This window comes from Hypanus sabinus, chromosome 7 (genome assembly GCF_030144855.1).
Source record: "Hypanus sabinus isolate sHypSab1 chromosome 7, sHypSab1.hap1, whole genome shotgun sequence".
Classification (NCBI taxonomy): Eukaryota; Metazoa; Chordata; class Chondrichthyes; order Myliobatiformes; family Dasyatidae; genus Hypanus; species Hypanus sabinus.
This window is the reverse complement of record NC_082712.1, coordinates 157,870,544-158,014,722: the sequence shown is the minus strand read 5'-3', so window position 1 is coordinate 158,014,722 and position 144,179 is coordinate 157,870,544. Positions and strand designations below refer to the sequence as shown.

Sequence of the window (144,179 nt, the reverse complement as noted above, 5' to 3'; positions counted from 1 at the left end):
CTTTGACTGCTGAATATTGGAATGACAATGTATTTGAACACTGATGTACAAAATGAATTAAGAATTATGCAACAATTATACAACAATGTTGTAAGAATGCAGATAGGATTTATATATTTTAGAAGCATCTGCACTATTGTATGTATGGTTTCATTCTCAATAGTGGTGTTCTCTATAAAAATAGCACTGAGAATAGAAATAAAGGGAAAGAATAAGTCTGTAATATTAGAAAGTTTTTCTCCAGTCTGCATTTCACTGCAAATCCAGAATCTGGCACCTTTCTTCTCTAGCCTTCGGGGTGAAGAGACGAGTACCAAATGAGTCAGTTACGTCCAGAACCATACCTTGATTTTGACTTTGTGTAGGTGGCAGCTTCTATTTTTTACTGGTGATATTTTCAGCAGTGTGGCAGTTTGAAGGATCTTTGCACTTCTTTATGACATACTCACAAAAGCAAGCCAAACTCTGGGGAACTGAAAGTTCTTAAACAGCCAGAAGAAGATCAACAAAGTAAGGACTACTTATAGTTTACAAGCAACCACCTTTTTAGTGAGGTGCTCATAAGATTGTTGGTGCATTAACTTCTTAAGCAGTCCCTTGGGATTGAGGATAGGTTACTACCTTTCTGCTTTTGTGGGCTCTGAAATGGCTATTGAGGCCAATGTGGAACTGTACACTTTTCCACAGCCGTGGTTGGGTGTGCAGCTGGGGAGGATTGACTGGATATTTGTGAGTTAGTTTGTTCCTTCTGTATGGTCCCGATGCATAGCCTCGAGGCCCTTAATACTCCATATTCATTTTGTGCGATCAAGGGCTGAATTCCAGCCCAATACATCAAGGGGATTTCGTTGCAGGAGGCACTATCTCAAGAAACCAACATTTATCTTCAAAATCCACATTATCTTGACCATACCATCTTCTTGCAGCTGCTGTTTGCTAGGGGCTACAGAAGCCTGAAGTCCTGCACCACCAGGGTGAAGAATAGTTACTTCCCTTTAACATTCATTTCACTTCCTTTAGCCTAGCAATATCATGGACCCTTTGATCACTTTGCATTTCAATGAACTTTGCTTTTTTAGTTCTATACTCTGTCTTTTAAAATTGCTTATAGTTTATGTATAATTTATGTTTTTCTTATGAATGTTGTGAATATGATGCCATACACTTGTGACAGTGTTGCATGTACTTGCACATATGACAATAAGCTCAACTTTGACATTGACTTTGATATCAGACCATAAAACCATAAGATATAGGAGCAGAATTAGATAATTCAGTCCTTCAAATCAGCTCCACCATTTCATAATGGCTGATTTATTGTCCCTCTCAACCCTTCTCTCCTGCCTTCTCCTTTGACTCTCTGATTAATGAAGAACCTATCAACCTCCATCTTAAAAGGCGCCACAGTATTACAGCTTGGGACATTCCAGAGTTTGGAGTTCGATTCCGGCTCCGCTCAGTGAGGAGTCTGTACATCCTCCTTGTAGAGTGCATGGGTTTCTCCAAGTCCTCTGGCTGCCTCCCACCACCCAAAGACATACCGGGTAAGCCAGTCAGTCATTGTAAGTGTTCCCATTATTAGCTTAGTGTTGATCCAGTTTGTTGAGGGTTGCTGGGGTAGCATGGCTCAAAGAGCCAAAGGGCCTTGCTGAATAAATAAATATGCACAATAATTTTGTCTCCACAGATGCCCATGGCAATGAATTCCACAGATTCACCTCCTCCAGTCTAAAGAAATCCTTTCTCATCTCTGCTCTAAATGATGTACCTCTATTCTGAGGCTGTGCCCTCTGGTCCTAGACTCACCCAATCCTAGGGTTCAGCTAATTCTTCTACAGAGGGGAGTAGGCCATGAATGATCCTTAACTACCCTGAAGACATTTTGACATTTCTGTGCTGCCAAAGGCAATGGAACTATTTCTAAACATGTCTTGTATTCTGTAGTCTAATAGGGTAAAATAAATGATATTTACAACAATAATCTTCAATAAATAAACATAATTTAAAAAAAACAAAAGTATTAAAAAGCAATTAGAGAACCTGAACATCCAGGAAATTAATTTTAAACATTAACATGAAAGATAAGTAACACCTACATGGAATTAACTTTTTAGCCAGTGTACAGTGTCCCAAAAAGTTGAGGGCTGGATACATAATTATCTGGCCCTTCTTCTCAGTACGTCTTTACTCCACCATGAGTCTCAGTAGTGTCCCCAGCAGTGTAGTGGGAGGGTCATTTGCAGGCATCCCACCCCCAGCTTATCTTGACTTCTGCCTTTTCATACTTAGATGCTGAAGCCAGAGAATACTGAATAGCAAGTAGCAACTAATCAGAATGTTTGACCAAAGATACGTGTGATCCATTTCCTTAAACATGTTTCAAACACAGGTATATAAGATTTAGATTTGTTAATATTTAATCCTGCCTCAGATACAAGTGTGGGCAAGCTAACTGTAAAATTGCAAATTATTACATTTGAACAACTTTGGAAAAACACAACAAAGTTGGGTTTCATTTACAGTAATAATATACTATGCACAGTGAGGAGAAGGCTGTATGGCCAAATTCTGCTCTTATGTCTCACGGTCTAATACTTCATAAATATAATCAGCATAAACTTCATATGAGCAACCATCAATTTATAGACATAATTCCTCTTTACTTCTGTAGTTGCTAAACTATATTGTTTTCCCTCTAGGATTGCCAAAAATTTATGTCTCACCATAGTTTCATATTATTCTATTTTTATATCTTGTGGACACCTTTTGTCTTCAGGAAGATCTGCATACCACAATTCGAGTCCCTTTTGCATCTTTAATTTCTTGAATCCACCAATGGTGGTTGTGTCTTCAGCTTAAAAAATCTCTAGTTTGGAATTCTATCTCTAAATCAGTTCATCTTCCTTTCTATTTCTTCCCCACTGAGATCTTCTGTCCAAACTATGTTGTTCACCTGTCTAACATTGTCACTCATGGCTCAGACCATAAGACCATAAGACAAAGGAGCAGAAGTTGGCCATTCAGCCCATTGAGTGTGCTCCGCCATTTTATCATGAGCCGTTAATGCTCGGTGTTTGACAATGCCCTTGCCCTGAAAAACTCAAATAAAGATGCTGTGTGACTAGCAATTACCCCCTTCCTTCTCAGTCCTCAAGAAGGGTCTCAGCCCGAAATGTCGACTTTTTACTCTTTTCCTAAGAAGCTGCCTGAGCTGCTGAGTTCCTCTAGCATTTTGTGCGTGTTGCCTTGAGAACAGAAATTTCTGTAAATAACTCCATGAAATCAACAAACAAACACTGGGGCTAAGTATATCATGTAAGTCACTTACAATTAAGAAAATTTGAATTTGAAGCTTGGTAGAAAAGGCACCACATCTGGTGATCGTGTAAAAGTTTAAAAATTTCTTGGTAAACATCTGTGTAGTCCTTAAATGTTTTTTTTCAGCTACGTGCTTGAGGCCAGAGAGTGAAAATAATTTTATCGTGCAAAGCAACCAATTCACTTTGTAATTAACCTACAGGAAGTCTTGCCACGATTGTCTGATTCCTGTCTAATCAGATGAAAGGCTCCAAATTTATGCCCTTCCTATCTTTCAGTTATATTCTTATTTTACTGCATGTTTGTAGACATTTCTGTTTATATTTCATAACACTTCATGAACTGGAATTCTTGTTCTTTTCCCAAGCATCCAACCCCTTCCAAACAATATTACCATATTCAAGTAAAAATAGTGTGCAGGAAATCCTCTTCAATTTAGTCTTCTGGACAGCTTGGCATTCAAAACCATTAAAATGATCTAAAGCAGCCTTGTGGCTATAAATCATCGCTATTACATTAGTTTAGACCTGATTAGAAAAATCATCTTCATCTGTAAGAGGAGAGTCAGGTCTGCTCACGCTAACTTAAACAGTTTCTATGAGCAAAAGGTTTGAAATAGGATGTCCTACTTTGACATATTGTGAATCAAAGCTTTATTAAAAATATAATGAGCATAATTCGGTCAACTTTAAAGTAGAGTCTTTAAGTTCTTTTTAAAGTCTTTTTGTAATGCTTCTCTGCCACGTGTTTATCAATAAATCATTGAGAGAATAGCTCCTCAAAGTATAATACGAATATTGAAAGCATCATGTGGATATTGATCAAATACATCGTTATCAATCCCCCAGTCAAACAACTCGTCAACAATTCTGTTCATTGCTACAATGAGAAGAAATTGACAAGGACATATGAAGTTGTTGCTTCCTGCGGAGCCGTACCAAGGCATGCATGAGTCACCAAGCTCAACAAAAGAGATGAAAAAAATTCTGAAAACAGGTTAGGAAATTGTGATTGGAGTTTAGTGAGAGGGAAAGCTAGCATACTGCTATGGGTTCTAATAGTCAATCAGAAGATTTCAGTTTAATTCTCATTTCTGTCATTTGGTATTTCCCTACAGTGTAATATGTTTTCTTTATCTCAGCAGCAACATTAAATGCCTGCTTCAGACTGTTTACATCACACAATTTGACCAATTGAAAAATGCACGAAAAGAAGTCATCTACTCCAATAAGTATTTGTTTCTGTAATATTTCTGGATAGATAAAAACAATTTCTGCAGTATGCAAAATGAAAGAATCCAATTTCATTAGGAGCAGTCAAATTTGCTTGATTTTTTTAAATTTCTAAGGGTGGAAAATATTTATTTCATCAATAATCTTGAAGTCTGAGATTGTGTTATTTATATAACACAAATAAATATGCAAACATAAATACTGTTCTTTTAATCCTTTCCCTTTGGAAAGCATTCCTTAACAAGAAATTAGAGAAACATTTGCCTCCATTCACTGATACTGTTGCTACTGTTGGTATTGTGCTCACTGCTTGTGGTTTTGTCTCCTGTCTCACTACAATGTATGGTTGTCTGAAGATGCTGGAAGAACACAAGCATGCAGAATATCACCGAGGTTTGCCAGGAAGTGCTTTCTTACCAGATTCCCATAGAATCATTGGGATTTGGTCAAGAACTGTCCTATAAAACACACCCTGTGTCCATCTGTCTATTCAAAATATTGTATATGGCTACTTGAGCAACAGTCATGCATTGACATCGCTGCCTATTCAGCTGAGGCCTCATGGATGGATTCCATGCCATTGCTTACAATTCTTCATCTGAATTGTGTTGACTGTTGTGACTGCTTAATTATCGGCAAGTTGAAGTTGAAGTTATTGTCGTTTACACAAGTACATGTAAGCATGGGTACAAAGAAAGACATGCATCATATAAGCAATAATTACAAAATAAATCATAAATTCTGTACATTTTTCTAAGAAAAATACTATTAGAATAAAAAAGACAATTATAGTGTGAGCAAGTCCACAGTGGTCATAGTGTGCTAAATTGTAACGAGTGGGGTTTAGTTGGTTGGTTCAAGAACTGAATGGTTGAAGAAAAATAACTACCCCTGAACTTGGTTTGGGACTTCAGGCTTCTGTTGTCTCCTGTCCAATGGTAGTTGCAAACAGATGGCATGACCCAGTTGGTGGGGATCTTTAATGATAGACGTTGTCTTTTTGAAGCATCACATCCTGTAGATACTACCAACGGTAGGGAGAGGTGTGTCCATTTTGAATTCGGTAGAGCCCACTACTTACATTCCTTTGCACTTGAATTGCTGTACCAAACCATGATACAGCCAGTGAGGATACTTTCAATAGCATTTCTGTAGAAGTTTGTTTGAGTGGTCAGTATCAAGCCAAACCTTGTGAACCTCCTAAGAAAGTAAAGGTGCTGACCACTTACCTTATTATTGGAAATTTGTGCTGGGCCCAGGACAGGTCTTCTGATAAGTTAACACCCAGGAATTTAGAGCTGCTAACTCTGTCCATCACTAATCACTCAATGTAGACTGGAGCATGTTTGTCCTCCTTCCCCTTCCTGAAGTCAACCATCAGTCCTTGGTATTGCATGAGAGATTGGTGTTGAGGCACCACTCATATGGATGTCCAATCTCACTTTAGTTAGATGACTTATCGCTACCTGTGATTCATTTAACAACTGCTGTGTCACCGGTGAATTTACAGATGGGATTAGTGCTGCACTTAGCCACACAGTCATATTTGTATAGAGAGTGGAGCAGCGACTAAGTTCACGCCTTGAGGAGCACCTGTGTTGGCAAGATGTTGTTACCGATCCTCACCAAATGCCAGAATGTCCTTCCTTAAACCTGGAGACCAAAACTGTACACAATATTCCAGGTGTGGTCTCACCAGGGCCCTGTACAAATGCAAAAGGACATCCTTGCTCTTGTACTCAATTCCCCTTGTAATAAAGGCCAACATTCCACTTGACCTCTTCACTGCCTGTTGCACTTGCTCATTCACCTTCATTGACTGGTGAACTAGGACTCCTAGGTCTCTTTGCATTTCTCCCTTACCTAACTCTACACCGTTCAGACAACACTCTGCCCTCTTGTTCCTGCTTCCAAAGTGGATAACTTCACATTTATTCACATTGAATGAATAAATTCTCTCTTGTCTTCTCGCATCTGAATAATACTGCCAGGCTAAAGGATAGATTCTATCCCACTGTTATAAAGCTATTGAATGCTTCCCTAGTACAATAAGATGAACTGTTATTCCACTTCAGAGACGCTGCCTAACCTGCTGAGTTCTTCCAGCATTTTATGTTTGTTGTTCAAGATTAATCATGGCACAGAACCATAAGAGTACAGCTCCGCCAATTTGGGTTCAATTCCAGCACTCTATATTTGTATAGAAACCACATGGGTTTTCTCCAAGTGCTCCGGTTGCCTCTCACATTCCAAGGGCATACAGGCGACTAAGTTAATTATTCACATGGGGGTAATTGGATGGTGCAGGCTCCTAGGGCCAGAAGGGCCTTATCGGGCTTTACCTCTGAAACAAAATCAGCTCAATAAACTGATAACCAACTGAAGCCCGAGCTAGGCTTTAACTTGTCACAGCATCACCATCCTCCTACAGCTACTTCTAAGGAGTTGCTCGTGATAAATACGCAGCAGACCAAAATAGGCTTGTCACTTTTAACTTCAAATGAAAACATCCTCCACATTTTATCACACTCTACTGATATTTGTTTTCTGTGATTTTTTTTTTTTTGTTTTTGATTAGCTTCTTTCCAGTTCCACTCTTGAAATGTATCCTTCACAGTAAACCATGCTGTTTTCTCTCTGTATCTGTACAAGTTTATTTTGCAATCTTATTGGATGCGGGTGTGTCTGCTTCTCAATTCAACAGTTTCACAGGCAATCTGGGCCACACAGTTTGCTGCAAGTTTTAGTCTCAGCAGGTAAATAGTTAGTATGCTGCCTTTTAAATAAGACTCTCTAGCTTCAATGCATTCTGAAAACATTACAACATCCACCCCCACCACATAGCCAAAAGCAAAGATGTGAACTCGGATGTAATTGGATTTCAGAATCCATACTTCAGCTGATCAATAACTAAATAACCATCTCATGTGGTGTTACCGCCTCAGGTCCATTCCTATCTTTTGACCAAGCAAAGGTCACTCTCTTTTTTGCCACATCACCTGACATCAGGCGTATAGTGACATTTTACTCTGCCTATTGAGGTTCAGCCCCATTTACGATGGAAACTGAGATCATCATGAAGATTTCATATTCATATGCCACAGAGGAGACAATCCACCCCACTGAATCTATGCTGTTTCAAAGAACAATCCCAATAGTCACATTCTCTCACTTACCTTCCCATGCCCATTCACTCACGATTTGCCAGCCACCCACCTGCACTATGGACAATTAGCTTTACCAACCTATTGCTGGGATGTGGGAGATACTAGAGCATCTGAAGAAAACCCATGCAGCTATAGGGAGAAAGTATTTGCAAAAGTTAGGATTGATCCTGGCTTTCTTGAGCTGTGAGGTAGCAAATTTCATACTGTGCCACTGGACAAAAATTTATCGCAACAGTTTGTAAGTTACTCTATGGAAATACCACTTCAGTGTAAAAATCTACAGAGGCTCACCTGTATTCCAATAAGTAATTCATTGACTGGTAAGTGCTTTGGGTATCCTGAAAAAGGCATGGATTGCTCTAATTCATTAAAACCTCCACATTCAATCTATCAATGAACCGAAGTTAGCTAAAGCAGAACTTCAAATAAAGAGGAGACACAAGAGACTGCAGATATTGCAATCTGGAGCAAAAAAAAAACAAGTGCAGGAGCAACTCAGCAGGTCAGGCAGTATCTGTGGAGGTCATAGACATAGGACATTCGGCCCATTACGTCTGCTCTGCCATTCCATCATGGCTAATTTATTATCCCTCTCAAACCCATTTCCTGCCTTCTTCACGTAACCTTTGAAGCCCTTACTAGTTAAGAAGCTATCAACTTTCACTTTATAAATACCCACTGACTTGGCCTCCACAGCCATCTGTGGCAATAGATTCCACTGATTCACCCCCTTCTCCTCATCGCTGTTCTAAAAAGACATCTTTGTTTTCTGAGACTGTGCTAGACTCCCAACTATAGGATACGTCCTCTCCACATCCCTGCTATCAAGGCCATTCATTATTTGATAGGTTTTAGTGGAATACCTCTCATTCTCCTAAACTCCAGCGAGCAGATGCCAAGAGCCATCAAACACTTTTCATACATTAACCCTTCCATTCCCATTCATACTTGTGAACATCCTCTGGACCCACTTCAGTGCCAGCATATCCTTTCTTAGATAAGGGGACCAAAGCTGCTCACGATATTCTGAATGCCAACTGACCAATGTCCTATAACATTTTTGGGTCAAGTCCTTGCCTCAGGTCTTCGTAGTCTCAACTCTAAATGTTAATGAGCTCTTCCTCCGTGCAGATGTTGCCTGGCCCGCTGAGGTCCTCCAGCAGTTTGTTTCTTGGTAGAAGGTAAATAAAATTGGAGACATTATTTTAGTGCAGTAACTCCAATAAAAGCAGGTTTTCTGCGACGCTGAATGCATTGCCTCTAGGCTGTGAAGAGCTACAAAATGTTCAAGGTTCCATCTTCTATTTCCAAATACTCACAAAACCTCTGTTAGAAAATTTCCCCAAACATCAACAGGGAAACAAGAAACAAGTAGATAGCCACCAGTTTCACAAGTTATGCATACACTCAGTGGCCGCTTTACTTGGGATCTCCTGTACCTACTAATTTACTGGCCACTGAGTGTATGTTTGTGGTCTTTTGCTGCTGTACCCCATCCAGTTCAAATTTTGATGTGTCGTGCATTCATAAATGCTCTTTTGCACACTTCTGGTTTAGTGTGTGGTCACTTGAATTACTGCCTCCTTCCTGTCAGCTTGAACCGGTTTGATGTTCTCCTCAGACCTCTCTCCTAAAGAAGGTGTTTTCACCCACAGAACTGCTATGTGCTGCATGTTTTTTTTATCAGTTTCGCACCACTCACTAAACTCTAGAGGCTGTTATGCATGAAAATCCCAGGAGATCAGCCACTTATGGAGATACTCAAACCACCCCATCTGGCACCAACAATGGTCAAAATCACTAAGATTACATTTATTCTCTATTCTGATGTTTGGTCTGAACCTCTTGACCATGTCTGCATGCTTTTATGCATTGAGTTGATGCCCCATGATTGGCTGATTAGATGTTTGCATTAATGAGCAGGTGTACAGGTGTACCTAACAAAGTAGCCACTGAGTTCATGTCACTTATATCTAACCATGTGATATGAACTTGCACTAAACTTTTCATTGTGGGTAGAATTGGACCCAAGTTTCTGAACCTCAGGAGATTTTAACAAATATTTCAGAAATACACACACCCTTTCTGGTCATTCACTCATTAGTGTTGTATGACTTGGTGATCATGGTCTTTCCAAGACCATGATTGTTCTTAGTAAATTTTTCTACAGAAGTGATTTTCCATTGCCTTCTTCTGTGCAGTGTCTTTACATGACAGGCGACCCCTGCCATTATCAACACTCTTCAGGGATTGTGTATGACTTCAGTGTCATATAACCAGGATTTCTGATACGCATCAGCTGCTCATACAACCATCCACCATCCACTCCTATGACTTCACGCAACCCTGATCAGGGGTGTAAGCAACTGCTACACCCTTCTCAAGAATGGCCCAGTGGCCAGCGGGCGGGAGGAGTGCTTTACACCTCCTTTGGTAGAGACGTATCTCCACTGCAACACTGATAACCCATAAAAAATACATGTAACAGCCATCTGTTGGCTTTAAGTAGCACACAACGCTGACTTAATATACCGACAGCCCATAGAAAATATATGGAACAGTTATCTCTTGGTTTTAATTAGCACGCAATGCTGATTTGGTGCCATCATATTGGAGGACAATGCTGTAGCTCACAGCTGTTTCTAAACACATGGGGCTGAACAACATCAATGTTTCAAGAAGCTTTCCTGGCCTCTGATGAGCTAACCCCTGGCTGTCCTCTCCTTTATCCTGGCTGCAGGCAACTCACAACTGGCATCTCACCATATGTAGTCCGGTTCCGGCACATTCCTCCTAATTGAGACCAGTATCAGCTTCTAAGCTGGTGGCTGCAGGAGAGAACTTGGGTGAAGTTGCTTCTAAATGATCACTCTTTCCTAGCTATCCCTGCCAATGCTGCTGGTTTTGTGTTGCTGAAGAGAAAATAGTCCAAGTATGAGTTTGTGGTGAGGCAAACTTAGAGGGAAATGGGTACAGCTTACAGCCCAGGAAAGAGAGTGAATTTAGGGGGACACACTCAAAATGCTGGAGGAACCAGGCAGGTCAGGCAGCATCTATGGAAGTGAATAACCAGTTGATGTTTCGAGCCGAGACTCTTCTTTCGGACTGGAAAGGAAGAGAGAAGAAGCTGGAGTAAGAGGCTGGGGGGAGGGTAAGTGGTACAAGCTAGGTGATAGGTGAAGCCAGAGCAACACACACAAATTGCTGGAGGAACTCGGAAGGTCAGGCAGCATCTATAGAAATGAATAAGCAGTCGACATTTTGGGCTGAGACCTTCTTCAGAACTGGAAAGGAATGAGGAAGACACCAGAATATAAAGATGGGAGGAGGGGAAGGAGGATAGCTAGGTGATAGGTGAAACAAGGTGTGTGGGGAAGGGGGGATGAAGTAAGATGCTGAGGGGTGATAGGTAGAAAAGGTAATGATCTAGAGAAGAATGAATATGATTGCAGAGGAGAGTCATCCATGGGAGAAATGGAAGGAGGAGGGCCACCAGTGGAAGGAGAAGAGAAGTGGTCAGACAAAGGTCTTGGAAAACCACCTACACCCCATCCTCCCACTGCCTTAAAAGGGATAGAGTTGCTTTTGGCCTCACCTACCAATCCATGAGCCTCCACATCTAACAAATGATGTTCTGCAACCTCCACTATCTTCAATGCGATCCTACTACCAACAAGTCTTTTTCACCCCTCACGCTTTCTGCAGGCATCATTCCCTCCGTGGTTCCCTTGTCCATTCGCTCCATCTCAGTCCTGGCACTTATCCTTACAAGCAGAAGAAGTGGTACACCTGCTCAGTCACCTCCTCCCTCACATCCACTCAGGGCCCTAAAACATCCTTCGAACACTTCACCTGCAAATCTGTCAGGGTTGCCTACTATATCTGGAGCTCCCAATAGGGCATCCCTTACATTGGTGTGACCCAACAAAGACTGGGCTCTGCTTCATCAGGCACCTTCACTCCATCAGCAAAAAGCAGGTCCTCCTGGTGACCAACCATTCTAATTCCAATCCCGATTCCCATTCTGAGACGTTGGTCCATGGTTGTCTCTACTGCCACAATGAGGCCACTCACAGGCTGGAGGAGAAACACCTCATATTCCACCTGAGTAGCCTCCAACCTGATGGCATGAACATTGACTTCTCCAACAAATGGTAATTTCCCTCCTCCCACTTTCCTCTTTAATTCCCTACTATGACTCCTCTTGCACCTCATCTCTTCTCTTAACCTTCCTATCAACTCCCCTGGTAACCCCTCTCCTTCCCTTTCTCCCACAGTCCACTCTCCTCTCCTATCAGATTCCTTCTTCTCCTGCCCTATCACCTCCCAGCTTCTTACTTCATCCCTCCTCCCCCAACTTGGCTTTACCTGTCACCTTCTAACTTGTCCTCTTTCCCTCCCCCCACCCTCTTATTCTGGCTTCTTGCCCCTTGCTTTCCAGCCCTGATGAAGGGTCTTAGCCCAAAAGGCCGACAGTTTATTATTCACTTCCATAGATGCTGCCTGGCCTGCTGAGTTCATCCAGCATTTTCTGCATGCTGCTTGAGATTCCCAACATCTGCAGAAACTCTTGACTTCAGAACTCAAGGTATTTAATGGTTTCTTCCCCATGATGGTACCAGCATCTCCTCCCTAGAGATTGAGATGTACAGTGGAACCTGTCCCTGCAGTTGACAGCAACTGTGCTCTAGAAAAGAGAGGCAGATATGCCAGGGTCTGGCGTGCAATGTGTGGTAAGACGCATCTCTCACTAATGAAAAGCTGGATTTTGTGTGTTTGCTTCGGTGGCAATGCTAATTGAGATAGACAACATGAACAGTAGGTGTGGATACTACCTGATAGAAAATATTATTGAGTGAATGATTGGGCTGGGAACTAGCACGGCATTTGAAATTGATTCACTGACATTGACTATACCTGAGTTTATTGAACATCTTACAGCACAATTTTCATGACCTCCGTGCTTGACTCCTGGCCTCATCCCTTAGGGCTTTCTACTTCTACACTTGCCAGAATATGTTCTAAACTTAATTGGTCTCTCTTTTGAAAACTACAAGCTTTATTCACTCACATCACTCGTAATGTTAAAGACAAAGTAAATTCATTATCAAAGTACATATATGCCACCATATACTACCTTGAAATGTATTTTCTTGCAGGCATTTACAAGAAAATAGAGAAATGCAATAGAATTTATGAAAAAAGAACTATACATGAAAAGAAAACGACAAAACAAATCAATGTCCAAAACAAGGCAAATTTTACAAATGAAAAATAAATATGTAATACTGAGAATATAAGTTGTAGAGTCCTTAAGAGTGAGTCTGTAGCCTGTGGAATCAGTTCAGAGTTGAAAGAAGTGAAGTTATCCTACTGGTTTAAGAACCCAGTGGTTGTAGGGTATTAACTGTTTCTGAAACTAGTTGTGTGGAATCAGAGGCTCCTGTACCTCCTGTCCAATGGTAGTAGAGAGAAGAGAGCATTACATATATGGTGAGAGTCCTTGATGATGGATGTTTCCATAGCAAAGATATTACCCAATGAACATAGTATTGACACTTACGGGTTGCTGCTATCATTATGGCGAGCTGGTCTCGCGAAGTCAGCCTGCATTATTCTTTAAGGTTGAATGTTAATCATGCATCTCTGAACTATATTCAGGGGCTGTTGAATTTAACCCGTTTTGCGGATAGAAGTGTGTAATTCATTAAAAAACCACCAGGTGGCAGTCATATAGTAAAATATTTTCTAAATAGAGCAAGTTCTAAAAAGAAATGCCAAAGCTTATGTTAAACAAAACTGCCTGTACTATTATTACCCAATTAAAATGAAAATATGCAATAAATATCAGATTAAATACAAACTTATTACCTGTATTTAAAAAAAAAGTTCTGAAAATCCTTTTTATGTAGCTGATGGAATGTTTTGCATTAACTATTCAATCGATGGGTTGCTATTCAACTAAATTTTCCCAAACATTATAATCATCATTCCAGGTCTTCAGATACTTATTAAGGAAACTTGATAATGATAGAACAATTAGCTCCAATTCTGAAGACAGCAATTTAAGGTTGATATGGTCAGAGAATTTGTGTGTGTGTGTGTGTGTGTGTGTGTGTGTGTGTGTGTGTGAGTGTGTGTGTGTGTGTGTGTGTGTGTGTGTGTGTGTGTGTGTGTGTGTGTGTGTGTGTGTGTGTGTGTGTGTTTATACAAACCTCCCACATTCAGTCAAATAATAGAAGGGATGACAAAGACTATTTACAAAGTTATGTACAGTATATTTGCTTAAATACTGCAGCTGCTTTAATACATATAGACCATTTACAAAATGAGTGCTAGGATAAAAGGTTAATTTCCTGCTGGTTTTAGGCTATTATATTAACATGCTAATGTGTGAATGGCTTCGGGATGAAAAGTAGCATTGTGCAGCTTATGACCACTGATGAAATCAAAATATTTACATATTTCTTCGCAAAGACATTTTTATGGTAGTCTTAACCTGAATAAATAGACAATGAGGTAGTGTATGTCCACATTATTGTTTTCCATTGCTAAACTATTTCTGTTTGGCAAGCAATAAAGGTAAGGGAATGCATGCTTCGCATGGCTTTTCCTATTTCAGGAGTATTAAGCAACAGCACTTCATTTCTCTATTGGCTGAAGCAAAAAGAATTCCAATTTCCGTGCACAATGATCTAAGTAGCTTTTAGTTCTGAAGACATATCTAGCTTTGCTTGCTTGTGTGTAGCTTTTTCATTAATTCCATTGCATTTTGTTGTAGCTACCATGAATGGTGATGGTCCATCATGCAGGACAATGACAGGAAACCTGTGTAAGTCGAAGAGCCATTCCACTGGGGCAGTTCCACTCTCTCCACCTTAGAAGTTTGGTATGAACAAGCATCACAAACTGCGTATTTCCTTGGTTGCAGTGGATGTCCACGATGTCTTGGGTGTCTTGGTAAGCCCTTTACTCTCCACGGAGCGTTGCAGTGCCCAGTGGGTTTCACTGTAGATCTCCGCCACCCAGTACGAGGGAGCTGACTTTGCATGCCAGGGCAGGCATGTCCCAATTGCACCAGGGAATGAGGCTGCCGGCTATCCTCGGCTAACCCCTGTGAATGCCCACAAGATATTTAATTTCAGGCTAGCATATGGTGACATATACATACTTTGATAACAAATTTACATTGAACTTTGAATTTTCAGCTGTAAATTCTTACACAACGGAGTAGTGTAAGATACCTGTTGCATCTTCCGAGACCTGAGATAGAGAAGGTATGCACAAGAAGTTTCAGCTCTGCTGTCATGTAGTTTGATGTCATTAGAATGACAGTGGTGCTAGAAAGTTTGTAAACTCCATAGAATTTTCTCTATTTCTGCATAAATATGACCTAAAATATGATCAGATCTTCACTTAAGTCCTAAAACTAGATAAAGAGAAACAATTAAATAAATTAAACAAAAAACATTATACTTGTTCATTTATTTATCAAGTAAAATGATCCAATATTACATGTATTTGTTGGTAAAAGTATGTGAACCTCTGCTTTCAGAAACTGGTGTGAACCCTTTTACAGCAATAACTTCAACCAAACGTCATCTCGGCTTGAGGAATTTTAGGCCATTCCTCCTTACAAAACAGGGATGTTGGTGGGCTTCCTTGCATAAACTACTTGCATCAGCAACTTCCACAACATCTCTATAGGTTTAAGGTCAGGACTTTGACTTGCCCACTCCAAAACACCAATTTTCTTCTTTTCAAACCATTCTGTTGTTGATTTACTCTTGTCTTTTGGATCACTGTTTTATTGCACCATCTAACTTCTATTAAGCTTCAGGTGATGGATTGCTACCCCGACATTCTCCTGTGAAATGTCTGGATCCAATTTTGAATACATTGTGCCCTCAACTATTGCAAGCTGTCCAAGCCCTGAGGCAGCAAAGCAGCCCCAAACCATGCTCACAGTAGAGATGAGCTTTTGGTATTAGTCTGCAGTGCCCATTATCCTTCAAACTTAGTAATGTGCATTTCTGCCAAAAAAGGTCACTTTTTGTCTCATCTGTCCACAGAATATTGTCCCAGAAATGTTGTGGAACATCCCGGTGGTCTTTTGCAAACTTGAGACATACAGCAATGATTTTTGTTTTGGAGAGCAATGATTTTCTCTGTGGTGTTCTTCCACAAGTACCATTCTTGTTCAGTGTTTTTCTTATAGTGGACACATCAACAGAGACTTTAACAAGTTCTAGAGATTGCTGCAGGTCTTTTGCTGTTACCCTTGGCTTCTTTTTCATCTCCTTCAGCATTGCACGCTGTGCTTTTGGTGTAATCTTTGCAGAATGCCCACTCCTAGGGGCAGGAGCAACAGTACTAAATTTCCTCCATTTGTAGACAATTTCTCTTACTGTGGATTGACAACCACTCGGGTCTTTAGAAATGCTTTTGTAGCCTTTTCCAGCTTCAGGCACCTCTACAATTCTTCTTCAAAGGTCCTCTGAAAGTTGTTTTGATCGAGGCATGGTGCACGTAAACATATCTCTCTTGAGAAGCACAGGCTCTATCAGTAACCTGACTTTGTGTGTCTTTTTTATAGGGCAGGGCACCTCTGCAACACACACCTCTAACCTCATCTCAGAGAAGGGTGCATAATGTTGCCTGGATTATAGGATATAAAAGTTAGAAAAACTTGACTCTAAATAGCCTTTGTACAAGGCATTACCCCAGAGCTTCATATATTTTTCCCAACAAATACAAGTAATACAAATACAAGATCATTTTTCTCAATAAATAAATATACAAGTATAATGTTTTTCTCCTATTTATTTAATTGTATTCTCTATCTAGTTTTAGAACATATGTGAAGATCGGATCATATTTTAGGTCATATTTCTGCAGAACTAGAGAAAATTCTACAGGGACTAAACAGTCAATGTTCCAGGTCAAAACCTTTCAGCATGACTGGAAAGGAAGGGTCAGAAGCCAGAATAAGGTGTTGAATCAGGGAAGGACTGTAAGGTGGCAAGTGATAGGAGAGATCAGATGAGGGAGAAAGTAGTTATAGGACTGAAGAAGAAGAAGCAGGCCTGTTAATTAACCTGGAAACCATGTGGCACAAAATTCAAAGTTCAAAGTCAATTCCAAGTACAGACACAACCCTAAAATTTGCTTTCTTGTGAGCATTCGCAATAGGTACATAGAACCAATGCAAAACTTCACACAGGATGTGCAAAAGACAAAAAATACTGATAATTCAAAAATATAACAATAATACATAAGCAATAAATATTGAGAACATGAGATGAATTGAAATGAATTGAATTGACTTTATTACTTCCATCCTTCATATGCATGAGGATAAAAAAGTCTTTACATTACATCTCTAAATGTGCAATGTGCAATTTATAATTTATAATAAATAGTATGCACAACAATATAACATAGAAATACAGTTGTATCAGCATGAATTAATCAGTCTGATGGCCTGGTGGAAGAAGCTGCCCTGGAACCTGTCGGTCCTGTCTTTTATGCTGTGGTACAGTGTCCCGGATGGTAGCAGCTGGAATAGATTGCGGTTCGGGTGACTAAGGTCCCCAATGATCTTTTGGACCTATTTTACACACCTATCCTTGTAAGTGTCCTAAATAGTGGGAAGTACACATCTACAGATGCGCTGGGCTGTCTGCACGACTCTCTGCAGAGTCCTGCTATTAACTAAGGTACAGTTCCCATACCAGGCAGTGATGTAGTCAGCCAGGATGCTCTTAATTGAGCCCCTGTAGAACGTTCTTAGGATCTGGAGGCCCATACCAAATGTCCAAATGTTCAGTGTTGGGTGAGTAAAGTTACACCTGAACCTGAAAGGGACCGAATAGGGCAATTGTGTAACGTTTAAACTAACCTGGCTGAGGGATGGGAACCAAAGTGGTAGAACTGAGGATGGGGCAGTTGGTATAAAAGTCGAAGCAGTCTGCAGTGAGACAGTGAGAAAGAACAAGCTGATGACAGGAAAAAAATGTAGTCAGTGAGATGAGTTGAAGATGGAGAAAAATTGAAAAGGGTGATGAATACAGGACCAAAGTTGTTAAATTTGAATGTTTGTGGTATATGGAATAAAGTAGATTATATCGTAGCGCAGTTAGAGATTAGCATGTATGATGCTGTGGGCATCACTAAGTCGTGGCTTAGCACCAAAGGATACACATTGCATCGAAAGGACAGGCAGAAAGGCAGGGAGTGTAGGGTGACTCTGTTGGTAAAAACTGTAATCAAATCCTTAGGAAGGATCAGCAGATGTAGAATCCTTGTGGGTGGAGTTGAAAAACTGCAAGGGTTAAAGGACCAAGATGGGTGTTACATACAGGCCACCAAACAGTAGCCAGGATGTGGAATTTAAATTACGATGGGAGATAGAAAAGGCATGTAATAAGGGCAATGTTATTATAGTTTTGGGGGATTTCGATATATAGGTAAATTGGAAAAATTAGTTTGGAGCTGGATCCCAAGTGGGGGCATTTACAGAATGCCTATGAGATGGATTCTTAGAGCAGCTTGTGGTTGAGCCCACCAGGGCAAAGGCAATTCTGGACTGGGCGTTGTGTAGTGACCCATATTTGATTAGAGAGCTTAAGGTATAGGAACCCGGAGGAGACAGTGATCATAAAATTAAAGAATTCACCATGCAGTTTGAGAGTGAAAAGATAAAACCAGATATGTCAGCATTGCAGTGGAGTACAGAGGCATGAAAAAAGAGCTGGCCAAAGTTGATTGGAAGGGAACCTAGCAGGGATGACAGCAGAACAGCAATGAGTGGAGTTCCTGGGATTCATTGCCATGGATGGTTGTGGAGGCCTAGTTATAAGCTATATTTAAAGTAGAGGTTGATGGTTTCTTGATTAGTCAGGCCATCAAAGGCAATGGGGAGAAAACAGGAGAATGGGGCTGAGAAGGATAATAATTCAGCCATGATACAATGGCAGAACAGGCTCGAGTGGCCAAGTAGTCTAATTCTGCTCCTTTGGCTTGTGGTCTTGTGGTCTAAGTTGAGTTAAGTTACCCCTCAGGATCAAGAGCCTAATCGTGAAGGTGTAATAACTGTTCCTGAACCTGGTGGTGAGGGTCCTGAGGCTCCTGTACCTCTTTCCTCATGATAGCAGTGAAAAGAGGGCTTGGTTCGGATGGTGGGGGTCCTTATTGACAATGGTGGAGACACGTTCCAGCAAATTGAGGTAGTAAGTATGGGTGAGCACAGAACTCAAGAGTGGGCGAATAGCAGAGATCACAAAGGAGGAGCACAGGACCATAATCACAGGAGCATTCTGACGTTTGCTCCACCATTCCATCACAGCTGATGTATTAGCCCTTTCAACTGCATTCTCCTGTTTTCTCTCCATGACCTTTGCTAGTTTTTCCTATCAAAATCCTATCAACCTCTGCTTTAAGTATACCCAATGACATGGCCTCCACAGCTCTCTCTGACAATGAGTTGCACAGATTCATCACTCTCCAACTAAAGAAATTCCTCCTCATTTCTGTTCAAAAGGGAAGCCCTTCTATTCTGAGGCTGTGCCCTCAGGTCTTTGATTCTCCCCCATAAGAAACTAAGAAACATCCTCTCCATTTCCACTCTATGTAGGCTTTCCAATATATGATAGATTTCTATGAGATCTTCCTTCATTCTTCAAAACTCCTACAAGTACAGGCTCTTAGCCATCAAACACTCACTAAAGTCCTGTCTCAAGATTCAAACTTCTTCAGGGTAGGCATATCTCGAAGACAGTTCTCAGTGGAGCAGCAAATCACAAAGCACGTCCAAAATGATGCTGGTTTCCTGGGCAACTACAGTCTTGGGATAGCAGTCCTGCACTGGTGTTAATATGGAACTCTAGGATTCGGATAGTGGCCTGAAAGTTCTCACCCAGTGAATATAACAAACCCACTTGAATTTTGGAGGGAAGCATTGAAAGTACCAATGGTGATAGTCAATGTGCTTCATGTCAAAGATAAACTTCTAGGAATGCACCTCCAAATGAAGATATTACAGTCACTCGGAGAGCTACTTGGAGATAATGGACTTTCTTTGCTGCTGTTCTGCATTGCTGAGGCAAAGACTGGAGAAGAGGGAAGTGCCTTTGAAGTAACAAAGATGAGTTTCAGCAATGCATCTGCACCAAAGTTAGAGTGATTTTTGACTGTGAGTATTGACCCAGTGGGAGTTAAGAGAAACTGTCCTAAGCATCCTGAGCTATGCCCATTCATGACCATCCAAATGAGTATTGAATCCTACTACCAAATTCAGGCTTGTAGATACTCGATAGAATGTGAGGGCCAAAAGACATAGTGTGGTCAGTACATGTACCAATACAAAATTTACTACAGCAACTACCAAAGGTCCTTTAACAGGACCTCCCATGCCCGTATCGTTAACTTATAAATATTTTGGAAAAGCACAATCTTCAACTTAGCCATGCAACATCCTGAACTGGAAATATGTCATAATTCCCCCATTAATACTGGACCCCCTGGTTACCAGCAGTTCCAGAAGGTGGTTCAGCACAGCCTTCTCAAGAGCAGGACAGCACAGGAAAAGGCCCATTAGCCCAAAATATTTGTGTTTAAACGATGCCAAAATAAACTAAACTTTTCTGCCTGCACACAATACATATCCCTCCATTCTCTACATATTCATGTGCCTGCCTAAAAACTCCTTAAATGCTACTTTTGTTTCTGCTTCCACTACTATCTCTGGCAGCTCATTCCAGACATGCACCATCCTCTTCATAGAAGAAATTGCCCCATACATTTTCTTTAAACTTTTCTGTACTTACCTTAAAGCTATTCCCTCTAAAATTTGACTTTCCTACCTTGTGGGAAAGGTTCTGACTTTCTGCCCTATCTATGTCTCTTGAAACTTTATGAATTTCTAACAGCCTCTGATCTCCAGAGAAAAAAAATCCAAGCTTTTCTAACTTTTCCTTGAAGCTAATATCCTCGAATCCAGGCAACATTATGCACCCTCCTCTGTATCCTCTCCAAAACCTCCACACACTTTCCTGAAATGAGGCAACTACAATTGCCCACAGACTCCAAGTGTGACCTACAGCAGGAACATAACTTCTTGACTCTTCTACTCAGTGCCCCAACTAGTGAAAGCAAGCATGACATACATCTTCTATTCCATTCTAGCCAATTGTGTTGAAACTTTCAAGGAGCTATGGACTTCAATCCCAAAATCCATCACTACCTTAATTCTGTTACATGTCCTGTTGTTAACAGTATATTTTCTTCTTATATTCAATTTTGCTAAGTGCAACAGCCACACTTTCCCAGAATAAAATCCATTTATCATTTCTGCACCCATGTCTGTAACTGATCTATAATTCTGCTGTGTCCTTTGGCAACTTTCTCACCACCACCAATTTTTGTGCCATCTATAAACTTATTAATCAAGCTGTCTACAAGAAAAAAGAATCTGAGGGTTGTATGTGGTGACATGTATGGTGACTCTGATAATAAATCTTACATTGAACTTTGTCCAAGTAATTTATTTACACAGTTCCCACACCAATTCTTGTGGAACACCACTGGTCACATATCTCCAGCCAGAATAACATTCTCTGTCACTCACATCAGTTTTCTATAAGCAGGAGAATTCAGAATCTAAAATACTAATTCACCACAGATCAAATGTACCTTAATTTTTTAAATTTGCCTACCATATTTTCTTGCTAAATACTTTACTGAAGTCCATAACATGGGACTTAAATGTTGGTTAAGATGGTATGGCTCACATGGTGTAAAAGTGTAAATAAAATTCAAACAGACACTGATTAAAATGAAGCTCAGATTCTGATCAGACTGGAGATCCAGAATCTACACTTATGCAATTGAGAAGCGCAGGAGATTGGAAATCCAGGACAACGCATGCAAAATGCTGGAGGAACCTAGCAGGGCAGGCAGCATCTATGGAAATGAATGAACAGTCAACATTTCAGGCCAAGACCCTTCATCAGAACTGGAAAGGAAGTGGGAAGATGCCAGAATAAAAAGTGGGGGGGGGGGGGAGTTCGGAAGGAAAGCAAGCTAGAAGGTGATGGTGGGTAAAGCTTTTGCACAAGTTCCACCATCTTCAATGGAACCCCACCACTAAACACATTAACCTACCCCGTTCTGCAGAGATCACTCTGTCCACGATTCCCTTGTTCACTTGTCCTTCTCCCTCGGGCACTTGTCCCTGCAGGTGGCAGAAGTGTCCAGTCGCCTCCTCCCTCACTTCCATGCAGGGCCCTGAACAGTCTTTCCAGGTGAGACAACACTTCACCTGCAAATCTGCTGGGGTCATCCACTGTATACGGTGCTCCCAATGTGGCCTCCCCTACATTGGTAGACCCAGGGCAGACTGGAGAACCACTTTGTCAAGCACTTCCACTCTATCTATAACAAGCAGGATTTTCCAGTCATTAACCATTTTAATTCCCTATTTATGTTAGAACATAGAGCATAGAACATAGAAATCTACAGCACATTACAGTCTTCAGCCCACAATGCTGTGCCGAACATGGAAATTACTCCAGAAACGGTCTTGAATTACCCTACCACTTAGCCCTCTATTTTTCAAAGCTCCATGTACCTATCTAGGAGCCTCTTAAAAGACCCCGTTGTATCTGCCTCCACCACTGTCGCCAGCAGTGCATTCCATGCACACATCACTCTCTGTGTGAAAAACTTACCCCAATATCTGTTCTGTACCTACTTCCTTAAAACTATGCCCCCTCATGTTAGCCATTTCAGCTCTGGGAATAAAGCCTCTGACTATCCACACGATCAATACCTCTCATCATCTTATACACCTCTATCAGTCACCTCTCATCCTCCGTTGCTCCAAGGTGAAAAGGCCAAGTTCACTCAACTTATTCTCATAAGACACACTCTCCAATCCAGGCGACATCCTTGTAAATTTCATCAGCACTCTTTCCATTGTTGCCGTGTTGGTCCATGACTTCATCTTCTGCCACCATGAGACCACTCTCAGACTGGAAGAGGAACTCCTCATATTCGGTCTAGGTCACCTCCAACCTGATGGTATGAAGATTTATTATCCAACTTCTGGTATTTTCTTTTCCCTTCCCCTCCCTCTTCTTCAGTTCTCAATTCTGGCCTCTTAGCTCTTCTCCTCACCTGCCTTTAACTTCCCCTTGATGTCCCTTCTCTTTCCCTTTCTGCCATAGGTCCCTCTCCTCTCCTATCAGATTCCTTCTTTTCCAGCCTTTTCCACCTATTGCCTTCCACCTTCTTACTTCACCCTCCCCCACACCCACCTGGCTACACCTATCACCTTCTAGCTTGTCATCGTTCCCTTTCCCTCACCTGCATATTCTGCCATCTTTGTTCTTCCTTTCCAGTCCTGGATGAATGGTCTCAGATCATAGATGCTACCTGACTTGCTGGGTTCCTCCAGCTTTTTGATTGTGTTACGCAATTGGTCATGAATTCTTTCAATAGACTCAGCAAGATTTATAAGCTTGTGACCTTACAAATAGATATTCTTCACAACATAAAATAATGCTGTTGTCTTTTACTTCACTATGAGATTACAAAGAGGAAAGGTTAGAGTCTGGCAGGGAGGGCAGAGTGAAAGAGGATAGGTGGGGAATAATCTGCAGCATCAGCTTGTCTCTTTCTGCTTGCAAATGTTGAATAGCCAAGGTAAGATATTTCAATTTTTTAGCACTTTAGAATAATTATTTTCACAATTTAAATTAAAAGCAAGTGGAATTCAACAATATGACTGAGATTCTGCTGGTAGATATCACCTTACTGCTGGAATCCTCAGTGAAAACACCATTACTCATAGCTATAGGAGAACAAACACTGAAATAAATATCCAAGCTTTAATCATGCTCTGCGTGTTTTACATCAGACAGAATACTTCCCCATAATTGTTTCCTCACAACTTCCAAACTACAGCTACATTAGAAGGGATAAACTTTCATATACTGCCAAATATTGTGTGAATAAACTCAGCTTCTCAATTCAGTATGATTTTCTGTGATCAAATGCTTATTACACTTAAACCTGTTCAGATTAAAGACCCAAAACGTATTATAAACAATGTCAAAGGTAAACACCGAATTAATATTATAGAAAACACTAGACTGATATACAAGCCACCTGCATTTGCCATTTATGGTTCCTGACCACATGACCAGCAAAACTGAGCCTTTTAATCTGAGAGATGCTGCATCAAACTCGAGTTGACAAGAAATGGCAGCAAGGCCTTCCTGAATTAGAATCAGGATTAATATCACCGGCTTACTTTATGTCGCAAACTTTGTTGTCCTTCTGCAGCATTACAGTGCTCTACACAAAAACCACTGTACATTACATTAAGAAATCTTTCTATCTATATATATGTACAGTGTGTACTTATATATAAAATAAGTAGTACAAAAGAGAGCAAGAATAATGAGACAATGCTTGTGGGTTGGCTCATTGTACATTCAGAAATCAGATTGCAGCGGTGTAGAAACTGTTCCTAAAACATTGACTGTATGTCTTCAGGCTCATCTACCACCTTCTGACGGTAATAGTAAGAAGAGAACACATTCGGGATGATGGAGGACCTTAGTAATGCTTGCTGTCTTTTTGAGGCATCGCCTTTTGAAGGTGTCCTTGATGCTGGGAGGTTAGTGCCATGATGGTGCTGGCTGAGTCCGCAACCCTCTCTGCAGCTTTCTCTGATCCTGTGCAGTGCCCCTCCTCCCTCTGTACCATGCAGTGATGCAACTAGTTAGAATGCACTCCTCAGTACATCTATAGAAATTTGCTGGAGTCTGATGCATTTTGATGCCCTGTCCTCAGTATTTTGACAATGCACCTTTATCAGAGCCATTTAATAGATTTTATCTTTGATAATAATTTATAACAATAATTAAAAATACTTTAAATAGAGAATTGCAATCTAATCAAAAATATTCAATATAAAGGAATAAGTGCGATCATACAATTCAAAGTGACAACAAATTTGCCTTCACGTACGAAAGCTGGATGAACTCAGCAGGTCAGGCAGCATCTGTTGAAATGAGCAGTCAACGTTTCGGGCTGAGACCCTTCGTCAGGACTGAAGAAGGAGGGGGAAGGGGCCCAATAGGGAAGGTGAGGGGAGGGTGGAAGGTGCCAGGTGAAAAACCAATCAGAGGAAAGATCAAGGGGTTGGGGAGGGGAAGCAGGGAAGGGATAGGCAGGAGAGGTGAAGTAGGAATGTAAGGGGAAAGCACTATGGGTAGTAGAAGAAGGCAGAATCATGAGAGGTGATAGGCAGCTGGAAGAGGAGGCAGAGTGAAAGTGGGATGGTGGAAGGGAGAGGGAGGGAATTACCGGAAGTTGGAGAATTCAATGTTCATACCAAGGGACTGGAGACTACCCAGACTGTATATGAGGTGTTGCTCCTCCAACCTGAGTTTGGCCTCATCATGGTAGTAGAGGAGGCCATGTATGGACATATCCGAATGGGAATGTGAAACAGAGTTGAAGTGGGTGGCAACTGGGAGATCCTGTCTGTTGTGGCGGATGGAGCGGAGGTGCTTGACGAAGCAGTCCCCCAATCTGTGTCTGGTCTCACCGATATAGAGGGGGCCTCACCAGGAGTACCGGATGCAATACCCAAGACTCACAAGTGAAGTGTTGCCTCACCTGGAAGGACTGTTTGGGGCCCTGAATGATGGTAAGAGAGGAGGTGTAGTGACAGGTGTAGCACTTACGCTTGCAGGGGTAATTATATTATCCTCCGCAATTTCCGTCACCTTCAGCAGGACCCCACCACTAAACTCATATTTCCCTCTCTACCTCTGTCTGCTTTTCACAGGGATCGTTCCCTCCATGACTGCCTGGTCCACATGTCCCTCCCCACAGATCTCCCACCTGGAACTTATCCCTGCAAGCGTAAGTGCTATACCTGTCACTACACCTCCTCTCGGCCTCCTCTACATCGGTGAGACCAGACACAGATTGGGGGACTGCTTCGTCAAGCAGCTCCGCTCCGTCCGCCACAACAGACAGGATCTCCCAGTTGCCACCCACTTCAACTCTGTTTCACATTCCCATTCGGATATGTCCATACATAGCCTCCTCTACTGCCATGATGAGGCCAAACTCAGGTTGGAGGAACAACACCTCATATACAGTCTGGGTAGTCTCCAGCCCCTTGGTATGAACATTGAATTCTCCAACTTCCAGTAATTCCCTCCCTCTCCCTTCCACCATCTCACTTTCACTCTGCCTCCTCTTCCAGCTGCCTATCACCTCTCTCATGATTCTGCCTTCTTCTACTACCCATAGTGCTTTCCCCTTACATTCCTACTTCACCTCTCCTGCCTATCCCTTCCCTGCTTCCCCTCCCCAACCCCTTGATCTTTCCTCTGATTGGTTTTTCACCTGGCACCTTCCACCCTCCCCTCACCTTCTTTATAGGGTGCCTGCCCCCTCCTTCTTCAGTCCTGACGAAGGGTCTTGGCCCCAAACTTTGACAGCTCATTTCAACAGATGCTGCCTGACCTGCTGAGTTCATCCAGCTTTTGTACGTGTTGATTTGACCACAGCATCTGCAATGTACTTTGTGTTGACCTTCACTTATCTCTTCACCCAGGGTGGTTAAAGACTCAATTGAACGGAGTCAGATTCTGACCCCTCGGCTTTACAACATCCACAGCTGGTGTAAATCTGATGGGCCATATACGCTTTGTGCTAAGCCTTTCTCTTAAATATATCTTTGTTGCAATGGTTGACTCAGCAGTGAGTCCAGTCATTGAGAGAAAATCAAGAGACCTTCAGCTCGTCTCCAACGTTTCTGCTTCAAAGTTTCTGGCACAGAAGTCAGGGTAATTTAATTGGGGAACAAGTAAATTCTGTTGTTCTCTGTGGGACCATTAACTAAAGGCAAGTATGATTCATTGATTTTTTTTCATAATAGGCACCATATAAATTAAATATATAAATGCCACAAAACTAATAATGTATACTTCTCTAAATGCAAAAATCTTGTAACACTTATCAGTTGATATTATAATACCACGGCAGTTTGTGGAAAACAGTTCACTGAAAAAATGTGCTTGTAAAACTTAAAGCATGGCATCTTATTTTCTAAGTATTCATGTAAACCACTCACCGGATTAGCATGTAAATAAAAACAGGTCTGGCCTTATAAAAGAGCAATAATAATTCCAGAGCTCCCTCATCAACCAGATGTTAGTTTGCCCTGCCAAAATGGGGCCAGTAGACTTTTCATGTCAAATGTAAAGGAAAAACTAAATCATCTGGAAAAACTCACCAGATAACAGGATGTAGGAAATTCTCAAAGCTAGCGGAAAAAAGGTCCATGTTGTAAGGTGGCAATTTTAAAGATAGAACATCGGATATGCTATTTTATAAAATTTTAAATGTATCAACATTAATTTGTACTTCAAACAGTTAATCTGTTACAATCTTAATTATTGCCAAACTTGATGTATAAATAGGACTGTATATATTAATGTAACATTGCATTTGAAGCAATTCAAGGCTTTAATCAACCTATGTATATTTTAGTTCATTTTAGATTTATGATGATACTGTTTCTCATGAGCTGTTGGATCAGCTGAACCCTTCAAGTGGAAGTGCAAAATGAGGGACTGGAAAATTCCAGACATTTCTCTCCATGTCACTGAAGAAATATTGTTATGTTATTAACTGCTTAGTTATATGTACATGTTTATTTCATGTACCCATATTATACACTCTCCACATATTTAGTCTCTAACAGCAAGGAAGATTCAAGTTACAATGCTTCTCATGTGATCCTTATGTCCGAGGTTTGAATATCTATGACATTTGCATACAGCTAATTATCTTTTCCGGTCAGATGGTACACATTCAAGTGTATTGATCTTTTTGGTTTCTACTCTTTCTCTTTCCTCATGGATAGCATTCTGGTATCACCATCTGGTATCAGGGGTCGGTGGGTGGGGGGAACTACTGCACAGGATCGAAGTAAGCTGCAGAAGATTGCAAACTCAGCCAGCTTCATCATGGGCACTTGCCTCTGTAGCATCCAGGACATCTTCAAGGAGCAGTACCACAGGAAGACAGCATCCATCATTATGGACGCCCATGGCCCAGGACATGTTTCATTGCTAAAATCAGGAAGGAGGTACAGAAGCCTGAAGGCACACTCAATGAGCTAGGAACAGCTTCTTCCCCTCCGCCATCTGATTTCTGAATGGACATTGAACCCATGAACACTACCTCACTACTTTTTTATTTCTTTCTTTTTGCATGACTTATTTAATTATTCAATCTATACTTACTGTAATTCATAGTATTTTCTCTCTGTGATCATGTATCGCATTGTACAGCTGCCGCAAAGTTAACAAATTTCATGATATATGCCAGTAATATTAAACTTGATTCTGATTATGAAGCTGATTCCTACTTGTTTATCCTTTAATGCTGGATGGACACATATTAGATGATGAAGACATGCTGCTACTTGAGCTTGAAATCAAAATGGTGCAGACTTTCCTTTCAAATTGCTCTTGGTATAAACTGACAGATCATTTGAAAGGACTGAAAACAAATACAAACATAAAGGACTCATAGAAAGAACTGATTTTGTATCAAATACATAAATACTTGATTTGAAAAGTTTGTATTTATACTGCTGCACTGTGGTTATATTAAATCCTACTGGACACTACGTCTTCCAGGGATAAAAGATTTAAGCCCTGGCAGTAGAACTAATGTTCAGATGGTTGAATCTGTTTAGTAACTTAACGTGAATCAGTCTGCTGACCCTAAACCTAAACTGTCAGCGTATATTTTTATTCACATTTTCTAAGTATATGTCATGCAATTTCTTACTTCCTTAAGCATTCCAGACCTGACCTACAACATTGACAATTTGCTTTCCCACCATAGATGCTACCAGACCCTCTGAATTCCTCCAGCAGCTTATTTTTTGCTTCAGCTTATAGCATCTGCCATTTCTGCTGTTGCATTAAAAAATGTTAATGATACAATTTTAAATTGTAAAAAATAGTAATTTCTTGTAAGAAGTAACTTAAGAGGTTAGGATGCAAAAGTGTTATTGTTGAGGTGCGAAAGGTATTTGGGAAAATGATGCGACTATTCCAGACTAATAATCTCCTGCCTGCAGATTTGAAATCAATGACCAATTCCACCATGGTATCTTTGCTATTTTGGTTTGCTGTTGATCATCAACATATTCAGTTGGGCCTTGGTTTTAACAATTAAGCACTTTTAAAGCTTGCTCATTGTGCAACCCTGTATCCAAACTCATTATCATTCAGGTTATAATTTTTTTAATGTTAAAAGTGACTGATGGTAAATTGACCACCATACTTAAATCTCAATTTATTTATCTTCCCACTGAATAAATCTAATCCCGCTGGCAATTTGGGATCATCTTGATTTTGTCTCTGTCTACATATCTGCTTGACAAGGTCACAGCTTAAAGATATAAAGTCAGTTCTAAACCATAATATTCCTACTTAAAGGTGTAATGCTGCTTACAGAAGCAAGTAGGTACATGATATATAAATAGAGAACATGAATATTAATACACTATGACAGTAAGATCAGAAAACTGATTCACATTAAGCTCACCTTCCAGTCATTAGACTGTGTCATCTCTCTGATGTCAGTTCCACTGCTGGGACATACCTAATTTCTAACTGGAAGTCTTGGGGCTCGCCTGTTCGCTGCTTGAGCTATTGACTTATACAAGATAATCCTTAAGGAGTATAACTGGCAATATGTACTAATGCGCTCTGGGAAATCTCTCTAGTGAGCCTTTGTGGAGTCAAACCTTGAGCAAGTGAGTAGCCCCATTCAAATGGACAGGAGTTATCAAACCTCAAAGGAAGATAAGCTTAATTAAATTAAATTATATTAAATAGTTTTAATACTTTTAGCACATGTGTCATCCAAGGTAAGCATTAGCTGTGCATATATTCATTTTTTATTAATCTGTTGAAGACATTTCAAGATCAGTGATGACTTGATAAGCTATGGGTCCTCACTGCTTGTCAAAGTCACCCTGTGTTGCCTGCACTGAGGGAGCCCATACACTGTAATTCTACTGCTGGCAGAATACTGCACACAGTCCCATGCCAGAGATGGCAGTGAATGCCAGGAAGCAAGTCATCTCCAGCCAATGGAAGATCTGCCTCATGTTAAATGTTGTCCACCTTGCACTTTATCTCTTACAAACATTTTTAACTGGTCAACATGCAGTAAATGTAACTCAGCAAGCCAGGAAGCACCTATGGGGGAAATAGACAGTCAACTTTAGACCATAAGACACACAAGTAGAATTAGGTAATTTGGCCCATTGAGTCTGCTCCACCATTTTATCACGACTGATCCACTTCCCTCTCAAACCCATTCTCCTGCCAACTCCCCATAACCTTTCATGCCCTGACTAATCGAGAACCTATCAACCTCCATCTTGAAGGCACCCAGTGACCTGGCCTCCACAACCATCTATGGCAATGAATTCCACAGATTTACCAACCTCTAGCTAAAGAAATTCTTCAACACACAGAAAATATTGGAGGAACTCAGCAGGCCAGATAGCATCTTGGAAAAGAGTACAGTCAACGTTTCAGGCCAAAACCTGTCGGCAGAACTAAGAAATTCTTCCCCATTGCTGTTCCAAATGGATGCCGCTCGGTTTCTAGTGTTAGGCTCCCCCACCAAAGGAAATATCTTCTTCACTGTATCTAAGCCTTTCAACATCCAATGGGTTTCAATGAGATCCCACTCGTTCTTCTAACTTCCACCAAGCGCAGTTCCAGCGCCTTCAATCGTTGCTTATATGATAACTGTTTCATTCCTGTAAACATTCTCATGGAACTCTCTGACTGCGGCACATCCCTTCTTTAATAAGGCACTCAAAGCTGCTCATAATACTCCAAGTGAGGCTTCACCAGTGCCTTACACAGCCTCAGCATTACATCGCTGCTTCTATATTCTAGTCCTCTTGAAATTAATGCCAACCTTACATTTGCCTTACTTATCACCAACTCAATCTGCAAGTTAACCTGTCATGAGTTCTGCACGAGGACACCCAAACCCTTTGTACCTCAGACTTTTGAATTTCCTCCCCATTTAGAAAATAGTCTATGCTTTTATTCCTTCTACCAAAGTGCATGTCCATACACTTCTTGACACTGTATTCCATCTGCCACTTCTTCGCCCATTCTCCTAATCTGTCTAAGTCCTTCTGCAGCTTTCTGCTTCCTCAACACTACTTGCCCCACAACCAATCTTTGTTCCATCCACAAACTTGGCCACAAAGCCATCAATTTCATCATCCAAACTGTTGACCGTAAAAAGAAGTGGTCCTAACACAGGCCCATGCAGAAAACCACTAGTCACCAGCAATCAAACCAAAACGGAACCTTTCATACAAGAAAGTCTGCGGATGCTGGAAATCCAGACAACACACACAAAATGCTAGAGGAGGCCAGCAGGCCAGGCAGCATCTATACAAAAGAATAAACAGTTAACATTTCAGGCAGAGACCCTTCAGCAGGATGATAAAGTTTGTCAGCCCGAAACATCGACTGTTCACTCTTTTCCATAGATGCTGTCTGGCCTGCCAGGATCCCTTTATTCCCACACTTCGCCTCCTGCCAATCAGCCAATGTTCTGTGTATGCTAATACTGTAGCTTTCCTGTAATACCCTGGGCTTTTACCTTGGTTAGCAGGCTCATGGGCGGCACTTTGTCAAAGGCCTTTTGAAAATCCAGCCACACAACATCCAACAATTCCAACCGATTCTCCTTTGTCTATCCTGCTAGCTATTTCTTCAAAGAATTCCAACAGATTTATCAGGAAAGATTTTTCCTTGAGGAAACCATGCTGATTTAGACCTGTTTCAGGTCAAGACCTTTCATCAATATGAACTGAACCTGAACTAATGAAATCCCAATCAAGGCTCTCAACCCAAAGCGTCGACTGCTTATTTCCCTTCATGGATACTGCCTCACTTGCTGAGTTCATCCAACATTTTTTTTGGTTTACTCAAGATTTCCAGCATCTGCAGATGAGTCAAAAGCCAAGGGAGATGAGCTTACTGCAACTGGTAGAATAGCTAGAAGGAAATGAAGAAAAATTTTTCACCCAGCAGGTGGCAAGGCCCTAAAAGTTTGGCAGAGAAATATAAAAGTTAGCGGATGTACACTTGAAGAACTGTACCTGTGGGGCTGCACATCAAGTGCTGGAAGTCAGATTAGACTGGAGAGTTCTGTATTTACTAGTATGCAGACCAAGGGCTGAATGGTTTCATTGTGTACCATATTTTGCCAAATATCCAGGGAAATCAAAATATCTCCAGACTATGCAAATGGGTAATAACAATGCCACAATGCAAAAGGGAAATAATTGCAAATCATAACATTACCTCAAGCTATATTTTTCTCCCTTTCTCAATGGGCACTAATGGCATCAAGTTTGTTTTGTTGTATATCTTATGTACAATGTATGCTAATTAAAGTTTTTGTTAACTTACGCCTGTGTGTTTGTAACATATTGTGCTGCTGCTGCATTTGTATGGCACTAGTACCCATGTATGTATGTATGCCTCTGACAATAAACTCAAACTTTAACAAATGATTAACTTTATTATTTGTGGGGCAAAAAGAGTTTGCCTAAAGAGTTCTAGTTTTAAGGGTCATTGAGTCATTGTACCTATCCAAACTTCTCTTGAACAATGAAATCAAGCCTGCATCCACCACCTGCACTGGCCGTTTGTTCCACACTCTCACGACTGTCTGAGTGAAGAAGTTTTCCCTCATGTTCCCTTTAAAATTTTCACTTTTCACCCTTAACCCATGACCTCTAGTTGTAGTCGCAACCAACCTCAGTGGAAAAAGCCTGTTTGCATTTACCCTATCTATACCCCTCATAATTTCATACACCTCTATTATTATTAATAGATTGTATCATCCAAGCCTCAAAAATTGCACATAAAACACGATCTGACCTGTTACATTGCAATAAAAAATTAAATTATGTTAAAAGATTTCACACTTCAAAGAAGGTGAACAATGGCTTTTCTGCTATGAATGCTGAAGATACAGAGTCTTGACCTGGATCACATTTCTTTTAAAGGACAAATGTGATTTTAATTTTGCCCACTTTCAATTGGTTTAAATCTAGATGCCAGTACTAAAATGCAAATATTTACAAGTATTGTAATGATAGTGTAATTCAGATTTTACATGAATGGAAACATGATTTTAGAGCTCAGAAAACTGTAAAAAATGTTTTATTTTTTTGAGGATATAGTCCAAGGTTTTGAATAGAAAGTAGAATAAGTAAGTGAAACTTGATTTTGAGCAATCCATGCCATTTGGTCCAAATTACTTTAAAATAATTTAATCACGAGTCAGAGTGTTAAATTACTACAATTATTATCTAGAATTAATGGGAAAACACTGTAAATTCTGTTATAGAGCACAACAGTGGCCATGTTTTAACTGGTTGTTAAGCAGACTAGCAGCATGATGTACTTGTTTCCTTACCACCTGCTCAACATGGGTGCCCCCCTCCCCCACCAACATTGTGTCTGAGCCCATTCCTGTGGCCTCTGCTTACACACAACCTGAGTAATAAGAACATGAGTACACAAGAAATAGGAGCAGGAGTAGGCCATCTGGCCTGTTGAGCCTCATCAGCCATTCTATAAGACCATGGATCTGGCCATGGACTCATCTCTACCTACCTGCCTTTTCCCTATAACCTTTAAATCCCTACTAATCACATTGTCGAGTTCGCCATTGACATCACAGTGGTGGGGCTCATCCCTATCAATGATAAGATGGCCTATTGAAAGGAGGTGGAAGAGCTGGAGGCCTGGTGCCTGGAAAATAACCTCTTTCTTAATGTCACCAAGACAAAGGAGATGGTTATTGAGTTCAGGAGAACTTGCACCCCTCACACTTCCGTTTACATCCGCAGCAGAGCAGTGAAAACTCCTGGCAGTGCACATCACACACAACCTCTCATCGTCCCAGAACATGTTCTACTCAGTCAAGAGAGCTCACCTCCGCTTTCTGAGGAGGCTGAAGACAGCAGAATTTTGCACGTCCATACAAACGTCATTATACAGATGAACAGTAGAGAGGATCTGAACATGCTGCCTCACAGCATGGTACAGAACCCGCACTGCAGTGGACTCAAAGGCTCTACGACAGGTAGTCAAAGCTGCCCAGTGCATCACCAGTACCTGCCTTCCCGCAATCAAGGTGCCAGAAAAGGGCCACTGATATGAAGGATCCCACCCACCCTGCTCATGGACTATTTGTCCCACTTCAAGTCAGGTCAAGTCAAGTCGCTTTTATTGTCATTTCAGCCATAACTGCTGGTACAGTACATAGTAAAAATGAAACAAAGTTCCTCCAGGACCCTGGTGCTGCATGAAATAACACAAAACTACATTAGACAACACGTGTGAATTTGCAGATGCTGGAAATAAATAAAAAACACAAAATGCTGGCAGAACTCAGCGGGCCAGGCAGCATCTATGGGAGGAGGTAATAATGACATTTTGGGCCGAAACCATCAACCCTCCTGATGAAGGGTTTTGGCCTGAAATGTCGTCACTACCTCCTCCCATAGATGCTGTCTGGCCTGCTGAGTTCTGCCAGCATTTTGTGTTTTTTAAAACTACATTAGACTTTAGACCTACACGGGACTACATAAAGTGCTCAAAACAGTGCAGGGCAGTACAATAATTAATAAACAAAACACAGTAAAGGGCAAATTACAATATAATAATAAATAATGTAAATGTAAACAATGCTTTAGCAGGAATTGAGAAAGAAGTGAGCAAAATTTGCAAAGGGAGTGGAGGTTGTGTGTGTGTGTGTGTGTGTGTGTGTGTGTGTGTGTGTGTGTGTGTGTGTGTGTGTGTGTGTGTGTGTGTGTGTGTGTGTGTGTGTGTGTGTGTGTGTGTGTGCGCGCGCATGCTTCCATCAGGGACAATCTACATAGCATCCATGTCAGGACCACCAGACTGAAAAACAGTTACTTTTCTCAGTCAGTAAGACTGAACAACACCCCCACCCACCAACTCCACCGCTACTTGATTATTTTCCTGTCAATTACCTTATGTATCGCCTAGCATCACTTTATGGACAAACAATCAATCTATGTATATAAGTTTATGTATTCATATCTATTCTTTATTATTGTGTTCTTTATGTTTTGTGGGTTTTTTGGTGCCACGTCAGATCCAGAGTAACAATTATCTTGTTCTGCCTTGATTAGGCATCTGTCATTTCTACACTAGCTTGCTGATTTTTCATACCGCTGTCACGATGCTCTTCTCCAATCCATTGACAATAGCGTTGTTTCCTTTCTTTCTACTGTGATGCTCCAGGATATTATGCCAAAACTTCAATGAGAAATAAGGAAGGGAATCAAAGATCTCCAGCAATAGGCAATCTGTAGAAGGAACTCAGTGAGTCAAACAGCATCTGTGGGAGGAAAGGAACTGTTGATGCTTCAGATCAAAACCCTACAACTGGACTTCCACACATGCTGTTTGACCCATTGAGTTTCTCCAGCAGATAGCCAAAGGCTTTTCCCCAGGGTGAAAATAGTTAATACAAGGGGGCATAATTTGAAGGGGATTTTTGAAAAGTATAGGGGAGATGTCAGAGGTAAGTTCTTTACACAGAGAGTGGCGGTTGCATGGAATTTGCTGCTAAGGGTGGTGGTAGAGATATTTTTTTTGTGTGTGCCATGCTCTGCCAAAGTCTGGGCGACCACTTTTTTCAAAATGGTTGTCTTGGAGGAAAGATTCTGTGAGTGGTCCCCCACATCCTTCTCACATCGCAGTTTTTTCTTTTACGAGGCCATGTTGTGAGTTTGACGCTGAACCCAGCATGGATGGAAAACATTTCTGGGAGTGGCGCGAATAGATTCGAATTTGGGAACCTTCGCTCCAGAGTCCGGTGCTGATGTCACTACGCCACCAGCCGGCCAGAGACATTTAGGGGCATTTAAGAAATTCTTAGATAGGCAATGCATGGTAGGAAAGTGGTATGTAGGAGAGAAGGTTATAATGTCGTGGGCCAAACGACTTGTACTTGTACTGTGCTGTAATGTTCTATGTTCTATTATTTGTCGCTCTAGATTCCTCTGCAGTCTCTTGTGCCATTAATCAAAGGTCTCCATGTTCCCTACCAAGACAGGCATTCTCTTATTGATACTGTAGTTAATGGATAATTGATGCCACATGCTTGAGGTCTTGTTGGTTCAGCTTCAATATTACTTGAGCATTTGAGTAACTGCAGATAGTGACAGACATGAGGAATATGTTAAAAAAAAATCAGTAACATCAGCAACCACTGGCAGAGATTTACAGACAGTTTTTACAAGATTTAACCAGAAGAAACACATAAGCTTTTTTGTGCTTTGGCCATTTTCTCAATCACAATCAACTTTTGAAAAATAAAATAATTAATTTGAATGCAGGTAAATGGTGGGCCAAGAGTTCTTCGACAAAAACAAGCATACAGAGTGTGTCACTCTGCACAGGGGGAGAAAAAAACATTTTGGACTGTTTGTGGTCAAAGCTAGCATTCTTCATTCTGATTGACAGATTTAGATATTTCAGTGACAAGAAAATGTAAATAGCGTGTCAGTCAAAATCTGTAAACTACATGCTTGGATCATCACCAAAGTGACTCATAGTGAGATGGTGGGCAAGAACAGGCAAGGCTAAGTTTGTGATCTGTGCATAAAATACACCATCCATATCAATTCCAAATCTCATACCAACTCTAAGCCACAGACCTCAGCAGTAGGTTTGCACTTATATTCAAAAGCTTCAACTTCCTGAAAAGAACTAGATGCAAAGTCCAGTAGGGTGACAGACACTTGTGCATAAAAGTTTTCACATGGTGGGGGCAGAGGCTGAAAACAAGACCTATCTACAAAATAGAAGAAAAAATTTGCAATAGCTAGGCGGCTTTGTCAACTGTCAAAGTTGCCAGAACACTGTAATGCCTCTTGGCATCTGAAAATGTGCAAATGCATTCAAAAAGTATTTAAGTTCAATGAACCAATTCAACTACTTTCTAAAAATATTTTTAAGATAAAGTGATATTAAAACAGTTGTATCACTTGAGAAGACATAAACCTTTTTGAAAAATATTGCAGCAATAAATATAAACAAAATCTTATTATTTAAACTGATATGTGTCTCTTGTATTCATTCTTCTCCATTCGGCTGTTTAGAGATATTGTTTATTATTGTGACATAATAATTTTTATCTCTAACAGTATGTTGCTGCCACAAAACAACAAAGTTCACAAGATATCAGTGATAATAAACCTGATTCAGATCCGGGGAGTAATTTCCAAGTTAGTAACAGTCTGTGTAAAAAGATTTCTCCCTCATGTACTTTTTGCAGAAATGTTCAAATACAAGAAATTAACATGATCAAAAATCACCAAAAATCCATGCATTATACTACAGAAACATTTAGTCTAATAAATGCCTACTTCAGTTCCTTACAACCTCTAAAGGGAATTTTAGGGAATTGCCACAACTTCATAGTTGATTGCTGGACTCCTGAGGGAACCTAATGATAAAGCGTTGGAACTGGAATTCTCAAGGAGTGGAACATATATGCATTGAGAAAGGTGAGATAATTCCCACATTCTGTGTAAATCTACCAACACCTACCTGTAAAATCTAGCTACCGGGGGCATAATCAATAAACACAAAACCTAGAAATAAATAACTATACCTTCTATCTGGTTTTCTTTGCCATTGCATTGAATAAGAAAATGCAAGAGATTCCTTCAACTCATTTTACACAACTACAAAGTTCAAATCAACTGAAATCCATAATGGGATACGGAAGTCCATACATGCCCAGCTTGGATACCCAGAAAAGGACGGCAGCCATACGCAATGTCTCCATAGGGTGTGCTTTATCGCTTCTTCTGTTGTATAATTGAATGGTAATCTCTAGCTAAGTTGCATTTAAAACACTACAGATTGCTGCACACATCCTAGGTGGGCTTTTAAAGTTCAAAGTTCAAAGTAGGTATACATTATACAACCTTGAGATTTGTCTCCTTACTGGAAGCCACTAAACAAGAAACCCAAAAGAACCCATAAAAAAGACTGAAAATACCCAATGTACAGAGAGAAAGAGAGAGAAAAAACAAACTGTGCAAACAATAAAAGGAAGCAAATAGCATTTAAAATGAAAGTGACCATAAGACTATAAAACAAAGGAGTTGAATTGGGCCATTCAGCCTATCGAGTCTTCTCCACCGTTCCATCAAGGCTGATTTATTATCCCCTTCAACTCTATTCTCCTATCTTCTCCTCATAACCTTTGACACCCTTATTTATCAAGAATCTATCAACTTCCGCTTTAAATATATCCAATAACTTGGTCTTTACACCTGTCCATGGCACTGACTTCCATAGATTCACCATTTTTTAGCTAAAGAAATTCCTCCTCATCTCTGTTCCAAAGGGACATCCTTGTATCCCGAGGCTGAACCCTTTGGTTCTAGACTCCCCCACCACAGGAACCATTCTCTCCACATTCACTCTACCTAGGCCTTTCAATATTCGACAATAAGATCACCATTATTATTCTCAACTCCAATGAGTACAGGCCCAGAGCCATCAAATGCTTCTCAAACGTTAGCCCTTTAACTTAAAGGATCATTCTCATGAACCTCCTCTGGACCCTCTCCATTGACAACACATCTTTTCTTAGACAAGGGACCTAAAACTGTTTACCATATTGCAATAGTCTATAATACCAGAATTTCTTAACAATTGTTCATACCCTAAGAGAATAAAGTTTATAACTGTAGATTCCCTTGGATGGATTATACAAATTTCTACAATTTATACAATAATAAAATATACACTTTTTCAGAGCTAATTTAATATTTTAGCTTCAAATTTAATCTCAAGTTCTGTCTTTGTTTCAAACTCAGTACAAAAGACTTAGTTAATTCTGTTTTTTATTCCTGCTTGATGTGCTGGACATCCAAGATGCCTCAGAGCTGAGTTCTAACAACTGACTTTGGAAGACTAGGGTAATTAGATATTGAGACGATTTTCCTGAACTGCAGCAGAAGTTCTTTTTGTTGGCATTATTTGAGCCAGAGGGTTTTATGGTCAACTTCAAAAGGGCCCATTCATAAAGAAAAGCTGACGCCATCTCCTCCATAAAATAGGTAACTAAACTTTGGCAGATGTATGAGCTGTAATGCTTGGTTTCATCTGAACTGCCAAAAACTGGATGGTTCAGAGTCACTCAAAATAAATCACAGAATCTTCATGGTGCATAAAAGACCTTTTGAGATAACAATTCTTAACAGCACATATTCCTTAGGCCACAACACCTAATCTTTCATTATCACTTACACAAAAAATTAGCAGATGCCGGAATCCAAATCAACACACACAAAGTGCTGGAGGAACTCAGCAGGCCAGGCAGCATCTATGGGAAAGGGCAAACAGTCAGTGTTTCTGGTCAAGACCCTTCATCAAGACTATGAAGGGTCTCAGCCCAAAACATTGACAGCTAACTCTTTCCCAAAGATGCTGCCTGTTCTGCTGAGTTCCTCCAGCTCTTCGTGTGTGTTGCTTTCACTATCATTTTTGCTAACTACCTTCCTTTGAATGGTTTGCTATCCAGAAGACACACAACAGGAGTATGACAGATACGCATCACTTGCTTGGACAAGCACAGCTCCGACCACAGGCAAAAAGCTTGACACCATCCAACATAATACAGCTCTCTTGACTGGTATTCTATTCATTACAATAAACATATCACCATCACTGGCACACAGTGTGTTCCATCTACAAAATATACTGCAGCTCCTAGCCTAGACTACTGAAACAGAACCTTCAAAGATCACAATCTCAGTCATTCAAAGTTCAAAGGAAATTCTTTATCAAGGTACATATATGGTGCCATATACAATGCTGAGATTCATTTTCTTGCAGGAATACTCAGTAAGTCCAATAACCATGATAGAAGCAATGATAGACCACTTCCAAAGGGTGGACAACCAGAATGCAAAAGACAATAAATTGCAAATGGAAAAGAAAAAGAATATCAAGAACATGAGATGAAGAGTCCTTGAAAGTGTATCCTTAGGTTGTGGGAACAGTTCAGTGATGGGGTAAAGTTTAATGAAGTTATCCCTTCTGCTCAAGAGCCTGATGGTTGAGGGGTAATGACTGTTGCAGAAGCTGGTGGTGTGAGTCCTGAAGCTTCCTGATGGCAGCAGCAAGAAGAGAGCATGGCCTGGGTGGTTTGGTTCTCTGATGATGGATGATGCTTCCTGTGACAATGCTTCATGTAAATGTGCTCAGTGATGGGGAGGCCTTTATCTGTGATGGACTGGCCATATCCACTACTTATTGTAGGATTTTCCATTCAAGGGCGTTGGTGTTTCCATACCGAACTGTGATGCAGCCAGTCAATACACTCTCCATTACATATCTATAGATTTTTAAAAAAAGTTTTAGATGTCACGCCAAATCTTCACAATCTCCTAAGAATGTAGAGGTGTTGGCATGCTTTCTTTGTAATCGCATTTATGTGCTGGGCCTAGGACAGGTCCTCCAAAATGATAACACTGAGGCATTTAAAGTTGCTGATCCTCTCCACCTTTGACTCTCCAGTGAAGAATGGCTCATGGACCTCTGGTTTTCCCCTCCTGAAGCCAATAATCAGCTCTTTGGCTTGCTGACGTAGATTAAGAGGCTGTTGTTGTGGTACCATACAGCCAGATTTTCACTCTCCCTCCTATATGCTGATTTGTCACCACCTTTGATTTGGCCTACAACAGTGGTCTCATTAGTAAACTTGAATATGGTAGTGGAGCTGTGCTTAGCTTCATTGTCATAAATGTAAAGCAATTAGAGCAGGGAAAAGTGATTAGAGGGTGTTCAGGCACACAGGAAAACCCTCACCTATGCATTCCTAACATCTGTACACCTGCTTTCTCAGAATTATTTTGATGTTGCTTCATCATTGCTGGGTTTAAATCCTAGAACTATTTACCCAGCCCCATTAAGGGTGTACCTACGCCAGAAGGACTAGAGCAATTTAAGAAAGCCATACCTTCTCAAGCAAAACACAAATTGCTGGAGGAACTTAGCAAATCAAGCAACATCTATGGAGGGGAATAAACAGTCAACATTTTGGACCAAGACCCTTCATCAGTCCTGATCAAGAGTGCCCGCCCAAAGTATCAACTGCTTATTCCCCTTCATAGATGCTGCCTGACTTGCTGAGTTCCTCCAGCATCTTGTAGGTGTTGCTCAAGATATCAAGCATCTGCTGTAACTCTTGCATTTATCATATCTTCTCCAGAGTTCTTAGCGACAGGGAATGAACACTGACCTTGTGATAGCTACTCAGATCACAAAACTGAATAAATTAAATAAAAACCAAAGTTGTAATTGGGTCTGTGTCCACTTCCCCCTAAGGACCTGGACCCAAGGCAGGTTTCTGGGCATCGACATCTCAGAGATCTGACCCTGGACCAACATTTTGATGCAATCACGAAGCAGCTGCACCAGTAGCTACACTTCATTGAGAGCTTGAGGCAATTTTGTAAGTCGCAATTCACTATAGATGCACAGTGTGGAGCATTCTGCCAGGTTGCTTCAAGCCTGGTCTCAAGGTTCTAACGCACAAGACTGAATGAAGCTGCAGGCAGTCGTAGACTTTGCCAGCTCCATCACGGGCACAAGCCTCCCCAACATCAAGGATATTTTCCAAAGGTAGTGCCTCAAGAAGGAGGCACCCGGCTGTCAGGACCTTCATCATCTGGGAAATGCCCTCTCCTCACTACTACCATCAGGGAGGAGGTACAGAAGTCTGAAGACGCACACTCAATGTTTTACGAACAACTTCTTCCTCTCTGCCATCAGACTCCTGAGCAGGTGATGAACTCATGGAACATTACTTCACTGTTTTTCTTTTGCAATGTTTAATTCATTTTTTTATTGCAAGATTGTAATTTTTATCTCTTGCTGCTGCCACAAAACAACAAACTTCGCAGCATATGGCAGTGATAATAAACCTGATTCTGACTCGAAGAACGATTTTCACATTATAAACAGGTTTTCTCCACAACTCCCATGTATATTTTGCACAAATGTACAAATATAAGCACTTAAAATTACTAAAAGTTACAAAAAACATACATTATATAACAACCAATTTGAGAAAATGCTGGAGGAACTCAGCAGGTCAAGCAATATCATTGGAAATTATCTAATAGTCGATGATTCAGCACAAGAACCTTCTTCAGGACTGGAAAGAAAGGGGGAAGATGTCAGAATAAAGAGGGGGCAGGGGAAGGAGGATGACTACAAGTTGATAGTTCATCAAATATTTACTTCAATCTTACGAGGGGTGATTGATAATTTCATGACCTAAGGTAGAAGGAGTCAATTTTAGAAAACCTAGTACATTTATTTTTCAACATAGTCCCCTCCTACTCTTACACACCTAGTCCAGCAGTCATGAAGCATACAGATCTTGGACCTCCAGAAAGTGTAGACAGCAGGGGTGATTGATAGATTTGTGGCCTAAGGTAGAAGGAGATGATTTATACAACTTTTGTTACATGCACATGCAGTTCAACTCTTTGAGTGATGATGCAGAAAATTTGAAGTTAATAACTCACCAGGGGTGGTTGATAACCTCATGGCTTAAGGTAGAAGGAGATGAGTTATTAACTTTAAACTTTCTGCATCATCACTCAAAGAGTTGAACTGCATGTGCATGTAACGAGATCTGTATAACTCATCTCCTTCTACCTTAGGCCACAAACTTATCAATCACCTATCTGTGGACTCTTTCTGGAGGTTCAAGATCCATATGCTCCACGACCGCTGGACTAAGTGTGTAAATGTAGGAGGGGACTATGTTGAAAAATAAATGTGCTAGGTTTTCTACAATTGACTCCTTCCACCTTAGCCCATTAACTTATCAATCACCCCTTGTATACAGCCTCTCATTCTTTTAGAACCTGCTCTTCATAGGACTTCCAGCAAAAACTCACTGAGGCAGGGAATCACCACATATTCCATGTCCCTCCTGACCTCTATGAGGAGATGAATATGCTGTCCAGCACTCATCTATGCTTGTGTTCAGATATGTGTTAAGGCAGTGGTGGTTGTCAAAAACTTTGTCTCTCTCTCTCCCTTCAAGTTCCTAGCCAATGTATGTACTGTGCAGAAAGAATATCCTTTTATTGAAGAAAAAAATCATAAATCTTTGGTATTTTCCAGGCTTTTCTCCTTTGTCACCACTATTGACTTAATGTGTTGTCCATGTACTAACCATCAAGTGATCCCTGAGCCAAATATCTCCAGCTAACAAGCAGTAATCAGAAGCTATCCCTTCCTCTTCCTGTCATAACCTCCACAGCTTGCCATGATCCTGTTCTACATCCCAGCTGCTTGCTCAGGCAGGCCCAGATGTTGTCTGACCTTAGCGACTTGCTTTACTGACTCAATAAAGCTCAGGGGAGTACAGCAAGACTAAAGGAAGTTAGGAAGGAATAAAAAACTGGATGAAAATGTAGAAGTAAGTAAGAAAAAATCTGAATGGTGTTTTATGAACATAATTGTGGAGGCTTTGGAGACAGTTCGGAAGACATTTACTAGGATGCTGCCTAGATAAGGTGTAAGTGCTGTAAGTAGAGGAGAAAGTGGGTTATTTTCACTGGAGCAGCAGACACTAAGGAAGGACCTGATAAAAGTTTATAAAATAAAGTCAGGCATAAATAGCTGGAATTTTTTCTTAGGGTCAGAATTTCTAATTCTGGTGGGCATGCACTTAAGGTGTGCGGGTGAAAAGCTCAAAGGAAATGTGTGGATCAAGTTTTGTTTTACATGGAGATGGTGGGTTTCTGGAATCCACTGTCAGAGATGATGGTGAAGGCAGGTTTGATAGAATGATTTAAGAGGCTCTTAGGTAGGCACATGTGTGTGCCAAGGATGGAGACATATGGACTATGAGCAATCAGAAGAGATTAGTTAAATTAGTGCAATTAGGCATCACTATTTTAAATAGTTTGGTCTGGATAGTGTGGACTTGGAGAGGATGTTTTCATTAGTGGGAGAGTCTAGGATCCAATGACACAATCCCAGAATAAAGGGATATCCCTTTAGAACTGAGATGTGGAGGAATTTTTTCAGCTATAGGCTGTGGCATTCCTTGACACAGAGGCCTAATCAATGGGTGTATTTAAGGTAGAAACTGATTGGTTCTTCATTGGTCAAGGGGTTAAGGGAGATGGAGCAAAGGTGGGAGAATGGGGTTAAAACAAAATCAGTTGTGATCGAAGGGCAGAGAAGACATGATGGGCAAAATAATTTAATTCAGCTCCTGGATCTTATGGTGTTATGGTCTAAGCCATGAACCATTCAACCTCTAAGCTAGCAGGATATAGAAGGCAAAATGTTCTTGCAATTTAAGAACACTTTTATACCACATAACAAATTTGGTTTGTCTTGCCAATGTTTGGCACATGCATAAAGGCAATAAAAATCAGGAGGTGAGGAAGAAAATTCCTTTTCATTGTTAATGTTGCCAATCCAATTCGTCACTCATCAATATGCCTGCAGACAGTCTGCTACAAGATTAAGAATGTTAATCACATTTCATGGGGATCAAAAAGTAAAATACAGTTTCTTGTTTCATCCTCTTGCAAACATGTTGTTTAAAATAATTGCCAAAACTAATTGCATATTTTCGTCCAGGAATTGCTGTAATCCAGACCTTGTTAAAAGCTTAAGCTGATTCACAGTTCGTGTTGGGTAAGGAAGCATTGGTATTGGTATTAGCTTATTATCGTCCTGCGTACCAAGATGCAGTGAAAAGCTTGTCTTGCATATGGCTTATACCAATCAAATCATTACACAGTGCATTGAGCCAGAATAAGGTAAAACAATAACATTGCAGAATGAAATGTAACAGCTACCAAAAAAGTGCAGTGTGGTAAATAATAAAGTGCAAGATCATAACAAGGTAGATTGTGAGGTCAAGAGTTCAGCTTATCATACAGGAAGTCCATTCATAAATCAGATAACAGTGAGATATAAGCGGTCCTTGTGCTTGTGTAAAGCAAATGGAACTTTATTGAATGGCAATGGCAATTAAATGTCTTCTTAGCCCATGAGATTAATGATTTAGGAGGGACTAAGAAAAAATTTGAATTATTCATTTCAGGTTCAGAGAAAGAAACCAAAGTTGTGAAGGAACCTTGGATTAAGAGAAAGGGAGAAGAGAAGCAGAAATGAAAAGCACAAAAATTTAAGATTTGCTATTTAAAAAGATGATGAGCTACCTGCCAGTGTAAGGCTCTACAGATTAAGTTGTGATACTGGGACAGACAGGTGAATTTCTATTGCATTAACAATGAATGAATCGTTATTAATGGTCAAATGTTACCATTTAGTCACTGATTTGACAGTCAATTAATGTATAAAGCCAATTTTTTTAAATAATGGAGGCAAAGCATAAGGTGCCACAAAAAATAATCAACACAGTAGGAGCAGTTTGCACCATCAACATGATGCATTGAAGCAACTCATGAGGGATCTTTAGACAGCATCTTCCGAACCCATGACTTTCACCTACTAGAAGGTCAAGGGCAGAGAAAGCATGCAGAACACTAGCTTTTGGAATTTGCCTTCCAAGCCATGAACCATCTTAACTTGGAAACATATTGTCATTCCTGAGTCCAAATCCTAGACCTCTCTCCCTAACAGCATTATGGGCATACCCACCATCAAGAACTGCAGCAACTTGTGAAGGCAGAATCAGAATCAAGTTTATTATCACTGGCATGTGTCATGAAATTTATTAACTTAGCAGCAGCAGTTCAATGCAATACATCATATAGAAGAAGGAATAAATAAATAGATAGATAGATTGATTGTGGTAGACTAAGAAATCATGCCAAAAAAACAGAAATAATACATATTTAAAAAATGAGGTAGTGTTCATGGGTTCAAAGTCCATTCAGAAATCAGATGGCAGAGGGGAAGAAGCTGTTCCTGAATCACTGAATGTGTGCCTTCAGGCTTCTGTACCCACACCTGATGGTAACAGTGAGAAAAGGGCATGCCCTGGGTGCTGGAGATCTTTAATAATGGACGTTGCCTTTCTGAGACACCGCTCCTTGAAGAGGTCCTGGGTACTTTGTAGGCTAGTACCTGAGATGGAACCAACTGAATTTACAATCCTCTGCAGCTTCTTCTGGTCCTCTGCAACTGCCCCCCCCCCCATATCAGATAGTGATGCAGCCTGTCAGAATGCTCTCCATGGTACCTCTATAAAAGTTTTGACCATACCAAATCTCTTCAAACTCCTAATGAAGTATAGTTGCCTTCTTTCATAACTGCTTCAATATGTTTGTTGGGACAGAGATCTTGACATCCAGGTACTTGAAAATGCTCACTCTCTGCACTTCCGATCTCTCTATGAGGATTGGTATGTGCTCCTTCATCTTGCCCTTCCTGAAGTCCACAATCAGTTCTTTCGTCTTACTTACATTGAATGCCAGGTTGTTGCTGCGGCATCACTCCACTAGTTGGCATATCTCGCTCCTGTACGCCCTCCCATCACCACCTGAGATTCTACCAACAATGGTTGTATCATCAGCAAATTTATAGATGGTAGTTCAGCTATCCCTAGACATACAAGCATGGGTATAGGGAGAGTAGAGGAGTGGGCTAAGCACACATCCTTGAGGTGCACCGGTGTTGATCCACAGCGAGTAAGAGACATTATAACCAATCTGCACAGATTGTAGTCTTCTGGTTAGGAAGTTGAGGATACAATTGCAGAGGGAGGTACAGAGACCCAGCTTAATCTACCTCAATACCTCAATGGCATCTAGGGATGGGCAACTGAACGAAGTCTACATCTCTTGAATGAAAATGTGAAATGTGAAATGTGGTCATTTGTAATTCAGGAATTTCGATCCCAATTTGCTAATCAATATACATTTTAATAATCGATGGCACACTTTTTTCCAGTAAAATCTGCCCTGTTATAATCCTACTGCATTACAGAGCTGTTATCAATCTTTCTTTCCAGGTTTTTGGTGCTCTTATGCATTCCTAACACTTTCTGCTTTTCTTTCATAATTGGAAATAGTTTCAGATGTGTTAAAACATCATTTAATTCCACCCCTCAGAGAAGAGAGTGAGGGAGGTGCTATTGACAGTGTAAGTGCCATAATATGAATATTCTTCTCCAGAGCGTAGGAGGTGTATCATTTATGTGATCAAAATGGTATAGTTTAAATGCTTAGAGGAGTGGAATCATTGTAAAACACTACTGAGCATACTCAGTCTATCGTGAAGGCTTCAAAATTAGTGATTTGTTTATTCTGGAAAACACATGAGCAAAATATAATGCCAGTCATTGTGAATCATTCTCTTCGGCTAATATCCTTTGAAAGTTTTAGAAAACAGCTGAAGCTTCTACTCTTCATCTTTAGAGAACTAGATTTCCCAAACCCCCCGCACCAGCACATTGCCAATATACCCATGACAGGTTTTAATGGAGATGCATCATCAGATGGAAAATAACTAGTGATTGATCTGTCATCATATCATGGTTCCATCACTGTAATATTTTAAGGAGGCTGCTCATCTTCAATTTAGCAGTACTTTTAAGTCTTTGGGGCCAAGATGCCCAGGACTCCAAAAATCCTGGAAGATTAAGGTTAGTGATAAATTTCAGAATCATCAGGTAAGGATATTCACAGCATTGCCTGTGGAGCAAAAAGAGCAGCATGTTGCCCTAGGTCCAACAAAGTACCTGTAGGCTTAGAAGTGTTTACCTAGCAATTCACTTGAATCATATAGTGAATGCAGGACCACAGAGAGTTAAACACCATAACAAAATTGGGCTTATTAGAGACCAATATGACAGAAAAGGCAAAGAGGAGATTGATTTTGCAGTACTTTAAAAATCATAGAATGGTTTCATACAGCAACATGGATGGCAGTATTCCTAGAGCAGAAAGGTCTGTAATCAGAGAGCAGAAATTTAAGTTGTCTAATACAGAAACTAAAGGTGACAGGAGAAGAAATTATCTTCTACAATGAATAACCTGAAAGGTGCTGGAGGAACTCAGCAGGTCAGGCAGCTCCTCCAGAGGGGAATAAATGATTGATACTTGGGGCTGAGATCTTTTATGAGGTCCTGACTTGATCTGCTCACTGTCTGAGTTCCTTCAACATTTCATGTTTCCTGCTATGGATTTCCAGCATCTGCAGAATCTTAAAAACAAGAGATTCTGCAGATGCTGAAAATCCAGAGAGGCAGACACAAAAAGCTAAAGAAACCTAGCAGGATCAAGCAGCATCTATGGAAATGAATAAACATTCACTGTTTTGGGCCAAGATCCTTCATTTGCAGTACCTCTTGAGTTTTCTATAATGATTCATTTTTTGTTTTTGATTCTGGAATGTACTGCCTGAAAGAGAGAGGAAGGAGATTGATTAAGCGATTTCAAAAGGGATTTCGATAAATGTTTGAATAGAAAAAAACTTACAAAGCAATGGCAAGAGAACTAGGGAGGGAAAATTATAAGACACCATCACAAACAGAAGATACTAATTGCTCTTCTTTCAGCTTTTATCATTCAGTGTATCAATAGCAAGATATTTAATATCCAGCGTCTTGCAAATTTAACTTCTCCATTTTCAGCACAAACTTCAATGCTTATTTTTTCTATCTTAATCACTGCATAGTGAAATGCATTGTTGATGTCAAACCAGCAAGGATTTTGCTGGGAATCCCACAATTTCTGCGATGCTTCCGCCACCAACGTAACATGCCCACAATTCACTAATTCTAACCGTATGCCTTTGGAATGTGGGAGAAAAAAGGAGTACCTGAAGAAAACATGGTCATGGGGAGAACGCACAAACTTTTTGCAGACACTGGCTATAAAGTGTTGCACTAACTGCTATAGTGTCACGCTGCCCCTCATTCATACTCATGTGATACTAACGTGCCATACTCATATTAGTAGAAGAACCCTTATTCTGCACTGTTTTTACTATTTCTGCTCTTCTTCCGCAGCTCTGTGAAAACCCACAGGCTCTTCCTCTAGATTAGTGTACAACAGAGTTAACTACAGTCTTTGAAGTTCAATACACTCTACAATTAAGCATTTATTTTATGTCTCTGTCCTTACCCTCTATAATTCATCCTACGATCAACTATTTGCTGTTTGTCACTTTCTCTTCTCTGAACAAAGCTCTAACATTTTTTTGGATTTCTCTTTGTCATTTTCATCATGAAACTTAATTGTGCTTATGTCAACTTGCACTAACATCTAGTTACTTTTAACTTGTAGTATTAACTTCTCACTAATTTTGTACTTCCCTTGAAATAATTGTGATCGCTCCTTTAATTAAATGCAATTTATGGGATCTTATCACTCCCGTTTCCATGCATTGGACAGTTAGCTGTACTAATGTACAATGACTGAAATTCACAACAAACTTGTGCCTCATTCCTGCAGCTATCCAGAAAGTGTAGGTTCATGAGCCACAATTACACATGCCTGACCAATTGCCAATGACTTTCTGCAGAAATGACACCCAGCCAGGAAATAATTGTTTCTTTGACTTTTTTTTTAATGGGATTGAACTACAATTATGCTTCTGCCGTTGGTCTATTTTTTCCCAGTTAAAACTTAATATGGCATCTGCCTTCATTGTAAATATGCTCCCTCTGAAGATTTAATTGCTGAAACTGAACAGTTCATAATGTCCCGGCCAAAATTTATGCCATCTTTAGTTTATTCTCCCTACCACAGACCAGTTGCCAGCTCATCTCCTTCTGCCAAGAAACACTCACTGGAGAAGTGAAGTGAGGTACGCAATACTAAAAAGCAAGTAGAATATTTTACTCGTAAGTTTTAAATTATTTTTTCTTAGCAGGGAATCTATAATGTAGACGTTTTATTATAATAAAAGTGAAAGGTGTGGTGGTTAATTAGAAATTGAATCAGCATTTAAATTAGCCTTGCCAACATGCATGTACAGAAGAATGAAAGCTCCCACACATATGCTTTTAGACTGCCTTTAGGCAACTTGTCTGTCAGAATTCAAGCACTTCAATTACTTCACCATGTCCATCAACATAAATTTGAAACAAATGCCTCAATTGTGTGCACTTCAAGTACTTGAAACTGGGATGAAGACATCAATAGTTGGTTTTAGGAACTCCAAATTTGATTAGGTGCAGCTTTAGTTAGAATATTTTGGGTTCCTTATCTTAGAAAAGATGTGCTAACATTGGAGTGGGTCCGGAGGAGGTTCACAAGGATGATTCCAGGAATGAAAGGGTTATCATATGAAGAAAGTTTGATGGCTCTGGGTCTGTACTTGCTGGAATTTAGAAAGATGAGGGGGGATCTCATTGAACTTTTTCGTATGTTGAAAGGCCTAAACAGAGTAGATGTGGGAAGGATGTTTCCCCAAGGTGGGAGAGTCTAGGAGAAGAGGGCACAGCCTCAGGATAAAGGGGTGTCCATTCAAAACAGAGATGTGGAGAAATTTCATCAGCCAGAGTTTAGTGAATTTGTGGAACTTGTTGCCACATGCAGCTATGGAGGCCAGGTTACTGGGTGTATTTAAGGTAGAGATTGATAGGTTTTTGATTGGACACGGTTATGTCAAAGGTTATGGGGCGAGGACCAGGAAATAGGGTTGAGAAGGGGAAAAAAAATCAGGCATGATTAAATGGTGGAGCAGACTTGATGGGCCAAATGGCCTAAATCTACTCCTCTGTCTTGTGCTCTTATGGCCTAAAATTTCAGAAGTACCAAGGCTGACGAAATGTACGATAGTGGTAGTCTGATCATTTGAGTCGAGTATGATGTTCTCCTAAGGGGTTGTCTATTGAAGGGTCTTCAGATAGCAGTAAAGACTGATTTGGAATCCACATAATCCAGGATGTTAAAATGGATTCCCTTGATGGAGAATGCTTGTGTGTGGCTTTGTTTAACATGGAGAGGCTGACACACGGGCAGCAAACACATGGTCCTTGACAAATCGGGGTCGAGGTCCAGTGGCATGGAATGCAACATGACTGGGAACATTTCTTTGCCTTCACTGCTGTTGTGATGTATCATCACCTTCCACTAGCTGCACAGCTGAGATCTTTGTGGGACTGCTCATTGTCTGAAACCTCTGGCTTGACCTTACTGTCATGGAGCTAATTGCCAGATGGTTAACTCCAGTTGGCAACACTCTCGGAATCACAGGAACTCACAAGCCTCTCCATCACAACGGGGTGACAATCCTCGGAGATGGAAATATACAACAGAGGTTATCTTAATTGCACTCTCACCTAGAGCATTGATTGCTTTAAGACTAAGGGAAATTCACTATTTAGTAGTGAACAGAGTAGTTCTATTTAGTTGAAACTGAAGTGACCCTTTTGGTTGGCAAATTCAAATTGATCCCATGCTAGGAGGGTTGCCACTGATCAGTGGCCTTTGTAGCTCGACAGCTGAAGACTGGCATAAGCAATTCTGGTTATGTGAACACGTCAGTTTGGTTTCAGAGAAAACTAATTCCTTGAATTAGGAAACATAAATGACTTCCAGGGAAAGAGATATTTCTAATCATGCTCTAGGCATCAAGTACTTAACAAGAACATAAATCACTGAACTGAAATCTAAGCAGAAACATCAAGGATTTTCTCAACTTTCTTGATTCCTACCAGTATTCTTTGTATAACCATTCAGCTGGAGGAATAGATTGTAGATCACCCCGTGTTTTTCCTGGTTTTTTGTGTTCCTTCCCTATCCCTGGTAAGTCTGAATTTCTCTCTACATTTATCCCATGGGTGACTTCAGACACATATGATATTTCCTCAGATACCCTTTTAACAAACAATATACAAGCATTTTCAAGTCATAGTTCCACAATTAATGTTATATTAACATTTTTGAGTATATAAATATTCTAACTATAAACCCTTAAGTTATTGTAATGCTAAATGATATTAATCCATCTTTTCTGCAAGCTTCCTTGAATTAAGCAACTTAAAAGTCAGCTTGTCCACTTGAAACTGCCCAAATTAAACAACCCATTGCCTTATATTACATCTTGAGCAATAACAGGTGCAGGTACTTACTATAGACAGAGTGTCTGCAAAGCTATTCTATAGAAAATACATTGTTCTTACTTGAAACTGATTACTGTTTTCCATTTACATTTTAAGGACTGAAGACTGACTCCGATTTATGATCAGGTTAAACAATCTCATAGTTGGAAGTTTACTTACATCTATTTCTGATCACTGAAAATCAGATTAGCAAACAGCCAAGGTGCCCACTTTACAAAAGGGCTTCCCAACCTGGTGTCCATGGATCTCTTGGTTAATGGAAGGGATCCATGGCATAACAAAAGTTAGGAACCCCTGCTTTACAGAGGTGAGATACCTTCACACCTTCACCATGTCACATGTTATCAGCAGATTGAGTCAGGTAAAAATTCAAAGGAGCGCTCAGAGATTGAAACTAGGTTCAATCCTAATCTTCAATGATGTGTGGAAGAGAACAAAACTGTCATAGACAAACTCCACACATCATTGAAGATTAGGATTGAACCTGGTTTGCTGGAACTGAGAGACAGCTGTTCTACTAGCTGCATCACTGCTTCATCAACTAAATTCATGTGCATTGGAAAATACCCCAAACTAGGTACAGCACAAACTGAGTGCTCCTTTGAATTTTTACCACAAATTGGGCATCCAGTTCACACTGAAAATACTCACAATAAAATATAGATTACCTTGTTAGTTGAACAGAAAAATGGCAACTGGAACTTAATCCAGAGAAGTGTGAGGTTATACGTTTGGGGAAGTCCAACAGGTGGAAAGATATTGAGTGATATGGATGAATAGAATGACCCAAGAGTATACGTGCACAGATTTTTAAAGGTAGTAGTAAAGGTCAATGAGTTGGGTCAAAAGGCATATGAGATGCTTGCGTTTATTAGCGAAAACAGAGAACATAAGGAAGGTTACAATATAATGGCATTAGTTAGATGAGAGCTTAAATATTCCATGTAGCTTTGAGCACTAAATTGTATTACAGAATATGCAGAGGTTTAAATTTATTAAGTACAGTAAATAGGAAGGATCTCATTTAATAAGCAAAGGTGCCATAAACTAAGGAATATGCTAGGAGGATCTGCGACGGGATTAGGAAATAATTTTCATCCAGAAGGTGGTCAAGATCTGGAACTAGTTGTTCAACACATTGGAACAGGGCGTGTATATAAATTCGAACAGACGTGACTGGGAGGGCTTATTAAAACAGATGTAAATTAGTATGTTTCACACAATCATTCAGATTCATCCCTATCAGAAGCCCTGGTGAGGGCACTCTGCTGAGGGCAAGTCAGAAGGATTCAAGTCCGGTTACCAAGAAAGTCACAAAAGGTCCAGATACAATCTCTGGAAGCCATCTCGCAGGTGACGTGGCAATTCTAGACTAAACCTGAGTCAATGAAGGATGCTCGATAATTGTGACAAGACTCGAATGCCAACACCTCATTTAAATTAAAATCAAGCAACATGGGCAACAATGGGGCTTTGCTTTCAGACAAGTTCATTGCGTTGTGTGCTTATTTTGACCATTCAAACATGGAGGAACCTGCAGCCACAGATGATCCTGTGATTTCAGTCTCCAAGGTCGACATGCAAGCAGCCTGTCCAGTAGATCTTGGCCTGAATAGATCCTGAAAAGAGAACCAAATTCCATTATGAAGAAGGCATGGCAGCACCTCTACTTCCTTAGGAGTTTGCAAAGATTTGGCATGACATCTAAAACTTTGACAAACTTCTACAGGTGTGTGGTGGAGAGCATTGACTGCCTGCATCACAGCCTGGTATGAAAGCACCAATGCTTTTGAATGGATATGACCCATTCCATCATGGGTAAAGCCCTCCCCACCATTCAGCACATATGCACAAACCCTTGTTGCGAGAAAGCAGCATCCATCTTTAAGGACCCCCAACACTCAGACCATGCTTTCTTCTCGCTGCTACCATCAAGAAGGTACAGAAGCCTTAGGACTCACACCACCATTACCCCTCAACCATCAGGCTTTTGGACCAGTGATAATAACTTTACTCATCTTCACTTGCTCCATCATTGAAATGTTCCCAGAACGTATGGACTCACTTTCAAAGACTCTTCATCTCATGTTCATGATACTTATTGTTTAATCATTTGTTATTATTATTTCTTTCTTTCTGTATTTACATAGTTTGTTGTCTGTTGCACACTGGTTGAACACCCAAATTCGTGCAGTCTTTCATTGATTCCATTATAGATTTATTGAGTATGTCAATAAAAAAGTGAATCTCAGGGCTGTATTTGATGACAAATACTGACTTTGACAATAAATTTATTTAGAACTTTGAACTTTTTCAAATGACACAGACATGATAGGCATTTGATAAGGTACCCCATGCAAGGCTTATTGAGAAAGTAAACAGGCATGGGATCCAAGGGGTCATTGCTTTGTGGATCTAGAACTGGTTTGCCCCCAGAAGGCAAAGAGTGGTTGTAGATGGGTCATATTCTGCATGGAGGCCGGTGACCAGTGGTGGACTCAGGGATTTGTTCTGGGACCCCTAGTCTTTGTGATTTTTATAAATGACCTGGATGAGGAAGTGGAGGAATGGATTAGTAAATTTGCTGAGGACACAAAGGTTGGGGGAGTGGTGGATAGTGTGAAGGGCTGTCAGAGGTTACAACGGGACATTGATAAGATGCAAAATTGGGCTGAGAAGTGGCAGATGGAGTTCAACCCAGGTAAGTGTGAGGTGGTTCATTTTGGTAGGCCAAATATGATGCAGAATATAGCATTAATGGTAAGACTCTTGGCAGTGTGGAGGATCAGAGGGATCTTGGGGTTCGAGTCAATAGGACACTCAAAGCAGCTGCACAGGTTGACTCTGTGGTTAAGGAGGCATACGGTGCATTGGCCTTCATCAATCGTGGGATTGAGTTTAAGAGCTGAGAGGTAATGTTGCAGCTATATAGGACCCTGGTCAGACCTCACGGAGTACTGTGCTCAATTCTGGTCACTTCACTATAGGAAGGACGTGAAACCATAGAAAGGGTGCAGAGGATATTCACAAGGATGTTGCCTGGATTGGGGAGCATGCCTTATGAGAATAGGTTGAGTGAACTTGGCCTTTTCTCCTTGGAGCGACGGAGGATGAGAGGTGACCTGATAGAGATGCACAAGATAATGAGAGGCATTGGTCATGTGGATAGTCAGAGGCTTTTCCCCAGGGCTGAAATGGCTAGCACAAGAGGGCATAGTTTTAAGGCTCTTGGAAGTAGATACAGAGGAGATGTCAGGGGTAAGTTTTTTTACGCAGAGAGTGGTGAGTGTGTGGAATGGACTGCCAGCAGCAGTGCTGGAGGTGGAAATGATAGGGTCTTTTAAGAGACTCCTGGATGGCTACATGGAGCTCAGAAAAATAGAGGGCTATGGTTAAAGCCTAGGTAGTCCTAAGGTAGGGACATGTTCGGCACAGCTTTGTGGGCCGAAAGGCCTGTATTGTCCTCTTTCTGTCCATAAATTTGCATCGGTTTCATTTTTTCATATTCTTAAAGATGGCTTTTGGAATTCAATGGAGAAGTAAAGCTGAGGAAAGAAAAATATGTTTTTCCTCTTTCAGACCAGCTAACTATTCTGAAAACTTTCTGGTTTTGTTCCTATTGGGTCACTGATATTTCATACAAACAAACTAGGTAGGGAGTATGTATCTTTCATTGCACTGGACCAGTTAAGTGGTATACATCATTAACTGAGTTGAATTGGTTTCACTTGTAGTTTGGCTAGATGATGAGCACATATATAAAATCAAGACCACATAATAAACCAGGTGAGGATTTGACAGAAATAGAAATTTATTTGTCTGTTCAGAACACTCTAATTGATAAACTACCTGTGATTCTCGTAAACAGCGAACAGACCTCAAGATAGATTATCTTGTGACTGTGTAAATCTTAGTTATGGAATTTTCGAGAGTATTGTATCTTTTAACTACATATTATGTTTTCATCCATATCATGTGGATAAAGAGGTGGTATTTTTTCTAACCACATTCATTTCAGAGATACAGAACAGCTTTTGCCATCTGCTCCCTCTAGTGGTTAGATAAACAACGGCTGTGCATGCACAAAAGCACCGGGTAAAAGTGCCTAATTATAAATATTGTTTTTAACCTGTTGGTAGCTCGTATTGTTTGGAATCCAACTGAGGCCTATCAATAAGTCCGGAGATAAAATCTCAGTAGTATGCTGCCTGAGAACCAGTTACTGCTAGATCTTTGCCTTGCCAACGATTTCAGAATTGGGAATGCAAGGATGACTTGAGATGTGCTTGGACATGGAGAGAGCACAAGACATCTTTTGTAGAAGTCATTTAGGTCATCCCAAGTCACATATGTCTGGGTCTTAATCTATCTATATATAAATGTATGCAGCTTGTTTCTGAAGGTGAACTTCATTTAGTTCAACACTAGGCCAACTGACACAGAAATCTCTAGATAAATGTTCAACTTTTTATTGAGTATACATACTGTCATACCAGTATATATCCTCTTCACATTAATAACAGCAAGGAAGGAGATACAAGTGCCTGAAGAACCACACATATTCAATGTTTTAAGAACAACTTCTTCCCCTCTGCCATCAGATTTCTGAATAATCCATGAACGTTACCTCACTAGTGCTCCTTTGATCTATTTATTATTTATCAATCAATCTATCTGCTTATTGATTTATTATTTGTTGTAACTTACAGTAAAGTTTATGTCTTCCACTGTAATGATACCATAAAACAACAAATTTCCCTACATACATCAGTAAAAATAAACCTGATTCTGATTCTATCTTAGCTATCAAATATTTCCCTGGTATAGAATCCTTTTTAAATAATATTTAAAAGGGTAGCTTGGCTATCTTTTAATTTAGTTCTTTTTATATGTGCACTTGAAATATATCCAACTCAAGATTTTCTTACTCTTTACATTGGACTAATCTATTTGAAATTTCCTCTCATTTTATTTTAATATACCTTTCCAATTTTATCTTCTGATATAATGCCCATTGACCTAATATCCTAAAAGAGTTTGAAACAAATTAGTCATTTATAGTTCTGCCATTTGACTGATGATGCCTATGAGTTTTTTTATCTATATATACCTCCAATTCCATCTTATTGATCTTTTTTACATCTCAAATTTCCATACATTTTCATTTATGGTGTTTTATTGAATTTTATTCAGTTTTCTTTTAAATTGAAACTATATGGTTGCATAGATTCTTTTAAAATTGATACAAATGTTTCCTATTGCCATTCCACATTATTTTATAGTTATAGCACTGTTTAATTTCCTTTTTAAAAATAGTTTAATTCCCAATCTTTCAAGTTTTCTCAAGTGTTTTTTTAATCATGTTTTTGTCTTTCTCAATCATTATCTCAAAATGTGTTAGAATTACTATTGTCTACATGGCCCCCCACCACCCACACTCTCCTATTTTGTGTTTCTCTAAAACTCTGATCCATTGCACATTGCTGGTGTTATTGCCGACAATTCATCAGTGAAAATGGTCTGAAATGTCATCCTGAGAACATGTACATACATATGCCATTCTAATTACCATATGTTCCATTGTCTCACAAATTAATTTCAGAGTAATTATAATCTCCTAGCCGGCTGGTGGCCTAGTGGCATCAGTGCTGGACTTTGGGGCGGAAGGTCCCGAGTTCGAATCTAGTTGACTCCCATGCATGCCTTCCGTCTGAGCTGGGTTGAGCATCGAGCTAGCAACTCAACCTCGTAAAAAAGAAATTGCCTGCTACAGAAACATCAACAGCAAAAAAAAAGTTGATGGCCTATGCTCCGTCATAAGTTGAAAGGCAATTTCTCCCTTCTCTTCTATAATCTCCTACTGTTATTTCTTTGTGTTTCTTTAATTTCTTTGTGCATTTCCTCTGCCTTCTTTCCATTGACTGGTGGTCTGCAGGATAGGCAGATTTAGCTTAATTCATAACACATAATAAACGATTATAGAGGCTGGTCGCCTGAAATAAAAGCAGGAAATACTGTAAATATTCAGCAAGTCAGGCAGCACCTTAAACACAAGAAATTCTGCAGATGCTGGAAATCCAAAGCAACACACACAAAATGCTGGAGGAACTCAGCAGGTCAGGCTGCATCCATGGAAATGAATAAACAAAGTTTTGAGCCAAGACCCTGCTTCAGGACTGAAAATAAGAGGGAAGATGCCTCAATAAAATGGTGGTGTAGGGGAAGGAGGATAGCTAGAAGGTGATAGGTGAAGCCAGGTAGGTAGGAAAAGCAAACGGCTGGAGAGGAAGGAACCTGATAGGAGAGGGAAGTGGATCATTGGAGAAGGGGAAGGAGGAGGGGTACCAGGGGGAGGCAATAGGCAGGTGAAAAGAGGTAAGGGGCTAGAGGTGGGGAATAGAAGAAGAGGGGAAGGAGAGGGAGAAAATGCTTTTCCAGGAAAGAGACATTGATATCCATGCCATCAGATATGAGGCTACCCTGATCGTCATCATTGCACAAGAGGAGGCCATGGACTGTCATGTCAGAACGGGAATAGGAATCAGAATTAAAATGTTTGATCACTGAGAAGTTCTAGTTTTGGTAGATGGAACGGAGATGCTCAACAAAGCAGCCCCTCCCCCCCAATCAACAATGTATGGGAAGCCAAACTGAGAGCACCGGACAGAATCAATGATCCCGAAGATTCGCAGGTAAAGTGTTGCCTCACCTGGAAGGAATGTTTGGGCCCCTGAATGGAGGTGAATAGAAAGATGTAGCGCTTTGTCGTTAGTGGGATAAGTGCCGTGAGGGAGATTAGTAAAGAGGGACGAATGGACAAGGCAGTCATGGAGGGAGCAATCCCTGCAGAAAGCCAAGAGTGCAGGGAGGGGAGGTAAAGACATGCTTGGTGATAAGATTCCTTTGGAGATGGCGGAAGTTGTGGAGAATGATGGTTTGGGTGTGGACGCTCATGGAGTGGTAGGTAAAGACAAAAGGAACTCTCTCCCTTTTAAGGAGATGGGAATATGGGGTGAGTGGGTGAGCATGGACGTTCAGGAAATGGAGGAGATGCGGATGCAGGCAGCATCAATGCTGGAGGAAAAGAAACCCTGTTCTTTGAAGAAGGAGGACATCTCTGATATCCTGGACATGAAATCCTCACCCTGGAAATAGATGCAGTGGAGACAGAGGAACTGAGAAAAGAGAATTGCATTTTTACAGGAGACAAGGTGGGAAGAGGCATAGTTAAGAAATCGGTGGAAATCAGTAGGTTTACAAAAGATGTTGATCAACAGTTTTTTTCTGGAGATAGAGACAGCATGATCGAGAAAGGGGAGGGAGGAGTCAGAAATGGAAGTTGAAGTCAAAATATCTTTCACAAACACAGTTGACCTGTTAGTTCCAAGATTTCCTTTTTTAATTTCAGTGTCATTGAGCCTTGATTTTTTACTGCAGAATTTAACCTAAGAATTCAATTTATGTTTATCAATTTGTGTGTCACTTTTTCTCTACAACCATTGTATCATTAAGACTCAGCTCCTCCAGTTTCCTCTCCTACAAAATCTTCTCTAAATGTTTAATTCCATCCATGATGTTTCTATCACCAAGAGTAAATAATTACCTTTATATTTATTTCTTCATCATATATTATTGTCTAGTTCCGCTGTTCTATTATAGATAGCATGTTCCGGAAAAAAGGACATTGCTGTTTAGACACTATTATATTTTTAATAACAGTTCCCATCACTTTAGCTTTAACATGCTTTAACACTTCTAATTATATTTATTCCTTTGTGATCGTTGTCCGCCCTGCAATTTTGCTTGTCTTTAAGTTCTCCTTTCCTGTTTCTTTTATTTTTAGACTTGTTTCCTCTTGTGTAGATCCTTCCTACAGCAAACTGGTGTGAAGGTTTTGCCATCTCCCTGTCAGTTCTTTCTCCCAGATTCCAGTTTAGATGGGGCATATTCCATCACTGCACTTCCTCTCTGTTACAGTCCAAATGCCATTGCCCCACGAAATATAAAGCCTCTTTCCTACAACGGCACTTAAGCAAATTCTATTTCTCACCCGTCTGTCTGTAGGTTGGGCAATGATCCTAGTGTATGATATTTCTTCATCAGGAGTTACATCCTGATTCTGTTTGATCTGATATGCACTAAACTGAGGTAAAGTGAAGCGACAATAGAAGAGGCCATGATTTCCAAGGAAACTCTCTCTTCAGAGCTATCACGCTCGACAGCAGAGTGTGCTATCTTGTCATCTAATTACTAGTCAGCTCTGACCAATCTTGATCAGCCTCCTGTCCCGCGGTAACTAGTCCTCGCCCTCATTAGAGCCACTTCCCTCGTTCTCATAAGTGTCAGAGAGCATCGCTGTGGGAATGGAACATTTTCCCGGATTCTCCTGAGGTCCTGCTCTCCACCTCTAAGACTGTCATATCGCCATCTTCCTAACTTTGAGCTTATCTCGGATGTATATCTGTGCATTGGATAAGCATGCCCAGAAATATATCGTTTTTCTTTTTTTTTTGGAGATTTGGTAAGATAACTCAACAAGTTAGATCAAGAGTGGCTGAAAGCAAAGAATGTTCCTGCACCTCCCTACAATTTCCTGCCTATGTAGGACAGTTTCCCCATTCCAAAGCTCTAACACAATACGTCCTCAAGTAAGGAACATAAAATTCTAAATTAGGAAGTAACACACACAAGATGCTGGTGGAACACAGCAGGCCAGGCAGCATCTATAGGAAGAAGTACAGTCAACGTTCTGGGCCAAGACTCTTCGTCAGGACTAACTGAAAGAAGAGACAGTAAGAGATTTGAAAGTGGGAGGGGGAGGGGGACATCCAAAATGATAGGAGAAGACAGGAGGGGAAGGGATGAAGTTAAGAGCTGGAAAATCAATTGGCAAAAGCAATACAGAGCTGGAGAAGGAAAAGGATCATGGGACGGGAGGCCTAGGGAGAAACAGGGAGGGGTTATTCCTTCAACCTGAGTGTGGCTTCATCTTGACAGTAGAGGAGGCCATGGATTGACAAATCAGAATGGGAATGGGACGTGGAATTAAAATGTGTGACCACTGGGAGATCCTGCTTTCTCTGGCAGACAGAGCGCAGGTGTTCAGTGAAACAGTCTCCCAGTCTGCGTCGGGTCTCACCGATATATAAAAGGCTGCACTGGGAGCACCGGACACAGTATACCACATCAGCCAGCTCACAGGTGAAGTGTCGCCTCACCTGGAAGGACTGTCTGGGGCCCTGAATGATGGTGCTGAGTGAGGAAGTGTAAGGGCAGGTGTAACACTTGTTCCACTTACAAGGATAAGTGCTGGTAAGGAGATCAGTGGGAAGGGATCAGGGGGATGAATGGACAAGGGAGTCACGTAGGGAGCGATCCTTGTGGAAAGCAGAAAGAGTGGGGGGAGGGAAACATGTGCTTGGTAGTGGGATCCAGTTGGAGGTGGCAGAAGTTACAGAGAATTATACGTTGGACCTGGAGGCTGGTGGGGTGGTAGGTGAGGACAAGGGGAACCCTATCCCGAGTGGGGTGGCAGGCGGATGGGGTGAGGACAGATGTGCAGGAAATGGGAGAGATGCGTTTGAGAGCAGAGTTGATGGTGGAAGAAGGGAAGCCCCTTTGTTTAAAAAAGGAAGACATCTCCTCCGTCCTGGAATGAAAAGCCTCATCCTGAGAGCAGATGCGGCAGAGACATTGTGAGAAGGGGATAGTGTTTTTGCAAGATACAGGGTGGAAAGAGGAATAATCCAGGTAGCTGTGAGAGTCTGTAGGTTTATAGTAGATATCAGTAGATAAGCCATCTCCAGAGATGGAGACAGAAAGATCATGAAAGGGGAGGGAGGTGTCGGAAATGGACCAGGTAAATTTGAGGGCAGGGTGGAAGTTGGAGGCAAAGTTAATGAAGTCAATGAGCTCAACATGCGTGCAGGAGGCAGCGCCAATGAAGTCGTCGATGTAGCGAAGAAAAAGTGGGGGATGCATACCCGTATAGGCTTGGAACAGGAGTGTTCCACAAAGCCATCAAAAAGGCAGGCATAGCTGGGAACCATGTGGGTGCCCATGGCTACACCCTTGGTTTGGAGGAAGTGGAAGGAGCCAAAGGAGAAATTATTGACAATAAAAACTAATTCTGCTAGATGGAGGAAAGTGGAGGTAGAGGGGACTTGGTTAGGTCTAGAATCCAAAAATAAGCAGAGAACTTTGAGACCTTCCTGGTGGGGGATGGAGGTATATAGGGACTGGACATCCATGGTGAAAATAAGGTGGTGGGGGCCAGGGAACTTAAAATCATTGAAAAAATTCAGAGTATCAGAAATGTCACAAACATAAGTGGGAAGGGATTGAATAAGGGGGGATAAATCAGTGTTGAGGTATGCAGAAATGAGTTCGGTGGGACAGGAGCAAGCTGAGACAATGGGTCTACCTGGACAGGCAGGTTTGTGGATCTTGTGTAGGAGATAGAAATGGGAAATGTGGGGTGTGGGCACTATGAGGTTGGTGGCAGTGGATAGGAGATCCCCAGAGCTGATAAGGTTGGTGATGGTGTGGGAGACAATGGCCTGGTGCTCCTTAGTGGGGTCATGATCGAGGGGCAAATATGAGGAGGTATCAGTGAGATGTCGCTGTGCCTTGGGAAGGTAGAGGTCAGTATGCCAGACTACAACAGTGCCCCCATTATCAGTGGATTTATTTATTCGCCCACCTTTTTTTCCTCTCTCTTTTTTTTCTCTCTGTCCCTCTCACAATCACTCCTTGCCTGCTCTCCATCTTTCTCTGGTGCTCCCCTCCCCCTTTCTTTCTCCCTAGCAGTCCCGTCCCATGATCCTCTCCCTTCTCCAGCTCTGTATCACTTTTGCCAATCAACTTTCCAGCTCTTAGCTTCATCCCTTCCCCTCCTGTCTTCTCCTATCATTTCGGATCTCCCCCTCCCCCACCCACTTTCAAATCTCTTACTATCTCTTCTTTCAGTTAGTCCTGACGAAGGGTCTCGGCCCGAAACATTGACTGTACTTCTTCTTATAGATGCTGGCTGGCCTGCTGCGTTCCACCAGCATTTTGTGTGTGTTGCTTGAATTTCCAGCATCTGCAGATTTCCTCGTGTTTGCGTTTTTAAATTAGGAAGTGTTGTGTCTGTGCACTGCTACATATCAATTAAATAAAAGCAGGCACGCAGGAGCTGACTTTAAGTGGTTTGTTCACATGCAGCATGAGACAGAGAGAATGTTATGCAGTTTAGAGGGAACCACAACACGAGATCCACACATCAGCCTTCTTTGACATACTGACAGTTGGTCTCTCTCTCTCTCGTTGCAATGTAAATACATCATTGAAAGCCATCTCCCATGTGTGTGTTTTTATTTAATTGATATGTAGTTGTGCACAGACACAACAGAAAGATTGTGTTACATATAACGTTATGGGCAACTTACATCTGCTTCCATGGAAGCAGTGCATGAGAACAGCTGAGTTCTTGATTCTCCAATGGTATATTTCATTAAGAGCTTGAGCAGATTTGCTATGTCACCAAAGACTCTAGCAAATGTCTGCCGACGTACCGTGGAAGGCATTCTGAGTGGTTACGTCACCATCTGGTATGAAGGTGTACTGTACAAGCATCAGGAGAAAGTTGTAAACTCCCCCAGCTCCACCATGAGCACTATCCTCACGACCATCAAAGAGGTGATACCTCATTAAGGACCCTTACCATTACACTGTTTTCATTACTAGAATCAGGGCGAGCCCAAAGATGCACACTCAGCACTTTAGGAATAGCTTCTTCCCCTCCACCACCAGATTTATGAATGGGCCGTGAACATTACTTCACTAAGTTGCTTGCTTTTTGGATTGCTTATTTATTTTTGTTGTATTTCTTATTTTAACTTATTGTAGTTTTTATGTATTGCACTGTACTACTGTTGCGAAACATCAGATTTCACAACATATGTCAGTGATAAGAAAATTGATTCTAATTCTTGATTCAATAGTGAAGAACACAGACATCCATAAAGTGAAATGAGACGTGCTGTCAAGAGGACCCAGCTGATGAAAGCAGCATGTTGATCTACATTGGTGTTTCTCTTTCAAACTGTCCAGAGCTCTTGTAACTTACATAACCATGCTTTTGCTAACGGTTAAATTCATGATTAACACAGAAGAGCAGACTTTTGCTGGGTACTAGTACCAAACATACTCACCAGGTTACATCACACTTATTTTACCCACCGTAAGTTCATAAATCGAACTGAGTAGCAATGTACACAAAATCATTTGGATATTCTGAAAGTGACCTTATACATTTCTAGGGCTTAATATTTCTCATACTGTTGCAATCCTCAAAATGAAAATCCTCTTGGATACCTCTGTGCCATTGGGGTCAGTAATGTACAAGACACTTGGCTCTTTTTATTCTTTTTGTTTAACTGTGAAAGGTGACCTTGCAATAATTTTACACAGACTCTAAGAGCAGTTGGTATTATAGACTAAATCAAGAAGCCATTGAAATATGTTTTAAATTGAATTGGCTGTGCTTCCCACATCTCATTACTGATGTTGTTCAAATCAACAACCTTGCCCCTGCAGTGGTTTCTTACAAATATTCTCTAATGTCTTTCAAAGGAGGAGGTAAAAATAGGCTACAGGGCTTTGCAATTTGAACTGCTTAGCACTGCAGGCTGACATTAATACTATCAGCAACTGTAATAAAACCTATCCCTTCTATTTCCATCATTCTGTGTAATCTGGACAAAAAACTGTTAGTTCATTTAATCTATTCATACAATTTTACCCAATTATTACAAGCTCTAATTTTGCATTAAATATGCCACCCTCTGAAATAACTTGTATAGTAAATGGTCATATACTGCTTTGCCTCTTCTACAACTGTTGTTGCCTTATGTTAAATATATTATCTCAATCACACATCTGTCCTTTTTCCAACTCTACAAATATTTCCCTCGATGCTTCTTGCATTTGGAAGCAATCAAAAGAAGCAGATGAAACTTTTTAAATCATGTTGCTTCAGTTCCAAATAGAGTGATGTTCTTTGAATAAAAATATATTGGATTTGGTTTGCATAGACAATCATAGGATATAAAACATGATGGGCTTAATGAATTTGCCATGTGTCTCATCTTTTGAAACAGAGGATAAATTCCAACTTTATAATTAAAATCATTGGTCCATACAGTTACTTGGAGTAATGGCTCCCCAGATGCATCTCCATGGGCTATGAGTTTTCAATACAGTGAAACAACTGCAGAATATGAATTTGGGTAACCAAAGGGAGATCTTATTTTCTTTTTCTAATTAATTTGTTTTATTTAGATTTACAGTGAATTTTTCTTATTCTAATTGTTATAAATTGCAATGACAGAACATAATAAAAGGTAGTCTTTAATCTCCCAGAGCAGGTTATTTGGCATCAGGTGGCTGAGAAGTTCTGGTAACCTGGTAAAGTCACTTCATGGTCACAGCAAAAAGTTTGTTTTTTATCACAATGTCCTTTCAGTGCTATGCCTGTGGAGAGTAGAGATTTCTGATTAAAGGATTTCAGTGATGCGAGGATGTATTTCACTAAGGTAATACAATAATCATGGGAAGACATAAATTCTAAGTAAACTAAACTAGCAGTATTAGTGTGGAGGATGAATTCATGGAGCACATAAGAGATAGTTTCTAGCTCAGTATGTTAAGAAATTATTAAGAAAATGAGCTATTTTAAAAACTAACAGCATTGAATGAAGAATGGTTAATTGATGATCTGGTAACTAAGGAATGCTAGATCATAATGATGACAATACAATAGAATTTTATATCAAGTGTAATTCAATTTGAAACCAGTGTCTGAGTAAAGGTTCGGTTCAAACATATGTTTTGAATTGACCAGGTTAAGATTGGAAAACAACATGAAAAGGCAAGGTTAATGGGCCAATATCAACTGATCCTAGTACGTAAGGTGGGAGAGAAAATTTCATGAGAATATGGGGAAAATAAAAGGAGATTTGTGTAATGGGGTCTTGCTGGTGGCCATGAATATTGCTGTGCTACTTGACTCCATAATATAGTATTCACTCATACGATACTGGGCAAAAGTCTTAGACACGTATTTATAGCTAGGGTGACTAAGACTTATAAACATGCCATATAACCATATAACCATATAACAATTACAGCACTGAAACAGGCCATCTCGGCCCTTCTAGTCCACGCTGAACACTTACTCTCACCTAATCGCACTGACCCACACTCAGCCCATAACCCTCCATTCCTTTCCTGTCCATATACCTATCCAATTTTTTTTTAAATGACAAAATCGAACCTGCCTCTACCACTTCTACTGGAAGCTCGTTCCACACAGCTACCACTCTCTGAGTAAAGAAGTTCCCTCTCGTGTTACCCTTAAACTTTTGCCCCTTAACTCTCAACTCATGTCCACTTGTTTGAATCTCCCCTACTCTCAATGGAAAAAGCCTATCCACGTCAACTCTATCTATCACCCTCATAATTTTAAATACCTCTATCAAGACCCCCCTCAACTTTATAAACTCCAAAGAATAAAGACCTAACTCGTTCAACCTTTCCCTGTAACTTAGGTGCTGAAACCCAGATAACATTCTAGTAAATCTCTGTACTCTCTCTATTTTGTTGACATCTTTCCTATAATTCAGTGAACAGAACTGTACACAATACTCCAAATTTGGCCTTACCAATGCCTTGTACCATTTTAACATTACATCTCAACTCCTATACTCAGTGCTCTGATTTATAAAGGACAACATACCAAAAGCTTTCTTCACCACCCTATCCACATGAGATTCCACCTTCAGGGAACTATCCACCATTATTCCTAGATCACTCTGTTCTACTGCATTCCTCAATGCCTTACCATTTACCATGTATGTCCTATTTGGATTATTCCTACCAAAATGTAGCACCTCACACTTGTCAGCATTAAACTCCATCTGCCATCATTCAGCCCACTCTTCTAACTGGCCTAAACCTCTCTGCAAACTTTGAAAACCTACTTCATTATCCACAACTCCACCTACCTTAGTATCATCTGCATACTTACTAATCCAATTTACCACTCCATCATCCAGATAATTAATGTATATGATAAACAACATTGGACCCAGTACAGATCCCTGAGGCACACCACTAGTCACCAGCCTCCAACCTGACAAACAGTTACCCACCAATACTCTCTGGCATCTCCCATCCAGCCACTGTTGAATCCATTTTACTACTTCAATATTAATACCTAACGATTGAACCTTCCTAACTAAACTTCCATGCGGAACCTTGTCAAAGGCCTTACTGAAGTCCATATAGACAACATCCACTGCTTTACCCTCATCAACTGTCCTCATAACCTCTTCAAAAAATTCAATAAGATTTGTCAAACATGACCTTACACGCAAAAATCCATGTTGACTGTTCCTAATCGGACCCTGTCTATTCAGATAATTATATATACCATCTCTAAGAATACTTTCCATTAATTTACCCACTACTGATGTCAAACTGACAGGCCTATAATTGCTAGGTTTACTCTTAGAACCCTTTTTAAATAATGGAACCACATGAGCAATACGCCAATCCTCCGGCACCATCCCTGTTTATAATGACATTTGAAATATTTCTTTCAGAGCCCCTGCTATTTCTACACTAACCTCCCTCAAGGTCCTAGGGAATATCCTGTCAGGAATTGGTGATTTATCCAGTTGTATATTCCTTAAAAGCACCAGTACTTCCTCCTCTTTAATTGTCATAATTTTCATAACTTCCCTACTTGTTTCCCTTACCTTACACAATTCAATATCCTTCTCCTTAGTGAATAACAAAGAAAAGAAATTGTTCAAAATCCTCCCCCCCCCCCCCATCTCTTTCGGCTCCACACATAGCTGTCCACTCTGATTCTCTAAGGACCAATTTTATCCTTCACTATCCTTTTGCTATTAATATAACTGTAGAAACCCTCCGGATTTACTTTCATCTTACTTGCCAAAGCAACCTCGTATCTTCTTTTAACTTTTCTAATTTCTTTCTTAAGATTCTTCTTACATTCTTTATCTTCCTCGAGCACCTCATTTAATCCATGCTGCCTATATTTCTTGTAGATCTCTCTTTTTCTTAACCAACTTTCCAATATCCCTTGAAAACCATGGCTCTCTCAAACCTTTAACCTTCCCTTTCAACCTAACAGGAACATAAAGATTCTGTACCCTCAAAATATCACCTTTAAATTACCTCCATTTCTCTATTGCATCCTTCCCATAAAACAAATTTTCCCAATCCACTCCCTCTAAATCCTTTCACATCTCCTCTAAGTTAGCCTTTCTCCAATCAAAAATCTCAGCCCTGGATCCAGTCCTATCCTTCTCCATAATTATATTGAAACTAATACTATAGTGAAACATACTGTAGTAACTTTATGTTCTACACTGTACAGCTGCCACACACAAAAAAAAATCATGACGTATGTGAGTGATGATAAACTCCATTCTGATATGTGCCTCTACTGTAGACTGAGAGTGGGAAGGGGGCAGGGAGAAGAGAATCATGGTTGGGAAAGAATCATGGTTGGGAAAAGGGGAACAGAGAAGGGAGGGAATGGGAGGCACCACAGAGACGCTCTGTAATGATCAATAAACCAGCTGTTTTCAAATCAAATGACCTTGCCTGCTGTCTCAGGGCAGTATCTGCCACCCCCTCCCCCGCCTCCGGCACTCCTTCTCTGTCACCTGTCTCACACCCATCCTGATGCATGTCACCCTTACCGTTCAAACATCCTTTACTCCCAGCAGATTTACAAATGCACTCTCCGCTCCAAGTTGACAAATACAGTCCTGTACAAAGGTCTAGGGCAAACGCGTGTATATACATAGAGCTTGGGTAGCCAAGACTTCTGCAAAGTACTGTAAAGCAAGTAGTTCTAATGGGAAAATGCTTAAAAATAGCTTTATGTCCTCTTCCTCCATTGTTGAGCCTCTCTGCTTAAAATTTTCTTGCATCTGTAAAAAGGCTGGAGCAAGTATTGGCTGGTACTGATCGACTTGTGTCATCTCCTGCTTGATTGGTAGCTGAGTTAATTATAAGTAAGATGTTTGTGCATTTAAATCTCAGTCTGTAAATTTGAACACAAAAGTCTAATTGACGTTCCAGTGCAGTACTGCAGCTGCGCTTTGGAGGTATCATATTTTGGAGAAGATATTCCATCAAGGCTTGGTATCATTGATCAGATCCCACTACTTCGAAGATAAAGGCCAGGGATTTCTCAGGAGTGTTGTCCAATATTTGTGCTTGTCCCCCAACCAGCAAGATTAAGAGTAAAGAGAAAGGGCTTTTCTTTCTCTGTTACCATTCACATCCCTTCAGTACTTTTTGAAATGACTTTTAGGCGAGCGGTTCTTCTTGAAGTGAAGTCACTATGGTAATGTAGAGTTGTGGCAGCCAATTTGCACTCAAAAGCTTCTGATTCAGAGGTGAAAGTACAACCAACTAGTTGAAGCTGACATTTATCACATCCCGTTTGAGAGAGCATGTGGTACAAAAATTGCTGGTTACTTCTAAATCATAGCTATCACTTCACGGTTGTTGAGTACTGATAGAGTCATAGAGCAATACATCATAGAAACAGGACCTTCAGACCATTTTTTTCACGCTGGTCTTGTTTTCTGCCTAGTTCCATCTACCTAAACCCAGACTTTAACCCTAGAAACCTCTCTCATCCAGATAGCTATCCAAAAATCTCTTAGATTTAACAAATGAACCCACATCTACCACTTCCACTGACAGTTTGTTCCACAGTCACAGCACCCTCTGAGCGCAGAAGCCCCCCTCAGATTCCCCTTAAATATTTCAGCTTTTACCTAATAAAAGGTAGCATATCCATGCAAACCGTTCCTTATCTTGCATGGAAGTGATTGCTCAAGAACATCAGAGCACGGATGGGCTTAAAAATAATAGAAGACTGGTACCTCCTAATAACAGTTCCAAATACTATTTAAGGAAAGGAGAATAACAAAGGTATCAGGCTCATGGGAATTGCACCCCTGAAGGTTCTTTTCCAATTTGAAACTCATCCAGATTTAGAAATATCATCACTGAATCTGGAATTCCCCACACAGTTTCAGCATAGGAGTAACACCATCACTGGATAGTCAGAGATGGTCAATAAATATCAGAAAACTAAACCATGCCATAGAGTAGTTAAACCAAAGAGTTAGGTTCCATGCTGTAAATTCTACGCTCAGTGGCCACTTTGTTACGTACACCTGAACACCTACTCGTTAATGCAAAAATCTAATCAGCCAATCACGTGGAAACAGCTCAATGATTAAAAGCATGCAGACATGGTCAAGAGGTTCAGCTGTCGTTCAGAACAAACATCAGAATGGGGAAGAAATGTCACCTAAGTGATTTTTGGTGACAAACAATGATTGTTATTTCAGACAGGGTGGTAGGAGTATTTTAGGAAATGCTAATCTCTTGGGATTTTCACATATAATCTCTAAAGTGTACAGATAATGGTCCAAAAATCCACAAGAAAAAAAGAACAGTTCTTTTGGTGAAAAAAGCCTTGTTAATGAGAGGACAGAGAGAATGGCCAGACTGGTTCAAGATGGCAGGAAGACAAAAATACCCTAACAACCATGTATTGCAACAGTAGAATGCAGAAGTGCATCTCTGAATACATAAGGCATCGAAGCTTGAAGTGGAAGGGCGACAGCAGCAGAAGACCATAAACATAGCCTCAATGCCCACTTTACAAGAGGTACCTAATAAAGTGGCCTCTGAGTTTATACAACACTGGGTATCAGTAATGAAAGTTCCCACACCCAAACAAATGAGCACAATTTCCAAGCACTGTATTTAACTAATTACTAGGTTTTAAATTGTAATTGAAAGCACTTGTGAAAGGGATATAATTATCCCTTTTACTCAGTAATAGCAACCTTTCCAACTGCACAAAGAGGCAAATACATCTTTGTTATTTTTGTTTATAGGAAAGGCAATGTTTTTTTCAAATTTGATTAAATATATTTCATAGTTACAGCATTGATGAGTCATAAAAACAGAAATTTAAATGTAGCAATGTGGAAGATTAAAAAATAAAAGTTTCAGAACCGAGAGCAGACAGTGACTGAGAAAAATGATAAATTAAAATATAATCCCAGACTCCATAGGTGAATAAATTATTCATAATAAATGGAGAAGAAAAACAAATTAATCCTAAAGTCAAATATCTATGTCTATGGTTTCACACAATACAAGAGCAAGCACTTATAATCAGGTCAAAGCTCTGAATATAAGGTGTAAAAAATTGTCTGTACTGTTTTGAGGAATGAAAACATTGTATCTGCTCTCCAAAACAGTGTAGAATATTTTTCTAAACATGAAGCAAATTTAGAAATTAATGGTCCAAATGATTCCATAAAGGGTAACTTGAACTTGTGTTGTTGGTAGGAAGGCAAATGAATTGTTACAATAATGCAATGCTGAAGCCACACTTAGGTCACACTTAGAGCATTATGAGCAGTTTTGGACCCCTTATCTAAGAATAATAGGGTCCAGAGGGGTTCATGAGAATGACCATGGGAATGAAAGTATAAAGTGTGAGGAGCATTTGATGGCTCTGGGCCTGTACTCACTGGAGGTTAGAAGAATGAGGCAGAGCTCATTACACCTATTGAATAAAGGAAGCCCTGGACTTGGAGACATGGAGTGACATGGAGAAGACGTTTCCTATAGTAGGACCAAGGGTATAGACTCAGAATAGAAAGACTTTTCTGAAGAACAGAGTTTAGGGGGAATTTCTTCAGCCAGGGGGTGGTGAATCTGTGGAACTCACTGTCACAGATGACTATAAAGGCCAAGTCATTGTGTTTAGTTGAAGCTGAGACTGATAGGTTCTTGATTAGTAAGGACATCAAAAGTTAAGGTGAGAAGGTAGGAGAATGGAGTTGAGGGGGATACTAAATCAGCTGAGATGTAATTGCAGAGCAGATGCAATGTGCTAAATGGCCTAATTCCTTCCCTGTGTCTTATAGCTCTAAGGTCTAAACAGTTTTAAATATTTCTTAAAATATCACAGAAGTTGCAATAGGCTTTGCAATGAGATGCCTTTCTGTTTCAGTGACTGTTGATATCAGTTAACAATTAAATTGAAAGCTTACCAAACAACTTTGAAGGCATAAACACACGAGCTAACCAGAACTCTTCATGAAACTGCAGACTGCAGTTTAGTATACCATTGCATCCCCAGTGCTTCTCGATGGTAGCTGGTAACCTCCGAGCTTTACTAATAGGAACTTAAGGAAACTGGTAAAACACATCAGCAGCAGTTGGATATTCTGCTTAAAGCATACGTGCTTACAGAGAACCTCTGGGGCAGCAGGAAGCTATCAGTATGCGCTCTGTAAGAACATTCATGGAGCCTGAAAATGCTTGCACATTGGGGTTTATTACATTCTCCAGTTGTTAATTAAATCATTAAAATAGTAGAAATCATATTGCTGGGATATAACTAATCTATGGTTAGCTGATATGGAATAATGCTCCTTATCCAGAATTTATTGAAAGGACACCTCTCTTCTATCAAGATTTTATAAGAGTGAAACATAAGAGATTCTGTGGAAATCTTGAGCAACGCACACAAAATTCTGAGGAACACAGCAAGTCAGTCAGTATCTATGGAGGGTAATAAACAATCGGTTTGGGGCTTAAACCATGTCCTGATGAAAGGTTCTCCACCTGAAATGTTGTCTCTTTATTCCCCTCCATTGATGCTGCCTGACGGTGAACTGCTCCAACATTTTGTGTGTTTTTCTGTGCTGACCAACCCACCTCTATTACAAAATTAATTTCTGGATATAGTTTCTCAATCTCTACATATTATTGCCCAAGGACAACACACTGCAAATGCTGAAAACCTGAAATTAGAAACAAAAGAATGAGGAAATCCTCAGCAGATCAGACAACATCTGTGGAGAATGAAAGGCAGTTTTGGGTCTTCCATCAACAAATACTACAGCGCAATCAACAGAGAGATGGACCATTTGTCAACAGGGAAATACATAGAGTCCCTATTGGACCAAACAAGTTCTGAGAATGTGTACTGTTAAAGCTCCAGCTAGGACATAGAACATTACTGCACAGTACAGTCCCCCCAGCCCACAATGTTGTGCCAATCTTTTAACCCACTCTAAGATCAACCTGCCTTCCCACCATCTTTCTATCATCCATGTGCCTATCCAAGAGTTTTTTTTTAAATTTCCCAATGTATCTGTTGCCACCACCAGCCTTGGCAGCCATCACTCTCTGTGCAAAAAAAATTACCTCTCATATTACCCCTATACTTACTCAAATCACCTTAAAATTATGTTATCAGTATTTCTATTTATTTGCACATTTTGTCTTCTTTTGCATTTGGTTGTTTGTCAATCTTTGTTATGTATAGTCCGTCAATTCTATTGTCCTTTTTTAATCCTATAAATGCCTGCAAGTAAATAAACATCAAGGTAGTAGCTGGATACTTACGCATACCTTGATTATAAATTTACCTTGACTTTGACTTAAAGCTGCATAAAGCACCTTTGTGGCACCTATGTGTCTGATCGATTGGACAAACATTTCTTTTTAAGGAAAGAACAAACTAGACATGCACTAATTTGTAATGTATGTGCTCTACAGCCAATAAAATATGCATACAGTGTTTAATGTAGGTGGCATAACAGCCAGTACGAGGGGTGATTGATAAGTTTGTGGCCTAAGGTAGAAGGAGTCAATTGTAGAAAACCTAGCACAATTATTTTTCAACATAGTCCCCTCCTACATGTACACACTTAGTCCAGCGGTCGTGGAGCATATGGATCCCTTCTTTGTAGAAGCGGTCCACGGCAGGGGTGATTGATAAGTTTGTGACCTAAGGTAGAAGGAGATGAGTTATTAACTTCAAACTTTCTGCATTATCACTCAAAGAGTTGAACTGCATGTAACGAGAGCGTCTTAGACCTCCAGGTGGGCCACAGCAGGGGTGATTGATAAGTTAGTGGCCTAAGGTAGAAGGAGATGAGTTATACCGCTCTCACTATATGCACATGCAGTTCAACTCTTTAAGTGAAAATGCAGAAAGTTTAAAGTTAATATTTCATCTCCTTCTACCTTAGCCACAAAGATATCAATCACCCCATGCTGAGAACCACTTCTGGAGGTCCAAGATGCTGACTTCTACAAAGCAGGGATCCGTATGCTCCTTGACCACTGGCCCAAGTCTGTAAATGTAGGAGAATTAAATGTGCTAGGTTTTCTAAAATTGACTCCTTCTACCTCAAGGCCATGAACTTATCAATCACTCCTCGTATATGCACTGCAAACTTCCATAAACAACTGTGATAATTAACAGATAAATATTTTCAGGTTATTGATTGAAGGATATCTCCCTTGTTCTTTGCAGCAGAAACGTTTATACCATCTGGGAGAACAAAAAAGGCCAAAATTTAAAATCTTGTCTGAAAAACAAACATTTTTAAATGAAAGATCATAAATAATATTGCACTGTATATTGCTGTACAGTGTATTTTTAAATGAAGCTCCTTTTCAAAATCTATGTCTGTAAAAGTTATTTGTTAATATAAGATAAATAATGGCTATTGTAAAATATTTGAAACTTATATTTGGAGACACAAAAGATTTGGTATATGGTAGAAATCTTGATGAAGGGTCTCAGCCCAAAACATCAACTACTTATTACTGTCCATAAATGTTGCCTGACCTGCTGAGAACTCCCAGCATTTCCTATGTGTTGAAACCTGGATTTAACCTTTCCTTTTAACCTCTTACTTTTCTAAGTGGAAACTTATGTGGTCAGGCTGAAGAATTTGCCAGATTAGCAATGCCATGAAAAGAATGTCAAGTTCTTGTTAGAGGGACTGGAATTAAATACCTGGCCAGGGAAGCAATGCTTAAATATATTCAACAGATTCAAATGTAGACAAGGAGAGTCTTGTCTAACATGTAATTAGCGTAAAGCATCTACAGTCTCCTGCAGGAAGATTATGAAAACAAAAAAAAATCAAAAGGAGTTCTCGCAAAATGATTTTCTCTTTAACAAATATGAATTAAAATGTGTGAACACAAAAGTCAAAGTCAAAGTTAAATACATTTCCAAAAATGTGCAGTAACTATTAGAAATCAAAGTCAAAGTCAAAGTTAAATACATTTCCAAAAATGTGCAGTAACTATTAGAAATCTGACCTTTGGCAAAGAGAAATCTAAAAGCATAAAAAATTTCAAAATATGCATTTCTAATTCATTCTTAAATAAAAATGAATAAAAATTAAATGACTTAAAGTCTAGATTAAAGAGTATTCAATCTCTAAAGAGGCTGGAGATTTATTTGCCATCATCAATATTTTCTATTGGAACTCAAAATTGTGATTTTACTCTGTTCATAGAGTTCTGTTTTCTGAAGTATGTAAAATGAACTCAATCTTTGTTCAGTTAACCCCTAATCTAAAAGTCCTATGTGATGCACCATCAATAACTCACTCTGAGACGTAAGGTGAGATATCGGCTTTTATTGACTGGAAGAAGGAACAAGCAGTGAGTGACCACCATACTACATCCCAGAGACTGAGAGGTCGGGCTCAGGCCTTGATCGCCTTTATACAGGGGTCTGTGGGAGGAGCCACAGGAGCAGTCAGCAGGGGGCGTGTCCAGACAGGTATATGTAGTTCACCACACTATGCACAATTCCCTCCTCCCCATTCCATATATTCTCCATCCTATATATTCCCTTCTCTAGATGGATTAATCCAGTCGTACTTTGGTGTAACACATACTAACATTCTGTACTCAAGATTGCATGACTTCCGTGGGACTGAATAATATTGATATTTTAAATTAATTTCCTGTGTGTTTTAAGACAACCCATCAAATCCCAGTAAATTAATAATTTTTCTGAAGTGATATAACAACTGTTCTTCTTGCCATGAAAGATAAGCAAACATTTGTACCCTGTAAGGCAGAATAACTTGAAAATAATGTAGCAGCCAAGGAACCCAGGGAAAACCCAAATCTTTCCCACTCTCATCTGAACAACAATGTGGTTAAACCATTCATGAAAATGACAGCATGTCCTATAAAGCTGCATACCAGCGCATGTAAACACAGGGCAGGGGAGTCAAAACCTAGAGGGCACAGGCTTAAAGTGAGAGGGAAGAAACTGAAAGGAGATCTGAGGGGTAGATCTTTCTCACGGAAGGTCATGAATAATTGGAACAAATGGCCAGAGTAGGAGGTGGAGATAGATACAATTATAGCACTTAAAGTACTTTTGTTCAGGTAGGAAAAGTGGAGAAGAATATGGGCCTTATATGGACAAATGGGATTAGGATAGTCAGGTGTCAGGGGCAACATAGAACGTACATGTTCCTTTGATTCCATGACACAGGGGAGTTTTCAAAAGTGCCACAGAAATAGTAAAGATAAGATTTTATTGCATATGTTCACCTAAGTGCACTCTGCAGTAGACAGCAAGTGGCAGTGCACTCCGCGGTCTCCTCCGCAGCAGTCCTGTGGTACTTTATGCTCTAATTGTCATTAGTAATGTTAAAAGGCTCACTTGTCTAACATATGACCAGAAGGATGGCACATATAGTAAAGCCTGTTGTCTTAGAGCTTCAGTGACTAGACTGGACCTCCAGTGCTCTCCATGGGGTCCACACCTTCACCTCAGGTGGCTCCAGTTCCCTCACACATCTCAAAGGCTGTTAGGTTAATTGGCCACTGTAAATTACCCCTTGTGTGTAGGTGAGTGATTGAATCTGAGGGAAGTTGACAGGAACATGGAGAGAGTAGAAAAGGATTTGTGTAAGTGCTCAGCATGTGCAGTAGACCAAAAGGCCTGCTTCCATGTAATGAGATCTTCTAGTGTGCATCTAATGCCAGGATGGTGAACAAGTGTCCAGTTCACTTTTATGGATTGATGTTAAAGACTTCTGCATTGTGATTTTTTTGTTGTATATTAATTTCTATATGATTTCTTCCGAATAAAACCTAAATAGAGCCTACTTTTAATCTAGTTCTTATTCTTAAAGCTTTCCTGTAGTAGGTAGCAAAGGAAGATCAATGTAAACTACCGATGACTCAGCAACAGTTTTTTTGGTGAATATATGAATGAGAGAGAATTAGTTGTAAAGGCACAGGGAAATAAGGAAAGTGAGAATGGGACTAAGAGGATTGCTCCCATGAAAACTGGCATGTTTTAATGCATTTTTCTGAATCATTATAAGCTTAAGATATCATGAGGCCTCAGTTAGTCAGGATGACCAGGGATGACCAAGGCTGCCTAGGTACGCAAGCCTTGGTGGTATGATATGGAGAGCAAGCTGTAGCAAGCTTCCCCACTCCACAAATCTGATGAACCCAAAGGGATGGCAGAGACTGATACAGTTTGGTACCAGCAGCATTGTAGGAGTTGCCAGTCAGCATTGAACTCAACGTGGGACTGCCTTAGGGACTTCAGCTCCAAATTTTTCCCTTGGCATTTACTTCTGAACCTTCCCCATGAATGGGTATAGCCAGAAGGCAGCAGAGGTTTGAGATTAGAGCTTGCCTTCTCTTAGATGAGTTGCCAGCCACAGCTGATGCGACCCATCTGCCTGAAGCAACTAGTTTTAAGAAGCCAGTAACCCACCTTTGACCCTTCTCCTGTCAGTGGAAACAGTTCTGCCATGCTTAGTAGCTAGGGCAAACATGAAGATGAGGAGCTTGGTTGTCAGAGACTATTTGAAGTGCATGCCATCGGGAGCATTTAATATGTAGTGGGAGCTTGTCTCCATTACCTGCCCCAGCTATAACAACCTTAGACAACCAAGTTTAGGATAACTCAGAAACAAACAGCTAACAAGTGTAACTAAAGCCAGAAACAATCAATTTCTCAGTGGGTCACCGTTCAAATTCAGTTGGACTTCACAGTGATGTCTGCTACAGAAAAGAGTTACAATATTCTCTGTCGATTTACCCAAATAATAGGATTGTATACTAGAGGATGATGGCACAAGTGTAGCCTAGCAAGCATCAGAAAACTTCAGCTTCAGCTTCAGAAAACATACTACAGAAGAAAAAATAACGCAGAGAAATGTAAGCTTGTGTAAGGAACAAGATCCTAGACCTCAGAATTATAATTAATTAGCATATTGAAGTTGATATTCTGTGTTCTTTGTGAAGATTAAGCGCCCTTCTCAGTTAAGTTGTAAATTTACCATAAAATCAAACCCAATAGTATTGGAACAGTAAAGCTGGTGCAAAAGGAATGTAAATTTATCAAGGTTCTCTCGAGAGTTTACGTTCTAGCCAAGTAAAAAATTAAAGATTGCCAATGTGATCTTTTGAAACTTACCCACACTTTTATTTTAAAGCAGCTTAGAAATTTTAACAGGTAGCATTGCTAACAGGCTAACAGACTAGTGCAGAGCCAACAACCTGTCTCTGAATGTGAACAAAAGAAATGGTTGTTGACTTCAGGAGGGCACGGAGTGACTACTCTCCACTGAACATCGACGGCTCCTCCATTGAGATCGTAAGAGCACCAAATTTCTTGGTGTTCACCTGGCAGAGAAACTTACCTGGTCCCTCAACATCAGCTCCATAGCCAAGAAAGCCTAGCAGTATCTCTACTTTCTGCAAAGACTGAGAAAAGTCCATCTCCCAACCCTCATCCTCACCAGATTCTACAGAGGTTGCATCGAGAGAACCCTGAGCAGCTGCATCACTGCCTGGTTCGGGAATTGCACCATCTCAGATCGCAAGACCCTGCAGTGGATAGTGAGGTCAGCTGAGAAGATCATCGGGGTCTCTCTTCCCGCCATTACATACATTTACACCACATGCTGCACCCACAAAGCTAACAGCATTGTGAAGGACCCCATGCACCCCTCATAAACTCTTCTCCCTCCTGCCATCTGGCAAAAGGCACCAAAGCATTCGGGCTCTCACGAACAGACTGTGCAACAGTTTCTTCCCCCAAGCCATCAGATTCCTCAATACTCAGAGTCTAGACTGACATCTACATCATTTATTATTATATTGTAATTTGTCCTCTACTATGCCTATTGTCTTGTTTATTAATTATTGTACTGCCCTGCACTGTTTTGTGCACTTTCTGTAGTGCTGTGCAGGTCTGTAGTCTAGTGCAGTTTTTATGTTGCTTTACATAGTCTAGTGTAGCCTTGTGCTGTCTCACATAGTCTAGTGTAGTTTTGTGTTGCTTCATGTAGTACCAAGGTCCTGGAGGAATGTTGTTTCATTTTTACTGTGTACTGTACCAGCAGTCTATGGTCAAAATGACAATAAACTTGACTTGACTTGACTTTTACCAACACTGAACAAATGAAAATACATTATTTCTGCTATGGTATTCAATTGTGACAGCTTTGAGGTCCAACTTCCAACTCAAAATCCAACCCCATATTTACAGTCACCAATAGCACTGAAGACAATAATGAGATTCCCGTGTAATAGTATCAGAATCAGAAGTAGAATTAGACTTAATATCACTGGCGTATGTCGTGAAATTTGTTAACTTTGTGGCAGCAGTCCAATGCAATACGTAACATTAGAAACAAAACAGCGAATTACAGTAAGTAAATAATTATTAATTAGTTGAATTAAATAAGTAGTGCGAAAATAGAAATAATAAAGAGGTGAGATAGAGTTCATGGGTTCAATGTCCATTCAGAAATTGGATGACAGCAGTGAAGAAGCTGTTCCTGAATTGTTGAGTGTGTGCCTTTAGGCTTCTGTACTTCCTTCCTGGTGGTAGCAATGAGAACAAAGCATGACCCTGGGTGATGGGGGTCCATAATGATGGATGCCACATTTTTGAGGAATCGCTCCTTGAAGATATCTTGGATACTACAGAGGCTAGTGCCCATGATGGAGCTGACTAAGTTTACAACTCTCTGCAGCTTACTTTGATCCTGTGCAGTAGCCCCACAGCAGCCCCCCCCCCCCCCCCACATACCAGATGGTGATTCAGCCAATAAGACTGCTCACCATGATAAATCTGTACTAATTTGCAAGTAGTTTTTGGTGACATACCTGACATATAGTTGCTGTTGTTCCTTCTTTGTACCTGCATTGATATATTGGGACCAGGTTAGATCCTCAGGGGTAGTACAAAGGCCCTAGTTCTAGAGCTTTTTGATTAGAACTGTAGGAACAATTATGTTAAATGCTGAGCTGTAGTCAATAAACAACATCCTGAAATGTAGGTATTTGTGTTGTCCAGGTGATCCAAGGTCGTGTAAAGAGCCAATTCACCGTAGACCTATTGTGGCAATAGGCAATTTGCAGTAGGTCCAGGTCCTTGCTGAGACAGGAGTTCATTCTTGCCATAACCAACCTCTCAAAGCACTTCATCACCGTAGATGTGAGTGCTACTGGATGATAGCCATTAAGGCAGCTCACCCTACTCTTCCTGGGCACTGCTATGATTGTTGCCCTTTCAAAGCAGATGGGAACTTCCGACTGTAGCAATGAGAGATTGAAAATGCCAGTTGGTTGGCACAGGTTTTCAGAGCCCTATCAGGTACTCCATCACCTTGTGAGCATTCACCCTTTTGAAAGATAGCCTGATGTCCTCATCAATACTCTCTGAGTAGGTCCAGTCTAAGGATGGGAACACCACCCAAGAATGTTCCCCTATTTGTCTCTTGCACTTTATGTCTATCCAGAACGGTCCTTATACCATCACTCTGCCATGCATCTATTTTACCACCTGACTCGTCCCCCCCTCCAACTCTGGCCCTGACATCTGACTGAGCCTTGGATTCCCATCTACTTCCCAAGGTTGCAGATTTACTTGTGCACTCTGAATGACACAATGAACAAGAAAACTGTAAGGGCCATTAAGCCTTCGGCTTTGGCTGCTGCTGACCTTTGTTATAGGATGCTCACAAACAAATTGATTGTTAGTTCACCGTAGTATGCCTCACTTTGTGCTATTAAATGTCCACGCTAGTATGTAATGTTCCCATCATTATATTAATCTAACTTCCGCCTTTCCTTGTCTTCCTGTAATGCTGCAATTAGCTTGATCTCTCAAATCCATCAACTACCATTTTAGAAACATAGAAAACCTACAGCGCAATACAGGCCCTTTGGCCCACAAAGCTGTGCTGAACATGTCCCTACCTTAGCACTACCTAGGCTTACCCATAGCCCTCTATTTTTCTAAGCTCCATGTATCCATTCAGGGGTCTCTTAAAATACCCTATTGTTTCTGCCTCCACCACTGATGCTGGCAGCCCATTCCATGCACTCACCATTCTACATAAAAATCTTACCCCTGACATCTCCTCTGTACCTACTTCCAAGCACCTTAAAACTATGCCCTCTCACACCAGCCATTTCAGCCCTGGGAAAAAGCCTCTGACTATCCACATGAACAATGCTTCTCATTACCTTGGTCAAGTTGCTAAACATACTTAAGAGGTGGACAGACAGTTGTCTAGATTACAGAAGCATCAAGAAAGGGGTATAGGGAAAGATCCCAATTGTGTTAAATTACAGAAAAGGTCTCCTCCCTCTCCTATTTTTCTGATTCTCAGGATATGGAGAGGAGGAATAGGCACAGTAAATGTCATTTGCTTTGGACAATCAAGAAGAAACATATGAAGCAATCGCAGCAAAATCTGTGCAAATGTCGTTGAAAAGGCAAATGGTGAATATTTTATCCTAAAAAGGGTAGAGTAAGTTAATCTGATCTTAACTTTATATATAAATACAGACTGAAATTGAGTTCACTATGATTGACTTGTATTTTCATTGCTAAGATGCCATCATGATCTTGCAAGAGATATAATTTTAAAATGGCAGCAGAGTGCCATTTTTAACAGTATAATTTTTAGCAATTGATGTCAGGTGTTAAACACAGAGAACTACAAAATGGCTAGTTATCTTTCTTCTTCTCAAAGCCTATCATTGCAAACTTGGCAATCTATTATTACCACATAAAGCATCTACAATTACGACATGAAAAAAATGTCATTTCATCTTTCCCCATATCAACCTTAATGACTTCTCTATAAGCTCACTACTCTGATAAGCTCTTTCTATTCCTTCAGTTGCAGAGTTAGAATTTACCCTGAGCACATCCTATTTAATAGGTCAGGAGTATTCTGTGGCTTGCCATGTTTTAGATTCAAAATGCGATATTTAAGTTCCAAGTGGAAAAGGGCACCAACTTTGCAAGCTCTGACCAATTAACAAATCATTTTGCTGCTTGGCCTCATAATTTGTGGGGGAGGAAAACCTTAGCTATTCCATCAAAATGACATCTCAAGACCCACAACTCAGTCTAGCCACATTTTTGAAGAAGATACCAATATAATTAAAGCCTAGAGTGGTGCTACTCAATATGAACTCATCGCTGGTGGGTGGTGGTGATGAAAGAGGAAAGGACATGAGCCATCAATAAGCGAGCTGCCCTTGAGGTGGATTAAGTTTAAAAGTGTTAGTTAAAAGTTTATTTAGTCAACTTGCTCAATATTGTACAAAGTAAGTACACTGTAGCTGTAAAATAATATGTGATTAAAGATGCCATCATCTAACTACTCTGAAGGCTATGCGAAGTAATAAAGCCTATTGTTATGACTGAATCTATAGGCAATTTTCTGTTACTATTGGCAACATCAATTTCCATCTCCTGTAACGTTAAGTTCCATCTCATCACGGCCTCATTTTTTTCCAATTTGCCTATCAGATTCCCAATGGCCCAATGACAAACAGCAGAATATTCGCCACAAGCAAATATTGTGGTTGGAACCACTGTCATCAGTCCTTTCCTCTAACTTACATCCTTATCCTTTCATTTTTTGTTTGATCTCCAGATTAGTTTTGGACCACACCTTACAATAAAAAGGTGCCGGATGTTACCTCCAGTGCATCACCCTTGTCTAATTGTAGCTGTTACTAAAATATTTGTCCATACTGTACTTTCATCTGGGTTGAGGGAATGTGTTGGAACTCTGCACAGTTGTTTATAAATAATACAGCCAAGATGGTTTAATTATACGCCTTTATTATTGTGAAATCTAGGAACTTACAGATCTGATTCAGAGCGTTTAGGTAATTTGTAAATGAGGTAAACAAAATTATGAGGTGTATAGATAAAATAAATGCAAGCAAGCTTTTTTCCACTGAGGTTGGGTGAGACTGGAGATAGATGCCATGGGTTAAGGGTGAAAGCTGAAATGTTTAAGGGGAACGTGAGGGGGAGCTTCCTCACTTAGAGGGTGATGAGAGTGTGCAGCAAACCACCAGCACAAGTGGTGGAAGACAGTTCAATTTCAACTTCTAAAAGAAGTTTGGATAGGTACATTGATAGGAGGGCTATGGAGGACTATGATCCATCTGCGGGTCGATGGGATTAAGCAGAATAATAATTTGGCATGGACGAGCTGGACCAAAGTGCCTGTATCGGTACTATAGTGTTCTGTAACTTTATGACTCATTCCTCATGATGGCTTAGTTGATTTATTGTGCAGTTATGAATGTCAGAAAGCCATTCATATATACATGCATGTCCACTTTGAACTCTGAAATCTAAACACTGGTCTCTGATTCTTTTTCACTGAATTCTACAATTTTCCAATACTTGAAAAGAAAGAGTTGGTTTGATTGGTTTCTTTACATACAAAACTTTCCATAGGTCTGCTTGCTCCACTTCAACTATTCATTCCCACCAGGTTCAACTATATAAAAATTTAAACGCCTACACACCTTTTAGATGTTGGGACTCTTCGGGGATGGGAGGATTTTCTTTGAAGATACTGGGATCTGTTTTCTCTTTCTCTACCCCTCTTTCAGAAGGGTTGTAATTGTCTATAAGCAAGAGGCAACTTTTTTTAAGTCAGTGTCAAAGCAGTTTTCCTTTGTGGAGAACTATTAAATCTTATCGGATATCCATTAAGGCATTTAAATCCAGAGGTGAGATCAAAGAGTCTATTGTGGAAGGGTTAGTGTACCACAGATCACTCCATTAAAGAAAAAAAAGAGGCCTTGGATAACATGTACAAAGTAGGTGGTGTTAGCTTTGATTTGTGTTGTCAAATATTATCAAAATGAAAGGTATTTTGCTGAAAGTATTGAATGGTCTCTTACAGGTTATTGCACAATTATAGAAACAATCCAGGTGAAGTGGAAGAAACCGAGCAGCTAAAATTACTGAACTAAATATTTGTAACATATTTATTTGAAGACAAGTTTGTCTGTACAAAATCAGATGCAAGAGTAAATGTGCGAGAAGCACAAGGGACAAGGTCTACATGTTTATTTATGTTTTATTCATATACTTATTTGCAAGTAACCTTTATATCAGCATTCCTAAATGACTCACTGCCCTAAAGTTTGCTTTGTCTGATAATCAACACATTCAATTCTCCAAAGAGTTACCACCAGAACGTCTGAAATGCACATTTAAAGAATGCAAACCACTTTGAGGTGTGCAGGGTTGCTCACAATTCCCTTAATGATTTGAAAGCTTAATATGATTTGCTGTCAAGACACTTCCAAAATACTTGCTATTGTTTTCATTTTGCAGGCAAGTGAAGAGGAAGGCTCATCTGCAGAATGCTCTTGGCATACACGGTGTCATTAGAAGGCTGGAGAATGCATTAGTGGGTTAGTATTTTAAGACTGTTAAATTATCTTTTTACTGAATGGGACTCTGCAAGATTCATCACTGCGGTGATATTACCCATGTGCAAACCACAAAGACATTTATGCTTCTGTTGGGAAACGACAGTCAAAGTTGAAATCTTGACACACACTCAGTGGCCACTTTATTAGATAATTCCTGTACCTAATAAAGTGGATGCTAAGTGTATATTTGTGTCTTCTGCTGCTGTAGCCCACCCATTTCAAGGCTCCAAGATCCTCTTCTGCACACCACTACTGTAGCTCTTGGTTATTTGAATTACTGTTGACTTCCCGTCAGCTTGAATTAGTCTGGCCATCCTCCCCTGGACTCTCTCTTCAACAAGGTGTTTTCACCCACAGAACTGCCTCTCACTCGATGTCCTTTGTTTTTCACATGATTCTTTGTAAATTCTAGAGACTGTTGGGTGTGAAAATCCCAGGAGATCGACAGTCTCTGAGATACTCAAAACACCCCATTTGGCACAAACAATCATACTATGGTCAAAGTCAATTAGACCCCATTTCTTGCCCATTCTGATGTTTGGTCTGAAAAATAGGACCTCCTGACCAAGTCTGCATGCTTCTATGCATTGAGTTGCTGCTTCATGATTAGATGATTAGATATTTGCATTAACAAGCAGGTGTACCTAACAGAATAGTAACTGAGTATTAATTAAATATTAATTAAGTAATTCATTAAAAAATGAACATCTAAAGCCGATGCACCAAAGAAACTTCTATGTACTTGCAATTTTCTCCACTCTTTTGTTTTGGAATAGTACTCAGAAATTAAACTAGCTAAAGTCTAGTTAACATTGCTCCATTTACAATTAAAGAAATCAAATGGGATAGTCGGTCACCAAAGGTTTATACAAAATTTGGCTGTGTAATCAAAAGGACAAGTGACTTGAAAGTGTGAAATAATGAATAAAATATAAGAAATGTACAGCAAAATCTATAGCACAGCATGTATTCCCAGTTGAGCAGTGGGGGAGTGGGAACTGGAAGTGTGTATGCTAGGAAATAGAAGTGACAATTTAATACTGAAATAAATTGGAAGGATCATTCTGAAGAACCACATCCTTCAGCATTGGATGTGTGTTCATGTCCAAAATTCCACAGGGAATAGAGCAAGTTCAGACAATCTACTGTCTAATGTAATTGATCATGATCAAAAGCTTGACAAATTAGAAGGCCAAGCTATATTTCCACTTTACCCACCAGAGGAACATATTATTGTATTAATGACATTAATCAATCTTCTTCACATTGTCCCTCAGTAACCCCACTAGCCCAGCACCCTTTATCACTGACACTACTAGTATTGATGCTAATAAGGCACCTACATTACCAGGCTTGACAGTGGTTCATATTAAGTCAGATGGGAATTTTTGATGACTGAATTGTAACAGTGAGTCACTATCTGGTAAAGTGCCATGCCCTTAGTCCCCGCCGTCTTCCATTGCATCACAATGTGTCCATTAGTTCAAATAAATCAACAGATCAGCAGCTCAGTAGTCCTCCCAACAGTCCGCTCACTGCTACAAGGAAGTTTGCTGGCTGAGGTGCATCATAAGTTGTGAGAACTTTGTTTTGCCTCTCAGAAATCGTTTCAACGTAATATAATTTCTCTTGAATAATGCTGAGAGGTTCGAGCTCCTCACGAAAAATAAGCTGCAACAATTCCTACATAGGCACTATGCTCATGCCAAATCTGTAGCATTTGATGGAGGACCAGTTGTGTACTGAGTGGAATCCCTCGCAAATTGGGAAATTTGATTTGCCTGTTATGATCTATGAGTGCATGTCATTGGAATATGTTCGATCAGATGTGTTTCATTGAAAATTACTGCAAGTTGGAAGAAAGCAATGGTATGCAGGTTCAGATGATGTAATTAACAGTTATTAAATTAGTTGATTGGCAATTTGAGCATAACACATTTTTGATCCATAACACATTTTTGGCTTAGTGAAATGAATTTGCAATGACACAGCTTCTGATTAGGCAACCCATTATTTCAAAGAGAAGGTAGGAATATAATTCCCACATCTCACTATAGTTTATTACCTCAGAATACTTGGAGATGAGAAACATGGCATGGCCCAATTACCATCTATAAATTTGCTGATGATACAACCATCATTGGTACAATCTCAGGTGGTGACAAGAGGGTGTACAGGAGTGAGATCTGCCAACTAGTGGAGTGGTGTCGCAGCAACAACCTGGCACTCAATGTCAGTAAGATGAAAGAGCTGACTGTGGACTTCAGGAAAGGTAAGACAAAGAAACACATACCAATCCTCATAGAGGGATCAGAATTGGAGCGAGTGAGCAGATTTAAGTTCCTGGGTGTCAAGATCTCTGAGTATCTAGCCTGGTCCCAACATATGGATGTACAAACACTTATAGTTATAAAGAAGGCAAGACAACAGCTATACTTTATTAGGAGTTTGAAGAGATTTGACATGTCAACAGATACACTCAAAAACTTCTATAGATATACCATGGAGAGCATTCTGACAGGCTGCATCATTGTCTAGTATAAAGGGGACTACTGCACTGGACTGAAAGAAACTGCAGAGGGTTGTAAATCTAGTCAGCTCTATCTTGGGTGCCACCCATAGAACCATAGAACACTACATAGTACAGGCCCTTCAGCCCTCCATGTTGTGCCGACCCATATAATCCTTAAAATAGTACTGAACCCACTACCCCATAGCCCTCCATTTTTCTTTCATCCATGTGCCTGTCCAAGAGGCTCTTAAATACCCCAATGTTTTTACCCTCCACCACCATCCCTGGCAAGTCATTCCAGGAACTCACAACCCTCTGTGTAAAAAAACTTACCCCTGATGTCTCCCCTGAACTTCCCTCCCTTAATTTTGTACATATGCCCTCTGGTGTTTGCTGTTGGTGCCCTGGGAAACAGGTACTGACTATCCACCCTATCTATGCCTCTCATAATCTTGTAGGCCTCTATCAAGTCCCCTCTCATTCTTCTACGCTCCAAAGAGAAAAGTCCCAGCTCTGCTAAACTTGCTTCATATGACTTGTTCTCCAAACCAGGCAACATCCTGGTAAATCTCCTCTGCACCCTCTCCATAGCTTCCACATCCTTCTTATAATGAGATGACCAGAATTGAACACAATACTCTAAGTGGGGTCTTACCAGAGACTTATAGAGTTGCAATGTGATCTCTCTAATCTTGATCTCAATCCCCCTATTAATGAATCCTGGTATCCCATAGGCTTTCTTAACTACCCTATCAACCTGTGCAGTGACCTTGAGGGATGTATGGACTTGAACCCCAAGGTCCCTTTGTTCATTCACACTCTTAAGTAACTGAACATTAATCTTGTACTCAGTCTTCTACTTTGTCCTTCCAAAATGCATCACCTTGTAGCGGTGTGCTACACGCAGCGCTAAAATTACGACACGGAGTCGGTAACTGCAGTCGAAGGAAAAAAAAACTTTATTCAAAAACTTCAGCCTCACTTTTAAGCCTCTGTCAACCGGCCCCCCATGGCGCAGAGGCTCCAAAGCTCTGTGCTCACAAACCCCCGTAGGCTATCTAATTGTGAGTCGGTTCGGATACGCTAGGAAATGGGTCGCCACAACCTCGCAATTGTCCAGATTGAACTCCATCTGCCATTTTTCTGCCCAACTCTGCAGCCTGTTTATATCCTCTTGTAACCTTCGACAACCTACAGCTCCATCCACAACTCCTCCAATCTTCGTGTTATCCACAAACTTACTCACCCATCCTTCCGCCTCTACATCCAGGTCATTTATAAAAATCACAAATAGCAGTGGTCCCAGGACAGATCCTTGCTGTACTCCACTAGTCATCGACCTCCAGGCAGAATACTTTCCTTCCACAACTACCATCTTCTTTCTTCCTTTAAGCCAATTTTTTATCCAAACAGCCAAGGTTCCACTTATCCCATGCCTCATGACTTTCTGGATGAGTCTCTCATGAGGGACCTTGTCAAATGTCCATGTGGACCACATCCACTGCCCTACCCTCATCAATTTCTTTTGTTACCTCTTCAAAAAACTCAATCAGGCTCCTGAGGCACGATCTTTCCTTCACAAGGCCATGTTGACTATCCATGAGTAGACTACACCCTACAAAGTACCCAGGATATCTTCAGGGAACAGTGTCACAGAAAGGCAGCATACATTATTAAGGACCTCTAGCACCCAGAGCATGCCCTTTTCTCACTGTTACCATCAGGCAGGAGAAACAAAAGCCTGAAGGCAAACACTCAGTGATTCAGGAAAAGCTTCTTCTCCTCTGCCATCCTATTCCTAAATGGACATTGAAGCTTTGGACACTACCTCACTTTTTTAATATACAGTATTTCAGATTCAATATCTATTCAATATACGCATACCGTTATTTATTTATTTATCTATCTATCTATATTACGCATTGCATTGAACTGCTGCTGCTAAATTAACAAATTTCATGTCACATGCCAGTGATAATAAACCTGATTCTGACGTTTGGAGTAGGCTTCTCCCTTGAAGGGCATAAGTCTATTTAAATTCATTGATTGCACTAATGGCTATATCAGGCATAATTCAAATGTTCAGTTGGCTTCCGCAAAATTGCCCAAAGTGACTGTCTGCTGTGATGGGGGTAGTTTCATTGGTTCATTTAATAGAATGGCACTTCAGATTCAGATTCAGTTTATTGTCATTTAGAAACCACAAATGCAATGCAGTTAAAAAATGAGACAACGTTCCTCCAGAATGATATCACAAAAAAACACACGACAAAACAGACTACACCAGAAAATCCAAATAACGTTTGGCAATCCCCAATCCAAGACCCTTGACCTCAGCAGAGAGCAATAATTTCCATATCAAACAAGACTGTACAAACAGATTATATAACTGTGGGCAAAGCACTGTTATCACAGGGAAATTAAGGAAACTGGAAGCATGCTGTATTATAAATGATAAAACAACCAAACCCAATAAACAACTGCACTTTGTTATATATTGAGCCACAAGTTAAGTCCTGACACTTTTTCAAAGACCACTGATAACATTTACTACACTTCTGATCAAATATTATTAGTTCAAAAGAGGTCAAAAAACTGAATTAGTGTTTACATTTCTTACATACATTTTATTTTACCTCTATGTCTGTGCAAGATATCTCTACATGTCAAAAGATTTATCATCCCTCCTTCAGACTGGATAAAGTGCCATTACAAGAATCATTAATTAATTTCATTCAGTATAAATATTATTATACCTACTGAATACTTGCAGCATTTTTGAGTCAGATAATGTTTGCTATCTGATTGGAAGTTGGGTTATATGCTATTAACTATTTCTTTGCATTGAAGTCAATAGGGGTAATTCTAACATTAAGTACATGACATTAGAGGAGTCACATGTTTTAAGCCCACCTGATACACAGTGTAAAAATTTCCTCTTGTTTGTCTGTGCTGCTCAGTGTAAAGAACAGTAGATTGAATAGCTTAAAAATCAATGTGTCCCCTCTGCTATTTGCACTGAAGCACTGTTGGCTTCTAAACTGAATTGTCAATAAGTTTGCAAGGGTAGATTTTGCAGGGGCAATATGGCAGTTCTACATGTGTCATGTTTCGGATTTTCACATGTGTGCGTTGTCAAGGGAATACTAAATAGTTTACTGGCATCTCGCCAATTTCCTCGGTCATTGGATTTCTCACAGGTGGAATGGATGCAGGAACTGCTTCTCCATTGATTTCAGTATGGGACAACATCTGGGAGGCACTACTAAAGTTATTGAAACATACAGCCTAGAGACAGGCTATATGATTCAACTTCTGCTTTCATATTAATCCCAGCACTCAGCATTTGGTCCATTGCCCAGTAATGATTCAAGCGTTCATACAGATCACGTTTAAATGCTGTCGTTGACGCAGTTTCAACTATTCTCTCAGGCAGGGCACTCCAGGTACTTATTACTCTCTGGATGAAGAAGATCCTCCTCATATCCCCTCTGAATCACTTTCCCCAACCCTAAGCTTATACTCTCCAGTTTGGTATGGGCAAAGCTTGGGGAACAATCTATCCAAATCTATATCCTTGGAAATTGTATAGTATATACACAAATTGCTTTTTTATTTTTGTTTTGAGATACAGACCCTTCCAGCCTAACAAGCTAGTACCACCCAATCACACACATGTGACAAATTAGCCTACTAACCAATGTATCTTTGGAATGTGGAAGGAAACCAGAGCATCTGGAGAAAACCAATGCAGACATGGTGAGAACATACAAGTTCAAAAGTTCAAGTTTAATTGTCATACACATATATACAACTAAATAAAACAGAGTTCCTCTGGGGCCAAGGTGCAAAACCCAGTAACATACAGAGCACACAGCAGATGTGGTTACAATAGCACACACCGTCACAAAATAATATTGGTCCAAGTCTCGGCGAGGCATGCCCTGAAGATTGACGGTGCATGGGTTGTTGGCTTGGAGCCATGTTTCTGCAAGTACAAGCACGCAGCAGTTCCTCATCTCACGCTGGTTCAGCAGTCAGAGACAAATCTGCTTATCTCATGCTGGGACCAGCCCACAAAGTAGCTTAGGTTCCAGCACACCTGCCACACCTTGTGTTCTCTCCAGCTCCTCCCTGGGTGGCTGTAACAGGTAATGCCACGACATGAGAGCTTGCTCCGCACAACAGCTGAAGCCACACAACTCCCCCACCATCAGTCCTGCCATTGAATCAATGAACCAGACTTTTGCAGTATCTTATTACCAATGTCCAACAAGGTCTTGTGATCATCCTTGTTAACCTCCTCCACTCCAGGCAGAAGAGATCTCGATTTTGCAACTGAACTGCCCACCCCAGGCAGCATTCTAGTGAATCTTTGCCGCACCCTGTCCAACTTTGACATATCCTTGATATAGCATGGTTACCAGAACTACAGGCAGTACCCCAGCTGAGATCCAATCGAAGTTGGAACACCTGCATTTAGGAGGATGAAGTTGGAGCATAGCCTCTCTACTTCTATGCTTGATACCCTGACAAATGAAGGCCAGAATCTCGGACGCCTTCCTAAACATATTATCCACCTGTTTTGCTACATTCAAGGATGCATGCATTTGTACTATGTTCCTCAGAACTTAAGACCCTACCACTCATGGTGTATGTCCTAGCCTCATAAGAGTGTTCCCAAAATGCATTCCTTCACATTCGTCTGGATTTAACACCACCTGTCACTTTTCAGCTCACTTTGTCAACATACCAGTATCACTGCAGCCTATGATTCTCTTCTACACTCTGTATATGACTCTATTCAACCACCTCTATCATGAGCAGACACCTGCTGAGATTACACAGGGAGCTGAATCAAGGAGATGAGTAAACACAGCAGGGACAAGACACTTATGATTCAGGATCTCTCTGCTGGTTTAGTTCCAAATCTGGAATTTGAAACAATTGTTCAGAATGCCAACAGAACATATCACCATTATCCACCCAAGAGGTTTGACTGGCAATTGCCTTTCCTGCTCTTCTTTTTCCCACTGCATTCCAAGTTCTGCATCATCGACCTGTGGCTTTGAGGTCTCCCTGTTCATTTTCCAATAATTTCCTACTTTCTTTTTGGGTGGTGGGATGGGGATACGTCTCTACTAAAGAAGGTGTAAAGCACTCCTTCTCTCCACTAGCTTGCAGGCCACCTTTGGGCAAGGTGTACTACCTGCTTAGCCCCCAGATCAGGGTCACATGAAGCCATGGGAGCGGGTGGTGGATGATTGTATGAGCAACTGGTGCATGTCACAAGTCCTGGCTATGCGACCACTGATGCCAGGTAAACAATCCCTGAGCAGTATTGATGGTTACTCATCTGGTAAGGCCACTGACCAGAAGAAGGTAATGGCAAACTGCTTCTGTAAAAACATCTACCAAGAACAACTATGGTCATAGACCATGATTGCCTACATCACATGATGAGAATGATGAAGATGGCTTTCTTACTCCAAATTGACCTTAATTACTAGTCCATCCCCATTTGTTAAAATAAAATCACTATCTCAAATTAACTAGCTACATTTTCCAATATAAGATTCATAGATGTTCCTTCCCTCATTGGGCTATGAGCACTTTGTGTCAAATAGCTCTTTTGGACATAACTCGAAACTTCCACCCTCCAAGTCTCTAAAGTGTTAAAATTATATTTTAGTTGCTTGAGTTTGTGTGTTGTGTTTTAGTTCATGTTTTTATAGCATTAAATGTTTTCATAGTTTGATTAAGGTTTAATAGTTTAAAAAAAGCACACAATACACTGGGTCAAAGCCCAAAATGTCAACAGTTTATTCCTCTCCATTGATGCTACCTGATCTGCTGAGTTCCTCCGGCATTTTATTTGTTGTTCTAGATTTTTAGCACAGTGAAAATTTTTGGTTGCTAGCTAAGTCATGGGACTGATGTCAATTATTTCATAGGCAGGACACATTCTTACCCAGACGTAATGAGATTTATACAAGATGCTGGAGGTACTCGGCAGTTCAGGCAGCATCCATAGTTGTAGAAATACATACAGATCCTGCTGACTTATTGTTTTCCTTCATCATTTTGCATGTCTTTCCAGATTCTGGCATCTGCAATGTCTTGTGTCTGCATAATATAATACATATCCAAAATCAATCAGGTGATGTTAAAGAAAGATTCAACCAGGAGAACCACAAAAGAAAAGTATAAACTTTCCTCCTGGATCATCTACAAGAACAGAAAGCTTGCTGCTGAACATGATTTCACATGGATCATTGTTCTCAAAAGCTGGGCAGACGAGTCAGGCTAATCTTCAGATTTTCAATTTATTTAACCAGCCAGGTTATATAGTTCTTTGCAGGAAGTGAATCACTCAGCTCCAAACTACCTGAATAAAAGCCACACACAGACTAACCTTGCAATCTGCCCTCAGCAATCAGTGGAATAATGCAAGTTCACATCTTGCAGATAACTTTGATTCAAGGGTGAGCTCAAGGTCTCACCTCTTGCTTCACTACCTATTCTTATCAAAGACAGAACATAAAAATTATTCATTAGGTGAGGTCATAGCACTAGCAAATCAATCATCTTAAGGCTTCATACTGAAAAATAAAACATTTCATTAAAACTGAGAATGTAAATCTATACTAACTTCCACAAATGGTGGGAGCATTATGGGACTATTTCCAAACAACAGTCATTGTTTCATGGTTAATATTTGGGTAGTAAATACTTGGAATAGTAAACATCTATACTATTGACATCTATTTCAGATGTTTTTAAATGGGCAGAAAGCATAACTGTAAACAGTACACAGGTAGCTGCTTAAATTTGTAGTGAATAGCTCAGCCATAAATGTAGGCTACAATTGTGGAAATAGGCAAAGAATGAGCATTGCCCATTAGGTACCATATCTGTTTATCTTTTACAATAGCTAGTAGTGCAGGAAAGAATTACTACTCAGGGACTTCATTTTTGCAGTTATTTGAAACATTTATTTGGAGTCTCTGTTTCAAGTCATGTCAGGACACCAATTGCCAATCCCTTCCCCAACCGTTTCTATTTTCAAGCTGCCCTAGATAACTTTTTGTTGCCAAAAACTAGCAAGGAGAAGTGTCTCATCTTTTTTAACTCACATAGTGCATTAGCCGAATTGAAATAAAAATGGATCAAGTCCTTCATTATGGGCTTGGCAACCACTGAAGATGCCCTCCTCAATATACATTTCTTTAAATGTAGTCTGAAAATCAGAGGCAATGCAGTTTGTTATCAAATCTTAAAGGGTAGAATTTTGTTTTCATCACTTGGAATGTGACTGCCCTGAGTACAGTAAGGAAAATCAGGAAGCTGGGATCTAAGAAGCTAACTCATCTGATCTTTCAGAGAAGTAAATTGCAGGTACTTCTATGAGAACTAAGTAGTTCCACACAGAAGATTTTTCATTCTGTTTTCAGCCTCGGTGATGCTTTTCTGTGGTCATAATTAAATCCGATTTCCATAGATCTTGGGGCCACAATGAATCTTATCAACACCTTATCTCAATTCCATTGTTGAATTATTTTAGGCAATATGCTTCTTATAAAGGAAAGAAACAGATCATGCTAACATAGTGGTTAGTGAGGCACTACTACAGAGAGCATTGGAGTTCAAAGTTCAGCACCGTCGGTAAGGAGTCTTGTGGAATGCATTGGTTTTCCCCATGTGCTCCAGCTTCCCCCTACAGTCCAAAGATGTACTGAGTAGGTTACTCGGTCATTTTAAATTGTCCCATGATTAGGTTAGGGTTAAACTGGGGACAGTGCAGCTTGAAGAAACAGTGCCTAAAAAAGTGTGCACCCCCCCCCCCCTTGGAAGTTTTCATGTTTTATTGTTTACAACATTGAATCACAGTGGATTAAATTTGGCTTTTTTGACACTGATCAACAGAAAAACATGCTTTTATGTCAAAGTGAAAACAGATCTCTGCAAAGTGATCTAAATGAATTACAAATTTAAAACACAATGTAATTGATTGCATTAGTATTCACCCCCCCCCCTTTAATATGACACACCAAGTCATCACTTGTGCAGCCAAATGGCTTTAGAAGTCACATAATTAGTTAAATGGAGATCTGTTTTTGGAGACCAATGTGCAGTCAATGTGTTTCAATCGATTGTAGTAAAAATGCACCTGTATCTGGAAGGTCCAACTGCTGGTGAGTCAGTATCCTGGCAAAAACTACACCATGAAGGCAAAAGAACACACCAAGCAACTCTGCAAAATGGTTATTGGAACAAAGCACATGTCAGGAGATGGATAAAAGAAAATTTCCAAGTCACTAAATATCCCCTGGAGGATAGATAAGTCAACTATCAAGAAATGGAAAGAATATGGCACGGCTGTAAATCTGCCTAGATTTGTAAACCCTAACCCTAACTATTTTCAAAAACTGAGTGGCCGTGCAAGAAGGGGACTAGTGAGGGAGGCCACCAAGAGACCTATGACGACTCTGGGGGAGTTATAAGCTTCAGTGGCTGAGATGGGAGAGACTGCGCATACAACAACTGTTGCCTGGGTGCTTCACGAGTTGAAGCTTTATAGGAAAGTGGGAAAGTGGCGAAGAGGAAGCCATTGCTGAAATAAATCACATGAGATTTCAGCTAGAGTCTGCAAGAAGGCATATGGAAGACTCAGGTTCTATGGTCTGATGCAGACAAAATTGAGCTTTTTGTCCAACAGACTACCTGCTATGTTTGGTGTAAGCTAATCGCTGCACATAATCAGAAACACACCATCCCTTATGTGAAGCGTGGTGGTGGCTGCATCATGCTATGGGGATGCTTCACTGCGGCAGGCCCTGGAAGGCTTGTGAAGGTAGAGGCTAATATGAATGCAGCAAAATACAGGGAAATCCTGGAGGAAAACCTGATGCAGTCTGCAAGAGAACTGTGACTCGGGAGAAGATTTGCTTTCCAGCAAGACAATGACCCCAAGCATAAAGCCAAAGCTGCACAGGAATGACTTAAAAGCAACAAAGTTAATATCCTGGAGCGGTCAAATCAGAGTTCAGACCTCAATCCAACTGAGAATTTGTGGCTGGACTTGAAAAGGGCCGTTCACTCAAGGCTTGACTTGACTTGAAGATCTGCATGCAATCTAACAGAGCTTGAAAAGTTTTGTAAAGATTAGGGAAAAATTGCAGTGTTCTGACCTGAAAAACTGACAGAGTCCTATCAACACAGACTCAAGGCTGTAATTGCTGCCAAAGATGCATCTACTAAATACAAATTTGAAAGGGATTAATACTTAATGGGCCAATCAATTATTTTGTGCTTTATATTTGTAATTACTTTAGATCACTTTGTAGAGATCTGTTTTCACTTTGAATTGAAAGAGTCTTTTTCTGTTGATAAGTGTCTAAAAAGTCAAATTAAATCTACTCAGATTCAGATTCAGTTTATTGTCATTTAGAAACCACAAATGCAATGCAGTTAAAAAATGAGACAACGTTCCCCCAGAATGATATCACAAAAGCATATGACAAAACAGACTACACCAGAAAATCCACGTAACGTTTGGCAATCCCCAATCCAGAGTCCGGAGAGGCTGTTGTGTATTAATATCGCGCTACCGTCTTAGCACGTTCCCTGGAAAGGAGCTCCAAATCAAAACAAGGCGAAAAACTAAAGCTACAAGACCTACACAAAACCACATAATTACAACATATAGATACAATAGTGCAAACAATACTGCGATTCAATGTTGTTAAACAATAAAACATGAAAACTTCCAGCGGGGGTGAATATTTTTATAAGCACAGTACATTGTTTCATCAGAAAGATTGGGGTGCATTGTCTTTGTATTTGTGAATTAGATACTGCACATTGTGTAGTTTAGTCTGGATAACTGCAGTCATACACTAGAGAATAAATTTTCAAATAGGCCTCAAACACACCTGCAATGGTTAGCATGCTTAGGTTAGAACTTACAGATATCAGTGGCTTTTTTTACATGATGCTATTGTCTTTTTATACAACTTAGATTTCTAAACTTTATTGAAGGACAAATATGTTACGGAAATCCATCAAATCATTCAATATAATTCTTAGATTTACACTCAGTAGCTCTATTATTAGGTACCTCTGAGCAACAGCTAAACCCCCTGACCATGTCTGTATGCTTTTATGCATTGAGTTGCTGCCACATAATCGGCTAATTAGATATTTGCATTAATGTTTGAGATCTTCTGCAGCTGTAGCCCAACCTCTTAAAGGTTTGAGGTGTTGTGCATACAGAGATGCTTTTCTACACATTATCGTTATAACTCATGGTTATTTGAGTTACTGTCACCTTTCTGTCAGCTTAAACCAGTCTGGCCATTTTCCTCTGACCTCTCCCATTAACAAGGAACTTTCACCCGAGAAATGCTGCTCATTGGGTACTTTTATTGGTTTCTTTGCACCATCCACCGTAATCTCCAGAGACTGTCGTGCACGAAAATCCCAGGAGATCAGCAGTTTCTGAGATACTCAAATCACACTGTCAGGCACCAAGAATCTTTCCACAGTCAAGGTCACTTAGCTCACATTTCTTCCCTATTCTGATGTTGGTCTGAACAACAACTCAACCTCTTGACTGTGTCTGCATGCTTTTAAGCACTGAGTTGCTGCCACATGACTGGCTGATTAGATATTTGCATCACTCAGCAGGTGCAAGTGTATAATTAATAAAGTGACCACTGAGAGTCTATCTGCAGTAAACTCAATGCAGGAGGTGTGAAATGCCTTGTGATAAGTTACCAATTACATTATGTTACTGAACTAAGCCAAGATTTACTCCTTAAAATTAAACAACTAAAAATCAATGTATTTTATCAATATTTCCACTAATTGTGAAACAGTAATCTGAATGGAATTTTAATAAGTTATTACTTTAATATAATGAAGAAAAGTGGAGTATTTTTTAACTTTTTAAAACAGTTTTCTCTTGTCTATAATCTGGCATTCTCACTGCTAAAATTCCACAAAGCAGATGCCAACTGCTGAAAGTAAAGCACCAGATTTCATAGCACTGAAGTTAGATTCCTGTAACATTACACAAAATTACCAGGAATGCTTTTAGTACAGAATTCATTTCTAGACAAGACAAAGCTATGCTTGGTGTTAGTAACTATTGATGAAATGTTACAAATAAATTATGTTATACTTACAAGATAAAAGACACAACAATAAAACCAAATACAGTTTTGTTCTCAAAGTGATAGTTACATGAGCTTTGAAATTATGTTTGGTAATGATCAATGCACAGATATTAAGCACTTTTGTACTGGGTTCCTTTGTTTATATTAATATGAGTTTAAAATAAAATGTTAATATTTCCACAAAAATGACATATGGGTTTATTTTAAGGCCCTAAATGTTCAGACAATAATGTACACTATGTACTGTTTCAATGCAAACATTCCGTGTATTAATAAGATTACATTCTTTCCTATTCTGCTGTAAAGAAAGTAACATTTCAAATTTACATTCAGTGTGTTCAAATACATTTTTCAGTCAAATAAATAAGTGTTTCTGTACAACTTGAGGGGGTATTTAATAGCATAAGAAGGTATCAAAATGTTGAAATATATCAAATGATCATCAGTTCTGATCATTCCCAACAACAATATATTATGAGGTTTGAAGCTGAATACATCTCATCTGGATGACTCAGGCCCTCACCACTGACTCAGTGAACTATCAGGGTTGCATATGCTTGTTTCGAAGACAATCATTTTATTGCCCAGTTGTAAAACCAACACACGAGAAAGACACAATATTGTATTATTTCCCTTATTTTAAAGACTTGTTCTAAGAGAAGGTATAGATAGATATAATAAATAAATTTGGAAGCTTACCTCATCAATGACAAATCACTGAATCACTGCACAGGAAGAGGACACCGATCTTGGCCTTGTTAGGAAATGAAAAGAAATGATTTTAAAACATGGTGTTCCATTTGAGCAGGGGACCTGAATAAACACAGAAGTTAGAAACTAATAGCGTTGGCATAGAACTCATGCAGAACACTTGAAGGCCACCAGTGGGCAATCTGATGAAACTATCAAAGATTGGTTTAGGTGAATGAAGGAAAAGGGGACTAAGGCATGTGGGAACAAGATAAGTAAATACATTTAGAGAGATCTTTTTTTTTTGGAGAGCAGCCAGCCTAAAATGACTGGGCAATGTAACTTATTTCAGTAACCTCTGTATACTTCTACATTTGCTTTAGTGTCAAGTAACACACTGAGGGATAGAGGTTTCCATGTAGATAGTATATTGATCAAAAATTGAATTCCAAACCAAAGATGAGAGATTGAGATAGCATTCTATTAATTGTGGCATCAAGAAGCTCTGGGAAAATTGGATATCAAGAGGAAGACATTCAAATGGTAGAGGTCAATATACTTAGCAACAATTCATCATTTCCTCTGGGCAGAATGATAGGCCAAATAATTTTCAGATGATTCATCAATCACCTTCCCTCCATTTTCCCTAAACATTGACTTTATTCCGATCTAAAGAATGAGAACCTTTCTGCTAGGGGTGGAACAGCAGCAAAGTGGTTAGCACAATTGTTTTATAACACCAGCAATCACCAGTTGGGCTTTGATCCATGCCACTGTCTGTAAGGCATTTGTATTTCCTCGCAGTGACCACAGGCATCCTCCAGGTGTTCCCACATTCCAAAGGCATACCACACAGGGTTAGTGAGTTGTGGCCATGCTATATTGGTGCCAGAAGTGTGGCAACATTCTTGGACTATATCCAGCACAATCCTCACTGATTTGATTTGACACAAACAATACATTTCACTGTATGTTTCTATGTGCATGTGACAATATATCTAATCTCTTTAATCTTCCCTCCCCAATGAGTTTCCCAGAGACTACCCCCATCATTGAGAATTTTAATTTCTCACCGACCACACCATAGATTTTACCAGCAAGGTTTGAAAAGTCTGAACTGGAAATGGACACAGACTATCCATTTAACAGAAACTGCATGCCATTAACATTTGTGGCAATTTACAGAATCAAATTATCCCATGAATTTGCATGTCTTTGGGTTGTGGGAGAAAATCAGAAAACCTGGGCAACGCTGCCAGATCTTAGGGAGATCATGCAAATTCCATACAAGCGAAAGCAGAAGTAGGTTTGGACCTGGATTACTGAGGCCTTAGGGTAATTGTGCCATTCACTTGGTGGAATAATGAATTCTTGCCCTTTCTTTTCTAATAGAATATATTCTATTGCGGTATCAGTTCCCTTATATTTTACTAGCTTTACCAGACGTCCAACTTACCACTTACTGTATATATCCAAATGAGACACATGAGATAAAGCAGAACAATGAAAACCTTTACTTGGTTTGCAGTAGAAAAGTGATGATCCAATGACGTGTTCATAAGGGACCTGTTATACAAGTTCTCAACTTCAGAAATTTAAACTTTAGGGAAGGTGCTGATTGGTTCTATGTTATAAAGCCAAGAAATCTCTGCTGTTAACACCCCTATGATTTCAAAACCTGAAGTATAATAGGATATGCTATATTACCTTTGAACTGAAACCATCCAAACCATGTTCTTGACTCACTACTACCATAGGGCAGGAGGTACAGAATCCTTAGGTCCCACACCACTCAGTTTAGAAGCAGTTATTCGCCTACAACCATCAGGCTCTTGAAGTGGGTGAATAACTTCACTCACCACAAGTCTAAACTGCTTCCACAACCTACAGAATTACCTTTAAGGAGTCTTTACTCATGTTTTTATGTACACAATTTGATTTTTTTTTGTTCATTGGTTGTTTATCAGTCTTAGTTTACAGATAGTTTTTTTTCATAAATTCTATTATATTTCTTTATTTTCCTTTCAAGGACATACTTTTGAACCAACTAAACGATCTGGCGCTTTTGGAATCTCCTGGCGGATTCGGCGTACTAGATTCTCAAGGGTGCAGGTAAAGCCAGGGTGGCCATTGCTAAGGGTGGGCACTAAGTCATGGCTACCCATGGACAGCTCCATTAGTCTGCGGCAATTATAGCATTAAGCAAGATATTAAAAAACAGTGCTGTATGCCTGTTTGACTGGTCTTCTCTCTCTCGCTGCTGCTGTCGGGTGGGAGGTGCAGGACTACTGGCTGCCAAGCCACCATGCTCGGGTTCATTTGTTGCCCTGTAGCCATTGGGCTCCTGGACGGGCTTCACTCACCTTGGTGCTAAATGGGCTCTGCAGCCATGGAGTCATGTTCCATGTGTTTTTATTAACTTTTTGTTTACTATTGGCATGATTTGTCCTCTTTTGCAAATTGGACATGTGGTCATGTGTGTTTTAGTGAACTCTAAATTTCAAATTTATTATCAAATCTTAATAAATAGTTCAAGATGGTGCTTGTGAATCTCAGCAACTGCTGGCTGGTGGTCAATGAAACAAACAAAACAACTGTTATTTTCTCTATTTCTGGTAAACAATCATCACAAACACCAGCCTGTATCTTCCTTTTGGATCTGGAGGCAATTCAATGTGGCAGAACTGAGGCGAGGCGAGGCAGTGGGCCCTTTGCCGAGAGTGAGGAGGACGCAAGGTTCAAATGGTTTACGCACCTGGCTGAATTGCAAAGGTCGGGTACAGGTTAAATCTAGGCAGTGGGGTCCAGGCCCCAGAGTATACCAAAGTGATTGAACCCAACGTTTGGACTGCACCAGGCCAGATTGAAAGGGCAGGGTGTCGGACCTGAGGTGAGTTTCAAGCCAGTTCAGTTTGCTGCTCCACTCTGCGCTGAATTATGGATCTGTGGATGATTTCTCTTTGTGGTCTTCAGTTCAAAATACTATTTGCTTGCATTTATTGCTTGCATGATTTGTTTTTTTTTTGCACATTGGGTGTTTGGGTTGTCCTTTTTTAATAGGTTCTTTTGGGTTTCTTTGTTTTGTGGCTGCCTGTTAGGAGATGAATCTTAAGGTCGTAAAAGGTATGCATACTTTGATAACAAATGTACTTTGAACTTTGAATTTTGACCTTTGAACTTATTTTCCTGTAACTGCCCACAAGAAAATGAATCCCAGTGTTGTTTCTGGTAACATATTCATACCTTGATAATAAATTTTACTTTCAACTTTGACATTTATATGTTGTATCTGGCAGAACCTATTATGCATTTAACATAAATAAATCAGTTGCTAAGATAGTTGAAAAATATCAAGGATGTGCACTGGGAAACTTGTAAAGAAACAGAATAAGAAAACAAGTTTCTTATTAGCGCTTGCAAAAGGAGGATTGGAACACAATGCCTTGCTAACTTTACAAATCATGGCATGAGGGAATAGTTACATTGAGTCTAGGAGCAAGCTGTGGACTTGACTTATCAGGCTGTTTTACCAAGAATAGAAAGGCAATCTACTGTTGTGTTTTTATTTTTTTCTTCTGTCAAGACACTTTAAGAAAGCATTCAAGCAGCGTGACCTTGAAAAGTGATGTCAAGATCGATGGTAAGGCTCCAAAGTGCTCAAAAGAATATGAATTGCAGGAATCCAGAATATATTTTTCATGACACAATGACAATTTACAAAATTATAATGCGCTAATCACAACATACATTTACTATGTTGGCTCTAGATTGGAATATTGTGTCACAAACAATAACTTTGATGCTCTCCCACCATGTCACAGCATTCAATGAAACTACAGTGAACAGCTAAAGATAGCAAAAAAAAGTTTGTTTATTGGTAAAATTCAACATGCACTCACGATGAAAGGAGAGGTTTTAGCATGAATCATTGACTTATTCATTCTCAAGTTTCTTCTTTGTCTAACGGGCACTGACGCCAGTGGCTTTCAGACCCACAGGAAAATATCTTTGTCCTCTTTGGGGCTTACTCTCTCCAATCCATCAAGCAGGTCAGAGGATATAGGTTAGATGTTCCACTTGGCAACCAAATCCAAAACTTCATATGGTCTCCCCTCCATCAGAAAGAGATAAATGTTTTAAAACACAAATTCAGTTTTATCCTGAGTGGATCATAAAGAAGATAATTTCCTGGTGAAGTCATGCCAATTGCGAAATTGGACCAGGTACTTCCAAAAGTGATTTATATTAACATGCCCGACATCTTCCAGCATCACTGATGCACCTAATGATGTCCCTAGTTGAGAAATACCTATTCCTCCTTGTATTGATACAGATTAAAGAAGCAAGGGCTTGTGTTCAAGTTCAAGTTCATTTATTGTCTTCTGACTATATATATTCCATACAACCAAACAATGTTTGCCCAGACTGCAGTACACCCACACTGCATACATCACACTTAAACACTTAAACCAAAATAGTACACTATAAATAAGTTAATAAAATGTAATTTAAAATGTATTTGGTATAGCGTAGCACAGGTAAACAGTAACCAGTCCAGTAAACAGGTCACTGTCTTAATGAAGAGACATTGATGGTGATAAGCTATTATTAGTCTCATAGTTCTGAATGCTGTTGCTTGCTTTTATTGTTTGCAAGATTTGTTTCTCTCTCTCCCTCTCTCTCCTGGAGCAGCATCTCCAACACCATCACATGAGCACGGGGGCCCCCCAGGACTGTGCACTCAGTCCACTGCTGTTTACTCTGCTGCCCCACGACTATGCAGCAATACACAGCTCGAACCACATCATCAAATTCGCTGATGACACGACCATGATGGGTCTCATCAGCAAGAGTGACGAGTCAGCAGACAAAGAGGGGGTGCAGCAGCTAATGGACTGGTGCAAAGCCAACAACCTGTCTCTGAATGTGAACAAAAGAGATGGTTGTTGACTTCAGGAGAGCACGGAGCGACCACTCCCCGCTGAACATTGACGGCTCCTCCGTTGAGATTGTCAAGGGCACCAAATTTCTTGGTGTTCACCTGGCGGAGAATCTCACCTGGACCCTCAACACCACCATCATAGCCAAGAAAGCCTAGCAGCGTCTCTACTTTCTCTGAAGGCTGAAATAAGTCCATCTCTAACCCCCACCCCATCCTCATCATGTTCTACACGGGTTGTATTGAAAGCATCCTGAGCAGCTGCATCACTGCCTGGTTCGGAAACTGCACCATCTCGGATTGCAAGACCCTGCAGCCGATAGTGAGGTCAGCTGAGAAGATCATCATGATCTGTCTTCCCACCATTACAGACATTTACACCACACGCTGCACCCGCAAAGCTAACAGCATTGTGAAGGACCCCATGCACCCCTCACACAAACTCTTCTCCCTCATGCCGTTTGGCAAAAGGTACTGAAGCATTTGGGCTCTCATGACCAGACTGTGCAACAGTTTCTTCCCCCAAGCCATCAGACTCCTCAATACTCAGAGTCTAGACCAACATCTACATCATTTATAATTATATTGTAATTTGTCCTCTACTGTGCCTATTGTCTTGTTTATTAATTATTGTACTGCCCTGCACTGTTTTGTGCACTTTCTGTAGTGCTGTGCAGGTCTGTAGTCTAGGGCAGTTTTTATGTTGCTTTACATAGTCTAGTGTAGCCTTGTGCTGTCTCACACAGTCTAATGTAGTTTTGTGTTGTTTCTTGTAGCACCAGGGTCCTGGAGGAACGTTGCTTCATTTTTACTGTGTACTGTACCAGCAGTCTATGGTTGAAATAACAATAAACTTGACTCTCCCTCTCTCTCTCTCTCTCTCTCCCCCCCCCCCCATATTGGATGGGTTTTTTTTTAATTGGGTTCTTTCAGGTTTCTTGTCCGATGGCTGCCTGTAAGCAGGTGATTCTCAAGGTTGTATAATTTATACACACTTTGATAATAGATGTACTTTGATCTTTGAACTTTGAGGAAAGAAGCCGTTAACCATGCTGGCAGTCCTAATCTTGAATCTTCTGTGCCTCCCTCTTGAGGGAAGTGTGTCAAAGAGATTGTGGGATGGGTGGTAGGTCTCCTCAACAATACTTTGGGCCCTACAGCAGCAACTTTCCTGGTAAATGTCACAAATAGGAGAAGAGAGACCCTTCTCAATGGTTTTAACTATTCTCTGTAGGGGCTTGCTGTCTGATGCCCTACAGTTTCCATACCACACAATGATGCAGCCAGAAAGGACACTCTCGATGGTGCTCTTAAAGAAAGTTGTTAGAATGGGGGCCTTGCACACCTCAATCTCCCCAGAAAGTCTAGACACTCCTGTGCCTTCTGGAATAGTGAGGAGGCGTTGTGGGTCCAGGTTAGATTGTCTGTTATCTGCACAGCTAAAAACTTTGTGCTCTTCGCTCTCACTATGGCAGAGCAATTGATGTGCAATGGAGAATGGTCAACCTGTGCTTTCTTGAAGTCCACAATCATCTCTTCTGTCTTGTCCCTGTTGAGATTCAGCTTGTTGTTCTCACACCATTTGAAAAGCCTCTTTATCTCCTTTCAAAATGCTGACTCATTATTGTTGCTGATGAGGCTGTACCACAACTGTAGTATCATCAGCGAACTTGATGATAATTCAGCTAATTCTGGCGGTACAGTCATGAGTCAGCAGAGGACACAACCCTGGGAGGCACCAGTGCACAGGGTGATGGAGCTGGAGATGTTGCTGCCAACTCAGACTGACTGGGGTCTTTCCATCAAGAAGTTCAAGATCCAGTTACAGAGAGGAGTTGAGTCCCCACCTAAACAGTTTACCCACCAGCCTCTGAGGAATGATCATCTTAAATGCCGAGCTAAGGTCAATGAAAAACATCCTGGCATATAGGGCATCGTTTCCTCGGTGGGACAGGATGGAGTGGAGGGCCAAAGCCACAACGGACCAGTTTTATCAGTCAGCAAATAGGAAAGGGTCCAATGTCTGATGTAGCTGGAAGGTCATATTTTATATGACCCATTACCAGCCGATCGTACAGAAAATAATTTCCAGGTGAAATCATGCCAATGCAAAATTGGACCAGGTACTTCTAAAAGTGATACATATTGATATGCATAACATCTTCTAGCATCAGTAATTCTCCTAATGAGATCTCCTTGGTTGAGTAATACCCATTCGTACCTGTATTGACATAGATTTAAAAAGCAAGGTCTTGTGCTTGGCTTTTTCACTTTCATGAAGGTTAAGGTCAAATTAACTTTCAGTTTCTTCACTGCAGGATCCTCCCAAGTGGTCAGAGTAGATCTATGTGTATGTCCCTTTCATCTCTTTACACTAGTTGGAATTCATTAAGGAACAAATGATATCTCATGTACTGGGACTTGCTAGCATTGCTGGTTTTACTCAAGCACAGACAAATGTATTCCTAAGAGCTCTCCTTAGTAATCAATATTGTTTCCTCAGCAGGAAGGGCTTCTATTCTCTGTGGATCATGTAGGTTTCCTCATGGAGAATTCAAAATTTCAAACAAGCATTCATGAATTTATGCAGAGGGGGTGTGCATTATTTTCAGCGCCTCTCAGTACCCAGAGAGATGGATGGATTCTCTTGCATAGACAGTGATAAGATAATCTGCTTGCACTCAGAACAACTGTTTCAACTTCCATATCTGGAGCTAATCCAGCAGACAGTTCCAGAATCACAAATGCCTTGTACCTGCTGTGTTAACTTATCTCCTTGTGTCAGCACCCTGTGCAATCTCAGCAGGTCTCAGCTCATGATAAAGACAGGTTGAAAAGATGCATGCTGATGTTCTTGAAAAAGGTCTTGGGTTGCAGAAAGATATCACATGTTGAAGACATGGTCTAAATAATGGCAGTTGGAGTTTAATGCAGACGAGTATGAGGTAATGTATTTTGAGAGTTTCAATGAGACTAGAAAATGCAGTGTGAATGGTAAGAGTGTTAGTGAGTAATGAGGCACAGAGGGGTTTTGGGACAAAAGTCCAAAGGCCTTGAAGATAGCGAGGTTAATAAGTAACATGTTTAGGAAGACGTATGAGATACTGGCCTTCATTAGTCGAACATGAAATACTGAAGTAAAAAAACAACACACAAAATGCTGGATCAATTCAACGGGCCAGACAGCATGTATGGACAGTCAATGATTTGGGTTGAAACCTTCACCAGTCCATAGATGCTGCCTGCCAAACAGAGCTTTTCCAAGATTTTGTGTGTTGCTGCAGATTTCTAGCATCTGCAGTCTTTCTGAAGACTTTCTAAAGAGGTGCCAATTAATGTTAAGGATGTTGAAGTCACCCATGGAAACAATTCTGGTTTTTTTTAGCACCTTTCCAAAATATGCCTGTGATCCATTCTTCAGTGTCTCTGTTGCTATTGGAGGGTTTATAGAATACCCCCAAAAGAGTGATTGCTCCCTTCCTGCTTCTTTCTTACACCAACACTGATCCAGTAGACAATCCCTCCAGAATATCCTCCCTTTCTTCAGCTGTGATACTATCCCTGATTAGCAATGCCATTCCCCCATCTCTATCACTTCCCTGCCTGTCCCACTTGAAATATATAAATTCCAGGATATCTTTCAGCTATTCCTACCCTTTTGACACCCAAGTCTCTGTAATGGCTACAATGCCATAGTTCCATATACTGATCCATGCTCTAAGTGCATCAGCCTTGTTCCTGATACTTCTCACATTAAATTAGACGCATTTCAACCCATACAACTGACTGCACTTAAGGTCCTATCCTTCCTCACAGTATTTCTATGCATTGCATTTACCTTACATCATCTGACCGACCAGTCACATTCCCATCACCCTACCAATCATGTTTAAACCCTCCCCAACAGGTCTAAAAAACTTGCCCACAAATATGAATAAAATAAGCTTAAACCGATTCCTTTTCCTTCCCACGTTCAACATGATATAATTTTGGAAAATACAGTGTCCTGTCCTTGCAAACAAGTTGTTTAATTGCCTCTTTGAAATTCATCCATGAAATGGCCATGATAATCTGTAAACAAGGATCTGGATTACCCCCCATTAGCAGAGGCTGTAAATTATCTTAGCCAAGGTCACCAACATTTGGAGTTCTAGCCTACCAGCAGGGGGAGAAACCACCTCATAAATTGACATTTGATTTACCTATTCATTCTTGGTTTGAAATTACCCAGGATTCCGCAAATAAAGAAACTCACTTGGTAATGTGCTTGAAAAAATTGGCATTGCTTTCTGGCCAATGTGTAGGAAAAACAAACATGAGTAATTTAGACTTAGGTGGCTACTGAATACGCTTTAACATCATAGAAAAATTAAAAATTAAATAATCATTATAGTATGCAATAAAATGTAGGTAAGAGACGCAGTTTTCAAGGCTAGAACTTTAAGTGCTGAAATATGTAAAACTAACACTGATCGCAGCTTTCTGCTGATAAATAATTAATACATCTAATTTAAACTTGGAAATTCCACTGAATATCTGGGTCTACACTTTGCACAGCATCAAAGTACGCAGCATACAAATTATATATAAAAGAAGTTTTTTTTAAATGGACTAGATCCAAAAAAAGACTCACAACTTCCTGTGGAAGGTTACAGACTGCATATACTTAATATGGGTACAGCAGTTTTCTTTTTATTGGCTGCTTTTGATAACCAAAATGTGACATTAATGTCAACAATGAGTAATATTTGAAAATCACCCTCATGTCAAAGAAAAACAAAGTCTTTTTGCTAAAGGAGTCTCTATTGCATTGCCATTAGAACCAAAGTAATCATAAAATTCATGGGAATCTGTTTTCCAGAAGTAATAATGTTTCCAGCAATTAAACTTTGAAGATCACTCAGACCGTTTTGACATTGTGGTTAACTTAAGAAAATACAGGGCCAGCAGAAAGCTATCCACACCTCAACCTTGCTCAACAATTCAGGAAGGTTATGATCGATCAGTATCTCAATGCTGTTGCAACCCTCATATCATTAATGTCCTAAAAAATTTTAATCTCTGTTTTGAATGAACACAATGACAGTCTTCCACAATGAAGTACTTCAATGGCTCACCAACCTCTGAGTGAAGAAATCCGAACCAATTTATGCCTTACTCTGAAAACATCTTCCTGTTCCTAGACTTCTCTGCATTTGTCATGTAGCTAATTGTTGCGCCCTTTAAAGAGCGTTATCGGTTTCAATGAGAATTCCTTTCATTCTTTTCCAGACCAGCTAACTCAGTCTTTGCATGGCAAATTGGTCAATCCTGGAATTAGTCCAGTAGATCTTTGCCTGAGGCAAATACATCCTTTCCAGGGAAGAGAACCACATTCAATTACGAAGAAAGCATGGCAGCACCTCCTTCGAAGTTTGCAAAGATTCAGCACGCCATCTATAACTTTGACAAACTTCCACAGGTGTGGGGGGGGGGGGGCGGGGAGAATATAGTTTCTGGTTACATCACAGCCTGGTATGGAAACACCACTGCCCTTGAAAGCAAAATCATACATAAGGTTGTGGATATGCCCCAGTCCTTCCTGCATAAAGCCCTTTCCCCCATTGAGCACATCTGCAGGGAACACTGCTGCAGGAAAGCAGCATCCATTATCAAAATCCCCCACCACCTAGGTCATATTCTCTTCTTGCTGCTGCCATCAGGAGCCTCAGGACCCATACCACCAGATTTAGGAACAGTTTTTACCCCTCAACCATCGGGCACCTAAACCAAGGGAATTAACTTCTCTCAACTTCACTTGCCCCATTATTGAATTGCTCCCAAAGCTATGGACTCACTTTCAAGGTCTCTTCCTTTCATGTCCTCAATACTTATTGCTCATTTTTTCCCTTTTGTATTTCCACAGTTTGTTGTTGTCCTTCCTATAGGGTGCAGTCCCTGACTGTTTTTATTGTGGTTTTTTGATTTACTGTGCGCACCCGCAAGAAGATGAATCTCAGACTTGTATATAGTGACATGTATGCACTTTGATAATAAGTTTAATCATAAATTTACTTTGAAATCTATAGACTGCTTTGCAGACTCATTAAGGCTCTATACAATTGCAATAAATCTGCTTTACTCTGTAAGTAAATCCTCTCATAAAAAAGACCAATATAGTGTTTGCTCTTTTGATCACTTGGTGCACCTACGTCTTGCCCTTCAGTGACTTGTTTACAAGGACATGGAGTAACTTTGAACATCAACACTACTCAATTTCTCAGTGTTTCATGGATATTCTTCTGTTATATGGAGCAAAGTGGATAATATCACATTCGAGAACCATAGAACCATAGAACACTACAGCACAGTAAAGGCCCTTCAGCCCTCCATGTTGTGCCGATCCATATAATCCTTAAAAAAAGTACTAAACCCACACTACCCCATAACCCTCCATTTTTCTTTCATCCATGTGCCTATCCAAGAGGTTCTTAAATACCCCAATGTTTTAGCCTCCACCACCATCCCTGGCAAGTCATTCCAGGCACTCACAACCCTCTGTGTAAAAAAACTTACCCCTGATGTCTCCCCTAAACTTCCCTCCCTTAATTTTGTACATATGCCCTCTGGTGTTTGCTATTGGTGCCCTGGGAAACAGGTATTGACTATTCACCCTATTTATGCCTCTCATAATCTTGTAGACCTCTATCAAGTGCCCTCTCATTCTTCTACGATCCAAAGAAAAAGTCCCAGCTCTGCTAACCTTGCTTCATATGGCTTGTTCTCCAAACCAGGCAGCATCCTGCTACATCTCCTCTGCACCTTCTCCATAGCTTCCACATCCTTTTTTTTTATTACCCACACCAACTCAGTGGCTCCCTCTGCAGGGTCCTCCCTTTCAATAACCGTGATACTATCCCTGACCAGCAATGCCACCCCGCCCCCCCCCTTTTCTACCTCCCGTCCTATTCCTTTCAAAACACCTGAACCCCGGGACCTGCATCATCCAATCCTGCCCTTCCTGTTCATCTGTTCATTATATTCCATTGCCAAATTCTTGATCATGCACTCAGCTGGTCCATATCCCTCTGAAGTTTCCTTACATTCGTACGATCATACCCAACTTAATATTGTCAGCGAACTTGGAAACTTGAAGTTAATTTCGCTCAGACAAGTCATCAATAGACTACAAATATCTGGGGCTCAAACACAGTGTAGTAATTTGCCAATCTAAGATAGATCCATTTATACTCACTCTGCCTGCTTCTTTCCAATATCCAATTCTTAATTGAGGTCCGTATATTAAACAAATTTTTTGTGCTGTAACTCTGCTCACTAATCCCATGGCTTCCTGTCAAAATGGTGCTGAGCTGCAATGCCCATCAAGGTTGTAGCTCAGGTTTAGCTGCATCCTGTTTTGGGGACAGCACGGGATTTAGGAATCATGTTAGGGTTTAGGGCCAAGGACGAGGGTGATTTAGATGTCAGGGACAGGAACCTGTGTTCAAGTCCAGGGTAGAGTGTGCTGCAGTAAAATATCAGCAGTCCTGGAAGTTGAGTCCACAGGCACTGAGCAGACCAGCTACGCCCAGGTCAGTGAGTCCAAGGTTGAAGATCCATATGGGAGGGAGTCATGAGTGCCTGTGACCTCATCCCCCATGTCATTGGTTTAGTGGACTGTGGAAGTCCAGAAGTCGAGGCCTGTTGGTCAAACCCATGATTGGCAAGTCCCAGGGCCAATATCCAGAGGTCAGCAATACCAGAGGTAGATACTCAAAGACCAAGGTTGGTGAGTCTAGATGTAAATAGCTGAAGGTTGAAGCCCTTGAGTCAGCTTGTCAGAGGTCAGAGGTCAGATGTCCTGTAAAGTGCAGGTCAGGGAATGGAGGTTGAAGGCCCAACATTTGGGAGCCTGAGAGTTCAGAGCCAAGGACTGGAGGCCCAGAGGCAACCTAGTCTGGAGTTGGAAGTCTATCTGTATGTGGGGGTGGGGAATGGTTCCATTTAATATCAGAGAATATATACATTATACAGCCTGAAATTCTTATTTTTCACAGATATCCAGAGAAGAAAACCCCAGAGAATAAATGATAGAAAAACATTAGAACACCAAAGCCTCAATTCCCTTCCATGCACAAGCAGCAGAAAACTATCTACCCTCCCACTTCCCCTACTTGTTCCAGCAGGAAGCATCACCCCCCACCACCACCACCCACCAAGCAATGACAAAGCCCCCAAAGAGCCCATGATCTGCAGTCCGACAAAAACTACAGTCCTTAAACCCAGCACTTTGACGTGCCACGGGCTCTCTTTCACACTAACAAGAGACAGAGAGAGGTGTCACCCTTTCCATAGAGAGAGGGAGAACAGCAGATTGTTGTTTGGATGTTACACTCTGAAGCAATGCCTCTTCAAGCTCATCGGACTTGAGAACCAGCACACTCTCCCTCCCCCCCCCGCCCCTGCCACCCCACACCCCCATCTGATAACATAAAGAGAAGGAATCACTTTGCAAAATGTATATTTGAACCATGCGCATGCATGCACAACAGATGAGGTCAGGATTTAGCTTTATAGATTACTAACATATTATTGCAATTCCACCATGTTTCACTACAGTCTGGCCAAACCTACTTCCACAAAGTTACATGCAGCCCCAGTCATGAAAAAACTGCTCCAAAATCATACAAAATTTACAAAACTCTTTGTAATTATAATCTAAGTTGAGAAACTATTAAGAATGCACCCATCTTCCAGAAGCGTGATTCTGAGGTGGATTGTAAAAGAAACTGAAAATGATTTGATTTATTTGTCACATGAACATCAAAACATGCTGTGAAATCTGTCATTTGAGTCAATGGCCAACACTGTCTGGGAGTGTGCTGGGTGCAGCCCTCAAGCGATGTCACATTTTCAGTGCCAAAATAGTGTGCCCTCAACCCTAACCGTAACGGTATGCCTTTAGAATGTCTGCAGAAACCCATGTGAACAATTCAAATCAAGTTTAATTGTCACTTAACCATACATGAGTACTCATGAGTAGCGAGACATTGTTACTATTGGGTCAAGGTGCAAATTCACATTACCAACAGTCACACACAGTAAGCAAACACAAGATCACGATTACGTAATAAGAGTCCCGAGGCCCACATCCCACCCCTTTGCGACTTGGTGCATACAAGTCAATAAACCCATATAGAATATCAGTAAACATACAATGACGGAGAATATGCATATATATATAGTCCGGGCCCCCCCAGCCCACCAATATTACCTGTTGATTGGCCCCCAACACCTGTTAGGTGACACTGTGGCTTTGAAGCCCAGTTCTCGCTCTGACACTCAGCTCCCGCTGGGCGAATCCATGGCTTTGAGGCTCAGTGCTCTCACATACAATATATGGATTAATTGACTCCTATACAACATATAGACTCCTCCAGCGGCTGAAAAGCAAGCAACCGTGCAGCTCGAGGCCCGAATCCACCAAGTGCCGCTACAAAAAGCTGCAGTTGGCCACAACAAAGCTTGTCTTCTCCCGAGTGAGGGTAGCTACGACTCCATTCTGAACACCGCCCTCAACAGCTTTGTCTCCTCACTCCAAGTGGCTGCAAACAGGTATCACCATGGCTTCAGGCCTAATCCTCATGACGATCGAGGACTAGGCCCTTGCTCACATCCGATAAATCAATGGATTGAACTTGCAGCGTACTGGATTGACAACATCCAAACGGGTCTTGCGATCACAAGAAAAGTAGCCATGATGGCCACTTGCTATTTGACTGTAAGCCTCCATCGACTCCGGCAGCAGCCCGTTGTGCAGCTCGTTCACTATCTCCACCAGCGAGCAACTTGATGATGGTGTAGACCTGCAGCACGTTGAGTTCTCAACGTCTAGCAGGATCTGGCAATCATTAGATATATGATTAAGTAGAATGGTAGCACCTTTTGTTGACCCCACAGAAGCCGCTGTGACCAGTAGCACTGTCATCTTACCCTAAGAACGTACAACTCCTTACAGACAGCAGCTGGAATTGAACCCTAGTTGGTAATCGCTGGCTCTGTAAAGTGTTGTGCTAACCACTGCTTGTTCCTTCTTCCAGTCAATAAAATTGATGCACCATCAATAACTCACCTTGCCGACAGCTGCGCTACCGACACCACTTGCAGCCTCTTCCCCCTCAAGATCCCTCCCCCACTGCTGTTCGCCAACCTGACCCCAACTGTAAACCTGTGGCAACTAAAAGCAGGAGGTACAGCTGATGCACCATCAATAACTCACTCTGAGACATAAGGCGAGATATCGGCTTTTATTGACTAGAAGAAGGAACAAGCAGTGAGTGACCATCATACTACATCCTGGAGAGTGAGAGGCCGGGCTCAGGCCTTGATCGCCTTTATACAGGAGTCTGTGGGAGGAGCCACAGAAGCAGTCAGCAGGGGGCGTGTCCAAACAGGTATATGTAGTTCACCAGAACAGCGCGGTGGACAGGGCCTTCATTCAGTCAGAGGTGCAGCGGCTGCTCGGGGAGGGGATCATTGAGCCAAGCCCAAGCCCTTGGCGATCCCAGGTGGTTGTTGTTCAGACTGGGCAGAAAAATAGGATGGTCGTGGACTATAGTCAAACCATCGATAGGTTCACGCAGCTTGACGCGTACCCCCTACCCTGCATCGCGGATATGGTCAACCAGATAGCTCAGTACAAGGTGTACTTGACAATAGATCTGAAATCCGCTTATCACCAGCTCCCCATCCGCCCAGAGGACTGCCCCTACACCGCCTTCGAGGCGGGCGGCAGGCTCTATCACTTCCTGTGCGTCCCATTCAGTGTCACAAATGGTGTCTCGGTCTTCCAGAGGGAAATGGACCGGATGGTGGACCAGTGCCATCTGAAGGTCACATTTCCCTATCTGGATAACATCATTATCTGTGGTCACGACTGGCCGGATCACAACGCCAACCTCCAACGATTTTTCCAAGTGGCCGAAGCCCTGAACCTTACTTATAATAGGGACAAATGTGTGTTTGAAACCACCCGACTCGCTATCCTTGGGTATGTCGTGGAAAACGGGGTCATTGGCCCTGATCCCGACCGTATGCGCCCCCTGTTAGAACTCCCTCTTTCCACCACTCTCAAAGCCCTCAGACAGTGCCTGGGCTTCTTTTCCTATTATGCCCAATGGGTCCACCATTACGCAGACGAGGCCCACCCCCTAGTCAAGTCTACCAGTTTTCCCCCCTCTGCAGAGGCCCACGTGGCCTTCAGCCGCATTAAAGGGGACATTGCCAAAGCAACGATGCATGCGGTGGACGAGACCATTCCCTTCCAAGTGGAGAGTGACGCCTCCGATTTCGCTCTGGCTGCTACCCTCAATCAGGCAGGCAGGCCAGTAGCATTCTTTTCTTATACCCTTCAAGGCCCTGAAATTTGGCACTCCGCGGTGGAGAAAGAAACCCAGGCCATAGTGGAGGCTGTTAGGCACTGGAGGCACTATCTCGCCGGCAAAAGGTTCACCTTGCTGACCGACCAGCGCTCGGTTGCATTCATGTTCAGCAACCAACAGCGGGGCAAAATCAAAAATGATAAGATTTTGCAGTGGAGAATAGAACTCTCCACCTACAACTATGATATCCTGTACTGGCCTGGCAGACTCAATGAGCCCCCTGATGCCCTATCCTGGGGAGCGTGTGCCAGCATGCAGCTCGACCAGCTATACGCCCTCCATGCACATCTTTGCCACCTGGGGGTCACCCGATTTTACCGTTTCGTGAAAGCCCGGAACCTGCCGTACTCCCTGGAGGACATCAGGACGATGACCAGGGACTGCCAAATCTGCGCTGAGTGCAAACCGCACTTCTACCGTCCTGAAACGGCGCAACTTGTCAAAGCCACCCGTCCTTTTGAGCAACTGAGTGTTGACTTTAAGGGCCCCCTTCCCTCCACCGACCGCAATGTCTATTTTCTCAATATTATCGACGAGTACTCGCGGTTCCCCTTTGCCATTCCCTGCCCCAACACCACTACCACGTCCGTCATAAAAGCCCTGCACCAGCTCTTCACTCTGTTCGGATATCCCTGCTATATCCACAGTAATAGAGGGTCCTCCTTTATGAGTGACGAGCTGTGCCAGTACCTGCTAGCTAGGGGCATTGCTACTAGTCGGACGACGAGTTATAATCCCTGGGGAAATGGACAGGTGGAGAGGGAAAATGACACAGTGTGGAAGGCCACACTTTTAGCCCTTAAGTCAAAAGGGTTGCCGGTCTCTCGACGGCAGGAGGTCCTCCCTGAGGCACTCCACTCTATCCGCTCCCTGTTATGTACGTCCACCAATGCCACCCCTCACGAGCGCCTATTCTCTTTTCCCAGGAAGTCTGTCACTGGGACCACCCTACCAGTTTGGCTGACGTCCCCAGGGCCAGTGCTGCTCCGGAAACATGTGAGGAGTAATAAATACTCCCCGCTGGTCGAGAGGGTTCACCTTCTACATGCGAACCCCCAGTATGCCTATGTGGTCTTACCTGATGGGCGGGAGGACACAGTCTCTGTCCACGACCTGGCGCCCGCGGGAGCAGCAGACCACTACCCCGAACACTCCACGGTAACTATGAACCCTGTACCTGAGGTGACACCACGCACACCAAGCCCTACACAGACTCCTCACGACACTCATATACCGGGCATCTTGTACGCATATATACCAGGTGCCTCGCACACGCGTGAGGGATCACTGACGCCTAGTGGGCTGACACCTCCAGTCAGGCCGGAACCAGCACAACCTCCATCTCCGGTGCAATCACCACCGGCACCTGTGCAATCACAGCCGGTGCTACGTAGATCGCAACGACAGATTTGACCACCTGATAGACTTAACCTGTAAATATACTTGTAAGAAACTTTGCCACATGGGGACTCTCTTTTAAAACAAAGGGGGGGGGGGGTGAATGTGGTGAACTACATATACCTGTCTAGACACGCCCCCTGCTGACTGCTCCTGTGGCTCCTCCCACAGACCCTCAATAAAGGCGATTGAGGTCTGAGCCCGGCCTCTCTGTCTCCAGGATGTAGTATGGTGGTCAACCACTGCTTGTTCCTTCTTCCAGTCAATAAAAGCCGATATCTCGCCTTTACGTCTCAGAGAGAGTTATTGATGGTGCATCAATTACCATGCCACCTTTAACTGATTTGGGAGTCCCGTTACATATTGAAGTTATGGATATACAGTAAGTTCATCAGTATGATGCTAGGGGCTTAACATTTCGGCAACGCATACAGTTGTGATATACTGGGACAGTGTCCGCTGCAATGTAATGAAAGGAAATAATGTGTTCATAATTCTGAAGGAACTTTAAGGAAATAAGGAAATACTTCTCTTATTGAGTCTTTGTGATAGGGGCATTGCTGGTAAAGTCAGTGTTTCTTACTCATCCCTAATTGTTCTTGGGAAGGTAGTGATGAGCCATCTTCCCTGAACTATTTCAACCCTTCTGTATAGAATTAACCTTTTTATTTTATGTAGAGATACAGCACAGCAACAAGCCCTTCAGGCCCAATAAACCTTCACCACCCAATTCCAAATAACCTACTAAAGAGTTCTACTCTGGAATGTGGGAGGAAAGCAGAGCATCTGGGAAGAAACCCACGCAGTCATAAGGGACACATACAAACTCCTTACGAGACAGTGGCAGAATTGAACCTCAGTCACTGGCACTGTAATAGCGTTATGTTTACTGTTACGCCACCATGCTGCAGGAAGTGTATAGAGAGAAGTATAAATATAAAAGTCCTCCCCTGCTCTTGTCCATCTTAGAAATAGAGGCTAGGGATCTGAAAAGGGTTGCAGGCACATCCTGGCTGAATGGCTGCAGTGCATTTCATAAACTGTATACTCTGCATGTATGGTGTATCAGTGATGGACAGAATGAATGCTTAAGGTCATGGTTAATGGCAATCAAGCAGAAGCTCTAGAGTTTGTTGTATGTTATTAGAGTTGCACTCATCTAGATTAGTTGACAATGTTCCACCATGCCGCTGACCTGAGACTCCTGTGTATTGAAAAACTTTAGGGCGAGACACTCGCTACAGGATATTCAACTTTTACCTGCATTTAGTATCACAATCTTTTGGTGATCAATCCAGCTAGTTTCTTTTTTTAAATGCCCAAGACGACACGAGATATTAATGTCACTGAAAATCAAAAGTCGATGTTTAAATTCTTGTCGGAGAAAGTTATTGCCTACCACTTCAATGGTGTAATGTTACATGATCTTTATCAGCTTCTGCCTGAATGTTGTCTAGGTCTTGGAGGATGAAGCTGCTTTTTGAAGTATTTGAGCTCATAAATTGAAAAAGAATTAAAAAAAATTGAGAGAAACAAAATTGCATTTCAGATTTTCAGAAAAATGTAATTTTGTTCATCTACAGAACCAACTCCACTGTAATGATCCCTAAGCTCCCTACTGGCATGTTCATAGTCAGTGTCTTGTCAATTTTATATGTGAATGTCTCCCACAACTAATAATTCTATCTGAGAGGCATGAAAAACTGCAAATGCTGGAGTCTGGAGCAATAAATGATCTGCTGGATGAATGCAATAGGTCAAGCAGCATCTGTGGGAGGAAGGAAATTGTTGACAAAGGAAGCCCTGAAGAAAGGTCTGACTGTTTACTCTCTCCCATAGAGGCTGCCTGACCTGCTCAGTTCCTCTAGCATTTTGTGTGTGTTGGTTGGGATTTCCAGCATCTGTAGATTATCTCCTGTTTAGGAAATTGTTGAAGTTTGGCGATCAAACCTCCACATCAGGGACTGAAAGTGAAGAGGTGATATGGCCAGCATATGGAAGAGAAGGGAGTGGTGAGAAAGGATTCTGAAGTGACCGGAGGTCTGAGGAGGGTGTGAGATGACAGGCAGGTTGTGCCATGTTGGAGAAGTGAGTGGGAGTGGAAGATAATGGAAGAAAAGCCTGGAATCCGCTGAGGTGTGGGCACAGAGGTACAAAAATGACGCATTTACTGAGTACTGATCAATCAATAACACCACTCATTTATTCCCACATCAGACACTTTGCAACTGCCATGTTAGTTCTTTTTGGTGTGAACCTGACTATCGTTACCTTTGTGGCCTACCCTCAGGATCTACTTTCAGTTGTAATGTTTTACACTCCAGAACATGAGTCAGAACTACAATCTTCCTTGAAGGACATGTTCCACTTTGATTCAATGCTTGTTTTGTCTTTTTAGCTGGCTTAAATCGCATTTATTTCAGTCTACCCAAGGACAGACAATATCTCAATGTTTAAAATCTATTTTCTTAAAAGATTTTTTGTCCCTATGCTGCCTGGAATTGCTAATGTCCTTCAACAGTACTCTAGGTATATTCCTATAAATAGTAGGGTGATACTTATAGAAGTACACACAAAAAAGCTAGAGGAAATCAGAAGATCAGGCAGATTCCATGGAAAGGAACAAAAAGTCAACATTTCAGAATGAGGTCCTTCATCAGGACCTGGTCAGGATTTCTAGCATCTGCAGAATTTCTTGTGTACATGAGTGCAATGCTTACTATTTCTTAAGACAACCCGGTCATTCCTTAAGGGCAACAGCTTTATGAATTGTCTCGCATTCTGAAGAATTTTATACACCAGAATATTTTGTTGTAAATCTTGTTCAAGACATTCGTAAAAATAATTACCGTTATAGTCAAAGATTAAAGATTAGCTTTATTTGTCACATCTACATCAGACCAGTGAAATGCATTTTCTGCATCAAATCAAATCCACGAGGGTACTGCTGGGCAGCCTACAATTGTTGCCACGCTTCCCCACGCCCACAACTCATTAACCCTATCAGTATGCATTTGGAATCCGGGAGGAAACCAGAGGAAAAGGAAGAGCCTCACAAAGTCACCGGGAGAATGTACAAACTCCTTATAAATAGAGAAGGGAGTTGAACCCTAATCTTACAACTAGCGCTGTAAAATGTTGCATTAACTTCTACACTATCGTGCCATAAACATGATTTTATAATGATCCATGAAGGCCAGTAATGTTTGCAGGCAATTAGGTCATGGTTGAGGATTTCTAATTATATTACCAGATTATGAGACTATAATCATTTGGTTATTTGGGAAACTTGTAGGCTCAGCTTTTATCTCAGTAATTTGTCCAGGATGTGAGTTAGGGGTGCATAGTGCAAGTGGTGTGTGTCCAGAACTAGGATTGTGGTCCATAAATTCCAGGGGTCAAGAATGTAATTAATTTTGTAGTCAGATCTTGTATATTTTGCACTCACTTTAGACTCATTGGGTTCACGGAGAGATTTACTGTTAGCATGTAAGATTAAAGTCAAATAAAAGTGCATTTGGTTGTTATGAAGAGTAACATCCCATCAGACATATAGTCGGGGCAGATCTAGGCAATGTGGACTCTTGGCTCCATTCTGTCATTCAATCATCCCCAATTTATTTTACCTCTCTACCTCATGCTCCTGCCTTCTCTCTGTAATCTTTGATACCCTCACTGATCAAGAACCTATCAGTTCTTGTTAAATATGTCCAACGACTGGACCACAGTCCTCTGTGGCAATGAATTCCACAGATTCACCCTCGGGCTAAAGAAAACCTTCCTACATGTTCTAGAACAACTGCTGGCTTGGAATTATTGAAATCCCAAAGAATTCTACTGTCTACATTGTGCAGTCAAATATCCAAAATCTAGTGCTAATTATAGTAAGTTCATGACAAATAGTAATGAATATTTTACAAGTTAAAGCCTTTATATTTAATGGAATTGTTTGATATCATTCTGAAATTATATTAAGGTCTAGTTCATTAATTTTTATAGAACAATAGAAATCTAATAAGGAAATAATTATGATATAATTACTATCTTAAAGGTGCAAAATCAAAGCAATTAAGCATTTTACAAACAGCAGCATTTCTAATCATTAATCAACAGTCATTTCTATTGAATTCATGGGTTTGTTATCAACAGATTACTGAAAACTGCTTTGACTAAAATTATTTGACAGATCTCTGAATGCCTGCGCAATATTGGATCAAGTAAATTGTGTGGGTTTGATTTTTGAAAGTTCTCTTCAATACAGATTGTTTCAACATATGACAAGCAGAATTTAAGCATTGTCTTTACAAACATTATATCATTCAGCCATTTTTATCTTCTGATGGAAAATGACTTTTCATTTAAAAAGGTGAAGACAATAAATGTTAGATCTGGCAATAGGCCTATCATTTTACTTCCGTCTGTGTGATGTACTTCTTTCAAAGCTGACTTGCTGAAAGAAAGCTTCGACAGGTCCATAGTCACGAGTTAGCTGGAGACATTTCAATTGAAAGTCAATGAAATGGTGACACCATGCTATCAAAGGGATTGCCAAATGCAAAAAGTGGTTATTAAGGCCACCCTTAAAAGCCTTCTGGATCCAACAGATTCAACAGGAACTGTTTGTAAAGGTGATGAACACTGAATCTGTCAACAGGCAAACTCAGTGACATATGGCCAGTGGGTTGTTAGTAAATATTTAATAAAGTGAAACATTAAGCCATGGTGCAACAGAGCTAGTATTTCAAGCAGGTAAATATATTGCTACAATATAGTCTTCCATTTCTCTTAACGGTACATTATTACCACAGCATTACTTTGTGTCATGAGCAAGCTGAAGTAGAATTAGGACAGCAGCCATCTTATTGCCAATATTCATTTCCTTTAGCTACAATTGTTTAAAGCCGACATTTGCCGTTGCATTCAACATACACATATCTTGATGCTACAGTACAAATGAGCCAGTTACTGTCTCATAGTTGGTGAGCTTGTATGATTTTTTTTTTACCAAATACGCACTGTCAATTCTTGATGCCAGTCATGCTTTTAGGAAGGTATGCCATACAGAGCTCAGTTACCTCACAAAGTGAGATGGAAAGGCATTTAGTCAGACTCAACGTCCAGCTGCAAATAAGCAGAAACTAAATACTACGAGCAAGCTATCTACCTATATATGAGTTTGAAAAATACCCCTTTGTTTAAGGAGGTGCAAACCATTGTGTTCTCTTGTGTCCACAACACAAAGCAACTCATGGAAAAGATAAACCAAAAGTAAATACATCCAGTATTGTGGGGATAACATTCTTAAACGTTATTTGTGCTGTAATTTTATGATTTTGATCTTGAGAGCAAATACCACATTCCTTAATTGCAATTTTATTTGCAATGTTTGTAAGAATTAATCCAAGAACTGACACTTTAGATAGAGGTACTCTGAGAGATCATCAAACAATTCAGAATCAAAAGATTTGGGTATAAGATGGGAATTTGGAGTTGCGGTAAAATATTCAGTATGAGGACTCAGAATAATTGAGCATGCTCAAGGATGAATAGATGTCTTCTTTCTGGTTCAACAGCCTATATTGATAATGATGAGTCCAGAAAGTCCATGCAGGGTCCCTTGAATTGATCTGAATTGCCAATGGCAATTATACCAGTTGCAACTGAGTTGCCAGCACAACAACCTTTGAGTTCTTCAGTAACTACAATGACTGTTAGTGAATCTTGACCTTGCGCTACATATTGGCAAGAGTGTGACAGAATTAGACTGGGCAGCCTATCCCCTTGACTCAATCAATCACATGAGATAGTAGGTGGCAATGTTCATCTTGGGCCACTCAAGTTGGCCAGTCTGAGCATTGATCAGCAGTGGACATGGAGAACAATAAATGGCTCCCTCCAACAAAACTTATCGTGCAAATTTTGCAAAGTGTTACAGCTTAAACTTTCTTAGACTCATTAGCTTATACAGCTCAGAAACATGTCTTTCAGCCCATCTCATCCATGCCAACCAGGATGCCTATCTATACTAAACCTGCATTAGGCTACATACTGATGCACCATCAATAACTCTCGGAGACGGGAAGTGAATGATAGGCTTTTATTAGCAGCAAAAGGGAGCACAACATCTGGGAGACTGAGGGAGGAGCAGTGCCCCAGTCGTCTTTATACAGGGGTCTGTGGGAGGAGCCACAGGAGCAGTCAGCAGAGGGGCGTGTCCAGACAGGTATACATAGTTTACCACACATACCTACAAATCTTTCATATCTATGTGTCTGTCCAAATGTCTTTTAAACAATGTAACAGTACTTGCCTCTGCCATCACATCTGGTAGTTCATTTCATACGCCCACCACGTAGGAGCAGAATTATGCCATTTGGCCCATCATGTCTGCTCTACCATTCTATCATGGTTGATTCATTATCTCTCTCAACTCATCCTGTAACCATTGTCACCTGGACTAATTAAGAACCTGTCGACCGCTTTAAATACATCCAACGACTTGGCCTCCCTAGCTGTCTGCAGCAAGAATTCTACATTTCACCAACTTCTGGCTAAAGAAGTTCCTCCTCAAATGCCTCTTTAAATCTTTCTGATCATCTTAAACCTATGACCTCTAGATTTAGACTCCTTATGCTAGTAAATGTGATTGTGATGATCTATACTCCTACAACAAGTACCTTTCATTAACATTGTCCTTTTACTTAATCATGCTATTTCTAGGATCACGAAAGTTTGAAAGTTAAATTATGAGAGGATTAGATAGGGGAGATCATCAGAGTCTTTATCCTAGAGTGGAAATGCCAAGAGGGCATAGCTTTAAGGTGAGAGGGGGAAATTTTGAAGCAATTTACAAAGCAAGTTTTATTTTTTTACATTGAGTATGGTAGGCGGCTGAAACCCATTACCGGGGAAACAGTGGAAAGAGATACAATAATAATGTTTAAATAGCATTTAGACAGACACATTGACCACAACCAGAGGTCATGGGTTAGAGGTGAAAAGCACAAAGTTTAAGGGGAACATAAGGGGAAGCTTCTTCCCTCAGAGGCACATGAGAGTGTGGATGAGTTGCCAGAACAAAGTGAGCTCGAAGTCTGGATAAGTACATGAATGGTAGGTGTATGGAGGGCCATGGGCCTGGTGCATGTCAATGGGAGTAGGCCGTTTGAATGATTTCAGCACGGACTAGATAGGCCAAAGGGCCTGCTTCTGTGCTGTACTTTTCTATGACTCTAAGAACAAACAACACATTAAGGGATAGAGACCATATGAGGCAGATGAAGAAGTGGCAGAAAATAATTACAAATATACATTTAACATCTCTGTCACCAGCATCCCATCTCTGTTGCCACAGATTCAATTAGAAGATGTGAACATTGCTATCACCAACATCTTCACTCTGGTAACTTGTGTATTATCCAGGAATACCCAAAACTGCTGTAGCGTCTAAACATCTGAAACAATGAATATTACACTGAACTAGAGAAATTCCAAAAAGAAAGAGTGAGTTGATTGAGAGAGGTTGAGGGGACAAGTTGGCCCAAGGTTCAAGTGCAACTTTTGATTATTGTACCTTGCAAAGGTAAATTAAACAAAGATGAATTAGAATAGATCTATGCAGTGTGCTAAAGTAAATGTATTAGAATTAAAACTAAAAAGGGAGCCTTCAAAGAAAATATGACTAGGGCTAGAATTCTTCAATATCTACAAATGACAGCAAAAAACATCCAGAGTAAAATAAGAATTAATTAGATAATTACTGATTACAAATTAATTATGCTTTTTGAAGATTAGCATTCTCTTTAGAAAGTTGAGAATTCTAATTCTGATGAAAAATTAACAAGAGAAAGAAACAACACAAAATGAACAAAAAGACACTGAAACATTCGAGGCCTAAATACATTTAAGGGGAAAGGGTCAGAGTGAATAACAAGTGAAAATGTAAAAGGCAAGTGAGATATGAGGAAAGAAATGTCAAAAATATCAAAAGAAGCACTAATATATTCAGCAATTGAACTCAAAACTGGATACCTGAGAAGGGTGGTGTATCAATTTATAAATGATACTTGGAATCAAAGATAATGAATAAGTATTTTGCACTGACCTTTAGAAGGGAGATCAAAGAAAATGTGATGCTGAAGCAATGGAGCATTAGGGCTGCTTTATATCTTGATTAAAAGGGAAAATAGAAGTTTGTTAATTTAAATCATCTGGTCATGACAAGATGTTGTCAAGGGATTTATAAAAGTATTTTTTATTTCAATAAAATATAAATGACAGACTGACTTCAGTCTTATAAAATAAGATTTTTTCCAGCAGCTGCGATATCAAAAACAAGAACAACAGTTACAGGAATAAAGGTAAAGAACAGTGTGCACATTTCTTTACACAGATTACTGTGAGGTTATGGTTTTGTGGTTTGGACAGAAACTATGTCAATATTAAAAATTAGATTGACTACCTGGATAAAGCAAAAGAGGCAGAATTGCATTTAACCTTGAACTTCACCAAAATCATTTTCCTTCACAGTATCAAACTTCTTTTCACCAGAGAGAAAAAAAACATTATTATATTTTTATTGCCAAAAAGCTTCACTTCATACTGATCTCATACTATTGCTCAGTAAACGCTGCCATGGGCAGTTTGAGTTAAATGGTTTGTGATGGACACTCAGAACTCCAAGGAGTTGCATTCACCTGCAGTTCAAAAAGCTGTGGAGCAGATGGAATCTAAGAATTAAAAAAAACATATTTGGAAGACCCCACCCACCCCTGAATAGAAATAAGTGTAAGGCAACATACTGGTTAAATTATTGTACTTACCCATTATTCATGGCAAGCTATGGCATTTAATTTAAAATAAGCAAAGCATAAATAAGAAAACAAAATGACCATGAAATCATCGAATAGGCATAAAACCCCAACTTATTCATAAATGTGTAGTAGGGTAACAAGTTTAGGTTTGTTACCTGTTATAACCTTTTTAAAACTCAAGGTAAAACAATGAGGTTGTCTAAAATGTGCTCCAAAATAGCCCTGTGAGCCACTGAGTAGAGATGGGAATTTGTGGGTTTTCTGTCTGATGCACCATCAATAACTCTGAGCCGTGGGTTAAGGTAGGCTTTTATTGGCTGGAAGAAAGCACAAGCAGCAAGTGACCATCACACGACATCCTGGAGACTGAGGAAGGGTCTGTGGTTCCAATCGCCTTTATACCGGGGTCTGTGGGAGGAGCCACAGGAGCAGTCAACAGGGGGGGGGGGGGGGGGGCGTGTCCAGACAGGTATATGTAGTTCACCACACTGTCCTTATTGCAACTGCTGTCCTCAGTGTGGCATTATGAGGCTTTATAAAGCCCCGATGAGGCCTCACTTGGAGTATCGTGAGCAGTTTTGGGCCCCATATCTAAGAAAGGATGTGCTGACATTGTTGAGGGTTCAAAGAAGGTTCACGAAAATGATTCCCTGATTAAAAGGCTTGTCATATGCGGAGCATTTGATGGTTCTAGGTCACTGCTCCCTGGAATTCAGAAGAATGAGGCATGACCTCATTGAAAGCTATCAAATGTTGAAAGGTCTCCCTAGAGTGGACATGGTGCTTCCGATGGTGAGGGAATCGAAGAAAAGAGGACATTGCCTCAGAATAGAGGACAGTGGAGATTGGTGAATCTGTGGAATTCATTGCCACAGGTCATTGGATATATTTAAAGCATAGGTTGATAGATTCTTGATAAGTCAGGGCACAAAAGGATATAGGTAGAAGGCAGGTGATTGGGGCTGAGAGGGAAAATGGATCAGTCATGTTGAAATGGCAGAGTAGATTTGATAAGCCAAATGGCCTAATTCCGCACCTATACCTTATGGTCTTATAGAGAGCAACATGAGAACATTCAACGATACATCCAGTAGTTAACCCTTTTGCGGTCAAAATTAGTTAAGTTAGGGAGAGCAGGTGGCTCCCAGAAATATTAGGAAGAGACAGGAAGAGCAAGAATCTTAAAGACGTTTTCCATTCACCATTCTGTCCGCAGCATTAGATACTGGTGGAGCTGGCAACATCTAGACAGTGTGCAGTCGAGTGCATGCAATCAATGACAAGAGAGTTCATAATTGAGACAGCAAAGTGTAGCATTGCAGCTGGCATAGGAGTTTCATGGTTACGGGAGCAAGCAGACATTTCGGAAACAATCACCATGTGTACACTGTTTCCCTGGAGCCAGGGCAAAGGTCATCATCACAATGGTGTGGAATATCCTGCAGGGAGAGGAGAAGGAAAGTTGACCTTAGGGAGAACATGAATAGTGTTCCAACACTCAGTGGCCACTTGTTGCTGCAAATATCCAGACTCCTCTAAGCAAATAAACTGTATGTTCGGTAAAATACAATTTCTTGAGACAACAAATAGCCAGTTATCAGAAATATATGGAAAAATATTTAGAAAATACTCAGTGGCTAGTTGCTAGTCATATACACTCAGTGGCCACTTTATTAGGTATATTTTCAAGTGGTTCAGTTATTGTTCAGACCAAACAGCAGAATAGGGAAGAAATGTGATCTAAGTGATTATGATTGTTGGTGCCAGACAAGGTGGCTTGTTGCTCTCACCTTCAGCTTCCACCACTGGCTGGCAGTCTCGTGAGAATCTCAGATCTCCTGGGATTCTCACTCACAGCAGTTTATAGAGTTTACAGAGAATGGTGCAAATAACAGAAAAGTACCCACTGAGCAGCTATTCTGTGGGAAAAACAGAGAGAGGTTGGAGAAGAATGGCCAGACTGGTTCAAGCTGACAGGAAAGCAGCAGTAACTCAAATAACCATGCATTACAACAGATATTTTAACTCCCCATCCTCTGTAGTTCAGCCTGAGTCTGACCGCTGTTCAGTTTCTGCGTGTCAGCTAAGAGGAGGTATTACATGAGGCTTGCTATTGGAGAGGTTATGTCCCGGTGGGGAGAGACTTACTGGAGGGGCAGATAGTGTTGAAAAAGAAGGGAGTCTTCAGAACCATAGAGAGATTTGGAGAATGCACAAAGACGTGGAAGATGGAATACAGTGTAGGGAAGTATATGGTCATGTACTTTAGTAGAAAGAATAAAGCTCTCCTTTTCACGAGACTGCCAGCCAGTGTTGGAAGCTGAAGATGAGAGCAACGAGCACTATCCACTACATTACCACACTAGATTCATCATATCAACCATTCAACACACTAGAGGAAAGGCTATTCTGAATTGGGTATTGTGTAATGAACCAGATTTGATTAGGGAACATAAGGTAAAGGAACCTTTAGGAGGCAGGGAACATAATATGATAAAATTCACCCTTCATTTTAGGAGGAAGAAGATAAAGTCAACTTATCAGTATTAGAGTGGAGTAAAGGGAACTACAGTGCCATGAGAGAGTAGATTGTCAAAGTTGATTGGAAGAGGACACTATCAGGATGACAGCAATACAGCAATGGCTGGAGCTTCCGGGAGCAATTCAGAAGGCACAGGATAGATACTTTAGATACATTCCAAAGAACAGGATGTATTCCAAAGGGTGGATGAGGCAACTGTGGGTGATAAGGGAAGTCAAAGTCAGCAGAAATCAAAAGAGAGAGCATACAGTATTGCAAATGTTAGTGAGAAGCTAGAGGACTGGGGAGTTTTTAAAAACCAACAGAAGGCCACTAAAAAGCAATAACAAGAAAGAAGATGAACTATGAAGGTTAGTACAATAATATAAAAGAGGATACTAAAAGCTTTTTCTCAGATTTATAAAGATAAAGGGAGGCAGGAGTGGGTATTGGACTTCTAGAAAATGAGCAAACACGAGGAAATCTGCAGATGCTGGAAATTCAAACAACACACACAAAATGCTGGTGGAACACAGCAGGCCAGGCAGCATCTATAGGGAGAAGCACTGTCGACGTTTCTGACGAAGGGTCTCGGCCTGAAACATCGACAGTGCTTCTCCTTATAGAAACTGCCTGGCCTGCTGTGTTCCACCAGCATTTTGTGTGCGTTGTTCTAGAAAATGATGCTGGAAAAAAAGTTAAGGGGGGCAAAGAAATGGGGGATGTATCCAATAGGGGGCAGGACAGGTAGTGCTGAGGAAGAAGGGTGTCTGCAGAAAGTATTTAGAGAGATTTGGAGAATGCACAAAGACATGGCAAATAGAATACAGTGTATGGAAGTGTATGGTCATGCACTTTAGCAGAAAGAATAAAGGCATTGACTATTTTCTAAACAGGGAGAAAAATCAAAAATCAGATGCAAAGGACCTTGGGAGTCCTCCTGCAGGATTCTCTAAAGTTTAGTTTGTAGGTTAAGTTGGTGGTGAGGAATGTTAGCGTTCATGTTGACAGGACTAGAATATAAAGGTAATGATGTAATGTTGACGCTTTATGAGGCATTAGTCAGACCACATTTGGAGTATTGTGAGCAGTTTTGCACCCCTTGTCTAAGTAAGGGTGTTCTAGAATTGGAGAGGGTCCACACAAATGATCCTGGGAAAGAAAGGGTTAATGCACGAGGAGCTTTTGCTGGTTCTGAGTCTGTACTCACTGGAGTTCAAAAGAATGAGGGGGATCTTATTGAAACCTATTAAATAGTGAAAGGCCTAGATAGAATGGTCGTGGAGAGGATGTTTTCTATAGTTAGGGAGTCTAGGATCAGAAGGCACAGTTTGTGGCATTTATTGCTGTGGAGGCCAAGTCATTGTGAATATTTAAAGTGGAAGTTGCTACTAAGGGTCGCAAAGGTTTATGGGGAGAAGGCAGCAGAATGGGGTTGAGGGCAGCAATAAATCAGTCGATTGAGCATGGAGAGGCACTGAACTTTCTCAGCACTATTTTTTCTGTCTCTCTAGATCAGGGTCACTGAAATAAATCAGTATGAAGTCTAATATCACTGACATATGCTGTGAAATTATTAGTTTTACAGCAGCAGTACAGTACAAAACGTTAAAAAAACTAGAAATTTCAATAATAGTGTCCATCGGTTGGTTTACTGTCCATTCAAAAATCTGATGGCGGAGGGAAGGAGCTGTTCCTAAAACACTGAGTGTGCATCTTCAGGCTTGTGTAATTCCTCTTTGATGGTAGTAATGAGAGCACGTCCTGGGATGAATTGTGCCATTACAAATATTATATCTTTGCATAAAACTATTCAGTATATAGAAACAGGAGGTAACCTTGGAATATTGCAATCAGCAACTGCCAGTTAGAATCAATTAGTTGTTGTGATACAAAAGGAAGCCTTTTAGACCATTGACACTGCGCTGCTCCAATTAGAGGATTCCTGTTGTCCCCTTTTCTCTTCACCGATCCCTTAGCCCTAAGCATGTTTTCTCCTCGTATATCAAACTTAATTTTGAAGGCTCTAATTAATTTTCCTTCTGCCACCCTTACAGGCAATAAAATCCAAATCGTAACCCTTTCTGGTCAGGAATGATATCTTTTCAACCTTGTGCTCTTTGTATCTTTTATTTAATGTTTTAGAACTCTTGTCATCAGGATTTTAAAGCATCTCCCAAAGGGAATAGTACCCTTTACTTGTACCGTCTAAACCAACGATTCTCTATCACCTTAACTCAAAACAAAATAACCCTTGTTTCTCTATTCTGAATTCCCTCAGTCCTTAAATCACTCTTGTAAATCTTTTCTGCTCCTTTCAATAACCTTCATGACTTTCCTAAAATGTTGTGACCACAAATGGAAAAAATATGTCACTTGTATGGTCTAATCAATATTTTGTAAAGATTAAAAATAATTTTGTAGACCATAAGAGAAAGGAGTAGAATTTGAAGCCATTTGAACAATCGATTGATTTATTATCCCTTATTAATTTATTTATTTAGCTATAAATCTATTTGTTTGTTTATTTATTTATTGGTGAGGATCTCTGCAGCCTCTCCATGCCAACTAGAAGATACCTCCCTCTGTACATGCCAGGGTAAGCACTAGTCCCTTCTTCCATTCCTTGTGATGGTTTTGGGTTTGCTGACTGCAAAGCTCTAAACTTAAATGAAGATCTTAAGACCCATCTAATGGTAATAGCTATGGATACCCTCACTAAAGGGAGGATATACAATAGCCACACACACAAAATGCTGGTGGAACGCAGCAACTAGGCAGCATCTATAGAAAGAAGTACAGTCGACGTTTTGGGCCAAGACCTTTCGTCAGGACTAACAAAAGAAAAGATACCACTTTCCTCCCAAGCTCTTGCAAATCCACAATGGTTGGTTCAATGCATTGACTTAAAACAATGAATTAAATATTCTTCTCAATTTTTGTTTACATTTGTGCCAAAACCACGTTATAGAAAATGCAATATTCTTGAAGTATCACCAGTGTGATAATTCAGTGAAATGCAATGACTATTTGAAGATGGAAAAATAGCAGGATTTGACAATTCATCCCTTCAAACCTGTCTCACCATTCAATATGACAATGCTAGATAAATCTCATTTCCTGGGCAGTGCCAGTTCACACCATTCTCAATTCCCTATATTGTTTCCAAAAATGTATCATTTCAAATAAACCCAACAATCTTGCTTCCATGATCTTTTTGCATTAGAGAATTACACAGGTACACTACTCTCTGCAGAATTCATCACCCTTCCGTCAACTGGACTGGGATAATGATAATAAAATCTACTTTTTTTTAGTGCTTAGGAAATGTTTGAAGGATAACTATTGGCCAGAGAAAAGAAACTATGCATATGGTAAGTCTGAAATAGCACAGAACTCTGTAATTAATTTAAATTGAATTGACTCTATTTCTTACATCCTTCACATGCATGAGGAGTAAAAATCTTTACATTACATCTCCATCTAAATGTGTAATGTGCAATTTATAGTAATTTGTAATAAATAATAACTGGAAAGTTGGGAGATTTCTGCAAAGTGAGTTGATAGATCGTTGATCCTAAAGTGTTCTTTCTGTGTATTTCTAGATACACTACCTGGCCTGTTGGGCAATGCTAGCATTTTCTTACATGTTAGCATGTAATCAAGGTGGGAGAATGGAAAGGTGACTGGATGAGGAGTAACCAATCAAGAAGGACAGACTACTGGGGTAAAAAATACCACCAGACTAGACACGTCCAGGCATCATCCCTGATGCAGATGGCAGTGTTTGTCATCAAAACGTCAGTTATGATCAATACCTGTACTCAGCTGGAAGCTCGACAAGAGTTCATTCATTCTAGTATTATCTGTTATAATTTCATTTGCATTTTTTCCATCAACTTAAAAAATAGATAGGAATTTAATTTAACAACATATCCAAATGATACAGATTTGAGAATTCTAAACAATAGCACAGCCTTTATGTAGGCTCTATGACTGGAGTTCTAAGAAAATAAAGATTATTAAAGAATAAGATATTGTTTTATTTTAAATCCACTGGGTGTCTGGACTTAGAGACTGGAGTTCAAATGAGAAAAAATAATGCTAGAAACACTCAGCAGGTCAGGCAGTGTTTGCAGAGGTACAGCATGTTACAATTTCATCAGTGGTACAGGAACGAAGAATGTTCATCAGTAGGCAGTAGAAGTTTGGATGTCACTGATGTGATTCTCTTCCCTGTGGAGAATGCAAGTTATTGCACCTGCTTGTGATATTTGGAATTGGGAGTCAGCTTCAGTTAGGTCTGCATTAACTTGAAAGCTTATCCTACCTGACATATTCATACGCCAGGCAAACCCAGAGTCAACTCCTTAAAACTGCCAACCATAACCTCACACATCACAGCAGCTGACTGTGACCAGACTTCTCAATGCCCAGGCTCCCGTGAGTCCTGGGCACCACTTTCCAGTCTTGACTAATGCTCCAATGTTCTCTCTATCTGACTCCTCTCCCAGTGAGCACATTTACATTGGAGACTGCCATAAAAAAGCAGCATCCATCATCAAGGACCCCCACCATCCAGGCCATATTTTCATCTTGCTATTTTCCATCAGGCAGGAGATATAGGAGACTTAAATCCCATACCACCAGGTTCAGGAATTATTTCCCTACAACCATCAAGCTCTTGAACCAGTGTGGATAGTGTCACTAAAATTGATACTGAACTGATTCCACTTCCTACAGACTCACTTTCAAGGACTTTTTACAACTCATGTCCATAGCATTTCTTCATTTATTTGCAAAATTTGACTTCTTTAGCACGCTGGTTATTTTTCAGCCTTTGTTTATGTACAGTTATTTTTGTAAATTTTATTGTATTTCTTTATTTTGCCGTAAATCCCTGCAAGAAAATGAATCTCAAGGTAGGTTATGGTAACCTATATGTACATTGATAATAAATGCAACTTTGACTTTGATATAACCCTCACCATCTTCAACCCACCCCACGAAACACAAGCTATTAATTTTCCTTTCCTCCCGTTACTCAAAGTGAACAAAGGACTGAAGGGATATTACGGATCTTCATCTGCAAAAATCTGGTCTCTTACATACGATGTCTTGGGTTCAGTTTGGCCTGATGCAATTCAAGTCACATGCATAGGCTTCAACCCTTTGGCACGGAGACAATAACACCAACAAGGGCAGAGCTGACATGACATTTCCAGGATTTCACAGCTGGGCAGTGCAATGGAATCAGTCACAGACGGAGGTGCTTACCTGTCAAAACAGCGGTGTACAAAAGAGAAGCCTGGCTTTCATGTACTCAAGTTAATGTTACAACTCAGAGTGCTAAGAGGCAAGTTTTCAACCCTTCACAGCTAAATTTGAAACTGAAATTGCCAAAGAACCTGCTACCTGATCCCTGTATCAATTCTAATTTGTTGTCCTGAATCAGAGCTTTATCACGTTTCCACTCCCAATGGTCAGGAGCTTCCTTCAGTTTTCACTACATAATATAGGAGTCGCATTTAGGTTAATAAAAGGTATCCACAAAACAGATCAGGGTAACATGTTACTCCAGATCATCATCTAAATTTAAGCCACAAGGAGACAAATACTTCACTGTAGACACCGGTTTTAGTTGTCAAAGTGTTTGCTTCAGTTCTATTTTTAGACTCACTTCTGTCACTTAGACCATTTTCTAATTTGCTGACTTATTATGGGGACAGTGAACATTTCATTTCAGGAAAGAGATAATGTAACACTGTATGAACAATAAACAAAGGGAATTAATTGACTAGCAACATTGGTGGAGGGTTGTTGATTCCAGTTCAGTGACTAATTTACAAAAATAGGCCTCACTGATGGAAAAACGAATTACTTGAGATTCAATCTTCCATTTTAATTGACTGCACTGTTCTAGTCCTGTTGCTTTGGTGTTGGTAAAAATAATCTGAGTGAAAACAGAGTGACAATCTAACCATTGAAATGTAGTGACTCAGAACTACCACATGAAAATGTTTTTACCAAAGGAAGACCATGCAATATGAATCACTGGCGAACAAAGATGAGCTCTGTTTCATTGAAAGCTGTTAAAGCACCCATAGAGTACACATACCATTTCAGCAGAGATATGGACAAAAACATCCAATCGTATTTCGTAACTTATGTTTCACTTCTTCATGTTACCTGTACACTGCGCTTACATAAAAGTGGGGATGCCTCAACTTTTTTTTTGAATTTGATGGATCATTGGAAATACAAGACGGACTAAGACACTATTCAAATGAGGGAGTTGATGTGTATTTAAATTTTAATATTTGAGTAATATTGTTAGATTAAGCATTCTTTACGGTTTACATAATTCATTATGGTTTATATGTAAAAGTTTGTGAATGGCATACTTTATTATGCCGCTACATTACTATTATGACAGCTTACTGAAGTAAAACAAAGTAGACAAGTTTACCTGGGTTCCCGTGTTTTTCTTTCGAATAATTTCTGGAGTTACAAAACATAACAGGAGCAAAGGTTTGAATTACCAGTTCTGCTTGAACAAGAGAAGTGAGATAAGATCATATTAGAGTGGATTACTGGGAATGTATGGCATTAAAGAAAAAAGATTTTGCAAGTGCTAAGGTATTTATTAAAGTACAGGAAAACCAATAAAGTGCAGCCCGTTGTGATATACCAAGTTCCAGAAGGAATCTCATTTCAATGAACAAACCATGTCCCATACAATAATTCTCTTACCTAATCTCTGAGGAAATACTTTGTAAAATTGAAAAAATGGCAATAGCTAACCAATAATTTTACACAAAACAAAAACAGCTTAATAAACTAACAATTCAAGATCATGAATGATAAGGTAAAAGTAGTTACCTGGTCACAGTAATTTAATTGATGGCTAAACATTGTATGTTTAGGCATAAAACTAGTTATATTTGCCAAGTTTGTAGGTGAACAATCCTCTGGAACATTACAAATATTGGTTGCCGGCATTTCACTATAGAATAATTATTAATTTTAATTTTTAAAAATGCCACTGACAAACAAACTAGTAAATATCCAAAAGCTGCATCAGTGAATTTTGCAACTATTGCACTGTTTGCCACCCACACAACTCAGTTCAAAGGAACTGGAACCTCACTCAACTCCTATCCCTACAGATGATCTTTGCTCCCTGTCTATTTTCACCTTATCTAGTCATGCTGCTTTGTACATTTCCAATCAAACCTGGGGCTTCTTTTCCTTCCTGCACATTGAACTAAGCACTCAACACTTCCCTGGAATTTGCACAATGATAAAATTTGCCTGCCCCACACTTGCAATTATTTCCATTCTCTCTTTCATTTAATGTTGATTCTTTCCTTCCACATTTCGTAGACCACCTCAGAGCTCTGCTCCAATCTTCCTTCTTTCCCAAAATACATTTCTCACAACTGTTGTGACCAAACTATATAACATCATGGTCCTTTCTTCAGCCTCCACGATTCCATAGTTTATGGAGTTCTATAGGCTTGGAGAAGAAGAACACTATTAAATCATTTAAAATAACTTCTTATTGTCCTAACGAAGGGTCACGGCCCAAAATGTCAACTATCTATTCTTTTCCATAAGTGCTATCAGACCTGTTGAGTTCTTCCAGTATTGGATCTCCAGCATCTGCAAAACATCTTGTGATTATGAAGGGTCTTATTTTTATGGAGGGTCTTCTGGTTTCTTGAAAGAGTGGAAAAGTGTTTCATTTTCCCAGCCCTGTTTCTGAGCACTGTCAAAAGTGGAGTGGCCTGTGTTAGGGGGAGAAGTAAAGCAGCTGTCCCGGAGTTGGAGAGCAGTTATGTGATCCAATTGCTCTGGTATAGGAATGGTTTAAAATCTTATAATGGTGTCTTCACACCAAGGTGATAAAAAATTTGCATAAATTACCAAGCATACAAGACATTAAGGAGCTGATGCACGACAAGGTAGACAAGATTGAGCATGACTTTCCAAATGCTCTTTACTCCACTATACTTAAAATTGAATTTTTTGCATATTTTACAGAGCTTAGTTTTAAAACAGTGGGTAGTATGATAATGAACAAATATTGCTACTTCGCTGTCTCAAATTGAGTCATAATACCTTCAGTATGTACCTATATATAACATTTGTAACGTGAAAGTCATTCATATTTTTGTGGGGATTATTCATGGGATCGAGTGGCTGTGTCCTCAACTTGGAATGTTGATATCTTTTCAGAATAAATTTAACCCATATGAACAGCATGTTAATGATATATATCAGTTCTTTTCAAAGCAGATTATGAAAATATTTAATCATTCTTTAAACTTCCAAGAATCCCATCCTGGTCATCAAGATCCTTAGCACATCATTGTGTTTTCTGTGCTTTACAACACTGTTGTTATCATGTCTGCAGACTGTATGCCAAACCAGCAACGAATATAAATGGTAATGTGTTAAGTACTGGCACCAGGGCAGAAGAACAAAAAGCTACAAGCTTTATCTAATTGAATGAGTGAGCTGCCATGGCCAATATTCAGTGATTCAGGAACGGCTTCTTCCCCTCTGCCATCTGATTCCTTGAACCCTTGGACACTGCCTCACTTTTTTTAAGTATATAGTATTTCTATTCTTTGCATGATTTTTAAACTGTTCAATATACGTATACTGTATAAAGTATACTGAATAAGATTTATTTATTGCATTGAACTGCTGCTAGGTTAACAAATTTCACGTTACATGCCGGTGACAATAAACCTGATTCTGAGTCTGACCGAGAGGCTCTCCCACACCTGTTTCATTGAGCTCATAATCTGGAATGGACCCAGAGCCTGGAGCTTGCTAAAACTGGAACCATAAAATAATCAAACTTACAAGGATTGTATGATATAAGAAAATTAGACACTTAAACTTAAGATGGTCATGTTGGGGATTCACTGAAGACTGGGAAGTATTTACTGTCTGTGGAATTCTAAATAAATTATAAAATAAGTTTTTCCATACATGGGCACCTTTAAACAGATCAATTTTCCAGTCTCCACTTCTATAGCAGCTACATGCCCTCATGAATTTTAGGACTCGAAAGTAATAACCAGTCTTTGCCAAGACCTCTGCACAAGATGAAGGAATGGAAGGCAAAATATCTACTGGATAAACATTTTGTGAAGCAGGCGAATAAGTAAAATACATAGATTTACTCTACAGCTATCTCTTTGGAACCATTTGAAGAATTGTTCATTTATTCCAGAAATTTAACTCCAATAATCATAGAAGCTCATATGCATACATTAATGATGCAGGATTGTTGGAAGTTCTTGGTCTGTGTATTAACTTATCATAACAGCTCAAAATAATGTAGCTAGAATCCGTTCCAAAAGTATCTGCTATAGAAAATGTAAATGTATTTATTATTCCGTGAGTTTTTTAAATTCTTCAACATAGATTAAACTTCAAATATTTTAACTCTGCCTTAATCTAATGTTAAGTGCAAATGAGCACTGTGATTTGACCAAAAAAAACTCTGACACCAAAGATTCAGAAAATACATTGATTCAGTAGTAAGGTGATCAACATGATAGTTATTTAACATTGACAAATAGTGTGATCATTTTTGCTATTACAAAATATGCTATAATGGAGATCCATTACATTCTATTATTTGTATAATTCATTGAACTATGCTAATAGTTTCTTACAATAAATGCTTTGTATAAAATTACTCATGAGAAAGACCTTAGAACTGAGTAATCATGCCTTACTCATTCATGCATGAGTGTAAAAGAAAGACAAGACGATTAGACTATAGGGCTCTCCAATGATAGCACAACTGTCACCAATTCAATTTGCTTAAAATATCTAAATGTGAGATTGGTTTAATTGATTTGTCATATACAATAAAAGTAATTTCATATATACACATACTCAGTGTAAACACTAAATTGCAATGCATTAAAGCCCTTCATATTGATTTCCATTGTTCAGATTTATAGATTAACAAAGTTCAAAAACTCTAATCAAAATCCAAAATGATTCACAGCCTAATTATCTGTTTATTAATACTGGTACTCTAAGGAATTGCTCTCTGCTTTGGTAGGCCTGGTCATGTTACCAAGAGGAAAGTGAAGTAATGCATGCTTTGCATTTATAATTTAGTATGTAATAAGGAATAGGCAAAGGAAACTGGTCCATGCTATTCCTTCTCTTTTGAGAAGCCACAAGCAAATTCAAGCTTTAGTTCACATGCTTTTTCTCTATTGGAGAATTAAATAAATGAGACAGAAGCCATAATCTGCAGAAAGACCAGTTATGATTAGAAAATTACACCTATTTTTATTCCTAAATTACAATTAACAATTAATTACAGGAATCCAATATGTATTCAAAAAGTTCAAACTTTGAATTATACAGATGTTTAGATTCATGTCAAATTTGGCCCGAGAATTTATACGAATGCTGCTTCAGAATATTTTTATTTCATAGAAACAGTGGCCTTCCAGCTAATTATGACTTGGCCAGTTGAAAAGCAGCTCTCCAGCCTTATCACACCTTCTGGCATTTGTTCTTTGCTCCTGAAAGTCACAATTCTTCAAATGCATGCCCACGCACTTTTCAAATGTGATGATAGCTTCAGCCTCTATTCTCCATTCAGAAAGTGACTTGCATACTCTGATCACTTTCTAGCTGAAAACAAATTGCTCATTTTCCCTTAAACCTTCAACAATTACTATAAATCTATAATGTCTTTGCAAAGAGATATCTTCTGTCATATTTAGCCTCCTTATGTGCCTCATATAAATGTTCCCTGAGTCTCTTCATTCTAAGGAAAACATCTAACTTCTGAAAACTGCATTTATAGATGTTATTTTTCAGTCTTGACTACGTAATTGTAAATTAGAAAGCTGTGAAGCACTCAGAATGAAAGGTCAGCAAAAACTGCCAGATACTGACCAACCCACTGAGTAGTTCCAGCATTTAGTTTTCACTTGCAGATTTTCAGCAGCTACCATTAATTTTTTTCAACATCTTTACAAACCTTTATAAATCTCCTCTATATATTCTCCATTGCAGTCAGTTCTTCTTTGTAATGTAATGACTGGAACTGCACTACGTTACAACTGGTTTAATTAACACTGGATTAAAATCCAAACAAAACCTCCCTGGATTTATATTTTATGCCTCAGCTAACAAAGAATGGCACGTTCTATGCCTTTTTAACCACATTATTAATCATCTTCCTACTTGAGGCATCTGTGCACAAATATCCTGACATCCCTTGTTCCTATCTCCACCATCAATACCCTGCCACTTGTTTCATTTTCCCATGCTTCTTCTCTCCAGACACATACCTCACGCTTCCCTTGATTAAGTTCCACTTTTCATCCCGCTCCCCACTGACCAAACCATCTATCTCTTCCTGTAATCTAAAAATTTCCGCTATAATTCCCCGAAGTATACAGTGCACATTTTAAAATAAAATGTTCCATTGAGGTTACAATGACTCTGGCAAAAGAGGTAATGACAAGAACTGACTGTACCCTGAGCACTCAGAAGTCTTTTTACAGTAATGAATTGGCTGTCATTGAATTGTGATATCCCAACTAAAGTGATATGATGTTAGGTCACCTATTCTAGAGTATTATATACCTTCACTTTGGAGTCTGTTATTGATATAGCTATTGCCTTTCTAACTTGTAACTTATAGCATCATTCCAATAAGTGATAGCTGCTAATCACTCTGTATATTCTGTACATTAAGAATTACTGTGACCTTACAATGTATTTACATTTTAAATAAATTGTGAATTGGAATCTTCTTCTACATTGCAACTCTCACTAATTTGTTCTTTTGTAAGTTCAGTGACCAAGTGACAAGTTAGCGTAGATCTCATTACATTCAAGGTAAGCTCTTCAGACTCCTTCTAAATGTTTTAAGCCATAGAGCTCCACCCATGGTTCAATGAGTTTGTCACTGAGTACGTGATACACACAAATGAGGAGTAACCATTTCTTTGCTTCTGATCTCTGCTATGATAGCTGGTGTTAGCTGGACAAGTACAAGAGGCTGCTGTTGCTGGTGGGACATTGAGATGGCTACAAGCAGGGACCTCTGGAGTCCAAACCTGAATGGGCAAAGCTGTAGCTGTCCATGCTTGCCATTGACTAATAGGTTGGAAATGAGCAGACATGTATCCTCCTGAGATAAATAACACCCCATTACTATCAGTTCTCAAGGATGAGGAAGTGATTGTCCAATAGTTGTCAATATAATAATTCCTGGCAAGTTCCGTGTCTATGGCCCAAGACTCTTGCATGAAGGGATTAACTATAGTAACCATAGAGACTTACAGACACTCGTATTAATGACTGAACATTGTCAAAGAAACACAACAGAATTCAGCATAACTAGCAGTAGATGTTTCCATTCTGTCTCCTTTTTGGACACACTAAAATATTCACAGCTGATTTCTTCATAATTTCTCTTGCATCCTCTGATTCTCTGTAAGCATAGAGAAAGAGATATAATATCAAGGGCCTTCAAGAGCTTCTCCTTGAGATATCTTTTGCACCCATACAGGACTGTGCAAATGTCTGAAGCATATCCTATATATATAATGAATATATATATATATATGTATATATATATATAGAGAGAGAGAGAGAGAGAGAGAGAGAGAGAGAGAGCAAGAATACGTTGGGAATGACGAGGGTGGTGTTCGATGGGATGGGGACAGGTGGCAGAGAAGGAGTACCGGGGTGGAGGGTGGCATGGATGCAGACGTACCTAGCCTAGAGACATCTGGAAAGGTAATTTTATTCCAAACAATTGGTTTATTGATCATTGAAAAATGTCTCTCTGATGCTTCCTGTTCACTCCCTGTGGTGAACTACATATACCCGTCTGGACACTCCCCCTGCTGACTGCTCCTGTGGCTCCTCCCACAGACCCCTGTATAAAGGCGATCAAGGCCTGAACCCAGCCTCTCAGTCTCCAGGATGTAGTATGGTGGTCACTCACTGTTTGTTCCTTCTTCCAGTCAATAAAAGCCGATATCTCGCCTTATGTCTCAAAGTGATGGTGCATCACTCCCCTCTCCATCCCCCTTTTCCCAACCATGATTCTCCTCTCCCTGTCCCCTTCCCACTCAGTCCACGATAGTGACTCATATCAGAATCAGATTTACCATCACTCACATATGTCACAAAATTAGCTTTTTTGAGACAGCAGTACAGTGCAATGCATAAAATTACTACAGCATTGTACAAAAGCCTTAGACACCCTAGCTATATATATGTGCCTGACCTTTGCATGGTACTTTACTGTTCCCTTTCATTCAACAATACAATGACTGCAGACTATACTTGCACATTATCAACAGTGCAAACCCGCTAATATCTGAGCCAGTCATAGTTGAGGTCAACCATATGTCATTGCTTCCTTGGCAGGCTTCTACAACTCTGGGTCAACTGCAGTTTCCAACAGACCCAGAATATAAGGTCAATTGAATTAGTCAGATAGTGACTAAGATGAAAGTCAAGGTGAGAACTAGATGGTCAAAATAATGAAAGGAAGCAAATTTAATCTGAAGGGAAATGTCCAAACGTGCTGGTGCATGTGGTCTCAATCCCTATCTCCTGCAAGATTGCATATCCTCTCTCTGCCATTGGTGGCATGGTAACCTGACATAAATTTATCCACTATTACAAGCTCTCTTCCTGTTCCTAGTGCTTCTATCCCATCTGATCTTGCTTTCTCAATGGTAGACAAGTTTTTTTTTTATTGCTGAGGTGTGGTACATTTGTCTAGTTGCGGAGTTGTGAAAAAGTATAGAGCCATGAAGTGTGATGAGAGGGAAAAGAGACATATGGAGAAGTCACTGTGAAAGCATTGGCAGGTGTTAATTGAGCAAGCAGAAGGCAAAAACATTTCAGGTAAAATGATTGGCCATGTATAAGAATAGAATGGGAAAGTTAAAACGAGAATGATGGAGGCTCAAATTGGAAAAGAGTATTCCAGGAAATCACGAGAGCACTGATACCACCGTTCTGAAAAAGGTCAGGAAATCCTGGAAATACTCTACAGACCAAGCAGCACTTTTGGAATAAGGAAGAGAACTTATGTTTTAGATCAGTGACATGTCATCTGAAATCAAAGCAGATATGAATGTGAACAGTACAGCCAAGCTGAAACAAAGTCATCTGCCAACATCATCAGCATAAGAACACATATGAACAAAAAAGCATATACAAGTGGAATGAGACCATCTTTTAAGACCTCTCCACCATTTATTGAGATCACAGCTGAGCTTCTACCTCAGGGCCATTTTCCAGTTCCATCCACGTGACTCACCGGACTAAATAACCAAATTCTGCACCTATGTCTTTTGATGATATCCCTTCATCCGCTTGATGCCCACATATGAACTCAACAACTGAGCACCCAGGGTGCTTTTGGATGGCAACTTACTATGATTCACTGCTCACTGCATGAAATAGTCTCTCCTCTGGTCAATTCTCTTTTATTTCTGTCCAGTTTATATCCTTTCTTGGTAATAGAGATGAAAATTTGGAGACCAAAAAGGTACACTACACAATACTTAAAATGCAGTCTTGTAGCAGTGTGCTACAAGCAGCACTGCAATAACGACACGGATTCGGTGAGCTGCAGTTACAAAAGAGGTTTATTCAAACTTCGCGGCCTCACTTTAAAGTCTTCCTGATCCCGCCCTCCCTGGGTGGGAATGCTGTAGGGGACACGTATTCACAGTCACGTCCCGCGCGCAGGCTTTTCCCCTTGCTGGTGAAGCAGGCTTGGCGCCCTCTTTGGGACCTGCCTCAATGCCGGCGCGTGCCGCTTTGTGAGCCGGTTCAAGTGCGCTGGGAAGTGGGCCACCACAGTTTCACCAATGTTCTGTACAGTTGACTACGTTGATTATACAACTATGTTGTAGTTGTGTACAAATTGTCCTGGAACAAAGCAAAGCAGTCGGAGCAGACTCGACGAGCCTTATGGCCTAATTCTGCTCCTAAGTCTTATGGTCTTAACATATCATTTGCCCTTCTAATCGCCTCCTGACTTCATATTACATGTGTTCTGCCCCTCAATGATTTGCATACAAATACTGTTCTGCTTGAACACTACTCAATTTTATTTAATTATTGAAATAAATTTAAAAAACATTCCACTTTTTAATTATGTTACCAATGTCACGCACCTCTCATTATATTCCATGCACCATGTTCTTGCCCACTCATACAGCTTGTCCACACTCCCTTGAAGCTTCATTACATCCTTCTGCATATTTACAACTTGTTTTAATATCACCAGCAAATTTAAAAATATGAGATCCTGTTCATTCTGCCCCACTTTTTATGTAATTTAAAACTAACTTATTTTTCCCTCTTGAGTCCCGACGAAGGGTTTTGAACCAAAGCATCAACTATTCATTTCCCTCCATGGATGCAGCCTGTTGAGTTCTTTCAACATTTTGTGTATGCTGATCCAGACTTCCAGCATTTGCAGTGTCTGGTGTCTCGTGTTTTTCGCCTTTCCCAGTTCTGAAGGAGTCTTCATCCTGAAGTATTAACTCTGCTTCGCTTTTCTGGCTTGCTGAGTGCTTCAGACATTTTCTGTTTTAATTAAAAGTTTGACTCGTTGGTCCCTTCAGCAAAATCTCTGATAGTGATTGTGGAAAGCAGAAGTCCAAACACCAATACTTGCAGTCCCCACTTGTCACAAGGTGCTAACCTAAAAATAATCCATTTATCCCCACTCTTTGTGTCCTTTCTCATAACCAATGTTTAATCCTTGTTAATATTGCATCCCTAGTACTACCTGGTCTCGCCTTGTTGACCAAATCTCCCTTGTGGAAATTTACAAACACCTTCTAATAATCCAAATACATCACATACACTTATTTACCCTTATCTTTGCTTGTCAGTCCACAAGGATTCAGTCAAACATTATTTTCCTTTCATGATTTCATGCTGGCTTCAGTCAATCCTTTTATTCTTTTCAATGTTT

The 144,179-nt window shown here is 40.4% G+C and overlaps 1 long non-coding RNA gene across 1 annotated transcript; it reads right to left on the bottom strand.

The window, feature by feature from the left end:
* Positions 1–52,852: 52,852 nt before the first annotated feature.
* LOC132396435 (uncharacterized) lies at positions 52,853–109,200 on the bottom strand. Its single transcript, XR_009512987.1, has 3 exons — positions 109,125–109,200; positions 99,074–99,128; positions 52,853–53,592 (listed from the first exon to the last, which is right to left on the bottom strand). It is a non-coding gene; the product is annotated as an uncharacterized LOC132396435 (long non-coding RNA).
* Positions 109,201–144,179: the final 34,979 nt, after the last annotated feature.